The sequence below is a fragment of the Papio anubis genome, chromosome 12 (assembly GCF_008728515.1).
Source record: "Papio anubis isolate 15944 chromosome 12, Panubis1.0, whole genome shotgun sequence".
NCBI classification, from domain to species: domain Eukaryota; kingdom Metazoa; phylum Chordata; class Mammalia; order Primates; family Cercopithecidae; genus Papio; species Papio anubis.
In genome coordinates, this window is record NC_044987.1 from 4,580,534 (window position 1) to 4,713,069 (window position 132,536).

The following is a 132,536-nucleotide window of genomic DNA, read 5'->3' on the forward strand; positions in this document are numbered from 1 at the left end:
ATAGCAGTGGTAACAACCAACATTTATCAAGAACATGCCAAGGTCGGGCCTACAATCCCAGAATATTGGGAGGCCACGAGGCAGGAGAATTCCTTGAGGCCAGGAGTTTCACACCAGCCTGGGTAACAGAGTGACACCTCATCTCCATCATCAAAAAAACTAGCTGGGCATGGTGGCGCTTGCCTGTAGCCCCAGCTACTCAGGGGTGAGGCCAGAGCCTCAGGAGTTCAAGGTTACAGTGAGCTATGATTGTGCCACTGCACTCCAGCCTGGGCAACCAGGAGACTCAAAAAAAAAAAAAAAAGAAAAGAAAAGAAAAAAGAGGAACATGCCTGGCATGGTTCTCGGTGCTCTTAAATCTGTTAACTCACAATCTTCATAACAGCTCTGTGGAGAAGATACTGTTACCCCTAGCTCAGAGGCGAGGAAACTGAGACACAGAGCTCTTCAGTGACTTGCCCAACATCCCATGGGTAATAAGTGGCAGGCTTAGAATTTAAACTCAGGCATTCAAGCTCCAGAGTCCACACTGCTCACAACCATATCATCCTGATTGTGTCCCCTCCTTCTAAACAATGTAACTTTATAAAAACCCTGAGAGACAGGGTGACTGATTTGGAAAGATCATCATAATACACTTCATTTGTTAAAGCCGGTAATGAAACTGCATGCATGGGATAATCCTATTTCTTAACACACACACAGCAAAACAGGCAACATCAAAATTTTGGGGGAGAATGGACATCAAAAATTTGGCCAGGTGCTGTGGCTCATGCCTGTAATCCCAGCACTTTGGGAGGCCAAGGCAGGCGGATCACCTGAGGTCAGGGGTTCGAGACCAGCCTGACCAACATGGTGAAACCCTATCTCTACTGAAAATACAAAAAAAAATTAGCTGAGCATGGTGGTGCATGCCTGTAATCCCAGCTACTCGGGAGGATGAGGCAGGAGAATTGCTTGAACCCGGGAGGCGGAGGTTGCGGTGAGCGGAGATCTTGCCACTGCACTCCAGCCTGGGCGACAGAGCGAGACTCCGTCTCAAAGAAAAAGAATTAACAGTGGTTGTTTCTAGGCAGTAAGATGACGAGTGACTTTAGTCTTCCTTTTGCTTGTCAATTTCTTTTTCCCACTGGGACCACGTACTTCTTTGTTGTGCGATTAATAAATTAGAGAGATGGAAAAGAAGTCCTGGTTGCGAAGCTGTGGCAGCAGATGGTTCTAGATTATTCTTGGCCTGAATTTTAGCCCATTATTAATCATTAAACGTCCGCCCAGCTCATTTCCATAGTCAGCCACAGAAGGCTCTAGCCCAGCGAGTGCGGGAGAGGCGGCTCACCCACCACGCACAGCACCTCTGTGCAGTACGCTCTACCCTGACGTGGGGTATCCCACAGGTGCATTAACCACGCCTTTCCGTTTTCTGTAATGCGGGTGCTTTGACATCTGGGGCCCTGCTGACTGTGGAGGGCTGGCCAATGCTTAGAGATAGGAAAGGACTCACCTGCAAGCAAACCTTCCCTATACAAACCCACCCATGGAGGGCCCAGCCCCACCTCCTCCAAAAGGATCTCACACTCAGGGCCACTATTCTTTGCCCTAACCACCCCAGACCCAAGTATCAGAGAACTAGGGACAGCTCCTATGCCCCAGAGCCTACTAAAATAATTCAAACAAGTCAATTCTAAACCTCTCACCCTGATTTGTGTTGCCTTTTCTGTGTAAACTACATAAAGGCTCTTTTTGTTGTTGTTGTTTTGAGACACAGCCTTGCTCTGTTGCCCAGGCTGGAGTGTAGTGGTGCGATCTTGGCTTACTGCAACCTCTGCCTCCCAGGTTCAAGTGATTCTCCTGCCTTGGCCTCCCGAGTAGCTGGGATTACAGGTGCCCACCACCACACCCAGTTGATTTTTGTATTTTTAGTAGAGACCACACCCAGCTGATTTTTGTATTTTTAGTAGAGACCACACCCAGCTGATTTTTGTATTTTTAGTAGAGATAGGGTTTCATCAGGTTGGCTAGGATGGTCTCAAACTCCTGATCTCAAGTGATCCAGCCGCCTTGGCCTCCCAAAGTGCTGGGCTTACAGGCATGAGCCACCATGCCCGGTCCATAATAAAGGCTCTTGCTTACATTTTCCCCTCATTCCTGTTACCCCTTGACCAACCTAGTGCTTCCTCGTGTAGCCTGAGACAGGGTCTTGCTCTGTTGCCCGGGCTGGAGTGCAGTGTTGCAATCACAGCTCACTGCAGCCTTGACCTCCTGAGTTGGAGATCCTCCTGCATCAGCCTCCTGAGTAGGCATGCACCACCACACCCAGCTAAGCTTTTTATTTTTTATAGAGGCAAAGTCTTGTTGCCCACGCTAGTCTCAAACTCCTGGCCTCAAGAGATCCTCCTGCCTCAGCCTCCCAAAGTGCTGAGATTATAGGCATGAGCTACCATGCCCGCCAACAAAATTGTCTTTTCAAGGGCAGTCATCTCCTGATCTGTTGGCCTTCATATACCTGAATAACAAAGCCTACATTTTACAACTGTGGGCAGAGCTTTCTCTCTGGCAGTTTAGGGGGGCACGCCCTGCACAGGCTGGATTTGGTATCTGGGGACCACAGAGCCTTCCTCTGCCTTGCCAAAATCGCCTCCCAGACTCGACTGGAGCTCCAGCTGAGGATCACACCACACGTGCCCTTTGCTGCCTGGACGTTTGGCGGTGGCCTGTGGCCAAGAGTCGTAAACTGTATCCCATGCCTGTGCTGCAATCCGTTGAAGAAGCTGGCCCCCTATGGTGCAGCTGCCAAGCTCCCACAGCCCCACCCGCCCCCCAGGGTACTCACTGCACCAGGGCGTGGGGCTCCATGGGGCTCAGGGTGTTGTACACCGTCACCAGGTCGCTGCCGCGCTCATCACAGGACGCAAGGTCAAAGCTGCGGAAGGTGAGGCTCAGCACTGAGTCGGCATCCCCCCGCAGGGCCCACTGGCAGCGGGCGTGAGCGGGGTAGGGGCTGTCAGGGAATCCGGGCGTGGTGAAGCGCATCACCTCCACACCGCGGGCGTGCAGGGCAAAGCTGCAGCTGTCTGCGCAGGAGACAAGAAGAAGGGCGTGTGTGGGGGCAGGACTGGGCAGAGCTGGGGGAGGAACCTGAGACCCCGTGGGCCTGGCCCCTTTGAGATGCCCCAGGCTGCCCTGGGCCTCGAGAAATCAGGAAAGGGGCTTCTCAGAAGGGCCTGGAAAGATCATCGTAGTATACTTCATTCAGAGGGACATGCACTGGGGACCCCACTGGCTCAAGGGCATCTGGCCACATCTCCCCTCTTCCCCACCCAGAGGAGGAGGTGGGCACGGTACTTACTGTCCTGGGTCCTCTGTACAGTTTTGGGGTCAGTGGCTGAAGAATAAGAAGGAGAATAAAGAATTTCCTGATACAATGCATTTCCTTATTCCTGCTTCCTTATTATCTAAAGGGAGGTGCCCGGCCAGCACGTAATCTTCTCTCTGGTGCACTGGGCCCTGGGAGTGCCGGTCCCCTGCAATGGTCCAGGGCCCAGCCCCACTCCAGGGAAGGCTGGCCAGTCCCATGCCCACCCCGACCCTCGGACTCACGGAAAGCCACCACTGAGGTGACCACAAAGGACTTCAGGGAGCGCGCCCGCGGGGGCAGCATGACTACGCGTTCCTCGGCCATGACGCGCTCGGCCTCCTCCACCAGGTGCTGTGGGATACTGAACTCAGACCAGTAGTAGGCGATGACGCTGCCCTCGCTGGGGAGAGAGCAGGGGGGGGGCCTGAGGCGGAGCTCTGGGCCCCATTTCCCCCACGTGCACCTAGAGCGACTCCAGGGCACGTGGGCCACTCAGGCCACCTGCAGGGGCCCACCTGGGCCCTCCATCTGCAGAGGCCCTGCCCCAGCTCCTCTTTTGTGTCACCCCTCTTCCCACCCCGAAGCAAGAGGACTTGCCCCTTTGCCCGCTGCTCTCAGTCTCACCCCCACCAGACCAATTCTGGAGGCCGCTCAGGGGTAGGAATGAGGCGGGGGGAACCCACTGGAATTTGCCCACAAGCGAGGACACCCCAAGTGTCGCCTTCCTGAGCCTGTTTTCTGACCTGAGAAAGGAAGTGGGAATGCCACCTGCCACACAGCATTCCCCAGGGTTCAAACGAACTAGCAAAATAAAATGCAGTTTGAGAAGAAAGTCTATTTTTTTACAAAAGTATGCATGAAAAACTGTACAAGCACAGAAAATATGGGGACTCATTGAAGCCTGCCTGAGCACCCCGACTCCCCCAAACCCAAATGTGGAAAAACAACAAAGAATCACAGCCATTCCTGGCATCATGCCAAGCACCTTTCACAAGCCTTTGGGCAGCTCATCACAGCAACAGCGGCAGTCACCTTTGCCATGGGGGCAGAAGAGTCAGGCTGCCAAGTAACGCACAGGAGGACACGGCGAGGACCCTCCTTGGTTCTCCAGGCCAGGACCTCCAGCACCATCTCCCGCTCTCTGCCCCACACACTGCACCCCGATCACACTCCCAGCCAGTCTGGGATGCAACCCACCGAGCCTTCTGTCTGCACCCACCTGAAGGCTGTCACGGCCGACTCCTTGTGGTAGGGGCCCAGGAACGGGACTCCGCTGTACAGCAGCTTCAGCTGAGGAAGGGCAGAGACTCAAGGCGGGCCCCACACAGCGATGACACTGCCCTAAGCCCGGGCTGCCCCCTCCCCTCTGGGGCCCGGGCCCGTCCCACATCACCCCCATCCCAGGGCCCTGGGAGCACAGGCGAGGTACGTCCCTGCTGCCCAGCAGGTGGGACACCAGGGCACACAGCCAGGCAGGGCTCTGGGCAGGCTGCACTCACCGCGTCCTTCACCTTGCTGGCCAGGCTTACAAACTCAGTGGAGTTGGAGTTCTCGTAGGCATCCACAAAATTCTCATTTGTGATCCTCAGGTAGCCATTGAAGATCTTCTGGACACGCACGTCCCGGTCTGTGTGAGACCAGAAGGCACTTGGTCAGGGGAGGTGGTACCACCCCCGCCTGTCCCTCGCCATCCACAACGGGGAATGAATGGCGGGAGGGAGCAATGGGCCAGCCCTGACTGCTTCCCATCACCCCCATCAGGGTTCCAGAGAGGCCAAGAGACCCTCGTGTCCTCAGTAGGCGGCCCTGGGTCCGTCCACTGAGGGAGGAGGGACAGCCACCCCTCCTCGTCCTCCCTGGAGCCAGCCCCCACTTTACTCACACTGCAAATGCCACACCAGGGAGCCGATCCCCAGTGAGACCAAGAGGAGGCCAATCAGCACGGCTGCCAGCACCACCCAGCGCCCCGGGCCATGCTTTTCCACCTTCTTGACGTTGTTGACCGGCAGGAACTCCACGCCTTCCTCCAAGCCATTCACTTTCTGCCGGGAGAGAGTTGCCACCACTCAGACCCTCTCACCCCTCTCCCCCTGCACCCCTCTGGGGAAGATGTTCACATTTTGTGAGGTCCGGCTTAGAGAAGCAAGCAGGGGCTTGGGTGAGAAGAAGGGGGCTTCCCCCAGAGGCATGCGGACCACTGCCCAGAGTGCAGACTCTGAGACATGAACCCTGGGCATGCTCTGGGAGGAACATGAGGTCGGCCTTCCGGACCACGCATCTCAGGGTCTGGACAGCACCAGGCGATCATTGCTTATGAATTGTTCATTTAAATTAAAACGCAATGGGAGGCCGCGGCGGGTGGATCACGAGGTCAGGAGATCGAGACTATCCTAGCTAACATGGTGAAACCCGTCTCTACTAAAAATAAAAAAAGCAACCAGGCGTGGTGGTGAGCCCTGTAGTCCCAACTACTCGGGGAGGCACAGAGGCAGGAGAATGGCGTGAACCCAGGGCTTACGGTGAGGCAGTCAGCCACTGCACTCCAGCCTGAAGCAGAAGCGAGACTCCGTCTCAAAAAAAAAAAAAAATTAAAAACGCAATGAAGGGCTGTCAAAACCCGGTCTTCAAGGTCTTCCCTTCAGTGAATCATCTTTGACATAGGTGGGTGCCCCGGAGAGGGGCCCCAGGCCAGGACCATGACTGGCAACTATGGTGCCCCTGTGCAGACTTCTACGAGCAGGCTCTGCTCCCTGGGACACAGCCCCTATCAGATTCAGTCCCCCTATCACCTGGCCCAGGAGCCTGTGGCCAGCACTCAACTGCACACCCTACCCAGTGGCCTTAACCAGCCAAAAGTAAAAAGGTGGTGCCGTTGTGGAAAAAAACTACTCTGTGTTTAACCTTGGGAACCCCAGTCCAGGACCAGAAAGCACAGTGAGAGGCCCACTGTGGGAATCCACACCCATGCGCAGCCCCAAGAGAAGGAAAAGCAAACAAACCAAATGCCCAACAAACAGGATGGTGACTTCCCTGGGTTCCTCCCTGCCAAGGGTATCCATGAGGAGGGGCCAGAATACGAAGGGGCAGGTGGGGTGTCTGCTGCCCACAGTGACGGACTGGCAAAGGTTTCTGCCCATAACACATGCCATCTACCCGCCCTGAATCCTGGGGACGCACCATGGCCTGGCGCTGTGGACTTTCGGTTTAACTACCTCATACCCACTCAATACGGCTCACAACAAAAGCAACAGCCCATCCCAAACCCACATGTGTTGGCCCTTTTAACGGTTTCCTGATGTCATTCTTCTGGTGGTGATCTCATAATTCGACAGTGTAAATTTAAGCTGACATGTCTTGGTTTGTGACATTTACCACTATCAACTCACTGCATGAAAGATTCTCCTCACTCCTGCCTTACTGGGATACTTAAAACTCCAATTTTGGTTTCCTAATTGGCTATATTTGTGACTTGATCTAATATCACACACAGAAACACATCCCAGGCAGCCACTTAAAATGTCTTCAAGCTGCTTGTTCTGGAGTCGTCTCTATATTTCTAAATAATATGGCAACACCATAATCTCTTGACTCATCCATCTAGAAATCGGTTGACTTTCTATTATGACAATGTGGATTTTAGTGTCCTTCCGCCCTTTCTCTCCCAAGCCTCCCAACAGTTACAAGCCCAAAGTTGAAAAAAAAATCATATCCATACTCTAGGTTTTCATTATTAGCCTGTGAAAATATTGTTCACTATTATGTTTCCTTTCTTTGTACAATTTCTTTGTTTTTCCTGCTGTGAATTTTCACTTACTGGGGTTACTTTTTAATTTGTACCCAAATCTTTACATACAGTCTAAGAGCTCTGCAGTACTCTTCTCAATCTTCTACATATAAAATCTGTTAAATAACTTATTTCATATTCTTCCTGAGGGCCACACTTCTGGAGCCCCCTGTCCTTTCTCATAGCAGTTGTCCAGAACTTCCTTCACCATCACCCTGAGGATTTTTCTTAATCTTCTTCTGCATTAAAACCCTTATTTCCTGGATTCCATGTCTTCATCTTTCTTGGTTTACACTTCATTTTGGTGGAACATATACTTTTTAAAAAATTTTTTCTAGCTATAAAGACCCAGAAGAGACGAACATTTACTTTCTGAGAAGAATGTTTTTTGATACTTTGCATGTTTCTGAAAATACCTTAATTCTACACTCACATTTATGGAAGTTTGGCTGGGTATAGAACTACAGGTTTAAAATAATTTTCACTTAGAATTTTGAGGGCTCAGGCTGGACGCAGTGGCTCACGCCTGTAATCCCAGCACTTTGGGAGGCCGAGGCACGTGGATCATCTGATGTCGGCAGTTCGAGACCAGCCTGGCCAACGTGGTGAAACCCCGTCTCTGCTAACAACACAAAAATTAGCTGGGTATGGTGGCCCGTGCATGTAATCCCAACTACTCAGGAGGCTGAGGCAGGAGAATCGCTTGAACCCAGGAGGCAGAGGTTGCAGTGAGCTGAGATTGCACCACTGTACTCCAGCCTGGGTGGCAGACTGAAACTGTCTCAAAAAAAAAAAAAAAAGAAAAGAAAAGAAAAGAATTCTGATGGCTCTATTGTTTTTTAGCTTCTAATTTGTTTTTGAGAAATATGATAATATTATAAACTCATTATCTTTTACTTATGACTTCGCTGTCTTCCTTTGAAAGCCTTGAGGATGTGCTTTGAATTGGGTGTTTTTGTTTCCTTGAGACAGGGTCTTGCTGTGTTGCCTAGGCTGGAGTGCAGTGGTCTAATCATAGCTCACTGTAACCTTGAACTCCGGAGCTCAGGCAATCTTCCCACCTCAGCCTCCTGAGTAGGTAGGACTATAGCTGTACACCACCATGTCCAGTTAATTTTTTAATAATTTTTTGTAGAGGCAAGGTATTGCTATGTTGCCCAGGCTGGTCTCGAACTCCTGGCCTCAAGCTATCCTTTCAACTCAGCCTCCCAAAGTGATTTTCCTGTCTTATTTTTTAGATTATGTCTCCTTTTCATCTTCCCTGGTCTACCTTTCTTTAATCCTTATTATATTTATCCTCTATTTATCCTTTCTCTGTATTATCCATCTCATTATTTTTAACCTTTCAATTGAGTTTTTCATTCTTGGTATCAAAATTTTAATTTCTAAGAGCTTTCTTGTTCTTTGAATTTTCCTCTTTTATGGCATCTTGTATTTGCTTCATGAATGCAAAACCTTCTCATCTTTATATTTCCATTGAGTATCTTTTCCCTGTTTTTGACTTTCTCTTCCATGTTGAAGACTCTTCAAATGCTGGGGGATCCTGGGTGGTTATTTTTATTTAGAAACAAGCTCCTGGAGGCTGTTTGGAAGCTCTGTGTGCATGCCATGCCACAACTGGCTTCACTGGGGGGGACACAAGTAAGTGGCGAAACAGATTTTTTTCTGGGCACTCCCAACTGTTAGACTATATACATCTTCCTGTGGATGGTTCCATTGCTCCAGAGAATAATTTTCTAATCTCCTGGCTGGAGTGATTCAAACCCAGCCACTAGCATTCAGGAACATGTAGAAGAGACTCTTTCCCCTTCTTTTCACCTCTCACGACAGCTTTCCTCTGTACCTGGGGTCCTCAAGCCCAGATATTCTTTGATTCGATCTCTCCTGACTATTTTTCCCATCCACTGTGGGAGTCTGCTGGGGTCTTTGTCTTTTGGCTTGGGGCCGAGGTGGAGATTTGGGGATTTCCAACAATGTCCTTTCTTGTCTCACTTCTGTCTTCTAGAATACTTGAGCCCAATCTTTTCTGAGCCTGGCAGAGAAGAGACCATTACCAAAGAAATACTGGAAGGATATTTCCAAGAGCTGAAGAGAGTCCTAAATCTTCCAATTCAAAGGGCTCAGTGAATGGTGAGAAAGACAAATGAAGCAGCACATATAGCCAAACAGACTGTATTGTGATGACATTTTGGAACATCACGGATAAGAATGGATCCTCTACGCCTCTAGCTGTCGTCTTTTCTCTCCTGTATTTTGCGTTTCTTCAGCGTTTGGTTCTATTTTGGGAATTTCTTTGACTTGCTCTTGCAAACCTTCCATTAAATTTAAAAAATAGCTTCATTGAGGTATTATTGCATAAAATAAAGTGTATATATTTAAGTGTACAATTTTGGGCATCCATATGCACCCATGAAACCATCCACAGCTAAGATGATGCCCATGTCCATGGCCTTCAAAGTCTCCTCCTGGCCCCTCCCACATGTTCCTCCCTGAATCCATTTCCTCTCCCCAAGAAACCACGTATCTGCTTCAGGCTGCTTTTCCCAGAGCTTTATGTAAATAGAATTCTGCAGTATGCACTCTTCCATCTGGCTACTTTCACTCCGCACGATTCCTCTGAGACTCACCCAGGTTCCTGTGTGCACAGCAGTGCATGCCTTTCAGTTGTTGCTGCATTTATCCCATCGTTTGGGTACACAAGCATGTGTTTACCTGTCCACCTATTGATGGACATTTGGGGTGTCTCCAATCTGAGGTCATTACAAATAGAGCTGCGAGAAACACTCCCGTAGCTGTCTTTGTACTGACGTATCAGCAATGAACAACTGGAAACTAAAACTAAAAGACACCTTTTACAATAGCTTCAAAAATATGAAATACTTAGAGGTAAATCTGACAAAAAATGCACAAAACCTGTACACTGAAAGATGCAAAATACTGCTGGGAGAAATTCTAAAAGACCTAAATTAGTTAAGCAATATATGCTGTTCATGGATTAGAAGACTCAATATTAAAATGTCTATTCTCAAATTTAGCTATAGATGCAATACAATCTTTTTTTTAAGATACAGGGTCTTGCTATGTTACCCAGGCTGGTCTTGAACTCCTGGCTTTAGCAATCCTCCTGCCTCAGCCTCCTGAGTAGCTGGGACTACAGGGTGCACCACTGTACCCAGCTGCAATTAGATATTTTTATATTATCTTTGGAACTTCCCTTTTGACTTTCTTTCAGGCTAGGTTTTCTTTAGACATCTGGTGGCTTCTGGTAGTCTAATCATACTTAAGAATGAGAAAACAGAGATTTCAGCTAGACTCTGAACAGACTGTGTATGCGTATATAAGTATAAGAAATGTAGCTGGGAACAGTGGCTCCCGCCTGTAATCCCAGCACTTTGGGAGGCTGAGGCAGGCGGATCATTTGAGGTCAGGAGTTTGAGACCAGCCTGACCAACATGGTGAAACCCCTGTCTCTACTAAAAATACAAAACAATTAGGCAGGCGTGGTGGTGCATGCCTGTAGTCCCAGTCACTCAGGAGGCTGAGGCAGGAGAATGGCTTGAACCCGGGAGGCGGAGGTTGTAGTGAGCTGAGATCATGCCATTGCCCTACAGCCTGGGCAAGAGAGTGAGACTCTGTCTCAAAAAAAAAAAAAAAAGAAACGTAGGCCGGGCGTGGTGGCTCATGCCTCTAATCCCAGCACTTTGGGAGGACGAGGCAGGTAGATCACCTGAGGTCAGGAGTTTGAGACCAGCCTGGCCAACATGGTGAAACCCCATCTCTACTAAAAATACAAAAAAATTAGCCAGGCGTGGTGGTGGACGCCTGTAATCCCAGCTACTCAGGGGGCTGAGGCATGACAATTGCTTGAATCCGGGAGGCAGAGGTTGCAGTGAGCCAAAATCGTGCCATTATACTCCAGCCTGGGCAACAAGAGCGAAACTCCATCTCAAAAAAAGAAAAAAAAAAAAAAGTAACAAAAGTGGCCGGGCGCGGTGGCTCGTGCTTGCAATCCCAGCACTTTTGGAGGCCAAGGCAAGCGGATCACCTGAGGTCAGGAGTTTGAGACCAGCCTGGTCAACATGCGGAAACCCCATCTCTACTAAAAATACAAAAAAATTAGCTGGGTGTGGTGGTGGACGCCTGTTATCCCAGCTACTCGGGAGGCTGAAGTACAAGAGTCTCTTGCATCCGGGAGGCGGAGATCGCAGTGAGCCGAGATCACACCACTGCACTCCAGCCTGGGCAACTGAGTGAGAAAAAAAAAAAAAGAAAGAAAAAAAAAGAAATTTAACAAAAGGGCCAGGCATGGTGGCTCACATCTGCATTGTGAAAGGCCAAGCTGGGCAGATAACTTGAGCCCAGGAGTTCGAGACCAGCGTGGCCAAAATGGCTAAACCCCATCTCCTCAAAAACACACAAAAAAACTAGCCAGGCATGGCAGCATGCACCTGTAGTCCCGGCTACTCAGGAGGCTGAGGCAGGAGGATGATCTGAGCCCAGGGAGGCTGAGGCTACAGTGAGCCATACTACTACCTTCCAGCCTGGGCAAGACAGCAAGACCAAGGAAAGAAGAAAAGAAAGAAAGAAAGAAGGAAAGAAGGAAAGAAAGAAAGAAAGAAAGGAGGGAGGGAGGGGGGAAAGGAAGAGAAAAGGAAAGAAAAGGAAGAAAGAAAGGAAAGAAAGAAAGAAAGAGAGAAAAGAGGGAGGGAGGGAGAGAAGGAAGGAAGGAAAGAAGGAAGGAAGGAAGGAAGGAAGGAAGGAAGGAAGGAAGGAAGGAGGGAAGGAAGGAAGGAAGGAAAGAAGGAAGAAAGGGTAACAAAATAATAATTTATTATGTTTAGATGTATATCCAATTCACAGGGTAATTTCACAACCATTTTCGTACTGGACCTTCACAACAATCCTGTGACTCATTTCAGACTGGCTGGTGCTATCACCCCTGTTATACAGAGAAGGTAGGGAAGAATGCTAATTTTGCAAGGTCACCCAGCACCTGGTGGCAGATCCAGAATCTGGTCCTGGTTTACTGCCTCCCAGTGTGGTTAGGTTCCAGAATTCAGGGAGCAAGGATTCCGGGAAACAGGAAAGTAGGCAGAGACTCCCATGAGAAGGGGGAAGGTGGCTGAGGGCATTGACTCAGGCTCTGCCATGGAGCAAGGCTGCCAGCAGTGGCGCTAGCTCAATGGTGGGTCCTCCGTCCTCCCTGCAGTGTGAGCTCTGTGGCGCCACTCAGCCCAAAAGTGCTGTCTAATCAGTAACTGGGCTGCTTCCTTTTATAACCTTAGCTCTTGGCTCCATTTTCAGGTGTAACAGAGATACTGTTGCATAATCCCATCGTTTTATTGATAAGAACACTGAGGCTGAAAGAGAGGGAGTGGCCTGTTCCTCCAAGGTCACAAAGCTAATAAAGTCGGTGAAGCAGCAAAGCTCTTTTAACTCCTGGGTGATGGAGGAGGAAGGAGGAGGTCTCAGGGAGCTCCCATCCACTTAGACACTTAGACAACTGTAGACATAACACCTCCCTATGGGGCCACAGCCAACGGGCGAGATCCTGTGCCTGTGCCTGCTTTCACTTCTCTTGTCTCTCTTTCTTAAAAGCAAACATATTTGCAGGTGCACACAAAAAACAGTGCTATGAAGCCAGGTGTCTGCTTACCATAAATGCAGATAGAGGCCACGTAACTATCACAGCCTCTTCCTGCTGGCCCACTTTAGTTAGATCCTGGCCAGACGGCCCAGAAACACAGCAGCTCAGCTCCAGGCCACTCAGACAAGGGACCGAGGAATGACTTCCTGGCGGGAGGTTGGGGATAGGGGCTCGGGACAAGCAGGGTACAGACCCTAAGGGGCCAGGATCTAACAGGACCACACTTGTCCACCCACAGGGGGTGAGGAATCAGACACCATCCCACAGGGAATGGATCAGACCACCATCCCACCAGTAGAGGATCGACCACCATCACCCAGCAGACAGTCACACCACACCGTCCACAGCTGGGGCAGGAGATCACACCACCATCCCACCCAGCAGACAGAGTCCTGCACCCACCCATCCCACCCAGGGGACAGATCACTGCCACATCCCCACCCAGCAGACCCAGGAGATCAGACCACCATCCACCCAGCAGGGACGGATCAGACCACCATCCCACCCAGCAGACAGGAGATCAGACCATCCCACCCAGCAGAGGCGGATCACACCACCATCCCACCCAGCAGACAGGAGATCAGACCACCATCCCACCCAGCAGGGACGGATCAGACCACCATCCCACCCAGCAGACAGGAGATCACACCACCATCCACGGCAGAGGCTGGGATGGGACACATTCCACCCAGCCTGACCTGGGAGATCACCACCATCCCACCCAGCAGAGGCGGATCAGACCACCATCCCACCCAGCAGAGGCGGATCAGACCACCATCCCACCCAGCAGAGGCCCAGGATCAGACCTGTCCCACTTGTAGAGGCCGGATCAGACCACCATCCCACCCAGCAGGCACAAGGTCGCTTCATGCATCCCCACCCAACTTTCCTCAGGGAGAGAGGGGTCAGATCCAGAAACCCAGGAAGGGGCAGTGGAGAAGTCCTGGAGCACACCTATTTCATCTTATCTCGTCGTCTGAAGCACACTAGAGCAACTGATGCATATCCTCCCCAAGGCCAGGCTCTCCAAAATGAAAAGAAAAAAACACTGATTTCTAGAGGGCCAAAAAAAGAGACCTATTTTATTTGATAATATAGGAAAGATTCTTGCGGCCAGCCTACTCTTATTAAGTCAGAGAAACTCACCAGGGCTGAAAGCTAAATGCTGAGCTAACAAAACTGTGTGAGTCAACCCGAGAATCCTCCCTCTGAGAGGAACGCTCTCCTGGTTCCTCAAACACACTCAGACCTGTCGCTGAGTGCAAACTCTCCAGGGCCCACGACCCCACTGGCTCTGGGGACCAACAAGTCCAAAGCCAGAATTTGCCATGGGTAGCTCAGAGCATGGTTCTCCTTAGAGAGAAGCAACGGGGAAGGGCCCCTACACTTATCAACAACAAAAATACTACCAACTGCCCACAAAGCCACACAAGATTCCAACCAAAGCAGACAGCGAAAAATGAAGCTTCGGGCCAGACCCTTTCTAAAGATCGTTCCTCACATGGCTAAGGTTGGGTGTGATCTGCTGGGAAGGAAGGGGCTGAACCTGGAAACCTGAAGAGGTCCCTTGGAATCCCGGGGAGGGACCGTGAAGGGCAATCGCATGACAATGGTAACCTGTTTCTGAGGCTGAAGATCAAGGTCAAGGGGCAGGGGCGATGCCACCAGCTAGGGACACAGCTGTGCTGCTCAGACCTGAGGCAAGGACAGGGGTGGCTGGATTTGTGTGCTGCTGCCAAGTGCCACTGACTTGTGGCCAAGGCTCTTGACTGACACACTCAGTGACTCAGTGTACCCACCCACCAGGCGGGACGGATTTCAATCCCATGACGTCATCACCCCCACCAGGGTCATGAGAACCATAAACTATCCCTGTAATTGTTCAAGCGAGAAAGGAGAGCAGAGCCCGAGCACCTGCAGGGGCTCCCCGGGGAAGAAAGCATTCTGTGGCAGGTCGAAGCTGCCTTCCTTTGCAAGGGAAAGATGGAGCCAGCACAACCTCGTGGGCGCTCCCTGCCGGACTGGCTACAAGGTTGTGCTGGATCCTAGCCAGATTCCCTGGATACCCAGCACGACTCAAGCCCACCTCAGAGGACAGCAGAACGACTGCCAAGAACGAACTCTGTGTTTGTCGCCTGGGCAATGCTGAGCTGAGACAGACACCAGAGCGATGCTGCAGGAAGGCCTCTTCATCAGGCTGCTGGTTATAAAAGGGACCTGTCTCCGGCTAGGAGGGACCCCACATACACAGGCCCTCCCTAGTTAAATCAGCAGCCGCCGGGAAGCTCCAGGAGCTGTGCACAGAGCAGGCAGTCAGCAGGCTCCTGAGGGCGGGACTTCACCCCCCCTGCCACCATGGCAGTCCAGGGCCCAGCACGGGACCTCACAAGAGAGGACACTTGAGTGCTTATCTGGGGATGACCCAGGGGCAAATGAGAAAGGAAAAGAAACCCCACACTGGAATCCTCCCACCCACTCCCCAACTAGGGACAATCGATCTCTCTAGAAGCCAATTTTCACGAAACCTGCAAAAGCCTACGGTGCCCATTGATTGCAACCCCCAGCATTTCCTGGACTTGTCTGGTCGTGAAAAAGAACAATAAAAATCAACTGAAACAAATGCAGTGTTTGTTCCACATCCAGATTCCCAAACCTCTCCCTGGAGATGCTGATGTCAGGCGTCAGGAGCAGGGCCTGGGATTTGGAGGTTTTTATCAAGTGCCTCAGGTCATTCTTGGGAACCTGAAAGTTGGAGAAACTCCACCCACCATTTCCTGGAGGCTCACCCCTTCCCGTCACCAGCAGGAGGAGCTGACTTAGTCTCAGTTGGTCTATTTTGGGCAACCACCCGGGATGCAGGGAAGCTGCTGTGCCAGGTTGAACTTTGCTTCACGCCCTGGGGACCCTCCCACAATTGGTTATAAGCAGAGTCCCAGAAGTCCCTGAGGCTATCACTTTTCCCAGAAATACACACTCCAGCTTCTCCTGGGAGAGCACAGGGCCAGCTACAGGCCCAGCCAGCTGGTAGTAGACACCCCAAAACCCCAGCCCGCCCACCTTTCCCTTTGGCCCGTCACCGCCCTCAGCTGCCTCACCGGAACGAGCTGCTGGAAAACAGGTGGGGCTGCAGGGCCCCAAGGAAGATCCAGAAATATCTGTAGATCTGTAACCCCAGCCCATCAGGGGAACACAAAGCTGACCCACAGCCAAGAACTCCCACTGAAGGAAGTAAACCACGAGTCTCCACACCTGGTTAGAGCCTGAAGGAAAGTTCCCCAGGGCCTGACTCACCCGGCTGTGAGGACATTGTCAACACAAAAACCCAGTGGTTCTCTGCCAGCGAGCAGCCAACTCCTGCAGGTGTCAAGTCCCATCCCAACTCCCAGCACTGCCCAGGGCCCTCCCCATGCAGCCAAGGGACCAGGAGCCTTGTACAGAGCACCCTTGACATAAGTAACGCCATCTTAGAAAAAGACTTCATCTTACATTTCACAGGGCACTTTGCCAATAGGAACAAGACGTTTTGCTTAATAAATAAAGACTACATCCAACCAGACAAGGGAATACACAAGCACACTCCTTCACTGTCGTTCCAGAGGACCCTGTGGCCATAAAAAGAGCAGGACTTCGGCAGCTCAAGATGCCATCTTCACTGACACCATTTTGCTGTCACTCGTGATAAGCACCCAGAATCTGCCAATGAAGGCTCTGCCAACATCAGAAACTCTTCCCTGCAAGATCAACAAATGACCCAGCTCACACCAGGAGATTCTTTTATCTTCGTGGCTCTCCCTGGACTGGTTTGTTAACCCTTTTTCCTATCCCCTTTCTCTTGATGTTAAATGTTACTTTGATGTGGAATGTTTAATCTGTACTTCTATATATTGGTTAAGAATATTATTATGTATAGTTTGCAATGTTGACTGGAGTGGTTTGAGCCTGTGCCTGAGGCTCTGACTGCGGAGTGAATGGGAAGTACTAAGGAGAACTGTCTCTTTGGGAACTCCATGGGGCCGTGGCTTGTGTGATTGAAGTCGCATCAATAAGTCTGACCTTGTGGAAGGACACAAAGGTGCATGGACCTGGTTGTCTCTGACCTCGTACCACTCATGAGAATTGGCACAGTCAGCTTACTGGACATAGATGGCATAGTTGATTCTAAGGCCAAAGCCTCCACTAAAACTTAAATTAGCCGTTTGAAAAAACAAACTGCCACCCTCTTGAAAAAGAGACATCATCTCACTTCACCTTGAAAGTCTGGCTCCCTGAGGAAAACCTCAGGTGATGGGGTTCTTTACCCAGGTCCTGCAGCTCCAAGAGCTGACAAGGTCTCGGCTGTTGCCAGGCGAGGAAGCTGGTGGAGCCAGAAAGGCTCATAGCAAGTGTGGTCTCAACTTAGGAGATGGCGATTGACAAAACAATTTTTTTTTTTAATTTTTATATTTTTTTAGACAGAGTTTCGCTCTTGTCGCCCAGGCTGGAGTGCAGTGGTGCCATCTCGGCTCACTGCAACCTCCACCTCCCGGATTCAAGCAATTCTCCTGCCTCAGCCTCCCGAGTAGCTGGGATTACAGGTGCCTGCCACCATGCCCGGCTAATTTTTGTATTTTTAGTAGAGACAGGGTTTCACCACGTTTGCCAGGATGGTCTCGATCTCTTGTCCTGGTGATCTGCCCACCTCAGCCTCCCAAAGTGCTGGGATTACAGGCGTGAGCCACTGCGCTCGGCCTAAAAACAAATTTTAACTCAGCTGAAAGAAGAGGAAGCCAGTTGTTGCATAACCCCCACTCATACGGTTGGCTAAGGTGGGAAATGGAACCATTGCCCAAATAGAGTTGGAAGTCAGAAAGACTCCCTGTATGACCCCCTGAGGATGTACAGTCAGACTTGAGGACCCTAAAAATGTTAAGCCCGGCCAGGTGCGGTGGCTCACGCCTGTAATCCCAGCACTCTGGGAGGCCGAGGCAGGCAGATCACAAGGTCAGGAGATCAAGACCATCTTGGCTAACACAGTGAAATCCCATCCCTACTAAAAATACAAAAAAATCAGCCAGGCGTGGTGGGACGGGCCTGTAGTCCCAGCTATTTGGGAGGCTGAAGTAGGAGAATCACTAGAACCCAGGAGGCAGAGGTTGCAGTGAACCGAGATCATGCCACTGCACTCCAGCCTGGGTGACAGAGTAAGGCTCCATCTCAAAAAAAAAAAAAAAAAAGTTAAGCCCCAAAAGAAAAACTCCCTGCACTTTTAATGCAAAGTATCTGACAGATTGCTAGACAGGCAAAGAGCCAGCTCAAAGAATTTTAAGGAAAAGTAAATCCCCGTCAGAGGTAACTTTTAGGGAGGAACCCCTGGGACCAAAGGAGCCCCCTGCAGAGAACTTAGGAGATTACAATGAGCTTTGGGGTGGGTATATACAGCAAGATGTATAATAACTAGAAAAATAGTTACCAAAGATACTACGAGAATCACAGTCCTCAGGACACCAGTGAGAACAGAGAATACACCACAGCAGAGTTACCAAAACTAAGAACAGATTATTGCCAAAGACAGAGCACAGATGCAGACTGGCCCCTCCACCTGTGGGAGAATGGAGCAGACACCATGGCACTATCGAGCACAGAAACGCATCACATCCCTACACAAGCAGGAAACTGTCATGAGCTATTACAAAACTACCAAACCATAAACCATTAGAACCATCAACAAATCAGCCAAAGCTGGGTGTGGCAGCTCACGCCTATAATTTCAGTACTTTGGGAGACTGAGGCAGGTGGAGTGAGGAGTTTGAAACCAGCCTGGCCAACATGGTGAAACCCCGTCTCTACTAAAAATACAAAATTAGCTGGATGTGGTGGCACACGCCTGTAGTCCCAGGTACTCAGGAGGCTGAGACAGGAGAATCGCTTGAACCCAGGGGGTGGAAGTTGCAGTGAGCCAAGATCGCGCCACTGCAATCGAGCATGGGCAAGAAAGAGTGACTCCAGGCCAGGCGTGGTGGCTCACGCTTGTAATCCCACCAGCACTTTAGGAGGCTGAGGCGGGCAGATCACCTGAGGTCAGGAGTTTGAGACCAGCCTGACCAACATGGAGAAATCCCGTCTCTACTAAAAATACAAAAAATTAGCCAGGTGTGGTGGCGCATGCCTGTAATCCCAGCTACTCAGGAGGCTGAGGTAGGAGAATCACTTGAACCCGGGAGGCAGAGGTTGCGATGAGCCGAGATTGCACCATTGCACTCCAGTCTGGGCAACAAGAACAAAACTCCATCCCAAAAACAAATAAAAAATAAATAAAGAGAGAGAGAGAAAGAAAAGAAAGAGTGAGATTCCGTATCAAAAAAAACCAAACAAACAATCAGCCAAGATGTGTTCTAGCCCTCTGGGACTGGATCACACCAGCCTGGAGATCTGTCCACCCATACTCAGACCCAACAAAATCTGGAGACAGACTTGAAAAAAATCTAACACAGGGACAAAGGAATCCAAGAAAATCAGCGATCTTAGGGATGGTATGTGATAGATATAATGAATTTGCCATTCCGCTTGAAATTCCAGCCGTAAATGAAATGCAGAGAACACTTCTGTTAGGAGCACCACCTGATCTGCAGTCCTCCTACATGAATGCTCTCTCGGCATGCAGAGTCATGCAAGATACACTAGACCCGTAATTATCAGGAACCCATAAGGTAACATTTATGGCAAACTTGAAAAACATATCAAGAGAAAGGGGATAGGAAATAGGGTTAATGAACCAGTCCAGGGAGAGCCACAAAGACAAAAAGAAATCTGGGCTTGGCTAGGTTGGCTGTTTCATCAGTCTCTCAGGGAAGAGTCTGTAATGTGGGCAGAGCCTTCGGCAGTGGACGTTGGGTGCTTATCACCAGTGACAGCAGAGGGTGAACTGCCAAAGTCCTGCTCTTTTTATGACCACAGAGTCCTCTGGTGAGGACTGACAGTGGAAGAGTATGCTTATCTGTTTGGATGCAGTCTTTAAATTTATCAAGCAAAACACCTTGTCCTTGTTGGCAAAGTGCCCTATGAAATGTAAGATGAAGTCTTTCTCTAAGATGGAGTTACTTGTGTCAAGGGTGTGGGCTGCCACCCACACCCCCACCCCACACCCACACACCCCACCCCCAGGAGAAGCAGCAGAGGGCCCAGGAGAGCAACACTGGATTTGGAGTCAGATAGATTTGGGTTCAAAATTCAGCTCTGCCACACTTTCAGCTCTCTGGGTTTTTGAAAAATTATCCTCCTTTAACCCTTTTTTCATCTGAAAATGAAGCCGAGCTGCTGTAAGAATTAGACGTGATATTGAAAACACCTGCGTGGCACAAAGACGTCCAAAAATAATGAGTGTATTTGCTATGGCCACCGCCTCCTTCACCAGGCTGTGGGCCCCAGGGAGGAGGGATGGGACAATCCCTTGGGAGCCCTCAGAGGCGGAAGAGCAGCTCCTGGGGCTGCAGCCGTGGGCAGACTCCCTCCTCCTGCCGCTGTGGGTCTGTCCGTGGTTTTGGATCCCTAACTTGTCCTAAGGAATGATCCAGAGGCCCTTTTTGTCCTGCTCCTGCTTCAAGCCAACTGTTTCATTATTTTCAGGCTGTGCAAAAAAAGTATTTGAAACAAGGTTTTCATTGTTTTAAAAAAAGTTTTTGGAAACTACCAGAAGCTTGATGTGTAAGCTGAGGCCCAGAGGATGCTGCGAGCTGGCCAGCACTCTCTGGCCTTGTGGGGTAAACCACCCATGGGTGCAAGTGGATAGGGACACCCTGGCTGGCCTTCTTCTCTCTCCCAGAGAGAGTGGACAGAGGGGCTGCAAGGAAGCGGACGGCAGTGAAGCTCTGCTGGAACCGTGGGTCGGGGCAGAGTGACAAGGGCGGGTAGATGTGGACCAGCCAAGGATGGGCTCCTGGGCTCCTGGAAAGGCCTGCCAGGTTGCTCCCCACTAAGGCCCAGTAGACTTGCGTTGTTAAGGTCTTTCATTCTTTTGTTGGGGGGGGGTGCCTGTTTGTTTTTTGTTTTGTTTTTTGTTTGTTATGTTTTTTGTTTGTTTTTGTTTTGTTTGTTTGTTTTGAGACAGAGTTTTGCTCTGTCGCCCAGTCTGGAGTACAGTGGCACCATCTTAGCTCACCTCCGCCTCCCAGGTTCAAGCAATTCTCCTGCCTCAGCCTCCCGAGTAGCTGGGATTACAGGTGCCTGCCACCACGCCTGGCTAATTTTTGTATTTTTGTATTTTTAGTAGAGACAGGATTTCACCATTTGGCCAGGCTGGTCTTGAACTCCTGACCTCAGGTGATCTGCTCACCTCGACCTCCCAAAGTGCTGGGATTACAGGTGTGAGCCACCGCACCCAGCCTTTCATTTTGTTTTGAAGTTGGAATGGGAACTCCAGCTGTTCCACCAGACCAGAGGGAGGAATGGCGCTGCCTGGCTTTTGGCAGATGGGTGAACAGTGGGTGGAGAAATTAAAATTAAAGGGAGACAGTAGGTAGGCCTCAGCCATTAGCAGGAATTAGCTAATTATGTTCTATTTGGAAGGCCATAAGTGGTTATTAACCCACTTTTAAGAGGGGAAAACTGAGGCACAGAGAAAAGTATTTGCCTCAACGGCTCAGGGCTCTCAGTCCTGACCACTCACCTGGTTACACCAACCCTCCCCTGCACCAGCTCCCAGAAAGGAAAGTAGACTTGGGTCAGGCAGTCCTCACTGAAGCTGGTTCTTTGCCCTCCTACAGGGTCCCACTGCAGATGCGTGAGGCTTGTACAGAGCACCCTTGACATAAGTAACTCCATCTTAGAAAAAGACATCATCTTATGTTTCACTTTGTCAACAGGGACAAGATGTTTTGCAAATAAATAAACACAGCATCCAACCAGACAAGGACATACACAAGCTTGCTCCTCCACTGTCTGTCCTCAGTAGAAGACTCTGTGGCCATAAAAAGAGGACAGCTGCGGCCGTGCGTGGTGGCTCACGCCTGTAATCCCAGCACTTTGGGAGGCCGAGGTAGGTGGATCATGAGGTCAGGAGATCAAGACCATCCTGGCTAACACGGTGAAACCTGGTCTCTACTAAATATACAAAAAATTAGCCGGGTGTGGTGGTGGGCACCTGGAGTCCCAGCTACTCGGGAGGCTGAGGCAGCAGAATGGTGTGGACCTGGGAGGCGGAGCTTGCAGTGAGCCGAGATCACCCCACTGCACTCCAGCCTGGGCGACAGAGTGAGACTCCGTCTCAAAAAAAAAAAAAAAAGAGGAGAGCCAGGCACAGTGGCTCATCCCTGGAATCCCAGCACTTTGGGAGGCTGAGGTGGGAGGATTGCTTGAGCCCAGGAGTTTGAGACAAGCCTGGGCAATGCAGTGAGACCCCATCTCTACAAAAAATTTTTTAAAAATTCGCTTAGCATGGTGGCATAGCTACTCAGCAGGCTGAGGCGGGAGGATCACTTCAGCCTGGGATGTCAAGGCTGCAATGAGCTGTGATCACGCCACTGCACTCCAGCTTGGGCAACAGAGCAAGACCCTGTCTCAAAAAAAAAAAAAGGCAAACAAAAGAAACAAAAAACAAAACAAGAGAAAAGAGCAGGACGTCAGCAGCTTGAAATGGCTCTTAATTGACACCATCTTGCTGTCACTCGTGATAAGCACCTAGCGTCTGCCAGCGAAGGCTCTGCTGACATCAGAAACTCTTCCCCATGAAACCGACGGACTGCCCAGGTCAGAGCAGGAGGGTCTTTTTGTCTTCATAGCTCTCCCTGGACTGGTTCATTAACCCTTTTTCCTAACCCTTTCTCTTGATGGTAAATGTTACTTTGAAGTGGGATGTTTAATCTAGACATTTATATATTGATTATATGATTAAGTATGGCCTGCAATGTTGACTGACTTGTGGAGTGTCTTGAGCCTGTGTGCCCGAGGCTCTGACTCCTGAGCGAACAGGAAGTACTAAGGAGAATTGTGTCTTTGGGAACTCCATGTGGCTAGTGGTTTTTATGACTGAAATTGCATCAATAAAAGTCTGACCTTGTGGAAAGACACAAACGTGCAGGGACCTGGTTATCCTTGACCTTGCACCACTCAAGAGACCCCCCCAATATTGCAGAAAAGCGAACTGAAGCCCAGAGAGATCATGCTCTGCAGATCCAGCAAGCCCGCGTCTGAGTATTTATCCAAAGGAAGGAATTGAAACCAGGATCTGAAGAGACAGCTGCATCTGATGCTCACTGCAGCACCGTTCACAGAAGCCAAGATGTGGGAACAACCTAAGCGTTCCTTAGCCAATGAATGGATACACAAAAGGTGGTCCATACATTCAATAAGAGATCTTGTAATAAGTGTTCTTATCACAAAATAATAATAACCATTATAAATAAGTAGAATAATAGATAAAGGGGGCAGGAGGAAACTTTGGAAGGTGATGGATATTTTGCAGCCTAACTTATGGTGATGTTGTCACTGGTGTTTCCGCACGTCCACACTCATCAGGTTGTACACATTAAATAGAAACAAAAGAAATAAAAAACAAAACGAGAAAAGAGCAGGACATCAGTAGCTTGAAACAGCTCTGAATTGACACTCTCTTGCTGTCATTCGTGATAAGCACAACAGTGGTATCGTCTGCGGATCTTATTCAGACTTCCCGTTTCACTGCTACTTATGTGAATATTAAATTCCATTCTATGTCATTGCTAGCACAGGCCGCTGTCTCTAACATCACAAAGAGGTACAGCTTTTTGTATATCAATCATACCTCAATAAAGTAGTCTAAATCAATAAATACAGTGTTGATTTTTAAAAAAAAAAAGGAACACTGCAAATGGGCCCAAGAGATGGTCCCCCGCTGTGCCCATCCCTGTATATGGGTTGTCACTCCTTCCACATTGGTCCAAGGGCACTGGCTCCCCCAACTCTCACCTTGGCTCTAGCCAGGAGGGTCCCCAAGCCTGTTAGGAACCAAGAGGTTCCTCGGCAGACGCATCTGCCTGCTCAGAATGGCTGGGCTCCCCTACCACCTACTGAACCCTGCCTGCCCTCGAGCACACAGGCCAAAGCTGAGTCTCACCAAGAATCCTCCCGGGACCACAACAAGCCATGGTAGTTTCTCCCTGGAGCCTTACCTCTTCCCCAGCCTGCACCATGCTGGGTGGACCAGGAAGTCCTGGCTGGTCACAGTGCCCCGGTTTCCTTTTCCTACTGCCTCTCTCCCTCCCCTTCCACCCTCGACCTTGCCCAGAGTTAGCACTTGATTGATTGACTGATGGATTGATGGAAGGTCTTCTCTTCCCATAGCCAGACTTAGGCAGCCTCCCCAGGGCAGGCTGGAATAACCCACCAGTTGCCATGTGCCCTCCACCAAGAAGGGGAGAAAATACTCAGTCCACATCTCAGGGCTCTGCTGACAGTCCCCCAGGCTCTCTGGGCTCAGACCTGGCCTGGCCACCCACTGTCCTCAGGCCCCATTTAAGGTTGGACTTTGCTGGATCTCTCCTGGTCCTCAGTTCAGTGTGTCACCCTCAAAATACACACACCAGGACATAACCTCTTTTGCCAATTCTAGCCAGAGAATTCCATCTCTGCCTCTCCAATTCCACCAAGTTTGCACCAGCCCTCTCCTTATGTGCCAAAGACCTACTTCCCGGCCCAGCTGCCCCACCTTCCTCCTGCCCCAAGTCACCGGACTCACAGCAGAAGCATCTGCCTGCAGCAGCACGACCATGCAGATCCCCCAAAACCCAACAAGAGAAACAAGAGGTGCAGCCAGCACCTCATAACTTCTTTTCATTCATTTTCTTGACTTTTTATTAAATCCACATTCTGATTTCATGAGCTAGTGTGCCTTCTATTACTGACATTTTTACAGAGATACTTGTAGATTTCCATCCAGTTGTAGGAAATCATACTGAGATATTTGTGCAACTTGCCCAGTTTCTCCCAACAGTCACACCTCATAAACCTCTATCATAATACCACAACAGCAGGACCATCTGCGGATCTTATCAGACTTCCCGTTTCACTGCTCCTCACATGAGTATTAAGTTCCATCTATGTCATCGCTAGCGTAGTCCCGTCTCTAGCATCACAGTCAACATTTGGAACAGCTCCAACACGAGGATGCCCATGGCCTTCTGTAACCACAGCCACCTCCCTCCTGTCCCCGACCCCTTTAGCTCCACAATCGCTAATCTGTCCTCTACTACTAACATGCTGTCATTTCAAAAATTATGTTATATAGGCCGGGTGCAGTGGCTCACGCCTGTAATCCTAGCACTTTGGAAGGCCAAGGCGGGTGGATCACCTGAAGTCAGGATATCGAGACCAGCCTGGCCAACATGGCAAAACCCTGTCTCTACTAAAAATACAAAAATTAGCCGGGTGTGGTGGCGGGCGCCTGTAATCCCAGCTACTCGGGAGGCTGAGGCAGGAGAATCGCTTGAACCCAGAAGGTGGAGGTTGCAGTGAGCCCAGATTACACCACTGTACTCCAGCCTGGGACAGAGCAAGACTCTGTCTCTCAAAAAAAAAAAAAAAAAAATTATGTTATATAAATAAATAATATGGTATGTATGGGATTGTTGGCTTTTTTTTAACTGCACAAAATTCCCTGGAGGTCCTTCAAGTCATTGCATCTATCAGCTTGTTCCTTTTCATTGCTGAGTCATATTTCATGGCATGGAGGTGCCAGGTCTGTTTCTGCCTTGGTGGACCCAGGGATCTGCAGAAGCTGGCGGGAAAGACCCAAGCCCGCCTGCAGCCTCTAGAACTGGTTAGGTTCTAAAACACTCCTCCACGGCTACAAATCTGAGCACCTGTTTTGGGGAAAGGACCAACTGTGCAAATAGGGGGGCCCCACCCCCAGGGGAGGGCACCAGGAGGTCTGTGTCCTCTCTTAGAACCAGACTCTGTCCTGGTGGAATAGGATACAAGCGAGGGGAGAACTGCTGGATCTACCCTTAAAACTGGATTCTCAGAGCTAGGACAGATTCTACAGGGCATGTCACCCACTTCTCATCCTCGCGGGACCATCCTTTTGGAAGAAACAGTGTTTTCCTTAGTACCAGCATTAGGAAGCTCTTCCTTCCACCAAGTGTGATCAGCACCGCAATCACCTCTGCACTAATTAGCACTGCAACAGAACCAGCCTAGTTCCCAGCTCAGGAGACGCTCCAGCGGAAGCTGTACCTCGGTGCTCGTGTGCTCGCTCAGTCTGCACCTCCTCTGGCTAAACATGCTCAACTCCTCTGATCATTCAAACAAAATGTTTTCTAAACCCTGGCCATCTGACTCAATCTCACCCTTAGTCATCTTCCCTTGAAGACACCGTTTCCAGAATTCACCAGCATAACCCACAAGAGGTCTGACCAGCGTGGCCTCCACAGAGGCTGCCTGCCAATTACCTCCCTCATTCTGTTTGCTCTTTTTCCATTAATTGTCCAATAATGCGTTCAAGTAACACACCCAAACAATAAAACGATTAAAATAAGAAGAAGGAAAGAATGATATGTTCCCATGATGAAAGCTTATAAGGCAATCAAAAATAGTTTTTTGAAAAGTAGAGGCCGGGCGCGGTGGCTCACACCTGTAATCCCAGCACTTTGGGAGGCTGAGGTGGGTGGATCACGAGGTCAGGAGATCGAGACCATCCTGGCTAACACAGTGAAACCCCGTCTCTACTAAAACTACAAAAAAATTAGCCGGGCGTGGTGGCGGGTGCCTGTAGCCCCAGCTACTTGGGAGGCTGAGGCAGAAGAATGGCGTGAATCCGGGAAACGGAGCTTGCAATGAGCTGAGATTGTGCCACTATACTCCAGCCTGGGCACTCCATCTCAAAAAAAAAAAAGAAAAGTAGATAATGACATGGAAAAGCTATCTACGATAGAATGTTAAATGAAAAAAATAGGCTGGGCACAGTGGCTCATGCCTGCAATCCCAGCACTCTGGGAGCCCAAGGCAGGCAGATCACTTGAGGCCAGGAGTTCAAGACCAGCCTGGCTCATATGGTGAAACCCCCATCTCTAATAAAAATACAAAAATTAGCTGGGCGCGGTGGCACACACCTGTAATTTCAGCTACTTGGAAGGTTGAGGCAGGAGAATTGCTCAAACCCAGGAGGCAGAGGTTGCAGTGAGCCAAGATCGCTGCACTCCAGCCTGGGCGACAGAGCAAGACCCTATCTCAGAAAAAAAAAAATAGTCACTCCTGCCCTTCAAAACTCAGCTCAGGCATCTCCTTGGAGTAATTCTTGGAGATCCCTCCCCAACACCTCCCTCCCAGACTCACGTCTTTACTGCAGAGTGGAATTAATGATGACTCCATTTGGGGGAGAATAGGTGTGCACACAAACAGCAGAACACGCACACAAGGCTTGTGGGAGAATATAAACCAAACTATTTATAGAGGTTCTAAAATCTGGGAGAGGGAATTTCAGAGGAGTTTCACATTTTACACTGTACATTTCTATACTGTGTGACTTCAAAAAAGAAAAGCTTCCTAAATGTTGTAATGAGGAAAAAAATTTTTTTAGAAAACATGCAGAGGCAATACCAAATTGTTAAAATGTCTCTGTAGGGGTATTTGTGTCATTTTTATTTAAAAAAAAAATTTTTTTTTTTTCCAGACAGTGTCACTCTGTCATGCAGGCTGGAATGCAATGGCATGATCTCGGATCACTGCAACCTCTACCTCCCCGGTTCAAGTGATTCTCCTCTCTCAGCCTCCCGAGTAGCTGGGATTACAGGTGCCCACCATCATGCCTGGCTAATTTTTGAATTTTTAATGGAGATGGGGTTTCATCATGTTGGCCAGGCTAGTCTTGAACTCCTGACCTCAAGTGATCCACCTGCCTTGGCTGGTAGGATTACAGTGCTGATTACAGTGCTGAGATTACAAGTGCTGGGATTACAGGCGTGAACCACCATGCCTAGCCTCATTTTTAAGTTCTTACTACGTATCTGAGTTGGCCAAGTTTTCTTTGAATATGTATCTATTAGCCTTTTAATAATAATTTTGAAAGGTATAACCAAATAAAAACATGGGGGGAAGAAAACACACTTCAACTTTGGGCAGTGACACTTGCATGCCTGGTCTCTCCTGGGCTCGCTGTCAACTCAGAACTCTGGGTCTCGTGGTTTCTGCTCCGTAGTTGAGGGAGGTGGTTCGGTGAGCGAAGCGCTGACTCCTGACCCAGACAGATGCATTCTGCTCAGTGCAGCCTATCAGACAGGCTGTCCAGCTGCTCTGACTCATGATCAAGTCATACAAGGTACTGGCCTTTCCCTCCCAGCTGGTGTCATCTATGGAGCTGATAGGCAAAAGCCCCAAGTCCTCATGTGAGCTGTTACTGAATGAGAAATGACACAGAACCCAGGAAGAGGTGAGAAGCAGCCTGAGGTCACCACCCAAAGTGACGTGGATTCAAGAACAGACCCCCCCTTAGTCACAGCCTTTCAATCAGACACAAGCCTACCAGACCTTCGATCCTCCAGCACCCAGTGCTCCATGCCCAGCAGACAGGAGGCCAATAAAACCCCCTGTCCAGGATACAAGTGGTGTGTGCACAATGACCAACTAGATACATTGAACCACAGACAGTAAGGAGGGGAGAGAGGCGTGAAAAATGATTTGTTGGCATAGGTGGGTGAATTGGTTTTCATTTTAAAACTTCCACCATAATTTTTAATCAGATGTATAATACATAAAGCCACATCTAAGTAAAGCCTGTTGAAATCACGTCTCCAGCTGTGCTCCTGGTCCACCAGCTAAGGAACCTCATCAAAAGGGGAAACCAGACAAGTTGGTGTAGGATGTTGGTTGCGCACCAGCACTGGTACCAGGTGATCGCCACTTCCTTGTTATGTGCCCACAGCTCTCTGGTGAATAACGTGTTCTAGCAGTTTGCTGGGGATACGCAGCGTCACCATCATCTCAGGAACACAATTGTAACATGGCATCGTGGTGAGCTCCCAGGCTTTGAAGCTGCGCAGATCTAAGTTTGAATTCTTGCTCTACTTCTTACTGCCTTTACACAAACCCTTTGAGCCTCAGCATTCTCATCTGTGAACTGGGCATTTTTTTCCCACGTAGCTGTTGTGAGGATAAAGTGAGGTCTTGAATTGAAGTGCAGATATTTAGTGAAAGGTAGAAATAACTGTCATCACATTCTTCTCCACCCTTTCACCATCGCCACTACCATCGTCATCCCCACCACCACGTCAGCATCACCAGCGGGGGCCAAAAAGAGTCAAAGGATCCAAGATTTTGATCAGTTAGCCAACTATCACAGGATTCAGAAAAAAACCCCAAAATATTGCTAAGCCCAGGCAGAATAGGAAAATTCTGAAAATATGAGCATCTGAGACAGAATATTTAGCAGGGAGCTGTTTCTGGAAATATTCTTTTTTTTTTTTTTTTTTTTTTTTGAGACGGAGTCTCGCGCTGTGTCACCCAGGCTGGAGTGCAGTGGCGCGATCTCGGCTCACTGCAAGCTCCGCCTCCCAGGTTCACGCCATTCTCCTGCCTCAGCCTCCGAGTAGCTGGGACTACAGGCGCCCGCCACCACGCCCGGCTAGTTTTTTTTTGTATTTTTAGTAGAGACGGGGTTTCACCATGTTAGCCAGGATGGTCTCGATCTCCTGACCTCGTGATCCACCCTCCTCGGCCTCCCAAAGTGCTGGGATTACAGGCTTGAGCCACCGCGCCCGGCTCTGGAAATATTCTTAACAAAGCAAAAAGGGCAACAACTGCCCACAAGCACTGAGCAAACCCCAAACGCACTCCTCACACTGCCAAGCAGGCCAGGCTAAGCACTCTGAGAATTCCAGAAGTTTCCATTCCCATGCTACCAAACGGTTTCTGTAATTTAGTCCCAGGCATCTCAGAAATATCCTGAGAAGAGAAATCCAGTTTCTTACCGAAATCTGATGAACTCCCAGTCTTTAGTATTCCACCCCCTCCTGAGCCCGGTGGGATGACAGCCCTGTTCCCATGTCACAGCCCACATAGGATACAGCAGGGCCAGACTACCTGGGCTCCAATCCAGATTCCACCACTATTTTGCTCTGCGACCTCAGGCAAGTTACTTAGCCTCCCTGTGCTCCATTTTCCTCACCAATAAAAAGGTAATAACAATAAGGCTGGGCCAGGCGTGGTGGCTCACGCCTGTAATCTCAGCACTGTGGGAGGCCGAGGCAGGCGGATCACCTGAGGTCAGGAGTTTGAGATCAGCCTGACCAACATGGAGAAACCCCATCTCTACTAAAAATACAAAATTAGTTGGGCATGGTGGCACATGCCTGTAATCCCAGCGGCTCGGGAGGCTGAGGCAGGAGAATCGCTTAAACCCAGGAGGCAGAGGTTTTGGTGAGCTAAGATCACACCACTGCGCTCCAGCCTGGGCAACAAGAGCGAAACTCCATCTCAAAACAATAATAATAATAATAATAAGGCTGGGTGTGGTGGCTCACACCTGTAGTTCCAGCACTTTGGGAGGCTGAGGTGGGCAGATTACTTGAGCCCAGGAGTTCAAGACCAACTTGGGCAATATAGCAAGACCCTGCCTCTATAAAAAATACAAAAATTAGTCAGGCGTGCTGGTGCCCACCTGTAGTCCCAGCTACTGAGGAAGCTTGAGCCCGGGAGGTCAAGGTGGCAGTGAGCCATGATTGCACGACTGCACTCCAGCCTGGGTGACAAAGGAAGACCCTGTCTAAAAAAAGGTAATAATAATAACACTTATCTCTGAGAGGGGTAATACTTGGTCTCAAAGACCAGTGAGACCACATCTTACTTCCCTTCAGCCATGCCTGACTCAGGACTAGGTACAAAGTTAGTTCAATGGAGCTTGGCAGGAAAAAAGACAAAGAGCAAGCCATGCTCAATAAATGCTAATGATTATTAGTATTCATGATGATTAGTATTCTAGACACTCTAGTAATCATTGCACAATATCAAAAGCAACATCGTCTTCAGCACCTGGGCTCCCAGGGGGCTCTGTCACATTTCCCTTCCTCTTCCAAAGACAACTTCTCTTTCAAGAGAGACATGAGCCACCAACCTGAGCAGAACCACAGACAGAGAAGGAACAGACATCAGGGAACTTGAGGACCACAGTGTTCCGAGGGACAGAGGCCACTGGCCACAGCAGTAGGCAGTCTGGTAGTCTGGTTCCCAGGGAGCAGAGCGAGGGCCAGGTAGGGGGAGGGAGCTGTAACTGATTCTCCTTCCGCAGCCCGTGACAATGTGGTATCAGGCCAGCAAGCCGGCTCTGAGCAGATCCACCCTCTGACCATTTCCACTGGGAGCAGGCGAAGGCAGCCATCACGCTAGGGACATGTTCTCCTCTTTCTCAGTTTTCCCAATTCCTAAACGAGGAATTTCTAGGTGTTCCCAGGACCAAGGCAGAGGGAAGGGTCCAGAAAGCCCCCCGGGAGAAGGCAGACTTCCGGTCCACTCCAGCAGCTGAAGCCCCACCTACAGGACAATCTTAGCTTCCTGCTGCTTTCTGCCTTCCCAACTCTCTCCCTCACCCACTACACACACCTGCCCAGTTCATGCTCTAGAGAACAAAAGAGGCCGTTCTCTAAAGTTTTATGTGGGCACAGTGGCTCACGCCTGTAACCCCAACTACTTAGAAGTCTGCGACAAGGAGGATCAATCGCCTGAGCCCAAGAGTTTGAGTCCAGCCTGGGCAACATAGCAAGACTCCCATCTCTAAAAAACAAAACAAAATAAAAGTTTAATTTTCTATGGTGGGAGGGGTAGGGGATGAGAGGGAGAAAGGGATATGCAGCTGGCACACATTTTCTTTTCATAGAAAGATCTTTCTCCTAGAAGCTGGGTAAAGTAGGGGAATGAAAACCAGAAGGTCGGCCGGGCATGGTGGCTCACGCTTGTAATCCCAGCATTTTGGGAGGCTAAGGCGGGCAGATCACCTGAGGTCAGGAGTTCGAGACCAGCCTCAACATGGAGAAACCCCATCTCTACTAAAAATACAAAATTAGCCAGGCGTGATGGTGCATGCCTGTAATCCCAGCTACTCGGGAGGCTGAAGCAGGAGAATTGCTTGAACCTCGGAGGCAGAGGTTGCAGTGAGCTGAGATCGCGCCATTGCACTCCAGCCTAGGCAACAACAGCGAAACTCTGTCTCAAAAAACAAACAAAAAAGAAAACCAGAAGGTCTTAGGAAGAGGTCTCTGTTGCTGGCAAGTAGTTCCTTGAATCTTTGGGGCATTTCCCTGTGTTTGGCAGGGCAGGATGGCTCCTCTGTGAGGTCAAGGCCCCACTGACAACCTGGGTTCTCAGCCTCTCGACAGGCGTCCTACCGATACTATATAATTTCTTGTTTGTCTCAAGTCCCTTTCAACTAGAAAACTCAAGCTGCATCATTTGAACACCACACTGCAACTTACAAAGGGCTTTCATGTAAAGTACCCCGCTTAATCCTTTCAACAAACCTGGAATATATATGTCATTCCCATTTTATAGCCACAGAAACCAAGCCTTAGAGATATTGGGTAACATCTCTGAGATCACGTGGCTAGACAAGGCGGCCCCGGGTCTTGGCTGCCTGTTACCTCCTGCCACCACATCACAGATGCCTGCAGTCCCAATTTGCTGACCTGGCCCTTCCAGCTTGTGTTAGAGAGATGCTATGTGCTCACCGAGGGCATATCGAGAAGCTAGTACTCAGGAGTCAGAATTTAGTCCCTGTATCCCACACTACCTTGGGTGGTCCCAAGGATGGGGGCTATGAGTCTAGGGTCTTCCTCACTGCTATTTCCCAGCACCTGGCACAGATTCAGTCAGTGGGTGACCTAGCAGATATTGTTATGTGAATGAATGCCTGAATGATTGACCAGTTAACAAGCAGATGACTCTCTGAATAGCCAGAGTTGTATACCCTAGCCCCTAGACATCTGATTTTGACCACACAACATCCGATCTTCCAACCCTGGTCTCTGATGCTTAAGGGATGCTGAGTCTTACCTAGGGCAATCGTGATCTGAGAAGGAAGCAGTGGATGTTAAGTAGTCACCATTAAATACTCAACAGGAATCAAGATCCTCAGGGAGGCAGGCTTCCTGGTTCTCGTTAATGGCCATAAGAAGTGGCATCTGTGCCCCTGCTTGCTCGTAGGCAGGGCTCACACCATCTCCAGATGCAGTAACGTGCATCAGGGCTCTGAAGGTCATGCAGAACACTTGATGGGGACAGCAGGAGTGGGGTAGAGGCCACACCATCAGCCTTGGGAAGGAGACAGCCAGATACAAATACCACCGAACAAGGGTGCAGGGAGGGATGCAGCTGAGGACAAGGAACCCCGAAATAACAGCACCCTGTGGGCCAGGCTCTGCTGACCCAGATAGCAAACCCAGGGGCAGCAGCCACACCTCCCAGCCAGGGATGGAGATCCTAGCTGCAAACACACACTACAAGGTGATCCCAGGGACTGGGATTTCTGGTGAGGCCAGGGGTGGGAGGAATCTGTAAGACGGAAATGAGCTTCAGCCAATTTCCTCTGGACACTCTGCCTCGCAGCTAACTTCGGCATTCGTCTCTTAGCTTCGCTCTCAAGACTGGATGTTCTTTAAAGGAAACAACCACATCTTACTGGTCTCTGAGAGTCGTCCCTTCACCCGTGCCTGGCCCAGGACTAGGTACCAAGTTAGTGCAATAAAGCTCGGCAGGAGAAAAGACAAAGAGCAAGCCACAAGAAGGAAAATGGCAGAGAGGGGAGGAACAGCCCAAGGGTGCAGAAAGCAAATGAGCTTCGCAGAGGAGGAAATGAGCAGGGATGGGGGAAACTAAAGCCAGGGCTTGCAAGTGACAAGAGAAATCCACTGAATGTGGGATCCTGGGGGTGAGTGGAAGGTGAGCCCCAGCCTGGCCACTTGTCCGGGTGGTGAGATGGCTCAGAGAGGAGGCTGGGCCACACGACCAGGAAGACCCTGCTTTCCCCATGTGGGCAGGTGAGTCCTAGAAAGGGAAGTCAGGAAGAACAAACTTGGGGTGGCGGCACGGGACTGCCCTGAAATAACCAATTCCAAGCAGCAAGCTCTCTGCTGAGGAGGCAGGGAGCCTAGAGCCCCAAGCAGGCAATTAGCAAGGACTCACAAACATAGCAATTACAGCAAGGAAGAGAAGGTGAATCTGCCTCACAGCAGGGCACAGGCACAGCCAGGGGAAGGGCCCAAGTCTTCTGGTCCACTGGAAGCTTTCTTCCTTGTTGAGGGTGAAAAGTGGAGAAAATAGCAGAGCCCAGCCCCGGGTCCCATCTGTGGTGCAGGCAGCGTCCAAAGCCCCAGCGTCTGATTTTCTGCAAGCTCCCTGGGTCGAGATGCTGCTCGGACAAAAGGAATTGATCTGAGACAGCACCAAAATCAGGCCTGACTCAGGGAGCGACGGCGGAGGGCGGAGGCCAGGGGCACCCGGAAGGAGGGGAGAAGGTGAGGGTTGGCAGGGCGGGGAGGCCATCATTTCCAGAGGAGCAAACCCCCTCTGCCAAACAGCCCCTGCCGCTCAGCGCTGCCCTGACCTGGTATGCCCTGGCCTTCCAGAAAACCTGCGGATCTGCGCTGGACAGAGAGGGTAGAGACCTGGCTGCTGTTCCCGCCCGGGCACTACCACCTGGGTGGGTCCATCAGTGAAGTGACTAGCAACCCATCCCAACTCCACACAGGAACATGTAATCTTTCTGAGATCTTTCAATAGGTCTTTCACTGTTCTTTCTGCCAAAGAAGAGCTTCCTGTTTCCGTACCTTGCAAAAAGCTCAAGACATGTTTGTGTTCCCACATCCCTTCCCATACAGCCGCCTTCCCATACAGCCGCCTTCCCATACAAAGGGCTCCATCCCCTCTCGCGAAGCCCAGGCAAGCCGGACTCTGGAGTTCCCAGCTCCAGCCCCTGAGTTAGCCAAAGCCCTGCCTCCCAGTTGTCTTCTGCGAGGTGCCAAAGTGCCTTTTGACGGGGAAGGAGAGAGACAAAACAAATGTTCTGCAGAGGCCAAGGATGGCTGAGCCTCCAAACTCCCCTGAAACTTCACTTCCGCCCAAATAACCCCACTCCGAGCCCCTGGTTTCTTCCAGATGTTCACTAACAGCGCGAGAGTCATGGAGGGGCCGAGACGCAGCCCCTGTTTTCACCTCAGGGAAAGGACCGAGGGCGCAGGAAGGCCCAGGGGCTTCCCGCCTCCCCCCGGCGGGGCGCAGCCGGTCCGGTACCGAAGGTCCAGCCAGCCCCGCCCGCCCGCCCGCGGCCCGGCACCCGCTGAACAGGAAATTCCACCTGTGAGCCCAGCGCTTGGCCACCGACCCACACGCCAGAGGAGCCGGCCGAGCCCAGCGCCGCTGCAGGGTCGGGCGGGCGGAGCTTCCCCGCGCCCCGCGTCCCCGGCCGGCGCTCACCTCGTGCCGCGAGCTGTACTTGAGTCCCGCGCCGAAGTCCTTCGGGCCCCCTCCGCCCTTGCGGGCCTGATTGCTCCCCATGGTCCCCGAGGCCGGTGGCGGGTCTCAGAGGCGTCGTCCCTGCCGGCGGCCGGCTCCCATGGCCCGCGGGGCGCGGGGCGCAGGCGGCGGAGTTCCGGGCAGGCCCAGCGCGCCCGGCCGGCGGCGGTGCTCTCGCTCTGACGCGCTCTCTCTTCCTCTTCCTCTCGCTCCGGCTGCAGCTCCGCTCTCACTCTCCGGCCCGGCCGGCGCAGGTAGTTTCAGGGTGTGGCCTCGGCCCGCCCAGCCCGCCGCGCTCGCCTGCGCACCTGCCCGGCTCACCTGCCCGCCCTCGCTGGCCCTGGGGGAGGCTCCTCCCCTCGGCTCTGGTCCTGAAGGTGAGGGAGCCTCACTCGGTGGTGGTCGCTAAGGCCCTCACCATCACCACGACAGCGTTCACCCACCCCTCCGGCCCTCGCAGGGGCCCTGCCCCGGGAGGGCAGCCCTTTATCCACCTCCTTGATGCCAACCATGTTTTCCCTCCTCCCTCACGCGCCTCCAGTCTCTCCCCTTCACCTTGCTCGCTTTGCTAGAGGACTAAATCTCATTTATGAACCCCCCAAAACCAAACAGAAACCAGAACCGCCCCTGGCCCAGCCTCCCCTTCAGCCACGCAGCCTCCTATTCTCCAGGCGGGAGGCGCTTGCTGGCGCCTGGGGAGGCCCAGTGACATGAGCTGCTCCACCAGATGCCCTCTGAACCGTCCCAATGCCCCTCGCCACTTGCAGCATCTGATGCTTCCTCAAATGCCCCCTTTCCCTGGATTCCCGTCCTACTTTCTAGTCCTAAATGTCATGATTCCCAAAGTTCTTCCTTCAGTTTCATCCCTTTCTTCTCTAGGCTTTTTCTCTTGGCAGCACGTCTCGTCTTATGGCTTCAGATAGGAAAACCTCCCTCCCAGCACAGACCCCACCAAGGAGTGCCAGTTCCGCCTTAGCGGTCGCCTGGGGACGTCTCCATTAATGTTTTACCGTATTCCATAGCCAATGAACATTACCAAGCACATACTATGCGCTAAGCACTGTCCTGGGTACAGGGAAACAGGAGTGAACAAAGTAAAAATCCCTGCTTTGAGATCAACAAGCCCCATCTTCCTTCCCTGACTTGCCCATTTTCCGCTGTTTTCTCTAATTCCAATGGCAGCATTCTCCCAGGCTCAAATCCTGGAATCATCTTTGATTCTCCACCTTGCTTACACCTCATATCCTGTTAGTTCTAAATCTCGTCAGGACTCTGCTGGTAAGTATAGCTCTTCCTTTCCTGCGCATTTAGAAGACCCCTATGCAAGCCCTCAGAGCCCTTTGCCTGGGTTTGTGTAAGAAAGATCTCCTGCCTCTGGGCTGCCACCCTCTAATCTCTCCTACATATAGCAATCAGGTAAATCTGAAACCACAGCTCCTTTGTGACTTTCCGTGTCTCCCGGATCAAATCCAATCTCCTTAGCCTCGCTTCACACTCTGCCCTGTCCTCCCTTAACACCGTGCCTCCCAGCATTCCTCTTTGGAGCCCCTCTCTCCAGTCAGGCTTTCTGACCTTGGCACCTTTCCTAAAGCTTTTCATCCCCTGGAAGCTCTTCTCCTTCACACTCACCTCCGCATATTGGGTCGAAGTCACCGATGGGGTTTTTTAGTGTTGTTCATTGAGTGTTTTTAGCTCTCCGCCTTCTGGGCACAGGCCAGGGTGTTACTCTCTCTTCTCTGAAGTTAGGTTTGGCAGTATGGCTAGCGGTAACCAAGAAAATGTCCAGGGAGGGGACACGCCACTTGTATATAGCAGCGTAAGGAGGCACTGGACAATTCCCTACTCTCTTCTGAGATTAAACCTCTGTGACCTGTGACCCTAAGTGACCACAATGACACGCACTGGATATGCAGCATGAATGAGGCGTCAGTCAGCTTTGGGGATGTTAAGCCACCGAGAGTTGAGGGTTGTTTGTTATTGCTGCAAACCTCACGCATCCTGACTGATGTGCTACCTCCTCCCCAGGAGTTTCCTTCCCTCTCAACCAAAACTACCTCTGTTTGTACCTCTCTCGTGGAACTCACCACCATTTCATTTCATTTCATTCTGTCTGTGTCTTAGCTGTCTTTGCACCCTCAAAGCCTAGCACAATGACTAACACAATATATTGGGTCAACTTAATTGAAAGAAGAATTAATCTGCTGCCTTCCATCACATAAAGCATTCCAAAGCTAAACAGAAAATATTTATAAAAGGCTGGGCACGGTGGCTCACACCTGTAATCCCAGCACTTTGGGAGGCCGAGGTGGGTGGATCACCTGAGGTCAGGAGTTTGAGATCAGCCTAGCCAACATATAGTGAAACCCCATCTCTACTAAAAAATACAAAAATTAGCTGGGCATGGTGGTGCATACCTGTAGTCCCATGTACTTGGGAAGCTGAGGTAGGAGAATTGCTTGAACCTGGGAAGTGGAAGTTGCAGTGAGCTGGGATCATGCCACTATACTCCAGCCTGGAGCGAGACTCCATCTCTCAAAAAAAAAAAAAGAGAGAAAGAGAAAGAAAATATATAAAAATAATTTTTCCTTTGGATTACCAATGGCACAGCATTCTTCAGCTAGTGTGAGTGATGGAAAGTAAGCCAAATCCAGTATGACATAAATGAGACGGTACGCCTGACACACAAACCTGCTGTGCTGCTGCACACACAGTGACTCACGTCATCTCCCCACTTCCTAGGGCCTCATCTTTTATCTCGTAGAGCTGGGCACTCAGCGTGATTTAGATGCCGTATGAATGCCATGCATAGACTGCAAGTGCAGACGAAGAGAAAGTGATACAGGACAAGACCCTTCGCCTAGGATGGCTGCGTGGGGATGCCTTGCTGAATGCACTGTATGCGCACTCCTGGGAGGGACGAGGCAGTGTAACCATGTGTTACTCCGTTCATCCCATTTGGTTTAATCTTCAAAAAATTATGAAAAGTCAGTGCTTTTGTTCCTAAATGGTAAGTGAAGGAACCCAAGAGCAGACAGCCTCAAGAATAGGACCAGATTCTCACGCTCAAGAGGAGCAAATCCAACTGAAGCCCAGATTTCGGCCTGAGGCCCGTGTCATTTCTCTGCTGTAGAAAGAGTGACTCATGACCAAATTACCCAGCCTTCACCACCCACTGTGCCTTCTCCACCACCCCCTCACTGGCCCTTCCCGGCCCCAGCACTGCAAAGCTGTCATCTGTCCTCTCTAGGGAGCATCCTCTTCCTGGTTCCAGGACTGCCTGCTGGAAAAGTCACATCTGTGTCCCTGGGACCCCCTCAAGGGCATGTCCAACAAGCCCCTATGTCCTTGGGGCCAGGACCACTTAGAAGGTGTGCAAATATGGACCTGCCCACAGGCTAAAAGGCACTGGCTGAAGCCGGTGACAATGTGGGAGCCAGTGGGGCCATGTCAGGTAGACCCAGCCCAAGTGTAAAACAGCCAGTGCTCTGCTGCCATCCAAGGCGGGGAGACCAAGGCCAAACCCAGCCAGAGCAGCTTGTGCCAGGCCTGCAGGCGACTCGCGCTCCTTCAGTAAAGAAGAAAAGTACAAACAGGAAAGAGGTGTGGTGGAGGTTGAGAATGAACAGAATAAAGCCAAATGAACCGGTTATGGAGCTGGCGTCCATGAATGTACTTAAACCTTCTGAAACAACAAGGTTTATATGGATTCGACACCTAGAACCACTTCTGCTTTTGTGTTGGCACAGCCCTCATGCTTCCCTGTCAAACACGCTTCATGGGGAAAATGCACTTTCTAAATGCCAGGTGTTTAGTATCCTCAAGGTAATGCTGCCTTCTCCTGCACGGTCCTTCCCACCCCATCCCCGATGACTTGCCCCCTTCCCCTTAGTGAGATCCAAATTCAGCTAAAATATCAAAGTGAACATGATTAACTTTCCCCAGAAGTTAATAATTAATCTCTTCCGTCAATTAGGGCTTATGGTATAGTGTATTTTTATCTTCCTGATACACATAAGAGCACTGAAAATGCTGTTTGGAGACAGAGTGAGCGAGGACAGTCCGTGGAGCTGATCAGTGTCCATGAAGTAAGCTGTCTGCTACTGAGTCTCTTCACTGAGTTTAGAAACAAAAGCATACCGTAATTTATTTATTTATTTATTTATTTATTTATTTTTTGAGATGGAGTTTTGCTCTTGTTACCCAGGGCTAGAGTGTAATGGCACAATCTTGAATCTCGGCTCACTGCAACCTCCACCTCCCAGGTTCAAGTGATTCTCCTGCCTCAGCCTTCTGAGTAGCTGGGATTACAGGCATGTGCCACCACACCGGGCTAATTTTGTATTTTTAGTAGAGACGGGGTTTCTCCATGTTGGTCAGGCTGGTCTCGAACTCCCGACCTCAGGTGATCCACCCACCTCGGCCTCCCGAAGTGCTGGGATTACAGGCGTGAGTCACCGCACCTGGACTGTTGTCACAAATTTTTTTATTGTTAAATGTGGTGGAAATATAGAAATCAGCATAAAACAAATATAAAGCTTACTGAATTATTATAAGGCAACTCCGTAGAGGACCAGATATGAGTCTGGGCGCAGTGGTTCACGCCTGTAATCCCAGCACTTTGGGAAGCCGAGGTGGGTGGATCACGAGGTCAGGAGTTCAAGACCAGGCTGGCCAAGGTGGTGAAACCCTGTGTCTACTAAAAACATAAAAAATTACCAGATGTGGTGGCACGTGCCTGTAATCCCAGCTACTTGGGAGACTGAGGCAGATAATTGCTTGAACCCAGGAGGCGGAGGTTGCAGTGAGCTGAGATTGCACCACTGTACTCCAGCCTGGGCGACAGAGTGAGACTCCTTCTCAAACAAACAAACAAAAACAGAAGACCAGATGTGAGAGGAGATAGAACCTTGCCATCCCTCACACCAAGCCCTCCATGGGCCCGTCCCCAAAACAATCCCTCCTCTCCCCAGTAAGAGTCTGACATGGATGGTGGTTACTTTCTTGGTTTTTTGTTTTGTTTTGTTTTGTTTGTTTGTTGAGATGGTCTCTCTCTGTTGCCCAGGAGTGCAGTGGCACAATCACGGGCTCAATGCAACCTCGACCTCTCAGGCTTAAGCAGTGTTCCCACCTCAGCCTCCAGAGTTACTGGGACCACAGGCGTGCGCCACAACGCCCAGCTAATTTTGGAGGGTTTATTTTGGCCATCTTGTGTGGAAAGATTTTTTTCCCCCTGTGATAAGGGGTCTGGCCATGTGGCCCAGCCTGGTCTTGAACTCCTGGGTTCAAACAATCCTCCTGCCTCTGCCTCTCAGAGTGCTGGGATTATAGGTGTAAGCCACCATGCCTATCCCCTTGTTTTTCTTTATATGGTTTTAGAATCCAGGCTTGACTCTCTTTGCACCATAGTTTACTTTCTGCCTGCTTTTCTTTTGCCTGCTTTGTTTTCCATGTCTTTTAGGTCACTTTAATTAAATTAATTAATTAATTTGTTTATTTATTTTTTATTTTTATTTACTTATTTATTTTGCGATGGAGTCTCGCTCTGTCGCCCAGGCTGGAGTACAGTGGTGTGTTCTCATCTCACTGCAACCTCCGCCTCCTGGGTTCAAGCGATTATCCTGCCTCAGCCTCCCAAGTAGCTGGGATTACACGTGCGCACCACCATGCCTGGCTAATTCTTTGTGTTTTTAGTAGAGACGGGATTTCACCATGCTGGCCAGGCTGGTCTCAAACTTCTGACCTCGTGATTCACCTGCCTCAGCCTCCCAAAGTGCTGGGATTACAGGTGTAAGCCACCGCGACTGGTCAATTTAAATTTAAATTTTATTTTATTTTATTTTGAGATGGAGTTTGACTCTGTCACGCAAGCTGGAGTGCAATGGCACAATCTCAGCTCACTGCAACCTCTGTCCCCTGGGTTCAAGCAATTCTCCTGCCTCAGCCTCCTGAGTAGCTGGTATTACAGGCGCACGCCACCACACCTGGCTAATTTTTGTATTTTTAGTAGAGACGGGTTTCATCATGTTGGCCAGGCTGGTCTCGAACTCTTGACCTCAAGTGATCCACCTGCTTCAGCCACCCAAAGTGCTGGGATTACAGGCGTGAGCCACCGTGCCCAGCTGGTCACTTTTAATCTTTAGGTTCCCACTTCATCTTTATCACCCCCCTTTACAGTTTATTTACTGAAGAAACCAGATCATTCGTTCTGGAGACTTTCCTGCAGTCAGGATTTTGCTGATTGTGTTCTCAGTGTAGTCTATCTCATGGGTTCCTTATCCTTTGTATTCCCCGCAAACTGTCATATCCAGAGACGCAAGCAGATAAAATTTTGCTTTTTCGGGAGGGAAGATGACTTCACAGGGGCTGTTGGGTTCTTCAACACATGACGTGTCTGATTGTCTCATATTGTGAGCTCTGCGCTTGAATTCTGAAGTTGTGAGGAAATGGTAACAGCAAGATTTCAATGTTTCATTCCTTGCTTATTTACTTTCTGGAATACTTCTAGAAAGTGAAATTTCTCATCATCTCTTTGGTTACCCTGTGGTAAGGTTTGTATAGGAAAGGAAGGATAAATGCCCGAGTTTCCATTTATTTATTTATTTATTTATTTATTTATTTATTTATTTATTTATTTATTTTCAGACGGAGTCTTGCTCTATCGCCCAGGTTGGAGTGCAATGGCACAAACTCTGCTCACTGCAACCTCCACTTCCTGGGTTTAAGGGATTCTCCTGCCTTAGCCTCCTGAGTAGCTGGGACTACAGGCCTGTGCCACCACGCCCAGTTAATTTTTTTGTATTTTTTAGTAGAGATGAGGTTTCACCATGTTAGCCAGGCTGGTCTTGAACTCCTGACCTCAGGATCTGCCTACCCTCTCCCCTTATTTAGCTGGTGCAAAATAGTTGATTCCGTAACATCTTCCAAAGGTACCAATTGGTGTTTGTTTGCTTGTTTTTGTATTATTATGAACTCTTAGTATTAAATATATTTCATATGTCTGGGTCCGTTGCTGTTTTTATTCTTATTGATGTTCAAAGTGTCCCCTCTTTGGCCATTGGGACCTTCTTTAAGTCAGCTCTGGGTCCTTTTGACCCAATTCTTGTCATCTTTGATTTTTTGTTTACTTTCTGGTATGAGGTTGCAGATTCAACTTGCACTTTTCCTGCCTACACATGCAATCAGCCGTTTCTTTAAGACATCCTAATAGCTTTTTGTGAAAAGTGATCCTCCAGGGGGATGTTCATTTCTACCTGGTCGTTGTTTCTGGGGCTTTTGGTAGGACAAAGCCAGGACTTTTTGAAAGAGAGAAAACACCCAACATGTTCATATTGATACTCCCAATTCTAATGTAGGACCACAGAGTCCTGACTTATTTGAGCTGGGATCTGTATTTTCTTTTTCACACTGAGAATTGTTCTCACATCACTTTTTTTTAAAAACTCTGTCTCCTTAATCAAATGAAGGTAACAGGTATAACTTTCCCATTAGAGTTCAGTGAATTGGCCCTTAATGGAATTTTTGTCAACTTGCAGCTCACAAGCAACAGAATAGCTAATTTGAGGGAGAAAAAAGGAAATTATTTTAAAATTGTTAGGAGGTTCACAGAATGCCTGGGAGGGCCAGAGAGCTGAGAGAGAAGGAAGCAGAGCCAGAAACAGCCCCAGTCACACCACAAGGCTGCAGGGACACCCCCCACTACTCCCACCCAAGCAGATACCGTCAGAGCTCATCCCCTGAACCCAGACGCACTCACCATTCCCACAGCCGCTGCTGCCCCAGGAGAGGGACGCTTCTACCTCCATGCGAACAGAAAGTGGGCTCACTGCAGTGCCTGCGTCCTTTGTTGCCTCTTGAGTAAGTCTCTTGTGAGTGCATCTCATTAGATCCTAAGTGACACGTCTGTGCCCTGCCTACAAGGGAGATGAAAAGGCGAGTTCTGGCTTCTGCCTGAGGTAGGCAGGACTCAAAACATGGAAAGTCTCCAAATCTAAGAGGGCTGTTCAAAAGACACTGGAGTGTCCCTAAACTGCGTAAATGCAGATGCACAGAAATGTGAGTCGAGTCTGGGAGTGCGTCCTCAGAGAACACGCATTTCACCGTGGGTCACTTGTTTGATGCTCTGTTTCTCTAACTTCCTCTGCCCTGTCCACATCATCAGCACATCCGAGTTCATCCCTCCTTCCATCTAATATGTGTAGTTCTGCCCCGGCCTGCTCCCTGGCCCAGGGTGCCGCGTATACACAGGTTTTCATTAACATCAAAGTCCACTGATTCACTTGTTTACATTGTGAGTTCAGTCATCAGCTGAAAACATTTACCACCTAAGAAGTCATTCCCCAAAAAGTTTCAATTACTAAGACCATGGATTTACACTTACTATTAATAGTGATATTCTTCACTCTAAATGTATGTTGGGTCTTGAGGTATTAACTAACATTATGAGGCCAATGTGATTAATGAGACTTAAAATTTAAATGCCCAGTCCATGAAGACAAGCTACTACAATCTCTTCAGTGCTTAAAGTCATGCAATACTCGATTTAGTAATTTACAAAGTTTCATTAAGAAATGATAAATGCACAGCTTGAGATTTCTTCATTAAATGCTAAAGGCAAAAAGCTATAAACCATGGTGGGATCACTTTTTCTTGCCACAGTAACAGTGGCTGAAATAATACACAGAAGGCCAGGCATAGTGGCTCACGCCTGTAATCTCAGCACTTTGGGAGGCCGAGGCGGGCAGATCACGAGGTCAGGAGTTCGAGACCAGCCTGGCCAATATGGTGAAACCCCGTCTCCACTAAAAATACAAAAATTAGCCGGGCGTGATGGCGGGTGCCTGCAGTCCCAGCTACATGGGAGGCTGAGGCAGAATTGCTTGAACCGGGAAGGCAGGCGTTGCAGTGAGCCAAGATCGCACCACTGTACTCCAGCCTGGGTGACAGAGTGAGACTCCGTCTCAAAACAAACAAACAAACAAAAAACACAGAAAAGGATATGGTAACACTATAATCCATTCTTCTGTCAGTAAATACTGTTAGAAGATACACAGATTTGAAGAAACAGGTAGAAAACAACCTTTAGAGTATGGGAGGTTTGGATGAAAGCACAGATGTTTCTAATGTCGCTCCGCTCATAGTGTAATATATGCAGATTTTTCTGGTCACGACATACAAATATTATTTTTTTCTTGCCGGGCGCAATGGCTTACGCCTCTAGTCCCAGTACTTTAATACGCTGAGGCAAGTGGATCACTTGAGGTCAGAAGTTTGAGACCAGCCTGGCCAACATGACGAAACCCCGTCTCTACCAAAAATACAAAAATTAGCCAGGTGTGATGGTGCGCGCCTGTAGTCTCAGCCACGTGGGAAGCTGAGGCAGGAGAATCTCTCGAACCCAGGAGGTGGAGGCTGCGGTGAGCCAACATTGTGCCACTGCACTCCAGCCTGGGCGACAGATCGAACTCCGTCTCACACACACACACACACACCAAAAAACAAAACTAAAAGCAGCTTGATTGAGGTATAATTGCATGTATTGAAAGAGTCCAATCTGGTAAGTTTTGACACGTATCTACACCTGTGAAATTATCACCACCATCAAGAGCTCTTTCAGTTTTGATAGCCATTAAATAGAGTATTGTAACAAACTGACCTTCGAACCAGATTTTCTAATTGCTTTATTTCAAAGTACTAAAACACGATTACAAAAATAAGATATGGGAGAGCATAACTCCCATCCCTTAAGTTCAGGTTGCAAATGGTGCAGTGTGACAGTGCGGGGAGGCGAAGATTAACTTTAGACAACCTGACAAGCACCACCTCAGCCAGGGGTCAAGGTCAACATCAACAGCAGTAAGTCATGTTGACGGTGTGTACCATTGATGGAACAGGAGGACAGCTCACCTCTGTGGTCTTCCTCCTAATTACACATAACCCACGCATTACCATGAGAAAAACCGACAAAACCCCATAGTGGGACATCCTACAAAACACCTGACCAACAGCTCCTCAAAACTGTCAAGATCATCAAAACAAGGAAAGTTTGAGAAACCTTCACTGTCCAGAGGAGCCTAAATACAATGTCATTCCTTGGGAGAAGATAGAAGACAGCGTCGGGCACAGTGGTTCACACCTGTAATCCCAGCACTTTGGGAGGCTGAGGCGGGCGGATCACCTGAGGTCGGGAGTTCGAGACCAGCCTGACCAACATGGAGAAACCCCATCTCTACTAAAAACACAAAATTAGCCAGGCGTGGTGGTGCATGCCTATAATCCCAGCTACTCAGGAGGCTGAGGCAGGAGAATCGCTTGAACCCGGGAGGCAGAGGTTGTGGTGAGCCAAGATCGCACCATTGCACTCCAGCCTGGGCAACAAGAGCTAAACTCCGTCTCAAGAAAAAAAAAAGAAGACAGTAGGTAAACACTAAGAGAATCTGAATCAACAATATGGACTTCCGTTAGGAGAGAAGAAGGAGAGAATGAAAGCAATTACTTTGCACTAAAACTAGCAATATTTGACTGGACCCAAAAGGCTTTGTACGGTTATTAAATAAAATTTGGAAAAAGTATTTCATCTTTTTTAAGCCTTCCAAGTTTCTATTTATAATACATGCAGATAATTTTTAGAATAACTATACATAGTTTAAAATGACTGTATATATAGCACACACCAAATATTTTATTGATGGAGGGTACTGCACTAATCAGAAAGAGGCAGTGACTTCAAAATTTTAAGTTCAGCCAATCTGGGCATGGTGGCTCACGCCTTAATCCCAGCACTTTGGAAAGCTGAGGTGGGTGGATCACTTGAGGTCAGCAGTTCCAGACCAGCCCGGCCAACATGGTGAAACCTTGTCTCTACTAAAAAATACAAAATTGGCCGGGTGTGCTGGTGCACACCTATAATCCCAGCTACTCTGGAGGCTGAGGCACGAGAATCACTTGAACCTGGGAGACTGAGGTTGCAGTGAGCCGTCACTGCACTCCAGCTTGGGCGACAGAGCAAGATTCCATCTCAAAAAAAAAAAAAAAAAAAATTCAATCAGATCTGAGTTATCTTGTATCTTGACCACAGATCTCTGACAGATTCCTCAAGAATGTCATGCCCCTGGCTGGGTGCCGTGGCTCACACCTGTAATCCCAGTACTTTGGGACACCGAGGCGGGCAGATCACAAGGTCAGGAGATCGAGACCATCCTGGCTAACGTGGTTAAACTCCATCTCTACTAAAAATACAAAAAATTAGCTGGGCGTCGTGGCATGCGCTTGTAGTCCCAGCTACTCAGGAGGCTGAGGCAGGAGAATCGCTTGAACCTGGGAGGTGGAGGTTGCAGTGAGCCCAGACTGTGCCACTGCACTCCAGCCTAGGCGACAGTGAGACTCCGTCTCAAAAAAAAAAAAAAAAAAAAAAAAAGGCATACCCCATCCACTTCAAGATTCTGCGGGGTCGGGGTGGAGGGTGGGGGAGGAGGGAAACTCATGTCTCCTGTCACATTCTCTGGGTATCTGGGCTGCTCCACAGTGGAAATGCACTAACCAAGTCCGTGGTTGTTACTGCCTGTCAAAAGTATGTACCCACAGGGGACAGAACAGACACGACTTCCCCTTATTCCACAGGCAGTAACAGGCAAGATACCAGCTGACATCCGTCTCCTTGTCTTTTAAGGACCACTTTACCCTTTGCCTTAGAGTCCGTTGTACATAACCGTGGCCTTTGGCTCTGTCCCTAACAGCATGTGAACTTGTGGCCATGTTTCAGCTGTGAAATAATCAGGAGTCATAAGGTCCCTTCCAGTTCCCTGTATCCATTCTACGTCCATGACTTCAAAGTACCACAAGACAGCATGTTCCTTTTTTAAATACTTTTTCACCTCCTTCTATGAGAGTGGACCCTTGGGCCTCTCCAAAACATTACACCCTCATCTGTACCTCCTAATGAGTTTTGTCAGTTGTCACAGCAACAGAAACCAGAGATTGGGGCATCTGATATCCTGGCTCAAACCTCAGCTGCCGGGCTCTGATTTGCAACTGAAAGCAGACAGGTAGGTAGAAGGACCTTCGCACTTGTCGCTGTCAGCACCTGAGGCTGGCCGCAAGGTGGGCAGGGCCACATTCCCCAGAGGTCAAGGCTGAGTCACCAAGGCAGAAACCAGGAGATGAGCTTCTCTCAGTTCCCGGGAGGTAGGTGAGCCACCAGGGAGCAGAGTGGAGCCAGCCTAGGGTGAGGCTGCCTGGCAGCCCTGCCTCTCATTCATTTCCACGTCATCTCTCAGGCCTCCCCAGTTCTCAGCTAACCCTGTCTCTGCAATGACCCCATTTGGGTAATGAACGTGCAAATAGAAACCACTGCAGTTTCACCAGCCCCAAACTCCTCTCTAACCCATCAGCAACAGGAAAGTGGGTAACAGGTAAGAGAGCTGAGCAGCTGGATGGGTATCGGCTGCGATGCCCCCGCCCCCGCCTCCCCAGGACTGAAGTACATTGAATAAAGGAGAACTCCCACCGAGCCGGGTTTGCATCTCTGCTCCACCCCTTACTGCTCCGTGGAAGACCTCAGCGTCTCTTCTGGAAGAGGGGAATGCATCAAAAGGTTAAGACTAAATGGAGCTGGACGGTGTGGCTCACGCCTGTAATCCCAGCACTTTGGGAGGCCAAGGCGAGTGGATCAGGAGGTCACAAATTTGAGACCAGCCTGGCCAACATGGTGAAACCCTGTCTCTACTAAAAATACAAAAAATTAGCCGGGCACGGTGGTGCACACCTGTAGTCCTAGCTACTCTGGAGGCTGAGACAGAATTGCTTGAACCTGGTAGGCAGAGGTTGCAGTGAGCCGAGATCGTGCCCCTGCACTCCAGCCTGGGCAACAGAGTGTCTCAAAAAAAAAAAAAAAAAAAAAGACAAAAACGCGGCCCTGACTTGGAGGCAGCTAGCACATGGCAGGTAGTCTGAATGAAGCTGGTCTGTTAGCTTTGAAATCAGAATGACCCTGAGATCAGTTTCCAGCTGATACTGCAGAGGGGCGGGTGATAACGCTCTTCAGAGCACTCCAGCAGAAACTGGTTTTGAAAAACAAAAAAGTTCCCTCTTCTTCAGGGCTTTCCTGGCAGCAACTTCAGTGACCAATGCAGGCAGAAGGGAGAGGCTGATGGGGAAGTGGCAACCACTATAAAGACCCAGCCTATTCACCTGGCTCACAAGATGCTTCCTGGCTCATAAAACACTCCCGAGTCCAGTATCCCAGGGAAGATTCGTCATGTATGTACACACATGTACATCTACACACAAGTATATATGACATTACCTTGATAATTACTCCATATATTTAAACTGGCATTAAACTAGGGTAGGGACTGAGATTTACCCCTGAATTGACCCTCTTCCCTGTAGCTGGGCATTAAAAAAATCTTAGCTCAGTAGATAAAACTGGCCCCAGGCAGACAGCCCTCTAAGCAGTTGTCAAGGCAACAAACCGAACACCCCCATCAATGAGGGGATAGGGCCTCCCCGTGTCAGGTTATTTAAGCAAATGGAAGCTACAAGCATTTCTCTGAAAATTCAGCCACAGGCCCTACTCGTTTCCAGTAGCATTAAGAAGTCTCATATTAACAAATATCAGTAGCCTAAACTTTGCCAGACAAATGCTCTATGCAGACATTCCCTCTACTTTGTTTTCTAAATGCAAAATGGCATTGGAACCCTAGAGTCAAGGCTTGAGTAGACATATTTCTGTCTGCGAGGTACAGCTGGGGTCCTTCGTGGAAGGAAGGTCTCACCCTCCTGGAGGCAGGCGGCAGAAGCATCACACAGATCAATGCCGTGGTCAATGAAACAAGCAGTCTCGGTGGAAGTTAAAGGATTTATTGATGTGTTTAAACTGTGTACATTCTCCACAGATCATATTAAGGAGTTTGTAGGTGAAGTTTAATCTGTGCATAGTGGGTAGAGACATGAATAGGGTCAAAGAGGAGGAAAAAGGAAAAGTCACAGAAAAATAAAAATACACCACAGGTTACCAGAACCTTCAGATTTAAAAGAAAAAGCAAAAGCAGAAGCTGTGGGCATCAACACCAACTGTACAAGCATTACAGAGACTCGTGAAGAAAACACAATTGTTCAAAGCGCTCCACAGTGTCCACAGACTCAGTTTCAGGGACAGCCTGGACTACTTTCCTTTCACACAAACAAACCTCCCTGTGTTCTCTCCTGGGCCAGCGGCCGCCTCCTTGGTGTGGTCTTCTCTGAGTGAACGTCACAGGGTCGGTGACAGGAGGGGTGGAGGTGAGGGGACAAAGTGGAGGCCGAGGGTCAGTGCCTTTGGAGAAAGTCCAGAGAGGAGGGGCCTGCACATCTGGACAGTTGGAAGGGGAAGTGAACAGTAAAAAGCTACGGTAGGTAAACAACAGACAGCGAAGAATGTCAAATACAAGCTACAGGCTAATCTCTGTGGAAGCACTGGATTCTGAAGGAAAGCAGCAGTGGACACCCTCATCTGTACACACCAAGCTCTCTAGAAGATGCTGGAATGAAATGTCTTTAATGTCCTTGGTGACGGGACTTTGGACACAAAGGTATCCAGCCGTGGAAACACTGGACTTCAAGAAACTGGTCCTTTCACATCATTTTGCAAGGGTATCCTCACGTGCTTCAGTGGCCATTACAGTTCCCTATTCCACCCCATTTCTCAGCAACTTCCTGAAAGCTCATTTAAAAAGGGAATACTGCCTTTTTTTTTCTTTAAATAAAAGCCAGGAGAGTGAATGAGCCTGAAGAGTTGACTTACACAACGTAACTGGAACGACAGCCTGCATATAAGTCTATTATTGAAAATCGACATTTCCCGTTTATTATACATTGACAGCATGTGTCAGACAATACAATCGAAGTGGGGTTTCTGATTAATTTAAAAAAGAAAACTACATCAAATATCTGCAATAGATCATTTTTTTCTTTTAAGGTTTATATATCATATATTGTTATATTAACATTTTCACCCATTTAAAAGAATGGAAATTGCAGTTCTACAGTAGTACTTTATATAGTCCTACAGTCCAGGAGGTCAGGATGTCAGACGCAGCCCCTGGCAGCAGCCGCTGGTCGGCAGTCGATCGGAATCGTGGGATCTTCTGGCCTGCCTGCACCCCTCCGCCAGGGCTGCCGTGCTCCCTGCCACCTAAATCTGCATCTGCTCCAGGTATTTGTAGGTAGGGTTCTCATAGCCATGGTTCTGCATCTTGTTCAGGTGACGCTCTTCTGGGGTGAGCATTGGATCAACCTGGAAGAACAAAACCTGAGGGTCATTGCGGTGTCTGGGAAGAGACCTGCACAGGGCGTTGGGAGACCTGAGCCATTTGCTGCACGATCCCCTGAGGACCAAATGCAGCCAGCAGCCCGTTCCCACAGGACAGGGCACATGAGAACCGGTGGTAAAACACAGGAGAAAGAAAATAAGGGGATCAAAGAGGCAATGCTTTCGAAACGAGAGCCCTGAAAGCTTAGCCCTCACAGAAGATGCCAGTCAACTGGATGTCCTAGCACCATGGTAACAAGCAAGGCTCCGCGCCACTGCTTACTACCTGGGCCAGCCAAGGCAAGCCACTCAGCAGTAGGCTAGCACGCAGACAGTGGGACCAGGGGATCTCTGGTCTTTTTCAACTCTGAAATTCTACAGCTAGGCCAGTCTCCAGCAAGAGATAAAACCAAATAACTGGCCAGGTACAGTAGCTCATGCTTGTAATCCCAGCACTTTGGGAGGCTGAGGCAGGTGGATCACTTGAAGTCAGGAGTTTGAGACCACCCCGGTCAATATGGGGAAATCCTATCTCTACTAAAAATACAAAAACTAGCTGGGCATGGTGGCATGCACCTGTAGTCTCAGCTAGGCAGAAGGCTGAGGCACAAGAATCACTTGAACCCGGGAGACAGAGGCTGCAGTGCGCTGAGATCACACCAGTGCACTCCAGCCTGGGCAACAGAGCGAGACTCTGTCTCCAAAAAACCAAAACAAAAAACAAACAAAAAACCACAAATAACTAAGACCAGAATCTGCACTAATTTCCCAGGGCTCACTAAGGTCCTTACTGTATTTATATTTAAGGATCAAGGGACTCTGGACATTGCCGCTATTCACTAAGGAATGAGTGGCAAGAGAAGTTCAGTAACCAGCAGAAGACAGAACAGAAACAGTCGGCTTCAGCACTTTGTAAATTTCCTGTTGCTCCCTCCCCCCATTTAAAAAAACACATACCTGGAAAAAGGAACACTAAGGAAATAATCTGAGAAAAGAGTTTTCACCCTCTGTAGCATAAAATGTTCACACAACTTTCTGACATTCATAGCCAAAGCCCAAACTAATGTTGAAATTTGGCAACAGTCCCTTGTGGCAGGGGCTGATTTCCAAACACATGAGCAAGGAATCCAGTGAGTAACTGAACTGATGACAGCAGCATGTCCAGTACTCGAGGAGTAAAGATGCTTATTAATTCCACAGGTTCCCACCCCCACCCAGCCCACAGTGCAGAGCAGGCCCTCAGCAGCCCAGCTCCTCACCTCCACGATCCCGTGGCTTATGGTGCCATACTGCCTCTTCCTCAGCATCACCAGGCTGATGACGATGACTGTGGCAATGGCCACTGCGATGACCAGCAGGCCAATGAGGGCACTACTACTCAGACTGAAGTCCTCCCGCAGTGGGCCCACGGATTCCTACGTAACAAAGCAGATGTGGAACAAAGTCTCAGTGACCATCTGGAAGCCGAGAGGCAAGTAACTCACTGAGGGCCACGCTCCTGGAAGGGTGAGCCCCTAAAACCCAAAGTAGCACCAAGATCCTGCTTTGCAGGGAACCACCCGTATGTGGAGAACGCCCACTCTTCCCAATCTCCATGGAGATTTTAATTTTAGCTTTCTTATCCAAAAGTATGGGAAGCTGGGGATGAGGGACCCTTATTAGCTCAGGCATCTCTCCTGCTTTCTACTTGAACTGAGAAGGTCCAGAGGAGAAACACCTAAGACTGACAGGAAACCTTAGGTTTTGGAGCTAAGCACGTACCCGCTCTTCCTCAAGGCCTCCAACTCTCTCGGCATTGAAAATCATTTCCTTAACATCCAGAGTCTCGTCAATGACCTGAAACAGTCATGAGAATGTCGGCAGTGAGCAACTGGGTGAACGGGGAGTTTGGTATTTGCTACCTCCTTCCTCTGCTACCTGCTGCTTGATGGAAGGAAGCAGGTACCTGTGGGACCCCCATTAACCAACCAGTTCTGTCACAGCCTTCCAAATCCACTCCCCAAACCCCTAATGAAGGGGCAGGTATGGAGGGAAGACTATATTATGGCAGCTGGTCCTATATGCGTTTTCCTTCAAGTAACCGTATGGAGATGTATTTCAGAACAGATTGCCAAAAAGCCACAATTAGGCTGGGCGCGGTGGCTCACGCCTGTAACCCCAGCACTTTGGGAGGCTGAGGCGGGCGGATCACGAGGTCAGGAGATCGAGACCATCCTGGCTAACATGGTGAAACCCTGTCTCTACTAAAAATACAAAAAATTAGCCGGGCGTGGTGGCGGGTGCCTGTAGTCCCAGCTACTTGGGAGGCTGAGGCAGGAGAATGGCGTGGACCCGGAAGGCGGAGCTGCAGTGAGCCGAGATCACGCCACTGCACTCCAGCCTAGGTGACAGAGCAAGACTCCCATCTCAAAAAAAAAAAAAAAAAAAGCCACATTTAACTATCAAACTCAGTTGAGGATAATCCAGAACTATAAATGATAGAAAATACTAGGTGAATAAAAGGGGGTATAAACCTAAGGCAGTGTAAGAACAAAACCCAACACTAATCCAAGTATTAACTCAACTCACTTGAAAATGGCCTCTAACAGGTTATTCTTATCTTTAGTTGTAAATATATTTTCCTACTCTATACAAGAGATGAGCTACTGCTGAAAAGGGCTCTTTAATCCTTTTCATACCCAGATGCTAAACACCACAGCCAGTCTGTGGGAGTCGCTGGAGCCCTCCAACCTTCTACTGTGTGGAAAATGAACACAGACGTGCACCTGGAAGCATCTGACATCAGGTCACTCACTCTAATGAGTCTCAAAAGTAAAGCATGTTGGGCAGAAGAAAGAACAGGCTCACCATGTTTTCATCCACTTTATTCTTACTGTTAATCACTTTCTCTTCAGCACCGATCAGTCCCCCATCCTGCTCTCCCACTCCAGATCCTGTGTGGAGAGAGATCACGGCTGAGTTCCCAAGGACGGCCCATCTCACACCCATTGCACAGAAGCAGCAAACTCCCTCCTGAGGGCCAGTGAGCCCCTCCCATGCACCTCCCCCCACAACTCATCTGCCACCGCGTTCACATGTCTGAGGGTGCCCTGTGCTCTCTAAAGATGAATGAGACAGGCATTTGCAGAGACTGATGGGTTTAATGGAGGAGGACGGAGTGCTTACTTGTCTCCAACTTGGGAAAATGAAATGCAAGCCTTCAGAGAAAATGTTTATTGTAAGATACATAGAAGTGGAGCCCAGAGGCATCCTAGCATGGGAAACACACAACACCATTATAGGAGAAATTACTGAGTACCTACTACCCACATCCGGCTGCCACAGCACCCATCCTCACAATAACCTGCACGTTTGCCTTGGACATAGTAGGTGAACCCACAGGGAATTCATTCTGCCTCAAATACCCTCCCCAACCTAAACTCTTATTTTTCCTTAGAGTTTCAGTTGGTCCTGGGGAGGTTCCCAGGTGATGGCATTTATAATCACAGTTTGTCATTATGGATTTCTTCTTGCATCTCCCATCAGCTGAATCCCTCTCAGGGCCGGGAACCTCGATGCTCATATCCTAAGTGGCTATTAGAAGATAAACAGGAAGGAAGCATTCCATCTATAGGGCGAATTCTAGTATCAGCATGGAAGGCCCCTTTCTCTAAATGGAGCTGCAAGAATAGCAACTCTCTTCTTGCCAAGGTCAGACACTGCCTGAGCAACATCACTCATGTGTGGCGCTCCAAAGGACAGTATCCAAATACGCAGCACGACGATGCAGCAGACCCAGGGAGGGAACGTGAGAGGCAGTCCTCTATTTTTAGTTCCAAAGCATGTGATTTCTAGCTATCGTAAGAATAAAATACAGTTCAACATAAATGTCTGTGATATGAGCCTTTTATAACTAGATCAACCTGACAGCATACCTGGCATTCTAAGGTAACTACCTGCAAGTGAGATTTCAACATGAGGACACGCAAAGCACTGCTGTCCCTGGGCTCGTCAAAGGCAGGTAATGGCCCAAGGCACAGCCACAGCAGAGCTTCTGCCTCACAACTAGACTCGTTCTTAACACATAGCAATTTGTAACAGCTTCCCCAGTTGCTGAACTTGGAGGCTAGCTAACGCAATGCAGTCAAAAACAATGCAATTTTTCTAAAGCTTCAACTTTAAAGACGTCCACGACTTGATTCTAGTTAAATCAGAGCCAGCTTTCGTCTCAAAATGCCCATGAAATAGCAATACTGCACTCCAACTATTTGAGAAAGAGGGATCTGGAAGGATATTGCCTCAGCAAGGATGCTCATGACCAAGCCCAATCAATTGTAATTCTGAGCTCCTTCCATGTTTCTCTCTCGCAGAATTTTAAAGGTCACATGGCAGGATTTTATTCAAAAAGCAATGTGGCACTAAGCCAACTAAAGGCCTACTGTCGCTGGACACAGTGGCTCATGCCTATAATCCCAGCATTTTGGGAGGCCAACGCGGGAGGATCACTTGAGTCCAGGAGTTGGAGACCAACCTGGGCAACATGGCAAAACCCCATCTCTACTAAAAATACAAAAATAAACAAACAAAACAACTAGCTGAGGGTGGTGGCATGCACCTGTCACCCCACCTACTTGGGAGGCTGAGGTAGGAAGACTGCTTGAGCCCCAGAGAAGGAGGTTGCAGTGAGCCAAGACTGCACCACTGCACTCCAGCCTGGGCGAGAGGAAGACCCCATCTCAAAAAAAAATTTTAAAAAAAACCTACCGCCAGTCCAGACTGTTATAATACATTTTTGGTGGTATAGCCCCCATGTTTCTTTAAAAAAACACATAAACAAGTGACTTCAAGATGCCAAAGTTAATGTTTAAATTGTCCCAACTCATAACAGTTAAGTATAAAGGCAAAAGCCTGTTAAACTTCTAGAAAACTCATCTTTCTCAACATCTCAGTTATGCTGTTAAAAGGAATTCGGCACAGTCATCCCCAAGAATAGGGATATCCAAGTAGAATAAAATAAAGCATCTATGCGTAAGTCATTTTCAGAAGATTCAAATCACACTTTTGTGTTCTGAGAACAACCTGTGGCATGAAGCAGAACACCAGCTTCTTAGCCAGGCAACTCCATTTGGCCCATCCATAAGAAGTCTGCCAAAGCCAAGGGCGGGCTCATACAACACATTATGAACAAGAAATGTTGAAATGATTCACAATGACTGGGCCGCCCACCCACCTGGGGGATCCCGTGACACCAACAGCTTAGGTAATAAAATCACGTGGGCTTGGAGGACAGAGAACTGGGTTCAAATCCTGGTTCCTCCACTTCTTAGAGCAAGTCATGTCATCTCAGAAACTTCAATTATGTAATATAGAAAGTAGAGCTAAAAACACTACCCATCCTACAGGGACGTTCAGTGGACTCAGATCAAGTATGCAAAGCATTCCCCATAGTGCTTTATGGAGCGTGAACGGTTTTTGAAAACTGGAGACTCAGTACAGTGAGCTGGGCTGTCTCCACGTGTTTGATCCATCAGCCTCTGATGTTCTGAGGAAGGCTACAACTCAGGGGACATGAGACAGCTGGCACAGACAAAAGGCAAGGAGAGCCAAAAAGAAAAGACGTAAATGGGAATTGCAGAGAAAAAGAGGGAAAAGAGAAAGACTCTCCACCTTACTGTAAATAAGGCATATGTACACAGATACAGCGGTTCACAATCAACCTAAGTGGGAAATACTTCTAAAAATCTACCCAGATTAAAAGGGTCATGAAATCTATTTTGGCTGCTGTGCATTCTCTGACATCCCAGAGGGAAAGCTTGGCATGACCACGCGGTAACCAACGCCACGGAAACTGGCCTCAGAGTGCTGGAGTCAGGTCAGCTTGTTAGCAACATGGAGGCGGCGCTGCTCTGACTCCACTCACAGCCGCGCCGGAAGAAATGAGGTGGGGAAAGCCAGGTGATGGCATGAAACAGAACATGAAGCTTCAGACACACTGGGGAGTGGAGAGGAATGAAGGTCTTAAAGGGAACATCTTGGACAAACCAACCTTTTTTCATTGGGTGGTACAACTCCGGCTGAGTGTCTAGCAGAAAGGAAAACAATAAAAAACAAAATAAAACAGCACAAAAGGAGATTAAGAAAGAAAATGGCTTCTTTTAAAATTTCTATCTTAGAATTTCTCTATAAAGTGAACAAAAAGTATTCCTCCTTAAAAACACTATGCCTGAACTACCCCATAAACAAACCAGCAGTAGAAGCCACAGCAAATCACTGGAGAGTATCCTTGATAAGAGAGAAAAAAGTAGGTCTGTCTTGGGCCTTTTTAGGGAAACTTTGGGAGATGCCTGCACTATTTAGCTTAGCCCACATAAATATTTTTCTTAGAAAAAAGCAAAAATTGAAGTCAGTGTTGGTTGTGGTTTGCTGACAGGGAGGTAAGGTTCTAGCTCAGGTATATCCAAGCTGCCCCCACCCCCAATAAGCACATAAGAAGTTTTCTAAGCATGGCCACCCAACAAACCCACGGAGATCTGGGAATGGCACGGTGCTCTTCATCTATCTGCCACTTCCTCAGATCCCGTTTTATTTCTGAAGAGTCAACTGCTCTGCGATAACCAGAAGGCATTTCTGTTAAGGTCTGAAGGCTAACATGGATGTACCTCCATCCCCCCACTCCCAATTTGATGCCTTCCTGAGGCCTCTGTTCCATGCTATATCCCGTCAGGTCTGTGACTGCAGGACCAGACTGGCTTGGGTTCAACTCCTGACTCTCCCCTTACAAGCTACATGACCTTGGGCAAGTTACTTAACCTCTTTACACCTCAGAATCCCCACCTGGGGACACTCGACTACCCACCTGCGAGGGTTACTGTGAGGATGGAGAGCATCCGCTGAGATGCTTAGCTAACCCAGGCATATAACAAGGACTATGGCATAGCTGTGGGCCATTCTTAACATTACCCTATCAGCAGCAACAGCAACAAACAGAACTGACGAGAGGGACTACTCTCAGGGCACTGGGCTCGGCAACTTGTTTATTTCTGAAGCAGGCTCACAGCTTTTAGAGATCCTCTTAGACACTGAGAACCAGCAGGGGAATAGAGGGAAGAATGTCTGCCTAGGAGCCAGAGGAACACCTTCTTACCCCACCTCATGTCAGAGATATGACCCTGCACCAGCCCTGTCACCTCCTCAGCCTCTCCGGCACCTACCTCCCAAGACAGCTGCGCAAAGGTAACAGCCTAACAGGAAGGTGCTGTTTCAACTGCCAAGTGCCTCCCACATGTAAGAAGTGCACAAGTTGGAAGAAGTGGGGGTTTGAAGCCACCCATCTTGAAATAGGAGAATTGGTCTTAACTTCATGGTGACATTGACACCAATGATTTGAAAGCATCTAGCAGGGTCCTTGCACACAGTAGGTGTTCAATGAATCCGGTCTCCCTTCTCCTGACTCTCACAGGAACACCATCTCCCAACTCAATTTGGTTTTCAAAACATTGACTTTAATTCTCTCATTTTGTCCTCCCCCTGCTGCCCAGAAGTGGCACCGTCGCCCATACACACCTTCATTCTCAGGTAAGGCTGGGAAGGGGTGGAAGGGGTGGAACGGCGGGATCTCCTCACTCTCCTCAGAGCTCACCCGGACGTCCACAGGGGTCTCTGAGATGGAGGCAGTGAACTGGTCCACATCTGCACGCTGCTCTTGAAGGAGCTCATCTGATGAAGACAGGGCAGGGGACAGAGAGCAGGCTTCAGAAGGGCCTGGTGTCCAGGCACAGGATGCTCTAGAGCTCCAGGACCCACTGTGGCTCCCAGCTCCTGCCTGAAACACCTTCCCTGATGCTGTGGCACCACAGAGCCCCAGCACCAGGGACCCCAGGGCGTCGTCCCACGCACCCCTGCCTCTACCTCCACACTCCAGTTAAGTGGTATCCACAACACCACAGATTTTGGGGGTTTTAAAAACGGTACATATTTAAGGTATACGATATAATGATTTGATATACATATACACCGTGAAATGATTTCCGTAGTCAAGCAAACACACGCATCACCTTCCAGAGTTACTTTTTTTAAAAATAAGAATACCCCAAATCTACTCTCGACAAATTTTTAGTATATAGTACAGTATTATATATATAACTACAGTCCTCACGCTGTCCATCCCATCTCTAGACGTATCCACCCCACGTAACTACAACTACCGCTTCACACCCTCTGACCTACTTCTCCCTGATGCCAGTTTTAAATACTGACCACATACCATGACTCCCAGGCCTGAAGCCTGGACCTACTGCTTGACCTCTGCCTCACCTAAATCCTACTTAGATCTCCACATAACACCCAACAGAAATTTCTATCTTAACATGTATCAAGAGAGCTCCGGATTTCCTTCTCCACCTCAGTTGGCCATGGTACCACCATCCCCGAGCTGCCCACAGTGGAACCCTAAGTGCAATTCTTGATGCTGCTCCCCCAACCGCACACGCAGCCCTGGGCGCAGCCCCACACACTGCCCCCAGAACACATCCTAGAGACCGTCCCCAGCTGTCCCTGGGGCGCTCCTTCTCCTACCCCATCACCCCTTCAGTGCATACTCCCAACAGTGCTCTCCTGGATTTCTAAAATCGCTTCCTGGCTGGTTTCTAATTTTAATCGACTATACACAAAGCAGCCAAGTGAGCTTTTAAAAATTCATAATCCAGATCTAGTCTCTCCCTAGCTGAAAATCCTCTAACGGCTTCCCATTATCCAAAAATAAAAACCAAACTCCCTGATTTTGCTGAAATTTCTTCCCGATCTGGTCCCTGCATACTTTGGCCGCATCCCCTTTGCTATGTGGTAGCCACACTGATCTACTTAAATGTGATGCCTGACTTCCACCTGGGGCCTTTGTAGCTGCCGCTCACTCTGCTACCAACGTGCCCTCCCACTGTGATCTTACCATTCGGATCTCAGGCCACCGTCCCCAGAGCCAGCAGCCCCGACTGGCCGCTCTCTACCACTGTGCCCGAGTTTTAACTCTGCACAGCACTTATCACCACCTGACATTTATTTTCTTGTTTTACTGTCTGTTTTTCTCCTATCGTCACATGAACTCCGGCAGGTACTATCTGCTTGTGGACCATTTTACTCTGTGACACACAGCAGACACAATAAAACTTGTTGAATAAATGAAGAAGATAAAGACTGGGAGAGGAAGAGGAGGTGAGAATTATATAAAATCAGGTGCCTGGAATAATCAGAATTAAGGAGGAAAATGGTAACAGGAAATCTCCTAGTCTCTTGCAATTTCATACCCCAGATATTCTTCCGCTAACGGAGTGAAGGTCAGTGAAACCCAAGGCTCCGTGGCTCACAGCCAATGCATCTGTCCTTGGTTCCTCCTTCACCTTGCCATGTAAGCTCCAGTGGATTCTAGGCTTCTGAAGCCAGGGTGTGCTAATGCCCCACTTCACACGCCTTGCTTGCTCATATCTCTCTACTCTTGCCTAGCTTTCACTCCTGAGCCTCTGCAAGAAGTCCCAGATGACCTTGACACAAACAGCTGGTACCCACCAATTTCCTCTTGAATTTCTTGGGCTACATAAGGTACTTTGTAGAGCAGAGAGAGGCTTTGGTTCCTTCTTTCTTCAATCACGTGGAGATGTGTCATCACCTGGAAGCAGAGTTACGGTGGAGAGGTGTTGTGATTGAAAACAACTAGGCCAGGAAGGAATTTGCAGCTGGAACATCGACACAACTTCTGGAAAAACCACTTTACAAAGTATATTCTCTACAGAGTCTAGAGCAAAGCAACTGGTCAGGGGAAATGTATTACTCCTCACGCCATATTTACTGACTGCTAAAGTATAAGAACATGTTCGGCCTGGGCGTGGTGGCTCACACCTGTAATTCTAGCACTTTGGGAGGGTGAGACAGGAGGATCACTTGAGCCAAGGAGTTTGAGACCAGCCTGGCCAACATGATGAAACCCTGCCTCTACCAAAAAATACAAAAATTAGCCAGGCATAGTACTGTGTGCCTGTAGTCACAGCTACTTGGGAGGCTAAGGCTGGAGGATCACTGGAGCCCAGGAGGTTTAGGCTACAGTGAGCTATGACTGTGCTACTGCACTCCAACCTAGGCAACAGAGCAAGATCCTGTCTCAAAAAAAAAAAAAAAAAGTGTTCAAACTGTATAATTCCCCCAGCTGATGTGAGAATTTATCTAAAGAGAATGCTCCAAGTTAAGAGACAATTTATTAAAAAATGGCCACTAGCTACTGGATTTTCATTCGAGGCACTTAATACTAATCATATTGAGTTTAAAAAAAAAAAAAAAAAAAAAAAGAGCCCTGACTTGTACAATGCTGAACGTTCAGTAAGGTTTTGCTGAGTGAAAGAAAAGAGTCAGTCGATTTCTACCACTGGTCAGATTAGATGGGATTAAAAAAGACTGAAATTACTGGCTGAAAAGTAGACTTGGCGACACAGAGAACCATTATGGATTTTGCTTAGTGAAGCAATTGCTTAAATGATTATTGTGGTAAATAAAGAATTAGTTTATTCCCATTTAACTAAATTGTTACTTTTTAAAAAACTCATGCTGAGGAATAAATAAACCTGATTTTAAGGGGGTGATACAGGAAGACTCATCCACCACAGCTCACTGCCTTTTCCGAATGCAAAAGTTCTAAGGTTATTCATTTAAAAAAAAAAAAAAAAGCCATTAGAAGTGGTCACTATTTTTACAGCTTTTCAGGATGGAAGTGAAAGGTGACTCAGGCTAGCATCCACCCCAATGACACGGCGAGGTGTGTTGCTGTAGCTCCCATAAGCTTAAAAAGCAAAGTCATCCCTGCCTGGTTAGACCTGCAATTACCAAGCTTTTCCTAAAGAGGGCACTGGAAACCAATGGATTAATCACATGGGCTTGAAGCCATTAACATGAAGGGTCAACATGAGAAAAAAAGCTAAGTGGAAAGATGCTTTTATTGTAGACTGACATCTCTCTGACCTTTTAAAGCAAGGATGAAAGCAATTTAATTTTGCATGTGCCATTCTGTCAATCAAGGAAAGCACAAGAGTGCCTTGAAGAAAAAATGCAAATGGAGCCAAAATGCAACACCCACAGGTTCAGCAAGCGTTGTCCTGCTACACCTCCCCAGAGGAACAGGGAGCCGTGTGAGAGCGGATGGTTCATACACTCACAGAGGACAAGAACCACAGGGTGGGAGACTGGAAATCAGTGTCTCTACAGCAAACCACTGGCTATAGTATAGGGGTAAAAGCACCATCTCACTCACATCCAGACAAGTAGATATGGCACAAGTTACAACAGGCTGAACATCTGCAAATTTTTCTAATGTTTAGATAACAGAATAGGGAACAAGGCACAAGGTAAGCTTTGCCAGAATTACAGCTAAGAGCAGACAGTAAGTAGCAGACAGGAGAGCTGGGTTTTCTCCCCAAAGGTGTTTTAAGATGGGAGGGCTCTACTTCCCACATTACTTGGTGTGGAAGCTTGATCTCACTTGCAAGAATTCTCTATTTACTACACTGATCAAAATCTCTCCTTCCCTTCTACTCTCTCACAAAACTGGCTAAAATACACACAATAATTTAATTTTAAAACAGGAAGTTTGGAAAGTGATTAAGTCTTTTCAAAAATCAAGTAGACCCCAAAAGTCTAAGCCCTGTCAAGATGCATGCATTTTCCATCCAGGCCTCTTAGACTTTCTCTTCTTCTGCTGCATCCAGCGTGAAGCAAAGCCTTGAGCTCCAGGCCCACACCAGATGCCTCTTAGGGTCTCCAGCCCAGCCCCTTTCCACTTTCTTCCCACTCTTTAAAAGCCTGAGCTCTTTTATTCCCCAAAACAACCAGCTTCTGAAGTGAACTCTATATATCTAAGAACACCTGCTCTGGGCTTGGGGGGAGTGGCTCACGCCTGGAATCCTAGAACTTTGGGAGGCTGAGGTGGGCGGATTACCTGAGGTGCCAGGAGTTCAAGACCAGCCTGGTCAATATGGTGAAACCCCGTCTCTACTGAAACCACAAAAATTAACCAGGCGTTATGGCGGGCGCCTGTAATCCCAGCTACTCGGGAGGCTGAAGCAAGAGAATTGTTTGAACCCGGGAGGCAGAGGTTGCAGTGAGCTGAGATGGCGCCACTGCAGTCCAGCCTGAGTGATAGAGTGGGATTCCATCTCAAAAAACAAACAAACAAACCCACAATACACCTGCTCTTCACTCTCTCTACACTAGCGTGTGAGCTGCTCAAGGGCACTCAGGGGAGTCAGCCCGGCAGCACTGAATGCTAGTGTGGCATCTGGCACTCAGACAGACCCCAGCTCCACAAACGGAGCAGCTCAGCTCCAACACCCCAAAGGCCTCTAGGCACGTTATCTTTTCATCTTCACACACACAGCAACTGTGGGGATGGAGGGTTTCTGGACTGACAGGCCAGCACCCGTGCAGTGAGTGAGCCCACGTACCCTGGCACTCACAATCGGCACAGCACTGTATTTACAATATGAGAGGAAATGAAATAAGATCAGCGTTGTTACCATAAGGCCCTCTAGGAAAACTAACGGGATGGGCTACGAGACTTCCTGTTTACACGGAAGCTAGCAGTCTGGTAGGCAAGTTCATTTTTATGAACACAAGAAAGTAAAACTCAAGTTAACATATGAACAACACCAATATGAGAAATAGGAACCAGAAACAAACCTCTATAGATGAAAGTAAAGCTGGACAAAACCTAGGAATGTAAAAGTGTCTGTCTAAACAAAAACTATACTGCACAAAACAAGAGACCAATTTTTAAGATCTGCTTGATAAATGTACCTAGAAAAGGATCTTGAATACTGGTTCTGGCAATATTTAAATCAGAAATAAATGATATAAAAAAATCAGAAATTGTTTAAGTACAAAGTAGTTAATATAAAAAAGTATAAAAAAAGATGTTTTAAAAATAGTACCCTTGCAAAAACCAGCTCATGTACCCAATGTCTTCGGAAATCAAAAATCATTTTCTAAGGACTAATAACAAGTACAACTAGCAGTCCTGTTCAACCAGTAGTGCTGTTCAACCATTAGTCAAGGCATTATGTTCCCCACTGGAAATGCCCTCACAGCAACAATTTCTACTACATCTACTGTACCTGGGATTTCATCTGGGCCGCCTTTTCTGGGTCAACAGCCAACACATGCTGATAATGACGGATGGTATGCAGGCGATCTTTGTTTTCAGCACGGACATAACGCCGTAAGGCCTGGAGAATGCGATGAGGCTGCAAGAGAGAACAGTTGTTTTAATATCCAGAGACTAGAGAAATGAAAATAGGCAGGAAAACAAAAGCTTAAAAAGTTCACTTAAGAATGTAAAGCTCAGCTAGGCACAAGAATGAAAGCTGTAACTCTGAAAGCTTTTTTAGCTTACCAAGTAACTAAAAAACTGTCTAGGTAAAATAGCAAAACTAAGTTCTGAAGTTATATCGGCTCCTTAACATACAGTATTTTCCAGAATCTCCAGCTCACTATTCTCTTCAGATCTGTCCTTTTTCCTGGCTCAGCCTCTGACGTCTGAATTACAAGCTAGGTAGTCTCCTGTGTCTCCCAAAGAGAGAAGACTTTAACTGGCTTACTTAAGGATACAAATATCCTAATTCTTTCCATCCCCCAAAGCAAGGCAGGTTAGTGTTAAGGGACAAAATCATTTGAGACCACTCACACAAGAGTTTCAGAAGAAATTACTTTACCCCTTTCTTCATAATCTTATTTACAATGTAACTTCTTCAAAAGTCTTCATGAAAAGCATGTTTCCATTCTTTGAAAGGAAGTTCAATAACTGGATAATTACCAATCAATTTCCCGAGGTTATACTTTTCTAGTGTAAAACACTTTCACATCACAGGTGGTATACACAGGCATAAAGCGATGTCATGCTTAGCTTATATACGCAGATATTAGAATGTAATACCTTTTCCTCCCTAATCGTCTTTTCTTAGCTTCAGCTTTGCCAGAACTTGTCATACAAATGTCACTTTTACTGACCTGAGTGTCATACACTGGTCCCCTACATACACCACCTCAGGACAGGCAGCAATAGGCGCAGGACTCATCAATGATTTGGCTCTGTCTGTGACTCACCCGTGGTGGGTCAGACTGCAAGGCAGCCAGGTAGTTCTCCAGAGCCATCCGACGGCGGTCGTTCAGCATAGCCTCCACTCGGGCCAGGTGGGTCTCCACCAGCTGCTGCTTCTCACTGGCTGCTTCCTTCTCTAAAGCTTTAACCATGGCTTGGAAGTGCTAAACCAAGAGAGCAGGAACCACATATGATTTGTGGCACCCAGAGGAAGCATAGGCAAGCAACCTTAGACCCCAGTGCTTCTCCTGTCAGTGCCCATGCAAGACAGTAACAGGTTCGGAGAGTGGAGCAAGGGTAGGATCCACAGTCTACTTCATTCTACCTTCATTCTACTTCTATCAGGAGAATTACTTCCTTCTTTAAAGACAGCAAGTTAAATCTCAGTGTCAGAGGGCTTCTTTAATATATTTACAACTGAAAGTGCTAGTGCCTGCAAGCCCAAGGCCTCAATATGCACTATAAAAAAAGGAACACTGTCCTTCCCACATTGCAGCAAGGCACCAACTTCCAAACCCTGAGACCACTGACCAATGGGAGTTACGTGGTAAGTTCTGTTGAAGCATTCCTGTCATTAGGTTGGTGCAAAAGTAATTGTGGTTTTTGCCATTACTGTCAATAAAATCATGAAGCGCACGTTATCTGTGAGGTATCCGGCCAGGTTTACAGGTAGTTTAAGCCTGCTGAACTAAATTTCCCTGAACAAAATGCATTGGCTTCTGTAGGAATTAAAATTGTTAGATATTCTAAGTGATCAATAAAAAAGGTTGTTAAAATTACTTTTAATACTTTATTAAAGTGTTGACATTTGGAGGAAAGATATTTCAGCTAAACATAAAATGATTTAAAATTTACACAATCAGTTTTGTAAAAACCAAATCAGTCCTGGAAATTGCTATCCCTATTCCTAGCAACACTCTTCTACTGAAGAGGAATGCAGTTTGCTGCTATGATTTTAGTTATAGTCGACAAAGTTAGAGATGAATTGTATCAGAGATCTTTATTTTCTATCCTTTGACTTTCAATTAGTCTTAAAAAAATTCAGTACTGCTGAAAAACAAGTCACAGTCTAAGGTTGAAATTGGCAGAGGACTTTTGCCAGGAAAGCAGAACTAACAAGAGGCAGCTGAGCTAAGGTTACCTTCTGGCATGAATTAGGTGTGCTCTGGTGCGGGTTTGGTTTTCTTCTACCACAGGTGAGCAATACGTGAGGTGAAAAAGAAAAATAGGCCAGCTGCAACTTCCTTGTAAGCCCTCACCTAAAAGGAGGCGGTGTCCAATTCTAACTTCGTTGGGAATGGGGCTCTGACCGTATTTTCCAATGGTGAGGCTGAAAGCTACGTCCCTGGAGAAAGCATCTTACCTGAATCAGAGTCTGCCTCTCTGCTTTGGGGAGGTTCTTCGCTTGAAGCTCTGCCTCTTCCCATTCCTTCTTTACCTAGAACAAAGGTCAGAAACACTGTCAGCAGTGATTAGTACCCTGAAACAACGCCTCCATTTTCTAAAAATATCGTCAGATGCTAAATCTAATAGGAAACTACAAAAGGAAACCAATCACACGATCCCTTATGAGCTTAGCATTGTTACTGCCTCAGAAGGTTCTAGGCCTCAACTATCCCCAGATGGAGCCTCAATTCCATGACCTCTTTGTTACATAACCTTGGGTAAGTTATTTAAAAGTCTCTGTGTCTTAGTCTCCTCACCAAAAAAATTGAGGTTAATACCTACTTTTCAGAGCTGATGTGGATAAAACAATGAGCATTTTTCAAACTGTAAGCCCAACATGGGACTGTGTGGGATTGGGGTGGAGCTTAGGCCTAGCAAGACATTCCCTTTTCAATTCTCTTCCAATCCTGAGTAAATCCAAAAGAAAAGATGCACTTGGGTGTTCCTGCTGCTCTCTTATAACCCTTTTAAAGGAAAAGAAACATCCCTGAGACACAGAACCTTCCACGACAGCAGTATCTAGCTAGCATGTATTTGGACATGTTTGCTTTCATCTAATACATTTGTATGGTTGGTCACTTTCTTCTCACGGCAAATAGTACTCGCTTTTTATTGATAACAGCGATACAAAGTTTCCTTCTTTAAAATAAAATAAATTTTAAAGCAAGTTAATAGCCCAAAAAAAGGGGCAGATAACGGTATAGGAAGTACTCAGCAGAGTGTCTGGGACATGCTGAGTGCTCAGGGGGTAATTATACTATGATCCAGATGCAGGTGGGGAAGAAGTTCACCCAGAAGGCAGCTCCACTGGTAACTCTCTCCTGCCTCACCAGTCCTTACACATCAGCACGACAATCTAGGAGAAGCTATTACTCTTCTTCATCTATGAGAACCATGCTACCCAGAGCCAAGTGCCATGAAGATGAAGGAACTGTCGAGGTTTACCCTGTCCATTCGGTTGCGGTGCCGAATCTCCAGCTGCTCCTTAGCCTTCTGGAAGCGAGCATGCTCATTGTCATCTGCGGAGGTCTCGAAATACACATCAACATCATTGGTTGGCAGAGGAGTTGGAGGAACTGAAACAAAATTACAGAGGGAGTTCTCTTTGGGATCAGGTGCACTGTGCTCTAGGAAGAAAACCCAGCTCAGGACCTGCAGAACGGACTCAAATTGTTTTGTGGCATTCTCTAAGTGCAGGGCGCTGCTATCTGCCAAGACTTCACTTGGTTAGATTACAGTGGGCAATCTTCCTTACACAACATCCATCAACCATGTCAGACCATGCTAATACAGCAATTTATTGGCAGCTACAGCACCAATGAGGCATCTACTTAAGACCTCAGGGCCGAAAAAGAGGTGGTTTCTTCTATACCTTCCCTTCAGTGCTCGAACCCTGGAAACCTAAACAATAGCTACTTTATTCATCATAACTGAGCATCTGAACAGAGACAAGCGCAGAAATCAGACCCTGTAGAGGCACTTTTATGCAATTCCCTATTTTTGAAGAAATTTATTACTCAGGAACCTCCACTCTTCTGGCTATCTTTGAGTCTTAATTTACAATGGAAAACAGGCTCAACTGAATGTTCTTTGCATACACGCTGGGTAGAGAAAGTCCCAATCACGCCAGCTGTAGTTTTGAGTTTTCAGTATCACTGAAGGACTCTCAGCGCCACCAAAGTGACAGAACCAACAAAGGTAAAACTAAGTTGCTCTATTTGACAAGGACACCTTTCACCGATATGAAGATAGGGCTTTTTGATCCATGACGCTGACCAATAGGGCTTCCCAAGCGTTCCCCAGAGCACAGGTCTATTGGAGCACCCCCGCCTGCTGGATGGGCATAATCTCTTATAGGGCCCAAGCAAGTGAGTGTCTGCACGACGGAATTTAGCCTGATAAGGGAAACGACTAAGATGGCAAGTTTACTCAGTCAGCCTCTCAAGACATACCTAAGGTAACCCTTACTAGCCTAATTCATACAAGATTTCCCAAGCTGGTGTGGACTTGCTTGGTAGATTATGACACAATTTCAGAGCTAAGTGGAGAGTGAATGCCAAGATTCAACCGATTTTTAATTCAGAAGCAAATTCACCTAATTTCTAGAATTGCATCATTTTAATACATTAAAACAACTGTATAATTGATGAATAGAGCTACAAATTAGCCAGCCAGTTCAACTTTTTCTGTCGGAAGCATCTTTTGTTTAACAGAACTAAACATGACAACTAAAGTCATGAAGAATATGAGCCCTATGTAAGTTTTAAAAGGATGTCAATATCCCACTTTCAGATTAACTAAATGAGAATCTATAACTTAGTAAACGCCATTCCCCAAGGCACTCGGAGGCTCAGTGAAGGAGAATTTCAAGCGCTGCAGCCCATCGTGCGGATCAGCGACACATGCCTGTGCTGTAAAGGCCTGAGCGCTGGAGACGGAGCCTTTGGTTCATATAGCTGGACTGGATAAAGATAACGGCAAACACAGGCTGCTTCCACCCTCCCTGGGACCAGAGTGGAGAGGACAGTGGGCTGAAAGGCTTTTTTCTGAAGACACCCTGGGTCCCTGTGGAATCACACACGTGATCACGAAGCCGGCACATCCGCCAGCCTCAGTCCCTTCAAAGAAGAACAAAAACGTTCCCACTGGAAGGAAACCTGATGCTTCTCAACCTGCAAAGCCCTCCAGGCAGAGGCCCCACAGAGCATGAACACTGCTTCTCCGAGGCAAATCTTACCCAAGCCACAGCAAACAGTTTTACAGACCTGCCACTCCATCATGTCTCACAGCACTTCCTAGCTGACCCTTCAGGTAGAGATCACCACCTCCACACTCACTGGGATTCCTCAGGCTTCAGCCCAAGTTTTACAAAGTAGTAAGTCTCACAATAATTTCTATTTCTGAATCTTTCCTGAAAACGCAAAGTTTATTCACCAAGGTTCCCTAAGGACTCTTTTTATTTCACCTTTCAACTGTTACAGAATAAATCAGCTTTCCTGGAGTTGGAAGGGAAGCACTCAAAGCATTGCCGTATTACATTAAGATGTGAAAGATCTTTTGGTAGAAGGAAGAGGGAACATGAAGAGATTTGAATGAAAATCCATCAGAGCTATAGCCAAATCCTTCATAGCAAATTATTATTCCAACAAATTCCAGAGTAGGAACCAAGAAAAACGGTCTGGCCTGAGGATCTTCCTAATGTGTAGGTTAGTGCTGCAAGGTGAGAGACTGAAGCGCTTAACGAGAAAAAGGAGTAGCCATGGAGAAAAGGGAAACTCTTGGTAGAAACTCTTCCTACCAACGTCCAGCATAAACCCAACTCAACTGAACCACTGACCTTCCCGTCACACCAAAGCACACACCAACTGAAATCCTCTCACTTCCTAAAGCTGTGTGACCCGGGTGCACAATATTGAAGCAACACAGTGAGTCACTACCACTTGGCTGCTAGCTCTCTTCTAGAGTGCATTATGCAAGATATTTCCATATTCTAGACTGCCCAAAGTACTTCATTGTCGCTCCTTTCAAGAGCAGGCATCTCGTGAGCTGGCATGCATCACAGGGGTCAGAGACAGGGCAGTTCAAAGACAGGAATGTTCAGTGCCTCTGAGCTAGAGCCAGCCCAAGGCACAGCTGCCTTCCCCCACCAACACTACAGTGGCCCGGGGCCTGCAGACTCCAAAGCCGGACGAGAAAGGACAAGCCCCTGGCCGTGCTGCCCGCTATACCAAGGCGGGTGCGCACCACCACCACTGAGCACCACCAGACACACGGTGAGCACAGGACATGAGAATTGAGCTTACCACTGCCGGAAGGAGAGCAAAGCCTAGACCTAGAAAGCACAAAGATGAGGGGAAGACGACTGACAGCAAACACCCGAGTGGGCAGGGACACCACACAGATGCAGCCACGAGGACGGCGGGGAGACGGACGCCGGACAGGACGGTGCTGCCGCACAGGACCCCCGCAAGGCGGGACTTACTCATCGCTTTACACACAGCCATACAATAATCCTCAGACTCAAAATTGTTCCTGTTGCCGCCGCAGCCGCCATATATAAAGCGCACACACTTTCCCTTGGAGAGGTCGAAGTACCAACGAGGCATCACGGCCCGGCAGGGCCCCGTCATCGCCTCCTGGGAGCAGACAGCTGTGTGAAAACGGTCAGAGTGTCAGCAGGATAGAGGCAGTGACGTCAAATGTTTCAAAATGCTACAGGCCAGCAAGCCGGGGAATGGGCTGGGGGAGGCCTGAGACAGGACAGAGCCCAGAGGCCCTGGCTGGCAGAATGCTCCAGCTCAGGCCAGCCTTGCTGAGGACAAGTTGCTTCCCCATGGAGTAGAGACATTTAGGAACTGGGGTATTTTTTTGGCACCCTCTGGAGTCTAGATCTAAGTTTAGATTGACGTAGAGCAATCCCTTTGTCTCACAGCTGTGAGAGCCTCGCATTTCTGATCTGTTCAGTGGAGTTATCTGCCTCGTTTGTCTATTCAGGAGACAATGTGAGTGGAAAGGCTGTTTTAAGTGGTGATACCGGAGTAAAGACTAAAGCATTTAGAACAGACAATTGTTCCCCGTTTTTTTTTTTTTGTTTTTTTTTTTTTTTTTGAGACAGAGCCTTGCTCTGTCACCCAGGCTGGAGTGCAGTGGCCGGATCTCAGCTCACTGCAAGCTCCACCTCCTGGGTTTACGCCATTCTCCTGCCTCAGCCTCCCGAGTAGCTGGGACTACAGATGCCAGCAACCTCACCCAGCTAGTTTTTTGTATTTTTTAGTAGAGACGGGGTTTCACCATGTTAGCCAGGATGGTCTCAATCTCCTGACCTTGTGATCCGCCCGTCTCAGCCTCCCAAAGTGCTGGGATTACAGGCTTGAGCCACCGCGCCCAGCCTTGTTTCCCATTTTTACGTTCTCTAAGGCAAATCATAAACTTCTCAACTGGTTAAGTAATTTCCCCCAACTTGGGTCCTAAATAATTCTTCAGCTCTTAATTGCTTTCAAATATACAATCAGCAGGAGGCTGCATGTTACTGGCTCTGGAACTACTGCAACCTTTTCTTGTTTTAATTGGCAAGATGAAAAAAAACTGCAGGCCCTAATTTGTTACCAGCAGGTCAATAAATTTCACCCTCCCAACTAAAACATCTGGACAAATAGGGCAGCCTACAGATTAGAACAAACGCAGGAAAAGAAAAACCAGGCAAGCCAGTTCTATTCTAGGAGGCCAGGACTTGAGTGGTATCAAAGAGGGGAGCTTCCCTTGGGGAGGGAGTATTTTAGGCTGAACGTGGAAGAATCCTGCTGAAGGGCGGACTATGCTGTCTGTCTTACTCTCTAGTCCTTGTTCTCTAATTCAATCCTACACCTCTCCCTGGATGTGCCTGCCTGCCCACTTTGTTAAGACGGCACCCTCACTGCACTGAAGAGCTGAACTCACCTTCAGTGCAGAGATACCACATCTTTCCTTCTATGACTGACTTACCTGTAACAGACACAATGCAAAAGTCTAAGTGAATAATTACCATGTGGATTTCAAAGCCATGGCTCTACATGCGGTTACCTTTGACATCGTGAGTAATTTCCTTGTCTGACATGGGGCCATCGCTGTTGGGTTCAGTGGGGTTCTCCTCATTGTAGTCATCTCCTTTAAAGGTGTCGTAGTAGTAATCTCGGTCTTCCACTACTTCCTCCCCTTCTTCCTCATCCTCATCATCCTCATCCACAGCTGCTTCTGTGAAATCTTCCAGATCTGCTTCAGTAGGAAATTCACTGAAGGCCAAAATAGAAAAAAGGAAGGTTAATAACTCCTATGTGCAAAGCACAACAATGAGTCCCGTCTCTATTCTGAAACACAAAAACAGAGGCAGGAAATAAGCTCAATGCACATTTCACTGTGCCACTAAGACTCTGAGCCCAGCTACATCAGCAAACGGGAAGCATTTGAATCTAATCATGATAAAACAGTAAGACAAATCCAAATTCAGGAATATTATGTTAAACAAATGGCGTGGACTCTTAAAAAATATCATAGTAACCTGCAGAAAATAACACAGCCCAGAATGATGTAAACACAAAAGTCACAGGTATTCCTGTGACTGGCGATGGCTAGAATGAAATGTAAGCTTAATCAACTCTAGCAGAACACAAAGGAATGCCCAGCTTATCCAGAAGTGAGGGACTAGCAGCCAGCAGCCATCTTTACAGAAGGGTTAACAAAAAGGCAAAATGACTTCACAGCTCAAAGTAGAAGTTACCTTTTATAAATATCATAGTCTTCCTCTTCATCTTCTTCTTCTTCCTCTTCCTCCTCCTCTTCCTCCTCTTCTTTTGACACAGACTCAATAATCTTTGTCTGAGGGCAGCACACATATTCAGTGCCATGGAACTGGTCTACCCCACATGGGAGCAGCATGCCGTAGCTATATAAGGTCATTCCCTGAGTCAGACATGCCTAAAATAAACCCACAGACCATATCAGAACATATTCCAGAGTAAATATAGTCAAATATACTCTGATCTCTACCCTCATCCAAAATAAACCCGTATCAAACCACTTCGCAATGCTTTCTCTTATGAACATGTAAATTTTCTGTCAAAAAATTGTAATATTATTGTAAGATTTATACATGTTAATTTATACATGTTAATTTATACATGTTAATAAGATTTAATTAATCCCCAGATCATGGGGAAACATGATCTGGTCCAAAAATACTGAAATCCCAAACGTGGAAACAAGTCAGGAAAAGAGACTTTTTCTTCTAATAATGACCAAAACCAGATAAGGTGGTCAATGTTAATTTATATTCATCACTGGTGCAAGCACTACTTCAGTATTTGATCAAAGGAAGATTACTGACAAAAAAGCAGAGCCAACCATGTTACAGAAGACAAGAAAGGGTATTTCTCACCACCAGAAAAGTGAGATGGCATGCAATCCTGCCTGTGCATATGTCCAGACCCACATTTTCTATAACTGGTGATTTCCATGCAGGCCTTAGGGTTAGGATGGTTTCCTGGGAGCCTCACCAGCAGCACACAATATTCTCGCTCAGCCACCTCCTTAACATCCTCAACTTCAGAAGCTGGACTGTCAACGCTGAACTCTCCTATACAAATACGTACTTCTCTCCCAAAAATTTCTAACTTATAAGACAGAAGTAATTATAAATCTTAAGGAGATAAGGGGAAAACAAAAGTAACTGAAAAGCATGGTGAGATTTGGAGAAAACTGCTATCTTCTCTCCTAATAGATACAACAACAGCTGACTCCCCTGCTCAGTTCTCTTACCTCTTTGACTACTGTGTGCCAGTGCTGGTGATTCTCGCACACCTCCATCCGCTCTTTGTGGAAAAACTGGCACTTTTCTGGAACTAGCAGAACATCACTTACAAATTCACCCACTGGAAAAGAGAACCTTTGTCAAAGTGGATCTGACCACAATTTCAAGGTGAAAATGCCTCTCACTGAAGTTTGTGATGATAGTTTACATAGCCAGGAGCAGTCTAATGTATACGAGCAGGTGCACATCTCATACCTTCAAAGGCTGACTGGACAGTACAGTTCTAGCCAAGCAGCCACAAGAACTCACCAATCTGTCAAGAGCCATGATGCCAGGGACCTCTGAAAAGCCCCCTGACTGCAGCCCCGCTGCAGGGCTACAGCAACACGTGACGGGGAATATAACAGGATCGCCACCATGCCCACCTCAAACACACAGCTACTCTCTCTCCATGGCTCTCACTTCCGTATTTCTGCCCATATTCTATTTCTATTCCGTATTTCTGCCAATATTCTATCGCTCCAGTGGTAAGAGGAAGGGAGTTGCTGACGTGGTAAGTATGGGAAGATGGGCTCCTGACATAACAAGCTGTAGCAGTGTAGCAGTCCCCCCACATGAAAAACGCCGAAGAAACTAAAACCGGCTGTTCTACTGAAGTACAGATGAATCTTACTTCAGACAAAACACAATGTAATAAATGAATCCAGTAAGAATAATCAACGATTAATTACAAAGGGGCCTTTACAGTGGGAAGCCTTGGAAAACTACCTTAGCCAGATAACACAACCAATTTAACATACTGATAATGAGCAAACTGGTATGTGTGACGTCCTACAAAAGGCTATATCACCTACACAGCGTTTCTGCCAAAATATATGTCATTTGAATCTAATCATGCTGAAACAATAAGACAAATCCAAATTCAGGGATATTATGTTAAACAAATGGCATGGACTCTTAAAAAATATCATTGTAATGAAAGTTTTTGTTTTTAAAGACAGACTAGGGAACGATTCTAGATGAAATGTAGTATGTGATCCTTTTAAAAAGGAAGATATAAAAAACACTAGTTGGACACTCAGGAAAATTTCCCAAACATGACAACTGTATTGTCATTATATATAGAAGAATGTCCCTGGCTCTTAGGAGAAACCAGCTGAAATACTTAGAAATGAACTGTCATGGTAGCTCAACTTATTTTCAAATGGTTTAGCAACACAAAAATATATATGAGATGCAGAGAGAGAAAAACAGCAGGCAAAATTGGAGAATCTAGGTAAAGGGTATAAAGGTATTCACTATTACATTTTCTAAAACTTATCCCCAAAAGTTGGGAGAAAGATACACATAGCTGTTTATTTACAAGGAACAAAAGTGGTATCTGATTTGTTTCCAAATAATTAGGGTTGTGAGGGAGTGGGCCTATAGAAGGAGGAAGAGTGGCTCATGAACTGATGACGGTTACACAGCTGGGCAACCAGTACGTGAGGGTGAACAGTACCATCGTCTTGTTTGGCCATGTTTGTAACTTGCCACAAGAAAACGTTAGAAACATATAATATACACATCACTGGATGGTCACCCCAAGGCTCTGATCCAGCAGTGTAAGGTGAGGCTCAGTAATCTGCACTGCGCATACGTCTGCCATGTGCTCCACACAGTGTAGAGGAAGAGAAAGAGAGGGAGAGAAGTGTGCTTAGCCCAGGGAGAGATGCAGGAAGCAGAGGCAGGAAGATGCAGCAGGCACGGGAACCTCTGAGGTTAAGAGGGGAAAACCCTGAAAATATCATGAGAAAGTAATGTGGTCTAAGAAAGGGCTTAGGCTCAGCTAGTGGGAAGTCTATACAGACCCACCCCAGCCTCGCCATCATGGATGGGTCTCTCAGGATCCTCTGCCTTGGGCCTCAGGCTCAAGCACTCAAGTCAGTCTTTCTATTGCCCCAGTGGTAAGAGGAAGGGAGTTGCTGATGTGGTAAGTATGGGAAGACGGGCTCCTGACATAACAAGCTGTAGCAGTGTAGCAGTCCCCCCACATGAAAACAGCGTTACAAATGGCAGTGGCGTTTCTCAGCACTGCTAGCACAGGGATTTGGGGATCAAACAGCTCAATGTGACACTGAAGCAGGAATGCGAAAGTGAGCTTGACACACTGCTACCCTTGAGGACCCCAAAGGCTCTAGGGGAGGCAGTACCTGCATACAGGCTTTAGCAATCAACTAGACTTATAATCACTGCTTAAAAATAGCAAAAACACCAATGGTAAGCTAGAATCTGCCTCTACGGGGACAAACAACCCTAATAATCTAAGTAGAAATCACTTCAAGTCTGACATCCAACCACCAACTCACATGGTTTAATGTGATTATTCTGAATTAACTAGGCCATTTTTATATTTGTTCATTTATGACAAAAAGCAACAGAAGTGTATACTTAAGGAAAAGTATATGTAGGGTTGAATGCCAGGGTTCAATCTCAGCACTGTCATTTACTAAGAGGGTAATCTTAGCCAAGTTACTTAACCTTTCTGTCCCTCGATTTCTTTATCTTGTGGGGACTAAATGACATAATCTATACAACAAGAAAAGCTTAGAACAGAAACTGCTGTTCCACGTTTGAGTTTGTTGTTTAAAATAAAAACAGAAACTGATATCTGGTAGGCATTACTGATGTTAATGTTACTCTCAAGTCTTGGGTAATTAGTTTTATACGAACTATACAACCACACTCATAAAGCAATTTATTTTTAAGCAACACTTAATGCACTTTAATTTGTAAAACCTCACTTTTAAATGTACAATTGCAACATCAAAAAAAATTTAAAGCAGCAATTTCACTACTAATCTATATTCTATATAAACACTACAACTTTTTTGGTTTGTTTTTGTTTTTGAGATGGAGTATCTGTTGTGGCTCTGTTGTCCAGGCTGGAGTACAGTGGCGTAATCTCAGCTCACTACAACCTCTGCCTCCCGGGTTCAAGCAATTCTCCTGTCTCAGCCTCCCAAGTAGCTGGGACTACAGGTGCGTGCCACCACACCTGGCTAATTTTTTGTGTTTTTAGTAGAGAGACGGGTTTTCACCATGTTAGCCAGGATGGTCTTGATCTACTGACCTTGTGATCCACCTGCCTTGGCCTCCCTAAGTGCTGGGATTACAGGCATGAGCCACCGTGCCCGATCAGAAATACTACAACCTTTAACTAAATCTACACAACACCTTGGATAAACTAAAAAATGATGCAAAGTAAAAGCAAGTTGTGAAAGGTCAGGTACAGTATGATGCCATTAATGTAAATTTTAAAACACAAAAACATTGTTTATAGATGCATGTAAATGTTGCAAAAGAACTGAGTTTGAGACCAGCCTGGCCAGCATGGTGAAACCCCGTCTCTACTAAAAATACAAAAATTAGCCAGGCATGGTGGCATGCGCCTGTAATTCCAGCTACTCAGGAGGCTGAGGTTGCAGTGAGCCAAGATCATGCCACTGCACTCCAGCCTGGGCAACAAAGACTCCGTCTCAAAAAAAAAAGATGGAGATGAAGCAAACATGACAGAACATCGAAGAACTGCAATCAGGAGGGTGAGCATATGAGCAACCATCACATTATGTTTTATCTCTTCAGGATGCTTGGTATAATATTTCAGAATTAAAGTTTAAAATCAAAACCTTTTTGGAAATGCCAAAAATTTAATAAAATAATTCCATGCTAAACCATAAAATTAAATGCCACTAATCTTCAGCTATTCCATGACTGAGTCAATCTGTCTGATCTCTAAAAATCAAAAAAGAACACCACTGAATTTGAAAACCAACTAAATTCTAAAATTTAACTTTTTTTTTTTTTTAAATGGAGTCTCATACCATCACCCAGGCTGGAGTACAGTGGCGCAGTCTCGGCTCACTGCATCCTCTGCCTCCCAGGTTCAAGCAATTCTTCTGCTTCAGCCTCCTGAGTAGCTGACATTACAGGTGTTCACCACCATGCCCAGCTAATTTTTACTATTTTTAGTGGAGTCGGGGTTTCACCATGTTGGTCAGGTTGGTCCTGAACTCCTGATCTCAAATGATCCTCCTGTACCAGCCTCCCAAAGTGCTGTGATTACAGGCATGAGCCACCACGCCTGGCCTAAATATATATATATATATACACATACACATACACACACACACACACACATTTTATTTTTAACAGTACTCTTTGATTCAACAATTCCAGTTCTAAAAATACACCCTAAGGATGTCTGGAGGCAGTGGCTCACGCCTGTAATCCCAGCACTTTATGAGGCTGAGGCAGGCGGATCACTTGAGGTCAGGAGTTCAAGACCAGCCTGGCCAACATGAGGAAACCCTGTCTCCACTAAAAATAGTAAAAATTAGCCAGGCGCGGTGGCGAATGCCTGTAATCTCAGCTGCAGGGTGGAGGCGGGGGACGTGCACGGGACAAAGCCTGCAGTGAGCCAAGATCGCACCACTGCACTCCAGACTGGGTGACAGAGACCCTGTCTCAAAAAAAAAAAAAAAAAATACACACACACCCTAGGGAAATAACTAGGCAAATGAATTAAAATATTCATTCGTGTTATTAATATCAAAAAACTAGAACAAACCTAAAGGTCCATCAAGAGGGAATTAATTAAATGATAATACATATATACAACAGAATACTAAGGGGTTACAAGAAACATGGCTTATGTGCATATTTAACATGGACATTTTTCCATGGCCGTTTAATAATTTTTAAAATCATTGAACAAACAAAAGCAAACCCACTGCATATCTCTAACCCCTTCTTCAGGTTAGTTACTTAAGGCCAACTTTATCTTTTTTTCTTTCCAACCTTATCTTTTATTCAAAGATGTACGTACCCCTAAAAGTAGCACATGATAATAAAAGCTCAAAAAATGTCAAATAAAAATAAACAGAACTTCAAAAATAAACAGAGGAGCATATGTAGTATAATCACATTTAGGGAAAAAACATTTAAAAGCATATACATTTCCATGTGTATCCAAGGAAAAAAATTTTCATCTATACTCCAAAATGTTAATCACAGTTAACTTAGTACAGAAACTGAAAATAATTGCTTTTGTCCCCTTCCCCCAGTGCAAACTTCTTTTATTGAAAAATAAACCCCTTTTAAAAAAGTAGACTGAAAGAGGAAACACATTTCAATCCCAGCATCCGCTCTATCATTTCATTGCTACTCTGTGCCTTTGCTACAATTTTTTATCAGAAGCTCCTAGGGAAAAAAATTAACCTAGGCAGATCAGTATTACTCTGTTTTACAGAACATTGAAATGGTTTGCTCTCACTTTAATAGTTTATATCCAATCTGGTAACATCCTCAATTTAATCAGTGAAGTATAATACAATTGCCACAATTTCCTAAGTCACTGGACAAACATAAAGCTCTATTGTTTTTGCTGATCAATGAATATGGCAACATAGCAAAACCTAACCTATACAATATTCATTTAAGCTGCAGTTAGGATTTATCTCCAATTTCTAATCATCCCTGTGATTCAGCTTTTCTTTCCTACTACTTCTTTCCAGCAGTGCTGTGGCAGCAATCCAGGTTTTAGAGCTTTTTCAGAGTTGCTGAAATTCCTTTCAGAATAAATAACAAAGGCTGTTTACCTACTTGAGGAAACCTCCAACACCAACACCCATGCGTATAAGTACATCTACTACATACCCTGACATGACTATTACACACTATATGCCTGTATCAAAATATCTCATGTACTCCATAAATACAGACACCTACTGTGTACCCAAAATAATTAAAAATTACAAAAATTAAATAATAAATTTACTACAAAAGCACATGCCAGGTGCAAACAGGAAAACCATGTAATTTAGGGAGCTGGTAAAAGCTGTACCCAGGCGGGAGAAAACAGCCTATGTAACGAGGCCAGGTGGTCACTCGAGGTATGTTTCAGGGAAAACAGGGTTCAGAGAAGTGAAGGATCCATGCTACTTCACACGAGTGGAACACTCACCTTGCACAAGGGTCCACACCAGGAACAGGGTGAACTGTCGATGGCTGTCATGAACTCAAAGGCTAGAAGATTTGTAAAAGGACCACCTGCAATGGACAAGTGAACTACGCCAACAGACCGAGGTACAAACGCAGAAGGCAGCACCTCAAAGCTGCTGAGACCAGTTTTGTTTTCAAAGTAGATATTACATCAGAACTTTCGTAGTTTTCATATCACAATAACACTACCTGTCCAAATCTGTGTCCAAAAATTACCAAAAACAAAAAACAAATCATCTAAGGCCCAGATCTGGATTTCAAAATAGCGTTCCCCACTAAAAGAAACCACGGTGTCTTAAAGCAAACTCCAGGAGTGGAGTAGGGAAAATACAGAATGGACTTGGAGAATCTTTTGTATCAGAAAGTAAAGTTCTCAAAGAATGACAGGGACATGTTAAAAGGACACAGGAACCAGCATAAAGGGGCCCCCACTGGCCAAATGCAGACAATGAGTATAAAATAAAGCAAATGAATGTGGACACCATCTTAGCCGGTGATGAAACAAACTGGCATCGCACAACTCCTACTGTGATGCAGTGAGAACACTTCTGTGATACTCCCCTCAAAAATGAATACATCAAAAGGATCATAGAAAAACACAAATTGCAAGGCATTCTATAAAGGAACTGAGCTTTGTGCAGTGGCAGTATTGTAGCCAACGAGGTTTATCCAAGGCGTGAATATTGCTAATTGAAAACTTTTCTATAAAGGAACTGGCCTGTAGTTTAAAAAAAAAAAAAATCAATGTCACAAAGGAAAGGAAATATGCAACATGGAATCTTAAATTGGGTCCTGGATGTTATTAGAACAACAGGTGAAACCTGAGTAGGGTCTGTAGATTAGATATTGGATCAACTAGATATTGTCTATAAGATCTTGATTTTTGATGACTATACCATGGTTACGTAGGATAATTTCCTTGTTTTTAAAAATACACACTGTGGTATTAAGGCATAAATATATCATGTTTGCCTTATTGCCAAATGATTCAAAAAACAACAAATCTCAAGTATGTGTGTGAGGGGTGGTGGGAAGGGAGGATAAGATTTTTTACCACATTAATCAAATGTTAACAGCTGGAAAATCTGAAATCTGGGTGAAGGGTACACAGAGGAACTCTGTGCCATTTTTGTAACCATTCTGTAAATTTGAAATTATTTTTAAACTATTATTTTTTAATTTAAAAAAGTAATAGCAACTCTAGAAGACTATCATCAAAAGGCTTTCTAAGGAGTCTATGGGAGAAAAAGGTGGTGGCCATTATTAACTAAATGATATCAGTTCTGCCTGGGTGCTCAAAGGGGAGGTGATAGTGGAAGGGACAGGGAGACATCAAAATCTAACTGACAACGGAGAACTGCAATATGTCTTTCCCACTCCCTCCCTTAAACTCCAGTCATGTTGTCCCTCATTAGTTTAGGCTCAGGCAACTGTGCTTATGTAAAAATACCAACGGATGTCTCTACCGATTGGTTAAGAAGTTGTCCAAATGGATGCTGGGGTAAACATGAATAACTGTGTGAAGTAACACCAAAGATTGTATAACGCTTTATTCAGTGACCACAATGCAAAGAAGGTACCAAATGGATTATGGTTAAACTGTCTTGTATGCATTTCATTAACAACATTATTGTCTGGTTCTGTAACATGCTAACAAATTTAAACTATATCGTTTGGGAAACAAAGCAATAAAATAAAATTTTGGTTGTGTACCAACTATAGTAGCATTCTTGTGTTATAATTATCGTAAACAGTATATCCTATATTCTAGGCACTACCATGGCGCTGAGGGGACAAAAAAGACTAAAACAGGGTCGCTGCTGGCAAGGTGTTCACAGCATAGTTGGAGAAAGGCCTATGAACAATCATGGTACAGTGTGATAAGTGCAATGGCAACAGCACGGAGTATTTCAGAAACCTGGATGAATGGATAGAAAATAAGACCAGGAAAGCCTCCCTTTAAAGCAGGCAACTGCTGAGGTAAGCTGTGCAGGAAGAGCTTCCCAAGCAAAGTCAGCAGAGGAAAGCCATTCCAAATGCTGAGAGCTGGATGGTGCGTGACCCAGCAACCTGGGGTGGTCAATGCTGATAAAGTCTAAAGTATGAGATCACAGAGACCAGGGGAGAGTTGAGCAAGGGCCAGATCCTGGAGTTTTGAAGCCATGCTAACGAGTTTCAACATTCAAGAATTTGTGCATGAGAGACATGATTCGGTCTTTATTTTCAATCAGCAGGCAACAGATTGGACGACCAGCACTGAGAAACAGCATGGAGGCTGCTCTTGGCCCAGACAAGAACTGACCACAGGCTGAGCTAGGGCAGTGGGAATCTGATGCAGGAAGAGGACACAAGCCACAGATGACCACATTTTTGACTCATAGCACCCTGAGTGTCTTAGGAATTTTTTCACAGGACTCCTGGGCAAAAAAATACCTAAAAGTTAAGTAGTTAGAGCCAACAACTTAATACATACTACATCCTATCACCTTAGCGCCCACTGGGCCCTGCACACCTCCCCCAACTGCAATCAGACCGAACACCATCACCTTCATTTTTTTTTTCAGTGATTTTCAAAAGATACTTGCTTTTTATCACAGGAATAACTAAAAACACAGCTTCACAGAGATATGAAATCATCAAAATAAATGATCTCACGTTGAAACTGTAAATTACTTCCAGCTAGTAGTTTGCAGAATGCCTGACAGATGTCACTACATTTCCCTTGAAAAATCAAAAATATCCCAGAATGCCCTGTGAGTTTTGCTGCAATGCCCCAAGGAGACTTGGCACACAGTTTGAAAATCATGACTGTAAGTCTATTTAAGAGGTAAGTATCAGGCTGGCTCAGAAACTGACTGGATACAGGGAGATAAAGGATAACAAAGAATAAAAGAGTCTCCCAGGTCCCACTCAGATGTCTGGGTGGGGAGTGAAGCTGGAAGGTGACAAGGACAAACAAGAGGAGATAATCATGCTGCAAAGTCTTTAGGGGGAGCAATCAGAAGGAATAATTTCAAGCACTTCCTATCCACCGTCTACAAATATTCCAGGATAATCTCATTTCACTTTTAGTTTGAGAATGTTTTTAATAAAGGAATGAAACCTCATACCCAGAGACTTCTCAGAGCCAAACAGAATCGAAAGCATCCTTAAACCACATCACACCAAGTTTTTAACAAGTCTCCAATCTTGAGATGCCCAGTTTTAAAGTAAACAGTGGTAAGCACACATGATGTCCCTCTTTCTCCTTAGGAAGACTTTTAAAACAAACTTAACTGCCACACACTTTAAACACTGTTGTTCAGGGGTGCTGCCTCTTCCTGTTGCTTGGCTATAGCCCCTTGCTACATGTGAGGATGAGAAAAAGTATCACATTCCACTTTGCTGCCATCAGCAGTTGAAGGAAAGGTTTTAAAGAAGGAAGGGAGGAAGGAGAAAAAGTTAATAGTTTCAATTACATATAGCTACAGAATCACTCAGGATGTCTATATTAATGCTGTATCTACTTTAATCCCATCAGGGCTAATCTAAAATTGACTGTTTTTGCCCTTTGAAGTTTCTGTGACCAAATCTCTTCCTGAATCACCCAGACCACAGATAGGTGAGTGTAATTCCAATGTATCAGGCATAAATGGTTAAAATGAATATATTCCCTGAGCATTTGAAGCAACAACTCTGTTTCTGCACAGCAAACTGTTACCATTTTACTCAAATTGACTCTGAATGTTGACACCAGCAACACAGTCATGAACACCCTTACCAGCCCCAAACCCCTCAGAATGGCAGGTCCTATAAGCACTGGCCCTGGTACCCTTGACTGTCCACAGGCTGCTGCTATAAGTCACTTTTCTTTCTCCTGAAAACTACCAGCAGTTTGGTCAAATGGTGCAAACGTGTGTGGGATGAAGTAAGTTAAACAGAAGACTCTTCTCCTGGGGCTGCTTTCTTTAACACTACTCCCCACTATCACCGTAAACCACTGATATCTAACAATGTGAGCGCATAAGTGCGATTGCTCTGTGGGTAGCACCCTTATTCAGTGCCGAGGAAGGATGTCTACAATGGGAAGGCAGTTAGTCATCACTGAGAGGAGGTCAACCACCGACACTCGAAGCCAGTAAACACCCCTAAGAGAAATTCTCCCCGATAAATTCATGCCGCACTCAGCTTCTTAACAGGTGTAAATATTTCACTGTGAGCCAAGAGAAAATTAAATTTAAAATGGGAGGGGGCTGGCACTTCCTGAAAAGTAACCAAGAACACTCACCAAGACACTTGAAAGGTGTAACAGTGTGACTCTTGCATTGCTTTTTGTCCCTCCGGCACCAATTGTCAATAGTGACCCGCTGGTTTGCCTCCATCACATTTGTGATCTGTAGCTCTGGATACATCTGTTAAGAAAACAAAAACACACACAATAAATCAATCTGCAGACAGACACGCACATGCAAGTAAGGATGGAGTATCTAAGTTTACTCAGCCTCCACCCTTATCCTATAATACATCTAAAGTTCCACTCCGTTACCCCGGCTCCAACTGAAGTCATCAAATAAAAAGATACTGTATTCGTTTTCTTTTGACAGTTCAGACCTCTGAAAACTTCCATGCCTTCTCTTTTCAAAAAGAATATATATTTAAGGACAAACAAAAGCAGCAAGCTTTTAGCCCAAAACAAATTCATGAGATGTCAAGTTTGCTTGTAGAGCAGGTGTTGAGTTGATGAGTCCATGAGGCGAGTCTATGGAAACGTCTGTCAATGAAATTACAGAACTTCACCCTGGCCCTGTGTGCTCATCTTGGTAAGAAGTGGTGGCTCATGCTATAATCCCAGCACTTTGGGAGGCCGGGGAGGATTGCTTGAGGCCAGGAGTTTGAGAGTACCCTGGTCAATGTAGCAAGACCCTGTCTCTATCAGAAAAAATAAATAAAAGTTGTAACATCTCATATCATTTTCTCTTTAACCCAAAGTTGAATCAGACCTGAGATGATCATTTAGAATACTGGTGGCTTTCTATCGGTAAGTAGAAAAGACAAGCATACACCTGACATGTTTTGTTTTCCATCTTCCAAGACAAGTGGGAGGACGAGAACTACGCTGCACTTCCATGGTACTTGCCAGGCTTCTGCAGCATCCCTTCCTTAAACAACTGAGAGCTCACAGAACAGGCAGGCAAAGCCTTCGAGAGGTCTGGGTCATACCACACATTTAGAAACAAAAGGCTGGCCGGGCGCGGTGGCTCAAGCCTGTAATCCCAGCACTTTGGGAGGCCGAGACGGGCGGATCACGAGGTCAGGAGATCGAGACCATCCTGGCTAACATGGTGAAACCCCGTCTCTACTAAAAAATACAAAAAAACTAGCCGGGCGAAGTGGCGGGCGCCTGTGGTCCCAGCTACTCGGGAGGCTGAGGCAGGAGAATGGCGGGAACCCGGGAGGCGGAGCTTGCAGTGAGCTGAGATCCGGCCACCGCACTCCAGCCTGGGCGACAGAGCCAGACTCAGTCTCAAAAAAAAAAAAAAAAAAAAAGAAACAAAAGGCTTGGGGCTCCAGTCATTAGCATCTTGGTCTTAGGTCAAAAGAGAATGGCAATATCTATTTCTAAGGTAAACAGATTCAACCCTGCCCCAGAAAAATGGTTTTAACTTGCCGGCAACACCCTTACCTCCTGACAGTACTGAAGAACTTCTTCTTTTGTTTCGAAGCAGCTCTTGGTGCCTGTTGGATCAGGTTCCCACTTCCCAGTCTGAATGTTCACATGCATATTTAACTGCCCACAAAACATTGCGATTTGAGGTTCAGCAACAGCAAATCCTGTTCCAGCATTGGCTGCAAGAGCCTACCAAAGGAAAAAAAATTGCACGTTTACTCCAAAAAGGCTAGCACAGAGGCAACAGTCATTCAGGTTTGTGACAGAATTCATCTTTTAAAAACCTTAATTATTTACTATTTGTATCTTTATAAACAAATCCTTTTCCCAGGAATTGGAACAGAATAAAAAGTGACTTTTGGATGTATATGATCAAAGTTAAAGGCAAAGGAAAAATCTTATTTATTTATCATACTTTAAGTTCTAGGGTACATGTGCACAATGTGCAGGTTGGTTACACAGGTAGACATGTGCCATGTGGTGTGCTGCACCCATTAACTCATCATTTACATTAGATGTATCTCCTAATGCCATCCCTCCCCGCCTCCTCACCCCACAACAGCCCCCGGTGTGTGATGTTCCCCACCCTGTGTCCAAGTGTTCTCATTGTTCAATTCCCACCTATGAGTGAGAACATGCAGTGTTCGGTTTTCTGTCCTTGCAATAGTTTGCTCAGAATGATGATTTCCAGCTTCACATCCATGTCCCTACAAAGGACACTAACTCATCCTTTTTTATGGCTGCATAGTATTCCATTGTGTGTATGTGCCACATTTTCTTAATCCAGTCTATCATTGATGGACATTTTGGTTGGTTCCAAGTCTTTGCTATTGTGAACAGTGCCACAATAAACATACGTGTGGCATGTGTCTTCATAGCAGCATGATTTATAATCCTTTGGGTATATACCCAGTAATGGGATGGCTGGGTCAAATGGTACTTCTAGTTCTAGATCCTTGAGGAATCGCCAGTCTTCCACAATGGTTGCACTAGGTTACATTCCCACCAACAGTGTAAAAGTGTTCTTATTTCTCCACATCCTCTCCAGCACCTGTTGTTTCCTGACTTTTTAATGATCACCATTCTAACTGGTGTGAGATGTTATCTCATTGTAGTTTTGATTTGCATTTCTCTGACGGCCAGTGATGATGAGCATTTTTTCATATGTCTGTTGGCTGCATAAATGTCTTCTTTTGAGAAGTGTCTGTTCATATCCTTTGCCCACTTTTTGATGGGGTTGATTTCTTCTTGTAAATTTGTTTAAGTTCTTTGTAGATTCTGGATATTAGCCCTTTTGTCAGATGGGTAGACTGTAAAAATTTTCTCCCATTCTGTAGGTTGCCTGTTCACTCTGATGGTAGTTTCTTTTGCTGTGCAGAAGCTCTTTAGTTTAATTAGATTCCATTTGTCAATTTTGGCTTTTGTTGCCTTTGCTTTTGGTGTTTTGGTCATGAAGTCCTTGCCCACGCCTATGTCCTGAATGGCACTGCCTAGGTTTTCTTCTAGGGTTTTCATGGTTTTAGGTCTAACATTTAAGTCTCTAATCCATCTTGAATTAATTTTTGCATAAGGTATAAGGAAGGGATCCAGTTTCAGCTTTCTACATATGGCTAGCCAGTTTTCCCAGCACCATTTATAAAATAGGGAATCCTTTCCCCATTTCTTATTTTTGTCAGGTTTGTCAAAGATGAGACAGTTGTAGATGTGTGGTATTATTTCCGAGGGCTCTGTTCTGTTTCAATGGTCTCTATCTCTGTTTTGGTACCACTACCATGTTGTTTTGCTTACTGTAGCCTTGTAGTATAGTTTGAATGAACAAGTTTATCTCATGTTGGGTAAAAATAATTAACTATTCCATAAGATCTGTCTTTGGCCTGTAATCCTTTTATGTGCAGTCTAACCATTAACAGTTCAGAAACTATAGGTGAGAAGTAACATTACGACAGCAAGGCTCCTGCAGACACGTACGAGAAAAGCACAGGCATCAGCCGGGCATGGGGGCTCACACCTGTAATCCCAGCACCTTGGGAGGCCAAGGCAGGCGGATCACATGAGGTTGGGAGTTTGAGACCAGCCTGACCAACATGGACAAACCCCATCTCTACTAAAAATACAAAATTAGCCGGGTGTGGTGGCACATGTCTGTAGTCCCAGCTACTCAGGAGGCTGGGGCAGGAGAACTGCTTGAACCTGGGAGGCAGAGGTTGCGGTGAGCAGAGATCACGCCATTGCATTCCAGCCTGGGCAACAAGAATGAAACTCCGTCTCAAAAAAAAAAAAAAAAAGAGACAGATAGGAAGACAGAAAGAAAGACAGACAGGAAGGGAGGAAGGGAGGAAGGGAAGAAAGAGGGAGGGAGGGAGGGAGGGAAGGAGGGAGGGAGGAGCACAGGCATCTCTCTAGAAATACGCCATTACTCATGGTTATAGCCATAAGAGTTAAGTGTCCCCAGATGCAAAACTTCCTTCAAAATTAAAAAAAAAAAAATAACAGTTCTTAAGTTAAAACTTGTGGAGGAAGAGGGTTAGATTATATGGTCTACTATGTTGTTCTTTTTAAAAACAGCATATACATAACATGGTTTTCCTATTAACAAGAAAGGGTAGCTTTGATGCCCCCACCGTTTTTTTTTTTTTTAAAAGACAGGGTCTTGCTCTGTCACCCAAGTGGAGTGCAGTGGGGCAATCTCGGCTCATTACAGTCTCGACCTCCTGGGCTTAAGCCATCCTCCAGCCTTAACCTCCTGAGTAGCAGGGACCACAGGCATGTGCCATCACACCCAGTATATACATATTTATCTTTTGGTAGAGATGGGATCTCATTATGTTGCCCAGGCTGGTCTCAAACTTTTGGGCTCAACTGATCCTTCTGCCTTGACCTCCCAAACGACTGGGATCATAAGCGTGAGACACCATGCCTAGCTGACTTTTAAAATATATGGAAAACGTACAATTTTCTAGGAAACATTTATTTATGCTGATGAACTACACAGACACGAACAATCCTTCTAATCAGGAACTTAAATTTGATTGTGAAATATATTATGGTCTTTTTCCAGGACCAATTTACCATCTGACATATGTTTTGCTTCGAAGCTTATTAAAATAAACCTGCTTTCTACTAGTATAAGAGAAGGAAGCACCAAACCTAGTTGGACAGCTGAGAGAAAGCTAATTTGGAATTAAAATGTTGCCAATATCTATCACGGCTGAAAAACACCTCAATTAAACCCAACAAACAATTAGCACCTTTATTAACTAGAATTGACTTTACTCTGCTGGGATGAATACTCATTTATTAAAGTGGAAGGCCCTATGCCTTCAGTATGAATGCATGTGAAGCTACAGACTAATGTGAGCTCCTGCTTCCCCCAAAGAAGGAAAAAAACTCCTAAAGATATGTGTACAAAGGAACACACACCTATTCACAGGTAATACTCTAGTGGTGCTCAATTCAAACAAATCAAAAGGTATAAAGGATGCACAAGACAGACGTGCTTAATTTTCACACTTAGTTCAAGATGTGTACCAAGCCGGGCATGGTGGCTCACACCTGTAATCCCAGCACTTTGGTAGGCTGAGGCAGGTGGATACCTGAGGTCAGGAGCTCGAGACCAGCCTGGCCAACATGATGAAACCCTGTCTCTACTAAAAATATAAAAATTATCCGGGCGTAGTAGCGCGCCTATGGACCCAGCTACTTGGGAAGCTGAGGCACTAGAATCACTTGAACCCTGGAGGCAGAGGTTGCAGTGAAGCCGAGATTGCGCCACTGCACTCCAGACTGGGCAACAGACAGAGAATCTGTTTCAAAAAAAGAAAAGATGTGTACTAAAAAGCCTGTTCTTTTGTAATCTAAGGATTATGACTAGAAACTTGGATTGTGTGTGGAGAAAAATGGGGATATCTAAAGATAAAGGTAAGGAAACCCCAGGGATATTTTTGTGTACTGAAACCAGTGCTCTCACCCGAATCCTTTGCTTCCCACTTCAAAAGCTCAGATAGAACTAAGTGAAGAAAATCAAGAAGACATGATAAATAAGTATATGAAAAGCCAAATCTACAGGACGGAAGGAATGTGCTTCCTAAACCTGCTATGAAAGAACTCCTATAGTTACATCTGAAAGCTTCTGAGCAGTGTTTCCTAGATTCTCTCTGGCCTTCTGTATTTTTACATTAAAGGCAGCTACTAAACAAATCAGATTTCAGGTGGTATTTAATCTTTCAGCAGTACATCCTGCAGAAGGAGAAACCATTTACCCCTTAAATTCCAAAAATGAATATAGCTAAGAAACAGTAATTAGTTACATGAGGTCACCCAAGCCGCAGCGTGGAATGGTCAATTTCATCATAAAAAGCCATTTATCAGCACCAAAGATTATGTTCCACATGTTACTCATTACGGTTGTTGGCTGAAAGACCACAAGAGTTCCAACTGTATAAATGTTCAGTTTATGGGTCAACCACTAAGGTCAACACATCAGTGGTAAGTGCATTTCGGCTCTGTGCTGAGATGGTCAGTACTCTCTTCCCTAAAGAGAATCTTAAAATACCAGAGGTTAAAGCAACAGGAAGAGGCAGCTAAACACCAAACGGATCCTCACATCAGTTACCACCAAGAAAAAGCAGAGAAACTGGAATCAATCCAGACAGCTAATATGCTGTAGTGATTCACTTTTGAGTTCAGAAAGATTAATCCTTGTGGTCATGAGAGACTCTCAAGAAGGTATCATCTGAAATATAAAAAGCCTCTGTGGACCATGTTTTAGGAGTCAACTAATCAAACATACCCCAACCCTACCTAGAGTATAGGAGGCTAATTTTTTCTGTAATGTTTGTACTTCTACCTTGAAAATGCCCTTATTTAATGTGCTCTCCATTTCCTTAAGCACAGACTGTGCCTTGATCCATTACATCAACATATAAATCAATCTGTTTCCTAATCTAACATGTTACAAATGGGATTTTGCTGCCAAGTCAGCACTTCTGATATCCTGTAAACCTGGAGTCCTTTACAAAAAAAAATTAATGCCCCATGCGTTGGCACTTAAGCCAGTCCTTGTGATCTATGCACATTGCGGCACTTTTAAGGCTTGGAAAACAAATTGCATCAACTGCTTCCCTAGCCCAGCACTTCCATTTTGCTTAATAATTCATTCTTAATAAGAAATTCCATTTTATTAATCTGGCTTGGGGAACAGTTTAGCAATCCAAGGACAGAAATTCAACTTGGTAAAAAGTGCTTCTAGTAACCTGGTCAAAAACCTGAAATGGCTTAAAGAAATAAATACGTAAATCTAAATAAATCTAAGTCTCAACCTACTTTAAATCAAGGCCTTTAATCACCTCAAGTGATGCAACTCCTGGGCCCATCTAAGCCTACCTTCCTTCACAAAGCCCTCAGGACCAGGCAGTCCTCTCACTCCAAAGCAAATGTGCACACCCAGTTATCTGTGCCCTCACTGAAGCTACTACTCCAGGATCAAATCTGCCTCCAGGGCTTGTGAAGGTGCCTGCCATAGACGGAGCCTCTTCCCATGGACACGGTTTGATCCTACTACTGGGAGAATCAGGTCTCTTTGAATGGGAATCTGGCTTTATGAGACACACGAGTATTCAGGTCTCACCCTGCGAAGGCAAGGTAACACCGTTCTAGTTCTAATAAACGCGGAAAGAAGCAGGCCTTTGAGGCATCTAGTTACCACTCGCAAGCTACTGATAGCAAAAGGTATGACGCTCTTGCTCAAAATCTATTAAAAGATATGAAGATCCTATATATTATTTTCATTCATATTTGTTCAAATGCTGAGGTACTTCAAGATTCACAAATTAAAACAACTTCAATTTATGCCCATGATGAACCTTCACCAAAGATTTACTAAACTGAATGAAGTGGAAAAAAAAAAAAAAATCCTGTTCTTAGTATCCATTCAAGGTATCTCACCCAAGATATTAGCTACAAAAGGGAAAACAATTACTTGAGAGCAGAGACACCCACCAGACACCTACATTAATCTCATCCACAATGAGACATTTGAGGGTGCTGATCAGGGAAGACCGGGGACTGCAACAAATCTGAGACGACTAAGCAGAAATGACAAGTAAATGCAATGCAGGCGCCTGGACAGGATCCCGGAACAGGAAAAGGACATTAGTGGAAAAAACGGCAGCAATTATTTGAATAAGGTCTGTAAGTCAGTTAATAGTGCTGTGCCAGTAGCAAACCTCCTGGTTTTGATCACTGCATTACAAGTTATGTAAGATGTCAACATTAATGGAAACAGGGTTACAGTATAGGGGAACTCTTGTAGTATTTTTGTGACCTTTTTTTAAGTCTAAAATTTGTTCAAAATACAGTGTTTTTGTTTTAAATTCTGCTTATTATATGCCTAGAATTCAATCTGGAATGCACTGTTTCAATATTAAGAGTCTAATCTGTCAAAAAGAGAAGACACAATTTGAGGCGGAGGAACTAGTAAGTAAAATTGGAACAGGTTCAATACCTGAAAAGTGTATTGTTCTAAACACACGGGCACGCATCCTAATACAGTAAAGCCCCAAGTGTACACATATTAAATTATATTTTTCTGCAACTGGAAGACTATTATGATTCTGACCCAGAGCCTCATGTGTAAGAAATACCACCTTTTTTTACTGTCCAAACAGCGACCACAATTTGAAATCTTAAGAGTATCTTTTTCAGCAGCAGAGAAGTAAAGCTTCAAACCACTATCTAATAAAATAGCAAGATTCTTGTTAAGCATTTTCTGGTTTTATAGCAGTAAAATGAGAAAACCTATTCTTGAGAGTTTGCATTACATGAATGGAAAATTCTTGGTCTTTTTATTTTTTAACATTTAAACTTAATTCTAATTAGAAACTGGTGAACTGGGTGTAGGGGGAAAACTCTAAGTGTAAAAGGTCATTATTCTTACAGTGACATATGCCAGCGGTTAGGTATCATTTTCAAAGGCAGTAATTTATACAAATAACCCCAGCTTTTATTAGAGCTTTAAACATTAAAGTATAAATGAGGTATCATTTCCAAGATTGAAAATGGTTTAGGCTGTCTCCAACGCTTTTTATGGAAATGTGGTAATTTGTCCATCTGGATTATAGTGGTAAGGAGCCAAGCATCATGATTTAATAGAGGTCTGTCTTTCAGTATGTGTCTGAGATCAGAACTAAGGGAAGTTTTTGAAAATATGAAAATACACAAATACATAAAATACTTTCATTAAAAAAAAAAAAACCATGCAGAATGGTGTTCACACACCTGAAATTCTCAAATGAACAGGTTCTTCATCGGTCCCTGTGTTTTTTTCTGATTGCCATTATAAAATAGGAAGTCCAAGAAACTTATTTCCAGGGGGTATGGAGACACTAGAGACTGGCCTCGGCCAACCATTACTCTTCTACTCACTGCACTACTGACGTGGGAGAAAGACTAAGAGTGTGGCTTTAAGGCACAGACACACAGTGACTGAGCCCCACCTCCATCACTGACTGGCTGTGCCAACTCTGGCAGGTCACCTAGCCTCTCTGGGCCTCAGTTTCGTCATTATAAGGTAATGACAATAACAGTTAACTACACATCAGTGCTGCTTTGACGTTTAAATGAGTTAATACATGTTAAGTGTTTGAAAAGTGCTTGTCACACAGAAGCGCTCTTCAAGCATTGGCAGCTTTTATTAGTACCAGGTTTTAATTTTTTAATCTACAAAACAGGGTTACTAACGTACCGACGGCTCAGGGCTGTTGTGAGGATTAGATTAAGATAACACGCAGAAGCACGGAGCACAATGCCTGCCACAGAGCAAGCACTCAGACGTTAGCATCACTATCATCAGGCTGGCTCTTTCCACTCTCTGGCTGCAATTACGCAGAACTGGGGCTTGAACCCAAGGCACACAAGGGAAGAGGCCACGAAGTCCCCACATGACTGGCCATCCTTCCCAAATCCAGGATGGCATGAAATGGGTTTAAAACAGTGCACGTTCCTTCTTTACCCATTAACTATGGACATGAGGAAAGCAGGTTACATCAACGCTTCGTATTTTGTGGGAATTCAGTCACTAAATGTTTAGATGAATGATTTAATACAGTCCTACCATTTAAAAGAAAATTGCCAAGAGTTGCTGACTTCCTGTCTGGCCCAGTTTCCGGGACTTGGAAGTGAGGCCAAGATGAATCTGCAGTTACTATCAAGACACTTCTGTGATCAAAAGAGCACCATGTAAATTATTTCTCTAACGTGGTTTTCCTGACGGACACTCTGTCTGCTTCCCAGCCATGTAATCTCATGGAAGTTATTTAATGTCTCTTGACCTTAGTTTTCACTTTGTGCAACATAAATCGGGTGCTACTCAAAGTTTAGTTATTAAATGAGACACCTACAATATTAACTTTGTTTCACACTATAACAGATGGAACTCTATTTTCCTAAAACTCCCCATGCTTGAGAAACATGGCTTAGAAACAAAGATGGCTTCCTCACTAAGTCAGGATTCACTGTGACTCCAAAGCAAAGTAGGCATTTGTCATACTTTGCAAGGCAAGCCAACTGCAGAGGTCAGGAAGGCAGGAGGCCTCAGAATGAATATAAGATGATCTAAACGGTGTGAACTTGGGCTTCACATTTGAACTCGTTGGCCAGCATTACTTGGGCGGTTATTAAGAGTGCGCTGACCAGCACGTGCAGAGCGGGGCTGGGGGCATGGAGACGGATGTGTTTCCTGAACCTTGAAGAGTGAAATGATTTCAAGTAACAAACACTCAGAAGTACTACTGATTAAATATTAATAATAAAATATGTTTATTCTAAATCATTCTTATTGATTCAGATGACAGAAATAATACAAATGATGAAGGGTTTTCTGTACAATATCTGAGCAAAAACCTGGCAATACTCTCAGAAATTATAAGCTTCCTCTGGCTGACCTGGTACTCCATGATAGATACCTTGTTTTTATATGCATTAAGTCAGTCATTAAAAATCAGGTTAAGCATAGTTTGAGTATTTCATATACTCGTAAAAAATTACACTTCTTTTTAAAATATTCCATTTTTCTGACCAACTATTCCACTAAATAAACATTCGAATTAGACCTCACTACATCTCTTTTCCTTTCATGTATCTGGGGAAAAAATAAGAAAACAAATTTCATGCAACTAAAAACCTTTTTTTTTTTTTTTGAGATGGAGTCTCCCTCTGTCACCAAGCTGGAATGCAGTGGCGTGAACTCAGCTCACTGCAACCGCCGACTCCCGGGTTCTAGCCATTCTCCTGCCTCAGCCTCCCAAGTAGCTGGGACTACAGGCACGCACCACCACACCCGGCTAATTTTCATATTTTTAGCAGAGATGGGGTTTCACCATGTTGGCCAGGATGGTCTCAATCTCCTGACCTCATGATCCACCTGCCTCAGCCTCCCAAAGTGCTGGGATTACAGGCGTGAGCCACCGCGCCCGGCCAAACATCCATGTCTTAATATATATGATTATTTTTGCCAGTGTTTTAAAGCAGGGGGTCCCCAACATCCACTAGGGGGACTAACAGGGTCTACAAAAGGTTTCCAGTGGCCCCCCTGAAAAATGAGAAACCTAAGAAAGATCTAGTGTGCATGTGTTATGCACACATCGACATATAAAGGTACAGAACTGCTAATGGTCCTCGCTTAAGAATAACTGTCCTGAATTCTAATATCATCTTCTACCTTTTGTTATTAAAATGGTTTCATAAAATGATGGCAACAATAAACAGGTGCTATTTTTTAAAAATTATTCTTCTGTAATATTAACCAAGAACAACCTTATCTATTTAAAACAGTTTTCTTAGTTCTATTATTTCATAAAAACCAAACATTGGAAATCACAGGCTTATGTTTTTCTTGTGGAGGTTTTTTTGTTGTTGTTTTTGAGCCAGAGTCTCACTATGACGCCCAGGCTGGAGCTCACTGCAGCCTCAACCTCCCAGGATCAAGCAATCCTTCCACCTCAGCCCCACAAGTAGCAGGGACTACAGTCACAAACCACTACACCCAGCTAATTAAACAAAATTTATTTTTGCAGAGACGGGGTCCCACTATATTGCCCAGGCTGGTCTTGTCCTCCCAGCCTCAAACAATTCTCCCTCCTTGGCCTCCCAAAGTGTTAGAATTACAGGCGTGAGTCGCCATACCTGGCTCTTTTATTTCTAAGGTTCTGTTATGCTGAAAGGCATGAAATTCTTGGGTGAATAACCCGTATCTTTGCTTATAACAAGAAAATATGACAATCTGCCAAAATGATTTTCACAGGGCAGGGAAAGAGAAACTTTACATTCTAAATACAAATTTCTATACGGTCATTCTGCTAAACATTTTATTAGGTGCACACAACACTCAGATATCGATCTGGATATAACAAATCAATTTAACTTCTAATGCCCATTAAAACTGTGAAAATAACAAAAATACGAAACTGTTCTACCCTTTCCAAATTCAAAGCAAGTTAAAAGACATCTTTCCTATGATTTATGTGGCATTTAAATTTAAAAGTAAATCAGACTGTATTACCAGCTTACAGCAGATCTGCTTGCAGACAATAATTCTTCCTGTCTTGGACCCATGCCCATGTGCATTATTGTAATTATCAACAATTTGAAAAAATAAAGTAATAAAGCAAGTATGAGCCACCAGTCAGTATGTTACTGCTTGCTGCACTGGCTATTAGTTAACCTTCTAGGGTTCAAACCACCTAACTACTAAATAAATGCATAAACGGCCGCAGGAAAAGCTACCCCCAAGTAAAAAGAATGAATAAAAGGAATGTAAACGTGTGTGCGCACACATGAACCCGCATGGTGTAAAATCCAACAGCACCTTTTTTGGTATTTTTCAGAGACAGGGTCTTGCTCTGTCACCCAGGCTGCAGTGCAGTGGTGCAATCACAGCTGATCATAACCTTCAACTTCTGGGCTCAAGTGATCCTCCTGCCTTGGCCTTCCGAGGAGCTGGGACCACAGATGTGCACTACCACACCTGACTAATTTTTAAATGTTTTGTAGAGATGAGGTCTCGCTATATTGCCCAGGCTGGTCTCAAACTCCAAGCCTCATGCAATTCTCCAGTCTCAGCCTCCCAAGGTGTTGGGATTACAGGCATGAGCCACAGGGCCCAGCCCCAACAGCACTTTTGTACTACTTGTTAGGTGGGCACTGGGAGCCCTCCAGTATCCAGTCTCCACCCAGCACTCGGAATCACCTCAAGGCAGAACACACTGCTCTTCTGTTCCAGAGAATTCAGAGTGGCTAGTGTGGCGTGCAAGGCCCACCATGATGCAGCCCCTGCCACACTCCAGCATCCCTCCAGTCCAGCACCACCCTTGGCGTCACAAGCCAGGGTCTGTCTCACCTCAAGGCCCACTGTCCTCTCTTGTTGAGGATGACTGTCCTGAATTCTAATGAACTCCCAGAACTCCCTTCCCCTGCTGTTCCCTAATCAAGTGCAGTGGTCTCACCCTCAGGACTCTGTCAAAGGGGCATTCCATGGAAGGCCTTCTCCTCCTCCAACCCATTCCAGGTTTTCTCTCTCTCAGGCAATCTGAAACGACCTTGCTCATTGATCTGCAGTGCCCATCCCCCATCACTGGAATGTGAGTTCCTCAAGGGGAGAGACCGCATGTATTTTCCTAACCACTGTATCTGGGAACAGCACCTAGCATGCAGTAGCTCATTTACACCCAAGTAAACAACTGACTGACTCTAAAGGCTACGCTCTTGGTTTCTTCAAGATATTGCGCTAAGCTAGTATCAATCTGCAGGTAATTCTACATCAACAGTGTACTAGTCTTCATACAAGGACACCTACTAAAAATTGACAAATTAAATGACAAAAAAAAAATGTATGCAAGATGGCAAGTTTCCATTTTTTTAATTTTAATTTTTGTCAAGTGACTCCAAGTACAGTTTGAGAAGCCACACAGTACAAGGCTAGAACTCATACTAGGAGGACAGCCTCCACCCAAGTGGAGCATGCGCTGCAGAGGCTGTGCTTCCACAGCTATCAGGCCTTCCACCTGCTGTTTATCTCCACATTTCTACATAGCATGTTTTATTTCTGTATCTTTTCAGTACAGACATTATCCTCAAGTGTTTTTAATTCTTAAACTGCCAAACCCTACACCCATCCACCAACTTGTCCCATGGTCAAATCAATACTTCTTTATTTTCATTGTAATTATTACTTTTAGAGAAAGGTCTCTCTCTGTTGCCCCAACTGGAGTGCAGTGGTGCAATCATAGCTCACTGCAGTCTCAAACTCCTGCGTTCAAGCAATCTTCCGACCTCAGCCTCCCGAGTAGCTGTAACTACAGACATGTCACACCACACCCAGCTAATTTTCATTACTTTTTTGTAGAGACAGAATCTTACTGGTCTCAGGCAATCCTTCCGCCTCAGCCTCCCAAAGAGCTGGGACGGCAGGTGTGAGCCACGCATCTGGTCTGTTTCTATTATAACATAAAAGCATACTGTGATTATAATTCCTTTCTAGGCATCTATTTCCCCATTAGAGTAAGCAACTGCAACTTCTTTTACTTGCTTGGTTTCACACACATTTGCCACCAATTCTCCCTGAAATTGTCTGAAAAGATCAGTAAAACTCCCTTCAGTGTCAGACACACGAGCTGACCCACTGGTTTCAGTCCCTCCTTTCTAGAACACATCCCTCCTCCGGCCCTCCATTTCCCTGCTTCATCTGGACCAATTACTCTCTCTGCCTCGAGACAGCTCTCATGAGTCCTGAAAATTCCTTCCCCTTTCTTTGGTTTCGACTCAATATTTCCTTCTTTCTCGACTTCCTGTTTTAGTGGCTCACAGTGCTCCATAGCTTCCTGAGAAAGGGTGTGTGAATGGAAAATTTCAAACATGACAGATCCCAAAATGGTTTTTATTTTATGTGCACGTCTTGTCAATAATTTGGATGAGCACTAAATTATAGGCTGGAAATAATTTCCCTCAGAATTTGAGGTCTTCTAGCTTTTAGCACTGCTATTGATAAATCTAAAGTCATTCTTCCTAATCCTTTGTGCAGGTGTGGGTTTTTTTTATAGAGAGAAGTAAATTCTGGCCAGGTGCAGTGGCTCACGCCTGTAATCCCAGCACTTTGGGAGGCTGAGGCGAGTGGATCATTTGAGGTCAAGAGTTCAAGACCAGCCTGGCCAACATGGTAAAACCCCATCTCTACTAAAAATACAAAAATTAGGCCGGGCACTGTGGCTCACGCCTGTAATCCAAGCACTTTGGGAGGCCGAGGCAGGCAGATCACCCAAGGTTGGGAGTTCGAGAACAGCCTGACCAACATGGAGAAACCCCGTCTGTACTAAAACTGCGAAATTTTTTTTTTTTTTTTTTTTTTTTGAGACAGAGTCTCGCTTAGTCGCCCAGGCTGGAGTGCAGTGGCGCGATCTCGGCTCACTGCAAGCTCCGCCTCCCGGGTTCACCCCATTCTCCTGCCTCAGCCTCCCGAGTAGCTGGGACTACAGGCACCCGCCGCCTCGCCCGGCTAATTTTTTGCATTTTTAGTAGAGACGGGGTTTCACCGTGTTAGCCAGGATGGTCTCGATCTCCTGACATCGTGATCCGCCCGCCTCGGCCTCCCAAAGTGCTGGGATTACAGGCGTGAGCCACCGCGCCCGGCCAAAACTGCGAAATTAACTGGGCGTGGTGGCGCATGCCTGTAACCCCAGTTACGTGGGAGGCTGAGGCAGGAGAATCGCTTAAACCCTGGAGGCAGAGGTTGTGGTGAGCCAAGATCACTCCATTGCACTCCAGCCTGGGCAACAAGAGCGAAACACAGTCTCAAAAAAAAAAAAAAAAAAATACAGCCGGGCGTGGTGGCTCATGTCTATAATCCCAGCACTTCGGGAGGCAGAGGCAGGTGGATCATTAAGTCAGGAGATCAAGACCATCCTGGCTAACATAGTGAAACCCTGTCTCTACTAAAAATACAAAACAATTAGCCAGGCGTGGTGGCAGGCGCCTGTAGTCCCAGCTACTCGGGAGGCTAAGGCAGGAGAATGGCGTGAACCGGGGAGGCACAGGTTGCAGTGAGCAGAGATTACCGCCACTGCACTCCAGCCTGGGCGACAGAGCGAGACTCCGTCTCAAAAAAAAACAAAAAAACAAAAATTAGCCAGGCATGGTGGCACATGCCTGTTAATTCCAGCTACTTGGGAGGCTGAGGCAGGAGAATAGCTTGAATCAGGGAGGCGGAGGTTGTGGTGATGCAAGATCACGCCACTGCACTCCAGCCTGAGCAACAAAGTGAGACCCTGTCTCAAAAAAAAAAAAAAAAAAAAAAGGTTCCAAGATTTTCCCAATCTCTGGTATTCTGAACTTTCAACCTAACATGTCTTGGTGTGGTCTTTTCATCACTCACCAGCCTGAGCTCTTGGTGGCCCTGTTGGCCTGGACACACACAGTCCTGTGTTTCTGCTATTCTCTTTCTGAAATTCTCATTAGTTATATCTTAGACCTCCTAGATTGACCTCCTATTTATCTTTTCTAGTTTCTTTTTGTTTTCTTCTTCTGGAAGATTTCTATTGGGGTCTTAAAGTTCTGCTTCCACATTTCTAATTTCCAAGAACCCTTTGTTATCTGAACGTCTTTAAATTTCAAACAATTATTTCATAGATGTAATGCCCCCTCTTCTCTCCTTTGAGGTAATAACTTGTCTTTATTTGTTTATTCCCTGCATTGCCTTCAAGTTGCTTTTTCTTTCTGTTTTGTTCTCGTTCATGTTCAAGGTGTTCCTGAAGTCTTTGGTGATCCTAAGACATCTAATTCGCATTTAAGAAGGGAACGCTAAGAAGATGGTTGGACCAGGTGCGGTGGCTCACGCCTGTAATCCCAGCATTTTGGGAGGCCGAGGCGGGCAGATTACGAGGTCAGGAAATCAAGACCACAGTGAAACCCTGTCTCTACTAAAAATACAAAAAAAAAAAATAGCCGGGCGTGGTGGCGGCGCCTATAGTCCCAGCTACTTGGGAGGCTGAGGCAGGAGAATGGCGTAGACCCGGAAGGCGGAGCTGCAGTGAGCCGAGATCACGCCACTGCACTCCAGCCTGGGTGACAGAGCAAGACTCCCATCTCAAAAAAAAAAAAAAAAAAAAAGAAGATGGTTGGAAGTTCCCTGCACATGCGCAAGGTCAAGAGTAGCCTTTGCCTCTCCAGGGAAGTATCCTTCAGTCAGTTCTCTGCCCCCGGCCTGGTTAGGGAGACTTTCACTACTCAATTCCTCACAGTCTGCTGGGCCTGCTGTCCCCAAGTAAACCTCAAGTCTTTTCCTAGACTGCCAGGTGAGGAGGGGTATTCAGGGGGCTAAATGCTCACATTTAGTTTCATCTATGTCCCCTGGGGCCTCAGCATGTCTTCAGAGGCCCTGGTGCTTTCCATCTCTCAGATATGAGTTTGCTCTGCAAATGAGGGTGCTTTTAGTTGGCTCCTCCTGGCTAAGATTAGGTCTCAGCCTTTTCTGATTTGCTGGCTCCATCTGTTTTCCATCTTCAAGATTTCATAGGTATCTCTCCCTTCCTGTTCTTTGTTAGTTTATTCATACGTTAACTGTATTGAAAACTAAGTGGCATTCTATCATCAAGACAGTTAGAACAACTAGAATACTCTACCAGCATCTTTTGAGGTACAACAATTCAATAGCTACTATGAATATACTGGAAAACTAAAGATGGGAAAGTATTCCCAAGATCATAAGCTTTTATTTGTCATAAACATAACTTTGAAGAAAATAAAATTCTGACCCTTTATTCAAAGATCATTTCACTTGATTACTTTATAGTTATGTCAGTCAACACACTAGCCACTGGGTCTTATGGGTTGAATATGGTCTCAAATTTCATTTACTGAAATCCTAGCCCCAAATACCTCTGAATGTGACCTTATTTGGAAACATGGTCACTGCTGATATAATTGGGAGGAGGTCATACTGGAGTTGGGTGAGTCCTTAATCCAATATGACTGGTGTCCTTCTGAGACCGGGAAATGTGAACAGACAGACATGCATGCACACAGAGGGAGCGCCACGTGAAGACTGAAGTTACGCTGCCAAAAGCCAAGAGCAAGGCCTGGAACAGACCCTTCGTCAGTGCCTTCAGAAGGAGCCCAGTCCTGCTAACACCTTGATCTGGGACTTCTAGCCTCCAGAGAAGTGAGACAATAAATTCTGTTGCTTAAGTCACTCCATTTGTGTCATCTTTGTTACGGCAGCTCTAGTAAACAAACACACTGGGTAAACAAGACTCAGTATGTGTATTTAGGGAGCATATATACTCTGAGACAGCATCCAATGTAGAGAAACAGGATTACAATGTAAGGTGCACACTGTGAATGTGAGGTGAGGACATGGCGACAGTGAGCATGCTGCAACTGAGAAGAGCTGTAACAGAGGCATGCACGGACTTGGCACAGGAGAGCAACAGCTATGGGGGAAGAGGGGCTGGGCCTTCAGAACTCTTCGCCAAGGAAACTGTGCTTGGGCTCCCTTCCAGTGTGTGCACGACTGTGCCATGCATACTTTAGAGGGTAGAAGGGTGTGATCAGGAAAGATTAAGTGTAGACAGGAGGCCAGTTAGGAAGCCACTGCATTCATCCAGGCGAAAGATGATGAACAAAGGCAGGAGCAGTGTGAATACGAAAGGGACAAACGAGAAATACTTGGACAGGGGACATGAAGGAAGGGTCGGAATGAGTCCAGCTTTCTAATTCTGACAGCTGGGAGAATGGCAAGGCTAACAGTCAAAGAAATCGAAGAGGGGTTGTAGGGAGGGGACTGAGGAATGGAGACTGATAAACTTCAGTTTTGAGTGCATCACACTGGAAGGACTGACAGCTTACCAAGTGCTGCATTTTCTGTCCACCAGACAAAAAAGAGAATGGACGTTCCAGAGGGTAATGTGAGTTGCAATTATGGATTTTCTATTCATCACCAGGCTGGAAGAATTTTAAGCCCAGAGATTAGGCAGAACCACCTAGGGAGGTTGTGCAATGTGAAAAAAGAAGGTAGTCCCTATTTTCTACAGGTATATTATTAACATTATAAGTTGGGAGTCTTTCTGAATAAATATCAAAAGAAAAAAAAAGGACACAAATTATGACCGAGATACTTAAGTTTTTAACATCATTTTATTTTACTTTTTGTATTATTTTAAATGTTGTTAAAAACTAAAGTATCTCGGTCATTCTGGAGTGTTTTCTTCATGGACTAGACTGCCTGAGGTCTCAAAATTTAAAGTTAGTAAAGCAGAGAAGATGACATTTGCTTTTCCTGGAAAACTTCTGGAGCAAGCCTGAGTATCTGGTGTTGCTTGCTCTAAGAACCTTCTTATTTCCTTCTAGTTTATATGCCTAGATGATTCTCATTGCTAATTCACTGTACGTGAACTCCTCAATCACGTCAAGAACGAAGTCAGAGATTTTCCCAAAGCTAGACTCTTCAGAGGTCTCTTACTCCCAATTTCAGCTAACTTCTTGGAAAACTCTATGTTTCCTTACCAGTGCTTGCAGCCTTCCCTGAACAATGATTTTCTTAAAATTGCATGGTTTTTTCCCCCCAGAAAAGTCAAACCATCCTTTCCTTGTCCTAAAAATTCCTTCCTTTGATGACTTACAGATATCACCCAGACCAAGTTTAACCAAGTATGCTGAGTGAATGGGGTAATTTTGGGGCCATCTGAATTCAAGTTACAATAATATGCCTCATGCATCCACATTTTGTGACAAGTTCAGCGTCTTCACTCACTACACATACACACAGAAAACTACACATAAAAACTGCTTGGCTGGGAGCTTATCAGGCTTGAGTCTGTGCTCTGTATTTAATCTTTTAAAAGCAATACTTAAAATATTTTAATCTGATTTTAATCTGTCCTGAATACTATTCCTATTGTTTAAAAACAACACTAACCAACATGAGTTTCAATGACTTTTATCAATTCACAAGATTAATCTTTCAAAACGTTAGCCCAGCAGGATATTTTTTTAATGTAGATCCTGAGGAAGCTAATCAAGCCACAAATAATTCTTCTAATAGGGGTGGGGAGAAGTGGCTAGAGGGAAAAGCATTCTATAGTATTAAGAAGAAAGCCTCTTCAGAAGAGGATAAGGGGCAGGGTGGAGTCCAACCAATCACAGGGCGATCCTGCTATGAAATGTGGTTTCTGGTTCACTTGAAATCTGCCATGGTGTTAAATATTTACTACAAAAGATCACTTCAAAGCAACGTTCTCTTTTCCTCGTTTCCAACAAAGGCTGAAAACTCAACTGCCTCTACATCATAGACAGGGAACAGGGAGCTGGAGGGTAAGACAAAAATGGAGACCCACACTCAGCCCCCTCGGGGAGACCACAGGCTCTCTTCACCAACTGAAGTGGGGCTGCCGCTACTTAGCCCCTGCTGCCAGATGTTCTAATTTCTTTAAAACCGGAGCGGAATTTTTATATTAAAACCCATGATCTTTGGAAATGGATATATTTACTTTGAATTTAAGATACAAGGAAGGTCAAACGGTAACAGCCAAATAAAATACAAGGACAGGTCACATTCTGCCTGCAGGCTGCAGGTCTTCAATCTCAACTTTACGTACTAGGTATCACAGTGAGGACGCTGATGACAGTTACTCTAAAATAATAAAATGCAAACACCTTACACTTAAAAGCCATAGTGTAAACTTAAATTAATTGTATTCTGTTCATTACAAACTTACAGTAATTAACTTTAAAGCTCTATGGCATTTGAGGGTTAGAAGACAATATTGTTAAGATGACAAGACTACCTAAAACGATCTACAGATTCAATGCAATACTTCATGTCCCAACAGCATTCTGTTTTGTTTTTTTTACAGAAACAAAAAAATCCATCTTAAATCTCACAGTCTTGAGAAAGAACAAAGACACTTCCTGATTTCAAAACTTACTACGAAGCTACACTAATCAAGCAGTGTGATACTGACATAAAGACAGACATTTGGACTAGAGAGCCCCGAAATAAACCCTCACCTACATGGTCAATTGGTCTGCCAGGACAATTCAATGGGGATGCAACAAATGTTGTGACTGGATAGCAACTTGCAGAAGAGTGAAGCTGGACCCTTACCTTAAACCATATACAAAATTGAACTCCATGTACCCTAGAACTTACAGTATTTAAAAAAAAAAAATTTGAACTCAAAATGGATAGAAGACCTAAGCTTAAGAGCTAAAACTATAAAACTCTTAGAAGACTTAGGAGAAAAGCTTCATAACATTACATTTCACAATGATTTCTTAAAAATGACACCAAAACTACAAGCAACAAAAAATAAACTGGAATTCATCAAAGTTAAACTTTTGTGCATCAAAGGACACCACTGAGAGTGAAAACACAAACTGCAGAATGAGAGAAAATATCTACAAATCACATATCTAATTAACATCCAAAATATATAAAGAACTCCGACAACTCAACAATAGCAACAAAACCATCTAATTTGAAAATGGGGAGAGGACTTGAATAGACATTTTTCCAAAGAAGATACACAACTGGTCAACATGAAAAGATACTCAACATCACTAGTTATTAGAGAAATGCAAATCAAAACAATAAGATACTGCTCCACACCCATTAGGATGGCTATTACTTGAAAAAGGAAAATAACTGTTGGCAAGGATGTAGAGAAATTAGAACTCTTGTCCACTGTCAGTGGGACTGTAGAACAGTATAGTCACTGTGGAAAACAGTGTGCAATTTCTCAAAAATTTAAACACAGAATTACTATATGATCCAGCAGTTTCACTTCTTAGTAAATACCCAAAAGAACTGAAAGCAGGGACTCCCACATCTACATCTACACCAATTTTCATAGCAGCATTGTTTGCAGTAGCCAAAAGGTAGAAACATCCCCAAGTGTCCATTAACAGATGAATGAACAAAATGTGGTATATATGCACAATGGAATATTACTCAGTCTCGAAAAGGAATGAAATTCTGATGCACGAGCTTTGAAAATATTATACTAAAGAAAATACACCAAACTCAAAAGGACATATTTTATGATTTCACTTACTTGAGCCCTAGAATAGGCAAATTCATAGAGAGATTACCAGGAGCTGGGGGATCGAGGGGAATAGAAAGTTAGTGTCTAATGGGTACAGGGTTTCTGTTTGGAGGAAAAAGTACTAGAAATGGACAGCGGAGATGGTTGCACAACACGGTGGATGTCCTTAATGCCACCGAATTGTACACTTAAAAATAGTTAAAATGAAAGTGTTCCCGCTTCAATATTTTGGAAGACTATGAGAAGGAATGGTGTTAATTCTTCTTTAATGTTTAGAATTCTCCTGTGAAGTCTTCTGATCCTGAGCTTTCCTTAGTTGGAAGTTTTTTTTTTTTTTTTTTTTTTTTGGTTTTTTTTTTTGAGATGGAGTCTTGCTCTGTTGCCCAGACTGGAGTTCAGTGGCACCATCTCAGCTCACTGCAACCTCTGCTTCCCAGGTTCAAGCCATTCTCCTGCCTCAGCCTCCCAGGTAGCTAGGATTACATGCACGTACCACCATGCCTGGCTAATTTTTTTGTATTTTTAGTAGAGACAGGGTTTCACCACGTTGGCCAGGCTGGTCTCAAACTCCTGACCTCAGGTGATCAACCCACCTCGGCGTCCCAAAGAGCTGGGATTACAGGCATAAGCCACTGCACTCAGCCTGTTGTGAGGTTTTTGATTACTGACTCAATCTTCTTATTTGTTATTGGTCTGCTCAAGTTTTCTATTTCTTCGTGATTCAGACTTGGTAGTTTGTACGTTTTTAGAAATTTATCAATTTCTTCTAGGTTATCCAACTTTTTGGCATACAACTGTTCATAGTACTCTCATGATACTTTTTATGTGGTATCAGTTGTAATGTCTCCTCTTTCATATCTGATTTTGTGTCTTCTGTTATTTCTTAGTCTGGCCAAGGGTTTGTCAATTTTACTTATCTTTTCAAAAACCCAACTTTTACTTTGATTTTTTCTATTTTTTTTTCCTACTCTGCTTTCATTTATTCTGCTGCAAATTATTTTCTTCCTTCTGCTCACTTTGGGATTAGCTTATTCTTTTTCTAGTTTGAGGGGTACAGTTAGGCTGTTTGAGATCTTTCTTATTTTTTAACGTAGGCATTTACTGCTATTAACTTCCCTCTCAGTGCTGCTTTTGCTGCATCCCAGGGGTTTTGGTATGTTGTGTTTTCATTTGTTCAAAACATTTTCTAATTTCCCATTTGATTTCTTCTTTGGCTCAACGGTTAAGAGTGTTGTTTAACAAGGGTGTGTTTAATTTCCACTCATCTTATGACGCCAGCATTACCCTAATAACAAGATAGGACTAAGACACTACAAAAAAAAAGAAAACTATAGATCAATATCCTCGATGATCACAGATGCAACGGTTCTCAACAAAATAGGAGCAAATGGAATCAGACAACACATTAATAAGATCATACACCTGATCAAGTGGGATTTATCCCTGAGATGCAAGAACGGTTCAACATATACATGCCAAAAAATGTGGCATATCACACATTAACAGAATGAAGGACAAAAATCATATGATCCCCTCAAAAGATGCAGAAAAAACATTTTTAAAACTTCAATCTTGTTTCATAATAAAATTTTCAACAAATGGCCAGGCACGGTGGCTCACGTCTGTACTCCCAGCACTGTGGGAGGCCGAGGCAGAGGTATCGCTTGAGCCCAGGAGTTCAAAACCAGTTTGGGAAACATGGCAAAACCAGTATCTATACACACATACCAAAAAAATTAATTAGCCAGACATGGTGGCGCACACCTGTGGTCCCAGCTACTCTGGAGGCTGAGGTGAGAGGACTGCTTGAGCCTTGGAGGTCAAGGTTGCAGTGAGCCATGATTATGCCACTGCACTCCAACCTGGGTGACAGAGTGAGACTCCATCTCAAAAATAAATAAACAAAATAAAAAATAAAATGGTAATAAAAAAAGTAAAATTAGACAAATGGGACTACATCAAACTAAAAAGCTTATACAAAACTTTGGCAAAAGAAAAATAAAGTAAAAAGGCAACCTACAGAATGGGAGAATATATTTGCAAACCCTCTATCTGATAAAGAATTAATATCCAAAATATATAAGGAACTCAGAAAACTCAAAGGCAAAAAAAACCCAAAAGCCTGATTTAGAAAACAAGCAAAGGGCTTGAATAAACATTTCTCCAAGAAGACATATAAATGACCAAGAGGTACACGAAAAGATGCTCAATACCACCAATTACCCAAGAAATGCAAATTAAAACATCCCCTCACATCTGTTAAAATGGCTATGTATTTATAAAAATAAGTATTTGGAAGGATGTGGAGAAATTGGAACTCCTATATGCTGCTAGTGAAAAAATGGTGCAGCCGCTATGGAAAACAGTATGAAGGTTCTTAAGAAATTAAAAGTAGAATTACCATATGATCCATCTATCTCACATCTGGGTATACTGCCAAAAGAATTAAAATCATTATCCCAGACAGACAGATGCATTCCCAAGTTCACTGCAGAATTACTGACAATAGCCAAGACACGGAAACAACCTAAATGTCCACTGAGAGATGAATGGATAAGGAAAATGTGATATACACATAAAATGGAATATTGTTCAGCCTTAAAAAAAAAAAGTAAATCCTGCCACATTCAACAACATGGATGAGCCTGGAGGACATTATGCTAAGTAAAATAAACAAGTCACAAAAAGACAAGTACTGCATGATTCCACTTATATGGGATATCTAAAATAATCAAATTCACAGAACTGTCACTAACATGGGCTGAAGGGAGGAAAAAACAGTTGCTGTTCAACAGGTATAAAGTTTCCATTTTGCAAGATGCATAAGTTCTAGAGATTTGCTGTATAACGTTTTATCTACAGTTAACAATACTGCATTGTGCACTTAAAAATTTAATTAAGAGCAGATCTCATGTTAAGTGTTCTTACCACAAAAAATGTTTTAAGGCAGGGCTTGGTGGCCCACACCTGTAATCACAGCACTTGGGGAGGCCAAGGCAGGACTGCTTGAGGCCAGGAGTTCAGGTCCAGCTTGGGCAACAGAGCAAGTCCCCATCTCCACAAAAAAAATGTGGTCCCAACTACTTGGGAGGCTGAGGCGGGAGTCATTTGAGCCAAGGAGGTCGAAGCTCTAGCGAGCTATGACTGCGCCACTGCACTCTGGCCTGGGCAACAGAGTGAGACCATGCCTCAAAAAGAAAAGTTTTAATGGTAAATACATTTTATGTGTATTTTACCAGACACACAAAAAGATTTGTGGACTTTAGGGTATTCAATTTAGAAAATGCTTACGTCTTGTGGTTGACAAGTGTAAAACATCTGGAAGGAAACACTATAAATCAGTAAGAAAACAGATAAGCTAGATTTTAAAAATCTGTATATGAAAAGCTTCCACCACCTCTTTCTGGGGATGCTGTCTATAGGCAATGAGTCTGACACACTGTCACAGGCTTTCCTACAATACAGCCTCTAACAAAACTAGGTGTCCCAAATGCACCAACACCTGCAGTGGCATGTGCCCAGGCTGACTTAGAGGGCTTCATGCTGGGAGACCGGGAGTTCCTATGAGGTTATCCAAAACAAAACACGTGGCATCGGGGCCTACGGTGGTTCCATTTGTTTTGTGTTTGCTTGTGACCAGATCAAGCGTGCTTTCCTTATTGAGAAGCAGAAAATCAGTGTTAAAGTATTAAAAGCACAAGCACAGAGTCAGAAAATTAAATAAAAAACTGAGACCAGATGAGGTGGCTCATGCCTGTAATCCCAGCACTTTGGGAGGCTGAGGCGGGTGGATCACCTGAGGTCAAGAGTTCAAGACCAGACTGGCCAACAAGGTGAAACCCCGTCTCTACTAAAAATACAAAAATCAGCTTGGCATGATGGCTGGCACCTGTAAGCCCAGCTGCTCAGGAGGCTGAGGCAGGAGAATCACTTGAACCTGAGAGGCAGAGGTTGTAGTGAGCCAAAATCGTGCCACTGCACTCCAGCCTGGTCGACAAGAGCAAAACTCTGTCTCAAAAACAAACAAAAAAATGAGGTTTTGAGTAATAAAAATTAAAAGGCTAAATTAATAAAATCTGTATGAGAAGGCAGAAAAAGTGCTGACTACCATTTCTCCAACAGAAAAAGTTTCTTCTAGTTATTATATCATCTTAGGAACCATATAGTGCCTTCAGCTATGGTGTTATTTGTTCTGTCACAATGCCTTGCATATAGCAATTTCATAAATGTTTGCTAAAAATGATGACTATGAAGAGCCTCAAATGAACCAATGACCACAGTCTTCCACTTTCGATCAAGTCCTTTCTAGAGGTTCTTTTAAATGCCAATGAGATATAGCTACAATGATTTTTTTAAAAGATATCCACAGCATGCTGTTTACATTAGAGAAAAATGAGAAACTTACATGTTCAGTTATAAAAGAATCAAATAAATTACAAAATAGGCAGTCCTCTACTTTCACATAAGGTATATTTCTGTAAACATGAACAAGTTCCAAACATATGCATGTTATTTGGGGATTCTGCTACCAGCAAGCTAGTAATTTATCAGATCCCAATTACTTCCAGTGTTTTAGGGGGGGAAATGCCCTTGAAAATTTATTTCTAGCATTTTATAGCCATTCCTTAATTTTTTCCACATAATTGAGCCCACTGAGTATTTACGTAAGTTCAAAGAAACTACCTAGAAAAACACCAAAAAAGCACCAATTACCACCATGTGCTTCTTGTCAATAAAATAAGTATTTTTCCCTCCTTTTTCTCACTCTTATAAAATGAGGGCAAAATGCAGTAAAACATTCAAGTAACAGTTCAATACTACTGCAAATATCCAATCACTGGCTAGCAGGCAACATCCCTATGCAATAACTCAAAATGTTCATATAATAGTTTACTCGAATCCAAATTCACAGTATGAATAGCTATTTAGAGGGATGAATGCTGTACATTTCAAACTGCAGGGTGTTCGAAAGCCCCAAACCATGAAGGGTGATGCCCAAAACAGCTATACACGTCATAAAATATGTAATGGCCCGGAAATTATTCAGTATGTTAAATTAAGAAAAAAATGGGTTATACACACACAAGGGGAAATCTACTCAGAGAAGTGAAGATGCACAGAAAACAAAACCAGAAAAACAAAAGTTTTTTATCTGAAGGGTAAACTGCAGTTTTGTTTTTTGGGGGTTTGTTTTTTGTTTTGGCCAAAACTGTATTTTCTAAATTTTTCGTAATAACTTAGAGAACTTAAAGGTTTGGAGTTTGTAGCTCAAAGCGTATGAATCTAGAAAGATAAATCAGAAACTGACAGGACTCTACAGAGTTCAGTTTATGGTCGTCACAGTCCAGGAACTTACAGTAAGATCCTGGATTGCTAGTGTCCTCAGGCTCCAGGTAGAATGAAAACTTTTGTCTAGAACACACATTAGCCTAGACCTCAAAATAATCAATCTGTAAGCACCTGTATAAATAAGATGTCTGGCCAGGCATGGTGGCTCATGCCTGTAATCCTAGCACTTTGGGAGGCCAAGGTGTGTGGATCACTTGAGGTCAGGAGTTTAAGACCAGCCTGGCCAACATGGTGAAACCCCATCTCAACTAAAAATACAAAAATTAGCCAGACATGGTGGCTGGCACCTGTAATCCCAGCTACTCAGTAGGCTGAGGCAGGAGGCACCTGAACCCAGGAGGCAAAGGTTGAGCCAAGACCACACCACTGCACTCCAGCCTGGGCAACAGGGTAAGATTCTGTCTCAAAAAATAATAATAGTAATAAAGGCAATGCTCCCTCCCCCCAAAACTTACGAGGCTATTAACTTTGAAATCAGAACTTGACAAGTATATTACAAAAACAGAAAAATTACAGGTCAAACTCACTTATTAGTAAGGAAGCAAAACTCCCGAACAAAATTTTTGCAAACCAAATCCAGGAAATAAACCAAGTCTGGTTCATTTCAGGAATGCAAAGTTTCTTACACACTGCACTATCAGAATTAAATTCGTATGATCATCTTATACTTGTCAAAAAAAGATGCTTGAAAAAAACTCAACATTCATTTATGACAAGAATCTTTGGCAAACTTAGAATATAAACTCTTCCCTATCTGATAAAGGGTCTGGTATCTATAAAAAAACTACAAGTATCATATAAATTGTAAAAACAGTTTCCCTCTGAGAGAAGTCAGACTAAGATACTAGCTACTATCATTTCTATCTGAACATTTTAAATGGGGCAGTAAAGCAAGAAAAAGAAATAAAAGTTACAAGGATTGAATGGAAAGAAATAGAACTGTCACAATTCACAGAATATACTCAGAAAAATTCAAAGTTACAGATAAACTATTATAATTAGTATACAAGTTTAGCAAGGTTACTGGATACAAGCTCAATCTGAAAAATATCAATTGCATTTTCCACAACCACACAAACCAACAACAAAAAATCTTAAAGATGCCATTTATAATAGCATAAAAAAGATCAAATACCTGTGAATAAATCTAACAAAAGATATACAAGATCTCCATGCAGAAAGCTACCGAACATTGAATGGAGAATTATAGAGGGCCTAAATAAAATACATGTCATGGGCCGGCACAGCGGCTCACGCCTGTAATCCCAGCACTTTGGGAGGCCAAGGCAGGAGGATTATTTGAGGTCAGGAGTTTGAGACCAGCCTGACCAACATGGTGAAATGCCCTCTCTACTATAAATACAAAAATTAGCCAGGCATGGTGGTAGGTACCTGTAATCCCAGCTACTCAGAAGGCTGAGGCAGAAGAATCACTTGAACCCGGGAGACAAAGGTTGCAGTGAGCAAAGACTATACCACCGTACTCCAGCCTGAGCGACAGAGCAAGACCCTGTCTCAAAAATAAATAAATAAATAAATAAAATACATGCCATGTTCCTGGATTGGAAAACTCGGTACTTGAAAAATGTCAGTTTTCCCCCAACTAAACTACAGACCCAAAGCAAAACCAAAATCCTAACAAGAAGCTGTTTTGGCAAAATGTGGCAAATTTGTGTGAAAAGAAAAGGGTTAAGGGAAGAGCTAAGATGCTATTCAAGACAAGCAAGGTAGAAGAGCTTGATCTAGTAAATATAAAATGTTATTATACAATAATTAAAACAATGTGGAGTTGGTGCAAGGATAAACAAAGAGATCAATGGAATAGAAGGGAGAACCCAGGAACAGATTCACACATAGGGAGATACTTGATTACAAGGGTGAAAGAGCCAAGCAGAAGGGAAAGGATGACTTGACAATAAATGGTGCAGGCCAGTATCCATAAACAGAAATGAAATGGTCCCTAACTTCACATCTACACAAAAATCCAGGTAAATTATTGCTCCAAATGTGAAAGGCAAATCAATAAAGTTCCTCATTGACAATATAGGAGACTATCGTTATATCCTCAGGGTAGGAAAAGACTTCTCAAATGGGATATACAAAAAGCACCTACCATAATAAACAAAAAAAAAAAAGGAAAGAAGAAACTAAAAGATTAGACATTAAAATTAAGAACTTCTTCAAAAGACATCATTAAGAGAGTGAAAAAGCAAACCACAGAGAGAACAGCATTATCTTAATAATCTCAAACTGGAAACGACTCAAACGTCGCATCAACAGCAGAACAAACTGAGGTTTATTCATATAATGGAGTACCATGCAGCAACGGAAATGAGTGAGCCACAGCTACACTCAATACACGTGGCTGTCAAAAATGTGTATAGTGAAAGAGACCAAATGCATAAAAATATATACTAAATGATTCCACTTATATGAAGCTAAAAAAAAGAAAAAAAGGAAAACTGAACTACAGTGTTTACAGATGAATGCATGGGAGGTAACACTATAAGGAAATACAAAAAGTGATTACCATAAAGTCAGAGGAGCAGTTAACTGCTAAGCGAGGAAGGAAAGGAGATACTGGCAGTGTTTTATTTCTTGACCTCAGTGGTAGTTACACAAGTGTTTCATTTACAAAAACAAACTGAGATTTTTTTTTTTCTTCTTTTGTGTACTTTTAAATTTTGAAAAGCTCAAAAATACTCAAGGGCTTTCAATACTGGGTAGAAGCAGCAAGGGTGGCTGGCACTTTCCTGAGTAAGGGGCTATCTTTACTTTCAGTTCAAATAGCTTGACATTCTTACCTTCTAAAATCATCACAGTATGCACAAATAATTAACACTATGTGTTGATAAATGTGTGTTACAACTCTAACAACAGCCTAAGCAAATGTAATGAAAACATGAATGGAAATGTAAACTCCTACCTCAAGAGTTACTTCTTGAAAGTTCAAATGAGACTTTTATTGGTAATGTTATATTTCTGTATCCAGTGGGTTTTTTTTTTTTTTTAAGGCTAAAACATACATGAGAAATGTTAAGATTCAACAAAACTGGGGCCTGGACATAGGGTCTTTTTTACATGTTTAACTATCCTATGTGGGGAATGCTCGTAACTAAAGGGAGTAAAATAAAAGCTCTAATAGCTCACCCCTCCGGGTAAAAACCCTGATTCAGCCTAAGCAAGTTACATGTTTAGCCTTCCAGAGACAAGCATAAAATATGTGAATATACTAACGATCTTTACTACCACCACTAATCTCACATTTTCTTATCTAGGCGAAATACCTCCCTCACAGTCCATTCACGTTTTATGTCAAATTTTTCACATTCTTCACCATTCTAGTCATTCTGTCCTGGATAGCATTATCCCTTTAAAATGATAGCATTATCCCAGATCTAACAAATGCACTGTGATGTCTCAGACGTCTCCATTTTGCCAGCTAACTTAACCCACAGGTAATTTCTTCAGAAGACATTACTTCCTTCTCTTCCAGCCACCCCAGCTACATAACTTCCCAGACAGGGAATGCCCCTGTAGCAGACACTGGATTCTCACCAACATCCACAGCTTTCTTTTCCAACCAAGCCCAACTTTTTGTTGTTGTTGTTGTTAAGAGGTATCACCATCTGATAAGCCCAACCTGATTGGAGGCTGCACCCTCCTCCTCCTGGCCACATGCTTCAGAAAGCAGACCCTGAGAAGTCTAAGCTTGTGGAGGCAGTACCATTCCCCTTGCCAAGGCCTACTTTGGCTAGAAGCATCTGATACACTTCTGTCCAGTGACACCTGAGGGGTCCTATGCTGGTGGGCTTTGAGAAAGGTGTATTCACTCTTAAAAGGAGATATATACAGGAAGAGACGATCTCTTCCTCCTCTGGACATTATCGTATCAGAGCATGTCCCCTGGTGTTGCAGCAGCAATTCCACAACCACTAGGGGAGTGCACCCAAGGACGGCAGGGTAGAAAGGGGGTGGGGACAGCTCAATTAAGCAACCTGTAAGTGCCCCAACTCCACACACTAAGTAATATTTTTCTGGACCACAATCTTACCCCCATCACACTGGTCATTGGCCACTGAGTATCTGGTGCTGGCAGCCTTCTCTCTTCCAAATAATCCCACACCTTGATTTTGATAAAAATCTCTACAGGGAGCCATAATTTCTTTTCTTAAAATTGTAGGTCAGAATACAAAAACGACACAGTTTACTACTAAAAAAAGAGAACTTGAACATAATATAAAAAGACACAAAAGAGCTGGGGCCGCAGTGGCTCATGCCTGTAATCCCAGCACCTTGGGAGGCTGAGGCAGCTGCATCACTTGAGGTCAGGAGTTCGAGACGAGCCTGGCCAACATGGTGAAACCCTGTCTCTACTAAAAATATAAAAATTAGCCGGGCATGGGGGCACACACCTGTAATCCCAGCTTCTCAGGAGGCTGAGGCACGAGAATCGCTTGAACCCAGGAGGCGGAAGTTGCAGTGAGCCAAGATGGCACCAGTGCACTCCAGCCTGGATGATAGAGTGAGACTCTGTCTCAAAACAAACAAACAAAAAGGACCAAAAAGTTTTTAAAAATCAGTGAATATCATTTGAATGATGCAAAAGAAAGAAAAATCAATGGAAAATGTAAAATAGCAAAGTCCCCTGTAATTACATACTTCAAAGGGTCACTGTTAACCATATGGTTTACACTGATTCATAACATATCAGAACTTGTATGAAATTAGTTTCTTTTAAGGGAAACACTCATGCCAGGTTTTGGTTATGTGAAAGACAGGTAGACATGAGTAAAAAGAAATCTGCACCCAAAAGGCAAACGTGAACCACGCTGACAGGACAGAGCAATAGGCTTAAATAGGAAGGGCAGACTCCTTCCCCTAGTCAAGCTGTGTGATGTTCAACCCTTGGTCTCTACCGACTCCCTTTTTTTTTTTTTTTTTTTTTTTTTTTTTTTTTTTTTTTTTTTTTTTGAGACGGAGTCTTGCTCTGTCGCCCAGGCTGGAGTGCAGTGGCCGGATCTCAGCTCACTGCAAGCTCCGCCTCCTGGGTTCACGCCATTCTCCTGCCTCAGCTTCCCGAGTAGCTGGGACTACAGGCGCCCGCCACCTCGCCCGGCTAGTTTTTTGTATTTTTTAGTAGAGACGGGGTTTCACCGTGTTCGCCAGGATGGTCTCGATCTTCTGACCTCGTGATCCGCCCGTCTCGGCCTCCCAAAGTGCTGGGATTACAGGCTTGAGCCACCGCGCCCGGCCCGACTCCCTTTTTAGGTAGGGATAAGAATACCGAATTCACCAGACTGTCAGGGACTTATGTAGATAATTTACCCAAAGAGTTTGTTTTGTTTTTCTCTCCTTGTACATTAGAATCATCCAGGGAGCTTTTGAAACTGAGCATCCCAGAGGTACTCAATGACAATCTCTGGGGTTAGGGCCTAGAAATCATACACAAGTGCATTTCGCAAAGGAAAAAGCACTATCCACATTTGTTTTTACTACTGCACTGTTTAGCACCTAGCACAGAACCATGTAAAAGGGGTTTAATAAATACCAGTAGGATGAATTACAAATGAAAAGTCAGCTGATTTTCTAATCTTCATCTCTTTAAACAAATAGATTACAGTTATGTTTCAAAAGACGGCATTTTGAAAAAAATATCTTAGCCAAGTGTAGTGGTATGCACTGTACTCCTAGTTACTCGGGAGGCCGAGGCAGGAGGATCACTCCAGCCCAGGAGTTTGAGGCCGCAGTGAGCCATGGCTGTGCCACTGCACTCCAGCCTCGGTTAACAGTGAGACCGTCTCAAAAAATAAAAAATAAAAGTAAAGACTTCACGATGCTTACGTAAGAAAAATTCCCTCAGCAAAAGCAATTATTACTTGTACTTGACACAAAGGACTGAAACTCACTTCTACTTGAATGTGCCTACATAGTCCACCTTCCATCTTAGGCCATAAATCAACGTACAATACACTAAATTTAATTAAGTTTCAAGATAATCTAGTTTATCTCTCTAAAAACCAACCCATGAAAATTGAATTATAGGCAATTTAGAATTCTCTCTCAACTAGCCCCTCCATGGAAACTACAATTACTGTACAAAGATTTACCCTTACTTTCTGTCACACAGAAAACATTATTTTCTTTGAGTAGTTCATGTTAGCATAATTCGAAATAGTAATTGTTAGGTGCTGGCTTCAATATGCAGTGGCCATTTTTATAAAATTTATGTACACAATATATCTATTAATAGAAGGGTATACAACATTACAGTAAGGTTTCCCTGGGTAATATGATTTTAGGTCATTTTTCATTTCTTATTCTTCATCTGTACTTTTAATTTCTTACAATGAATATGTACTACCTATAGATTTCTTCTGTTATTTTAGAAAGAAAATTCAAAAGCCTGAGAATTTAGTAAGGGTAAATAGAATTCATTAATTAAACAATCTTGAAAGGGGCCGGGTGCGGAGGCTCACACCTGTAATCCCAGCACTTTGGAAGGCCAAGACAGGCGAATCACAAAGTCAGAAGTTTGGGACCAGCCTGGTCAACATGGTGAAAATTCGTCTCTACTAAAAATACAAAAATGAGCCAGGCATGGTGGTGGGCTCCTGTAGTCCCAGCTACTCAGGAGGCTGAGGCAGGAGAGTCATTCGAACCCAAAAAGCAGAGATCACAGTGAACTGAGACCGCGCCAGTGCACTCCAGTCTCAAAAAAGAAAAACAAAACAACAACAACAAGAAACATGTTTTCAAATGCTATAAAGAACATGATTGGGTCAACAAACTAGAAAACCGACAACAAATAATATCCAAGTATTGTATCAATGTTAAATTTCATTAGGTTGATGACTGTACTAAGACTTATGTCTTTGGCTCTTAGAAAATATATACTGAAGTTCTCCGGGGTAAAGGGGATGATGTATGCACCTTACTCTCAAATAATTTGGCCAAAAATGCAATAATAGATAAAGCAAATGCTGACTAGAAAAAATGTTAACAATTCGTGAATGTGAGTAAAGAGTATGAAAATTGTACAATTTTTGCATTTTTTAATAAGATTTGAGACAGTCTTGCTCTGTCACCCAGGTTGGAGTGCAGTGGCGCGATCTTGGCTCACTGTAATCTCCACCTCCAGGGTTAAAGTGATTCTCCTGCCTCAGCCTCCTGAGTGGCTGGGATTACAGGCACGCGCCACCACGCCCAGGCTGGAGTGCAGTGGCGTGATCTCACCTGACTGCAAGCTCCGCCTCCTGAGTTCACACCATTCTCCTCCCGAGTAGTGGCACTACAGGCGACCACCACCACGCCCGGCTAATTTTTGTATTTTTAGTAGAGACGGGGTTTCACCGTGTTAGCCAGGATGGTCTTGATCTCCTGACCTTGTGATCCACCCGCCTTGGCCTCCCAAAAGTGCTGGGATTACAGGAGTGGGCCACCGTGCCTGGTGATTAAAGTTATTTCTAAGTAAAACATTTTTAATTGAAAAAGTTTAAAAATCAATACATTCAAAATTGTTCTAACAAAAATACTTAAGATCATGTTGGGCCAACTTCTAGCAAGACTTTATTTGGAAAAATATATTTTAAAAATTGTGCTAATAAAAACATATGCAGGACCAACTTTAAGCAAAATTTTAAATCAGCACCATCTAACGGAAATACAATGTGAGCCACATACATAGTATTAAATTTTCTAGGAACCATATTAGCGTTAAAAGAAACAGGTGAAATTAATTTTAATGTTTTGTTTAGCCCATGTCTAAAGTATTGTTTTAATCAATACAAAAATTGAGATTTTAATTTTTCTACTAAATCTTCAAACTCGTGTGTATTTTATACTTCCAGTACATCTCAATTAAGAAGCTAAATTTTCATCTTGATCTACATTTAGATTTCATAAAATGTACAGTTTAAAAGTAGATTCGCATAACCAAATTATTTCAGTTAAAAGTTTTCCAACTACTGAATCAGTTTTTAAATGTAAACTTAAATTAATTAAAATTAAATAAAATGAAAAATTCACTCCTCAGTCACACTAGTCACCCTACAGGCTCAATAACCACATGTGGCTTGTGGCTACACCCTAGGGAAGTCCGGCTTTAGATAGTAAAACAAATTCCCTCTACAAAAGGAGGAATTAACTGATAAAATTTAAGTTTATAGTATTTATCAAAAGATTTTTAAAACGTAGTTATGATAAAAATAATGGGCAGGGTGCCGTAGCTCACGCCTGTAATCCCAGCAATTTGGGAGGCTGAGGCAGGCAGATCACCTGAGATCAGGTGTTCCAGACCAGCCTGGCCAACATGGTGAAAGCCTGTCTCTACTAAAAATACAAAAATTAGCTGGGCGTGGTGGCGGGCGCCTGTAATCCCAGCTACCTGGGAGGCTGAGGCAGGAGAATCGCTTGAATCCGGAAGGCGGAAGTTGCTGGGAGCCAAGATCCCACCATTGCACTCCAGCCTGGGACAGAGCGAGACTCCGTCTCAAAAAAAAAACCCAACAAAAAGACAATATTCCTATCAGAAGCACACCAAGGTTTCTCTCCAAGGTACAATTAGACATCTCCCATACCACCTGTCAGAAATACCAACACAAGGCCTTCTCTACTCTGCCTCAGTTGTCATCCTTTAATCTGGATTTAAGTTTCCTGAAAATTGGCAATCAAATGGCCTTCTTTCTTTCAAATGTGGCAGAACATACTCAAGTTCCGGTTCTCAGGAGCCTAGTCATCTACCGCATAGTATGCGGGGTTTCAGCACAATACTGTCTCAGTCAGAAATGGGAGCATGCACACACGAGAACTTGTGTCGGATTTAAGAGAGGAAGTGACCCTGAGTCCAGAGGTGTTGTTTTTTTTTTTAAACAGGTGTAAGAGATTAATTCAGTGAACACCAAGCAACACTAAAGATTTGCCAATCAATAATTCTGTGCCAAGCAACTTGATCAGGGATTTGGCCAGAATCCCTTTGGCTAATCTCAATCAGGGCCTTCCCAAAGACATCCTGATTTAGGCCATTCTCATCTAAATTAAGCTTCGACAGTCCCTTGCCTGACAGCAAATAAACAAAATCAAATTATATTCATGTGAATAAAATTCTGATAGCTTGACAAAAGGCCCCTTGAAAGATCATTTAGTAAGTGTGAGCAAAAATACAGCTCCAAAGAACAGGAGGTACCATAAAATCATTTCTCAGAAATGTTTAATTCCTTTCTTCAGTCATACTTTTCAAGTGAACAACGCTGTGACTAACAATCAAATTTAATACACAACAACGAATTCTGTTATTATTTTTTCTCGCTGCACAAGTATTAACGAATTCTTTAAAACTGCGGAGTCCTTTACTGTGAATTCACTAATGCCTGAAATTACTCATACCAGTGGGAAGCGGGGTGCGAGTGTGACGATGGTTTCTGACACCCGACCCACTAGTGAAGTCCCATCTTCCATACAAAATCCTTTATTTCTTCTCCCCATCTCACTCACCTAGCTGTTTTCATGCGACATCATATCAAGGATCACAGATACAACTCTGACCACTGTGTGGACACTGAAACAATCGCAATCCAAAATCCTCTGTAGATAAACGTTAACTATTTCTCCTTAAAGCTGAACTCCTTTCTTACCCTCACAGTCACAAAGCTTTAAACAGGATGAATACAAAGGTTTTAAGCCGTTCCATCAGAGAGGCTTTTTACTAGATTTATTTTTACCCGTGGAAATACTTGAACATTCTGTAGAAGTAAACATATTCTAAACCTGACGTCTTTAAAAGAAAGCTCCCAATTAATGCCTAATCAAATCCAGTCTTCAGGTCTCTCTGAAATTAGCTAAGTAGGCAGAAACCAATTGTAATTTTTAAAAGAGCGAAGAGGGAGAAGAAATAAACGACACCAGAACTACACATTCCAGTCCAGCAGTTCAAGCACTACTTCGAGAAGGGAAGTAAAGATCAAGACCGCCGTCTCCCTCGGCCACAGCAGGGCTCCTCCAAGGCTGCCCGCTCCGGCCCGCGCCGCGGCCGCCCCCGGCCCAGCCGCTTCGCCTTTCTCGCAGCGGGGATGCTCAGGGGGCGACCTCGAAGCACACCACTGCTGGAATTCTGACACCGACAGAGGACGGTTTTTCCAAGACTTTACACGCATTCGCGGGCACCTTCCCTACTCACTGAAACCCTCACGAAAGCGGTCAACGCACACAGAGCGGGTTTCCTCGGTCTACGGACGCAGGCAAACAGCGCCACTTAAAAATGCGCGTCCGCGCCCCGGCCCCGGGCGGCGTAGGGAGCAGCGGCCGGCCTGGCGCGGGAGCTCCCCCGGGGCTCGCAGCATCCCCGCCGCGCGCGAAGGCTGGGGCCGCGTCCACCTGGCAACAAAGGCGAAGCCCGCAGGTGGGAGGCCCGGAGCCGAGGTCCCGGCACCGCGTGAGGGAGCTTACGGGGTGCGCGGGGTCGCCCCCGGAGAGAGACGAGCTGCGGACTCCGGCGGGAGAGAAGCGCCCTGTTCGATGCTCGCATTGTCCCGCGGGAGGGCGGGGCGGGCGCCCGGGGGCGCGGGGTCCCCGGAGGAGGTGGCGGCGCCGGGGGTGGGTTGGGGGCTGGGGAGGCCGAGGCGGCCCGCCGCCCCCAGTATCCCCGACGCCTTTCATTTGGCCTCTGCGGCGGCTGAGGCAGCCCGACCTCCAACGCTAAGCACTGCGCCAAGCAGGGACGGGCGGGGGAGGGCGCGCCAGACCCGCCGCAGCGCCGGACCCCCCGGGCCGCACCCCCGGCCCGCCCTGCAGCGGACCCCGCTGCTCGCCCGCAGGCCGCGCTCCTCCGGCGGGCGAAGGAGACGACGCTCCGGCGTTCGCCCGGTCCCCACCTCGATGTAGCCGGCCAGCGCCGAGGCGGGCGCCGTGAGCCCCACCAGCAGCAGAAGCAGGAGCCTGCCCGTGGCTGCGGCGGCCGCTGTCCCGGTGGCCGCCATCCCTCGCCGGGTAGCTCTAGTGCGCGGCTCTCAGGCTCACACACACTGACTCCGCGCCCAGCACACCGCGACCCAGAAGCATCTGAAGCCAGTTCGCCGCCGCCCCGGGGGTTTTACACCGACCGGAACTGACTTCACATTACCACGCCCTCCTTCTGCGGCTCCCAATGCCGGCCCGCAGAACCTCTCAAGACCCCGCCCCGCCGTGCGGTCCAGACCCAATCAGGGGATGGAAGAGCCTGCTCCTCCCGCCCGGTCCAACCGCGCGCCCCCGCCCGGCCCCGCCTCCGGCCGCGGACTGCCCCGCCCCCGCTCCGGACCCTGTGGCCGCCAGGCGCGGGGGCGTGCGCGCGGCGGGTCGGGGGCCGCAGCTCTGCGGGCGCGGCGCTGGCTGTGTCCTCCGCCACCCCCGGCGCGGTTATCTGTCCCTGCTACGCTGGTCCGTCAGCCTTCAGCCTCCCGATACGGGCACGGCCCGCTACCCTGCCCCTGCTGGGCATTCTTCAGACTCCATTGGGTACGCCCTCTTTTTGATTCTGGAAATGGTTTTATTAAAAGCAGGATGAATTAGGAGTCCGGGACGGTTTGCCAAGGACCGTCCCCCGAGGCAGGGGGAGGATCACAGGAGGCAGCCACCCTCCTCCCCCGAGCCGTACTCAGGGCGCGCCTCTCCCGCGCTGCTCCGCCCAGGCCTCTCCGCCGGGTCCTCGCCTCACCCCGGCCGCGCTCCGCATGCTCGGCCTCCGATCCTTAGGCCTCTTCCCGACCCTTCCTTCCCAGCGGCCGCCCAGGCAGGGATAGAGACCAGGGGTGCAAGAACCACGCCGGCCTCACAGCCCAGGCCCCCTTCCTCGTGGAGAGATCGTGCTGCTTCTTCGGTTGAGGCGCACTAGCGGGAGACCTGCTTTTCTGCCTTCCTGCTCCGCGGCATTTCCACTTTATAGAGAAAAACGTCCTGCTGCCCCATTTAGCAATTGGCACAGCCTCGCCACCGCCAGCGCTCCGCTGGCCTTGTTTCCTTTCAGTAGCCAGTGAGTTAGGTACTGCCTTCTGAGAGGCCTGGACTAGTCCCTCCTGGTTCAACTAAATACATAACGCAACCCCTAGCCCCAGGACGCTGACAATAGAAAGGAGGAGACTGTCCGCAGAGTAGACGAGTGCGGCTGTAAGAAGAACCCGGGATTTTCCAGCCTTACTTTGCACCACTCCCCTACATGCACAGTTCCCTGTGGGTCAACTGGCTCTGCCCGATTCCTCCAAGAAGACACCTTTCCATTTCACAGCCCTTCTTAACACTGTTCCTGCGCCTGCAATGTCCTCTCCCCAACATCTACCTGTTGGAAGCATTTTCACTGTTCCTCGGCTCAGTCGGCTGTAATATCATCGCTTCTGATTGCTCAGAGGGATGTTTCCCACTGTGGCATTTGCTCCCTGGTTATTTCCATACCTCTCTCAGGCCACTGACAAGACTCGGGTGTGTCATGCTGCAGTGCCCCTCACAGTGCAGGCCTCAATAAATGTTTGCCCGGTGTTATTGAACCCAATTATCTTGGGTGCTGATACTAATTCTGGAACTGGCATGAATTTGGCTCTTGCTATGGACCGAATTTTGTCCCCACCCCTAAAGTGTGTGCCGAAGCGCTGAACCCTAGTGTGATGGTTATTTGTAAATGGGGCCTCTGGGAGGTAATCAGGTTTGGATGAGGTCATGGAGGTAGTAGGTCATGATGGGATTAGTGCCTTTATTAGAAGAGACACCAGAGAGCTTGCTTTTCTCTCACACCCTCTGTCCCCTACCCCCAACCTCAGCCCCCACCTCCCTCCTCCATGTGCGAACACAGCAAGAAGGCCGCCATCTGCAAACCAGCGAGAGGTCCATCACTGAGGGGCCAAAGTGGCATCTTGAGCTTGGACTTCCCAGGCTTCAAGAACTCTGAAAAATAAATTCCTGTTGTTGAAGCCCCCCAGCCTATGTTATTTTGTTGCAGCAGCCGGAGCTGACTGACACAGCCGCATAATCACGGGCAAGTTCCTCTATCACTTGGGATTCTCTTTTCTTGTCTGTCAAATGCGAATATTAAAACCTGTCTCACTTCACCACTTTGTGTGATTGAACTTAAAATGAATGTACAATAGTTGAAAGCATGAAGTGACTTACATGTAAGGGGTAGGAGGGTAAAGCGATGTATTACCAAGTGCAGGTTCATCTACAAGTATGTGGGAAAAGTATGAAGTGACTACCTAAATCCTCATTCTGTTGTTTACCCTGTAGGACATGTAGCCCTTCTGGGGCCTATTACCTCACCTACAAAATCAGGGCCTTGAACTCAGGGAAAAGCAAGTGAGATATCTGAGTTCAGAGCAGTGGCCTGGATATTCATGCTTTGGAGACTATATCTTCAAGACTGAGCTCTAATATCGTGGGATAGTACAAGGATATGCAGGAACATGATTTAGAGGGTCTTCAATCTAAACTTAGGTCTTGAAAGAAGTTTATTTGCATTTTCAAGTTATGGAAGGATCGTTACTAAGAGCTGATAGCCCCATTCATCAACATTCTGTACTTTAAAATGTTATTGTCTTCTTACTAAATGACACGGACAGGAGCATACCTGGTCTTACAATTCTCAATAATTTTTCATCCCAGATATGCACATGTCAGTAACCAAGGCTTATGAGTAGTATGTTTTCATTTTATTATCTTTTGGGCATAAAAGCAAAAGACCCTAAAATAACCTCCTGGCTGGGTGCGGTGGCTCATGCCTGTAATCCTAGCACTTTGGGAGGCCAAGGTGGGTGGAGCACCTGAAGTCAGGAGTTCCAGACCAGCCTGGCCAGCATGGGGAAACCCCGTCTCTACTAAAAATACAAAATTAAAATTAAAAAAAAAAAAAAAAAAAAAAAAGCTGGGCATGGTGGCAGGCACCTGTAGTCCCAGCTACTTGGGAGGCTGAGGCAGGAGAATCGCTTGAGCCCGGGAGGCGTAAGTTGCAGTGAGCCGAGATTGTGCCACTGCACTCCAGCCTGGGTAGCAGAGCAAGACTCCATCTCAAAAAAATAAAAATAAAGTAAAATAAAATAACCTCATGTTTCTTCTACTTTCTTAAGAATCAGACCTTCTCCTAACTCTCTTCTATGCACACTTAAGATGTGCGCATTTCCTTGTTGAAAAAAAACAAAGCTGATTTTCCTAAATGTATACTTAACCTGAGCAGAGCCCTCTCATTAATTTGATACTTGTTTATCCAATACCTATTCAGGCTAGGTACACTTGGCTAGGATAATTGCTCCCAAATCAGGATGCTTTTCAAAATCAACTAAGAAGTGTATTTTTATTTTATTTTATTTTTGAAACAATCTCACTCTGTCGCCCAAGCTGGAGTGCAGCGGCATAATCACAGCTCACTGGCCGGGCGCGGTGGCTCAAGCCTGTAATCCCAGCACTTTGGGAGGCCGAGACGGGCGGATCACGAGGTCAGGCGATCGAGACCATCCTGGCTAACACGATGAAACCCCGTCTCTACTAAAAGATACAAAAAACTAGCCAGGCGTGGTGGCGGGCGCCTGTAGTCCCAGCTACTCCGGAGGCTGAGGCAGGAGAATGGCGTGAACCCGGGAGGCGGAGCTTGCAGTGAGCCGAGATCGGGCCACTGCAATCCAGCCTGGGCGACAGAGCGAGACTCCGTCTCAAAAAAAAAAAAAAAAAAAAAAAAAAAAAAATCACAGCTCACTGAAGCTTTGACCTCCTGGGATCAAGCAATTCTCCAGCTACAGGCACCACCACACCCAGCTATTTTTTTTTTAACACTGTGTTGACCAAGCTGACGTCAAACTTCTGAACTCAAGTGATCCTCTTGCCTTGGCCTCCCAAAAGTGTTGGGATTAGAGGCATGAGCCACCGTGCCCAGCCAGGAGTTTATTTTTAAAAGGCACATTTTAAAACCCAATGTCAGAAATTCTAAATCTCTAATGCTAGAGTGACCTAAAGAAATTGGTATACATTTTTCCACCAGGCCCAGTGGCTTATGCCTGTAATGCCAGCACTTTGGGAAGCGGAGGCGGGTGGATTACCTGAGGTCAGGTGTTCAAGACCAGTCTGGCCAACAGCTACTACTAAAAATAGGAAAATTAGCCAGGCGTGGCGGTGGGCGCCTGTATCCCAAGCTACTCAGGAAGTTGAGGCAGGAGAATTGCTTGAACCTGGGAGGCGGAGGTTACAGTGAGCTGAGATCGTGCCATTGCACTCCACCCTGGGTGACAGAGCAAAACTCTGTCTCAAAAAAAGAAAGAAAGAAAGAAAGAAATCGGTATACATTTTTAAAGCTCTCTAGATCATTCTAACCCACTAATATTCATGAGAACTGCTGCTCTGGCAGAGTGGTTACTTAATTCTCGAATATCGTGGACTGGGAAAAACACTTTTTAAGTGGAATAACTAATTTTAAGTTACCAGTTGTTATGTTTTGTTTTGTTTTCCAAATAAATGCATTAAATTAAAATGCAACTGTATTATCACCACCATATCACTAAAGAAACAACATTTAACAACAAAGTCAGGATAGTCATCTTTTGAAATTTAAAAATTGAGGCGGGGGCGGTGGTTCACACCTGTTATTCCAGCACTTTGGGAGGCCAAGGCAGGCGGATCACAAGGTCAGGAGATCCAGACCATCCTGGCTAACACAGTGAAACCCGTCTCTACTAAAAAAAAAAAAATACAAAAAAATTAGCCGGGTGTGGTGGCGGGTGCCTGTAGTACCAGTTACTCGGGAGGCTGAGGCAGGAGAATGGCGTGAACCCAGGAGGTGGAGCCTGCAATGAGCCAAGATCCCACCAGTGCACTCCAGCCTGGGTGGCAGAGCTAAACTCCATCTCAAAAAAAAAAAAAAAAAAAATTTAAAATCGGATAACATAACTTTTTGGCCAAGTTAATACATTGCCTTTGTTGTTGTTTTCATTGCAAATCAGAATGGTGAATACTTTATAATGGAATGGCCCTGATTTAATATGTGTTAGAACCCTTGTTGTATGGGAAATAAGTATGAATCAATTCTATGCCTTGGCTTATAGCTGATCGCCTTTAAATATCTCCTTCCTTCTACCCAGATTGCCTTTCCCCCTCATCCACAGCCGACTCAGTATTTAAGACTTGGTTGAAGTGTCACCTGTTTATGGAGGTTTTCTGCTCCTCCCTTTCTTCTTCGAAGCTGAGTTTGGTGCACCTTCTTTTTGCTCCCCCGACATTCTGTATGTACACACCTCTGTCATACTATGTGTCAACTAAGCATTAGTTGTTTATTTTCCTTTCAGTTTCCTTAATTATAACACGAGTCCCTTGAGGGGAAGAACCATGTCTGTTCGTGTCTGTACCTTCACAATCTAGCACAGTGGTTGTGCTTAATAGGCGTTCAAAAAATATTTGCTGACTGAACACAGAACTAAGTGAGCTTTACAATCTGTCAGAGAAGCGAAAACCTGGGTGTGCATAAGCATAGCGGTAGGTGGAAAGTCATAAATGGCTTAAGAGAAGTGAAGTGTTTTAGGAAGAGCAGAGGAAGTTGGTTACAGCTGTGTGAGGACACCAGGAAAGGATCATAGAGGAAAGGATATCTGAGGTTTCCTGGGAATATGTACAGGATGTGCTCATGCAGTCTCAGGAGAGGACAAGAAGCATGGAAGGAACAATGCAAGCAAAGGCGTAGCACTGGAAAAACATGATGGAGGAGAATATGCCAGTCATATTTCACTTAACTGGAACCTAGGGTTTGTAGTACATAATTAAGGCAGGATGGTTGGTGGGTTTACAGAAAAGATACTGAGGAGCCATAGAAACCTTTGGGCAAGAAATAATTAGAGTTGGCTTTTAGGCAAAAAACGAGTGTGAGAGCTACATGAGGGATGCGGCAGAGCCTGGAGTCCAGGAGGCAGCTAGGAGCCCACTGTGATCTTGGGGAAAGAGAAAATGTGGGCAGAACTAAGGGAGATGGGGTGGAATTAGAAAGGAGATGGTTGTGAAAGGTAAAGTCTATGGTCTTGGCCAGTCACTGAATAGGAGAGTCAGTGGAATAGAGTCACGGAGAAGGAAGGAGGGATAAAGAGAACTTTAACCTCTGAACATGGACCTGGGAGAATATGGTGATGATGATGCCATTGGCAGAAATAGGGAAAACAAGAAGATTATGGGGATGAGAGGAAGGTGGAGATGTGAAATGTCAGAATTAGAATTTTGGGAGTTACCTTCCAAAAGGCTGGTAGTTAAATGTATGAGCTAGCCAACAGGCAATACAACAAGAGAAGTAGAAAGAACCCAGAGGGATATATTACTGTTCTGTTCAACCACTATTTGTCACCACAGCATAGTCGAAAACTAGAAAAGGCCAAATAGGATGAGGACTAAGAAAGAACCACTGAACTTGGAGATCATTGAACTTTGTCATTGGTCATTTCTTTGAAAGAGTAAAAGCTATTTGCAGGATGTAAAGGTTTAAGTGGCTTGGAGGAAGGAGAGCTAACAAGTACAGTCTTGTCTCTTCTCAGATGTTCCCTGTTGAAAGAGCAAAAACTAGGAGAGTAGCTGTTGTAGGATATGGGTGGAGAACTTTGTTGTTGTTCCTGTTTGTCAGTGATGAGGAGGCACCGGTGGAAGGGAAAAGATTGAAAATGAAAGAGACACAGGTGAGATTTGTAAAATGTGTATTAACCCCATTTTACAGATGAGGAAACTGAGTCTCAAAGAGGTTAAATAACTTGTCAATAGCCAAAACCAGTACTAGCAGAGAAGGAAACTGAATCTTGGTTTTACTGACTTAGAAATATATGGTCTCCTGATCACATCATGCTAACCAGCTCCCCACTAAATATCAGAAAATACTAGTCTGATACAGCCCTCAATGGACACATGAAAATGTATCCATGGCTTGCCATTCTTTTTGCTTACATTTTCAGGCTGTGTGATAATTTGTAAAGTCACATGCTTAATAATAAACAGAGGAGTTCCTATAAAAATGTGACTCAAGAGGAGTCAAAAATTTATTTAGCTGTTGCATCTTTCTCTCCTACTTAGAAACTTAAAAAAAGATCAGCCTTAGGTTGAATTATTGTTTTTTTATTTATTTATTTATTTTGAGATGGAGTCTTGCTCTGTTGCCCAGGCTGGAGTGCAGTGGCATGATCTCGGCTCACTGCAAGCTCCACCTCCTGGGTTCACACCGTTCTCCTGCCTCAGCCTCCTGAGTAGCTGGGACTACAGGTGCTCACCACTGCGCCCAGCTAATTTTTTGTATTTTTAGTAGAGATGGGGTTTCACCGTGTTAGCCAGGATGGTCTTGATCTCCTGACCTCGAGATCCACCCGCCTCAGCCTCCCAAAGTGCTGGGGTTACAGGCATGAGCCGCTGCACCCGGCCTTATTTTTTATTTTATTTTATTTATTTATTTATTTGAGATGGAGTCTCGCTTTGTCACCCAGGCTGGAGTGCAGTGGTGCGATCTCAGCTCACTGCAAGCTCCACCTCCTGGGTTCAGGCCATTCTCCTGCCTCAACCTCCCTGAGTAGCTGGAACTACAGGTGCCTGCCACCAAGTCCGGCTAATTTTTGCGTTTTTAGTAGAGACAGGGTTTCACTGTGTTAGCCAGGATGGTCTCGATCTCCTGACCTTGTGATCTGCCCACCTCGGCCTCCCAAAGTGCTAGGATTACAGGTGTGAGCCACCGCGCCCGGCCAGGTTGAATTATTTTTTATGTTTTTTTTTTTTCTTCCCTGTTTGTGTTTGTTTTGTTTGGTTTGGTTTTTGAGACAGGGTCTCACTCTGTTACCCAGGCTGGAGTGCAGTGGCACAAACATGGCTCACTGCAGCCTCTATTTTAGCAGGCTAATGTGATCTTCCCACCTCAGTCTCCCGGATAGCTGGGACTACAGGCATGTGCCACCACACCCTGCTAATTTTTATATTTTTTGTAGAAAAAGGATTTTGCCACGTTGCCCAGGCTGGTCTCAAACTCCTGGGCTCAAGTGATCTACTGGCCTCGGCCTCCCAAAGTGCTGGGATTACAGGTGTGAGCCACCACACCCAGGCCTTTTTTTTTTTTTAACTTATTAGAGATGAGGTCTCACTGTGTCGCCCAGGCTGGAGTGCTGTGGCTATTCATTCACTGGCACGATCATGACACAATACAGCCTCAAAGTCCTTGGCCTTCAGGGATCCTCCCGCTTCAGGCTCCTGAGTAGCTGGGATTACAGGTGCGTACCATCACACCCAGCTCTTTAGGGTGCTTTTGTGTTCTGTTTGCCACTGATGCTGAGCAGGTGGAATCACTTCTCAGAGGGAAGCAATGCAGTTGCTTGAAGCAGAACAGGTTTAACCATATATAATACACATGTTTACCACATTAATATGTAATTAAGATTTAAATAGTTCATACAGTCTTTCTTCTACATACTACTGATCTAGACTAACACAAGGATCTGCTTTTATCAAATAAGTCAAGTGGACAAAAATATCTAGTACTTAAGATCAATACAGGGTCCCCAAATTCGATGCCAAAGCAGGGCCTAGATATGGAAAAGAATCTGGTCCTAGAGTATGTTTTGTTTTCAAAGATAATATTAATTTAACTGATTACAATCTGGGTGTGTGGGCATGTCTAAAATTAAATGCTAGAAAAAAATCTTTAAACACCTTATGCATATACTAAGTTTTATTTTGCTGGTAAACTGGTTTACAGGCTTGAAAACAGGTTTTGCAAGTCCTAAAACTTACACAAGTCAGGTGCTCTCTTAAAGACAAACAGTGTGAGATTGCTAGGGTCTCTACCACAGCCTTAGAAGAAACTGGGGCAATGGAGTGGCCTGGAAGCTTGCTCTGCGTTAGCGCTGCAGAAAAGCCGCCTCTGGCTGCAAATCCCTCTTGGAGGAACTGTCCTCGTATGTAGCCCTGCCTAGTTAGCTTCCTTCTTTTATTATTGTTCCTAAGTCTTATATTTTTTTTGTTTTTTGAGACAGATTTTTTCTTTGTTGCCCAGTCTGGAGTGGGGTGGTGTGATCTTGGCTCACTGCAACCTTTCCCTCCCGGGTTCAAGCAATTCTCCTTCCCTAGCCTCCTGAGTAGCTGAGATTACAGGCGCCTGCCATCACGCCCGGCTGATTTTTTTCTATTTTAGTAGAGACGGGGTTTCTTCATGTTACCCAAGCTGGTCTCAAACTCCTGAGCTCAGGCAATCTGCCCATCTCAGCCTCCCAAAGTGCTGGGATTACAGGCGTGAGCCACCGCGCCGCGCAGCCCTTTACCCTTATTTGAAAGAAACCATCTCATTCCCTGTACTTCTGTCAGTTTGTTCTGCCTCCATGTTGTGGCTATTTTCTCATCTACATGTAGCAACGCTACATTGTTTGGTATCCTTGTTTGGTCCTTCTTTGAATGATTTCTTCTGCTTTCAGTGCAGAAAATACAAAATAATGGTGAAAAAACCTCAGCGCTGGGAGCTGCCTCTACTAAAAGTTCTTATCGTTGGTGATTTTTACATGGTACTTGCTTTTCAGAAAAGCTGGTGTAAAACTCCTTGCTTGACATGTCCCACATCAAAGAGTTCGAAGGTATCCGCGTCATCTTTCTGCCCGGTGTGGAAGTCATTTACTACAATAGAAGGACAGAGAAGTTCACAGCTCCATTGGCTAGACATTTTGTCTTTTTATTGAACTAATCTTCATCACATAATTAAAGGTGGCTGTCATACCACATTCTGCATCCCCCTACTACCACCCGCAAAGTTCTTTCCTTCCTTCCTTCCTTCCTTCTGTTATTCCTTCCTTCCTTCTTTCTTTCTCTTTCTTTCTCTCTACTTTCCCCCCACTATCACCTGCAAAGTTATTTCTTTCTTTCCTTCCTTCCTTCCTTCTTTCCTTCTCTCTTTCTTTCTTTCTTTCTCTCTTTTTTTTTTCTGTCTTTCTTTTTGACAGAGTCTTGCTCTGTTGCCCAGGCTAGAGAGCAGTGGCATGATCTCAGCTCACTACAACCTCTGCCTTCCGGGTTCAAGTAATTCTTGTGCCGTGGCCTCCTGAGTAGCTGAGATTATGGCCACGCACCACCACACCTGGCTAATTTTTGTATTTTTAGTAGAGATGGGGTTTCGCCATGTTGGATGGGTTGGTCTTGAACTCCTGACCTCAAGTGATCTGCCCGCCTCGACCTCCCAAAGTGCTGAGATTATAGGCATGAGCCACCAAGGCGGCCATACAAAGTCTTTTCTTTAATAAACAGATTCACTTATTTAACCATTTTACTTGTAATACTGTTTCCATTCTTGCCATCCTTATATCTCTGTATACATTCCAATTTACCAGTCAGCCTCTAAAAGTATAGACTCCAAAACTGAACACAATATTTCACATACTAAACATGAACTACCCAGAAAATTCATTCTTTTTCTTTGTATTTTATTAATAATGTAACCAACATTTCCTGATGAGATAGCTACACCAAAGTCATGTAATAATAATTCATTAAAGAGCCAGATGTGGTAGCACTCCTATAGCCTCAGCTGCACAGGAGGCTGGAGTGAGAGGATCACATGAGCTTAGGAATTTGAGGATTTGAGGCCAGCCTGGGCAACACAGCAGACCCTGTCTCTTAAAAAAATAATAATAATAATTCAATATTTATTTGGCACCTACAATGTTCAATATACTTTGCTTGTGCTTCCTAATCTCGATTTAATAAAGGCTCTGAGTTCAGCATTTAAAAGTGTTATGATAACAGGGAAAACTTCTCAAAGGAAAATATACTTTAACTGAGTTTGGAAAGGTGGGAGCCACCTGGACAAAGAAGGTGGCTATGGCTAACAGGTGCTCAGCCAGGCAAAGTCATCTGTATGGGTATTAACAATGGAAGTAGCATGATGCCACATAAGAATGATGAGAGAGAAGAGGATTCCTAAGGAATCCTCTTTATTTTGACAGCTATGGGATGTCATCAGCTTTTTAGCAGGCATCTTAGAAAGACTAAGTGGAATAATGGATAAAGTACTTACATGTTTAGCTCAGCACACAGCACGTACTAAGGGCTTGGTACAGGACAGCAGGTAGTTCTGGTGGGTT

General features: G+C 45.5%; 2 protein-coding genes and 1 pseudogene across 5 annotated transcripts in view; 1 reads left to right on the plus strand and 2 right to left on the minus strand.

Annotated features, from left to right (window-relative positions):
• Positions 1–35,454, minus strand: part of ST14 (suppression of tumorigenicity 14) — a 52,708-nt gene extending 17,254 nt beyond the window's left edge. Inside the window, exons 1-7 of the mRNA XM_003910964.5 lie at positions 35,188–35,454; positions 5,238–5,397; positions 4,855–4,982; positions 4,575–4,645; positions 3,598–3,755; positions 3,347–3,382; positions 2,831–3,071 (exon numbers count right to left, since the gene is read on the minus strand). Of these exons, the coding sequence (XP_003911013.2) occupies positions 2,831–3,071; positions 3,347–3,382; positions 3,598–3,755; positions 4,575–4,645; positions 4,855–4,982; positions 5,238–5,397; positions 35,188–35,268 (875 nt within the window). The 5' untranslated portion in view covers positions 35,269–35,454. The remainder of the gene's footprint in view (positions 1–2,830; positions 3,072–3,346; positions 3,383–3,597; positions 3,756–4,574; positions 4,646–4,854; positions 4,983–5,237; positions 5,398–35,187) is intronic.
• A 13,609-nt stretch (positions 35,455–49,063) lies between these two features.
• APLP2 (amyloid beta precursor like protein 2) lies at positions 49,064–121,597 on the minus strand. Of its 4 annotated transcripts, XM_003910967.3 has the most exons (18): positions 121,341–121,597; positions 85,052–85,225; positions 83,657–83,780; positions 73,356–73,468; positions 72,319–72,515; positions 71,625–71,833; positions 70,048–70,215; positions 67,011–67,141; positions 65,983–66,057; positions 64,625–64,783; positions 63,637–63,765; positions 60,050–60,149; positions 58,055–58,207; positions 56,538–56,573; positions 53,360–53,445; positions 52,274–52,348; positions 51,772–51,927; positions 49,064–50,497 (listed from the first exon to the last, which is right to left on the minus strand). In XM_003910967.3, exons 1-18 carry the CDS (start codon positions 121,443–121,445, stop codon positions 50,396–50,398), a joined length of 2,292 nt encoding a protein of 763 aa, XP_003911016.1. In that variant the 5' UTR covers positions 121,446–121,597; the 3' UTR covers positions 49,064–50,395. The 4 variants fall into 4 exon arrangements, with proteins under 4 accessions (XP_003911016.1, XP_003911014.1, XP_009185933.1 ...); XM_003910965.4 differs by lacking the exon at positions 56,538–56,573; XM_009187669.3 differs by lacking the exon at positions 70,048–70,215 and having other exon boundaries at positions 49,133–50,497.
• LOC116269959 lies at positions 80,019–80,101 on the plus strand (annotated as a pseudogene).
• Positions 121,598–132,536: the final 10,939 nt, after the last annotated feature.

What these genes read in the sequence shown, in the direction of transcription:
- APLP2 (XM_003910967.3), bottom strand. Translation starts at nt 121,445, where the DNA reads ATGGCGGCCACCGGGACAGCGGCCGCCGCAGCCACGGGCAGGCTCCTG. An exon ending in GGCTGTGTGTAAAGCGATGA is followed by an intron (nt 67,142 to 70,047) that starts GTAAGTCCCGCC and finishes ATTTTGTTTCAG; the next exon opens with TTCCTCCAACTCCTCTGCCA. An exon ending in AGCCTTACCTGAGAATGAAG is followed by an intron (nt 56,574 to 58,054) that starts GTGTGTATGGGC and finishes CCTTTCTGCTAG; the next exon opens with ACACTCAGCCGGAGTTGTAC.